The sequence below is a fragment of the Pseudochaenichthys georgianus genome, chromosome 17, assembly GCF_902827115.2.
Source record: "Pseudochaenichthys georgianus chromosome 17, fPseGeo1.2, whole genome shotgun sequence".
Classification (NCBI taxonomy): Eukaryota; Metazoa; Chordata; class Actinopteri; order Perciformes; family Channichthyidae; genus Pseudochaenichthys; species Pseudochaenichthys georgianus.
Window position 1 is genome coordinate 26,382,611 of NC_047519.1, and position 132,169 is coordinate 26,514,779.

Genomic DNA, 132,169 nt, shown 5'->3' on the forward strand with positions numbered 1-132,169 from the left:
GTGTCTCCTAATAAATACTAAATATGAATATGAATAGAATTAAGCTAAAAACTGACATATTTCAAGTTGTGTAAGTTATTCCCATCAAAGTAAATCAACCAATCCAGTTAAATTGAAATTAGGACAGTAGATCCCTTCTTTCACAGGAGGAGCTTCATTATAGCCAGAATTCAAGAGTATGCCAAAGTAGGCTCCATTAAGTCTGATTTAATTATGAGACGTGCTTTTAACCACATCCTGTTATACACTCGGACATTAATATTGCCAATTGATGGATTCATGATCAAATAAAACAACACCGAACAAAACTGCCATTAACAAAGGAATTTAGTTGCTTGTAACAGTTAGTTATAATACTCAGAGGCAGTTCAATGTCACAAGTAACAAATCTTGATGAAAGCTTGCATAACTTATCACTAGTCTGCACATCAGCGACAGGTTCATGTTCAGGTAATAAGATGTGTTTTGGCTGCGTTTCAAGTCAAATGTTTTACTGCTCTGACACCCTTTTTATTACTTTTTGAGCAGAGGTGATATTGAGTTGGCTTGGCAGGTTGGCAAGATAACAAATTGATCATGAATGAATAAGGTCACCGCTAATCAAAAAGTCCCATGCTTGAGTCTGGATGTATTAGCAGGATCAGACGACATGTGTTCAGAATCAGGAGTGTTGGCAAAGGCTCCCGACGAATACCAGAGAGACAGCAGGTCAGAAGGTCAAAGGTTAAGTAGGAGAAAGGCCAGAAATCTCCGGAGACGTTAAATTGATCACATTCTTGTATTAGTGTTTACTTAAATAAATGGGTTTCTGACACACACATTCAAATTTGTACTCATTTCTAACTGGCTACATCATTTTAAGATTTATATATAGAAGGAGGTTCATAGTCAGATATTCAGCATAATATAATTTAGTTTAATCTGGTGTCTCAAAAAGATCCACATACTGGTTTGAAATTCACAAGACAAACCACTGTGCTTTTATTAACAGTTTAGAATGGATTATGTTTGCTCCTGCAGTGACACACATGGAGCTCTCCACATTTTCTAAACAGGCAAATTGTTTATCCGTCTCAAAATAACTGATATTGATTGAAGTAGCTGAAGAAGTGTGGTGTACACGCAATGGAGTGCTATGGCATGTAATTATCTCCTACTGTCTTATGCTGATAAGAAGAAAAATGGCGTGTCTAAAAATGTTAATCCTGGTATGAGACAAGAGAAGATGCATGTCAGGGAATTCATTTTTCAATGCTTTCATTAGAGCTGTGTTATTGAAATAACTTATTATGCTGAAAAAGTTTTGCAAGACTTACACTTTGGTTTAATAACAAATGACTAGGCAGTGATTTTGTACCGTACTATAACTGCATAGTTGCTGAAAATCGTTCCGACTGCAAATGGAGAGTGGAGCTTTTTTATATTAACAGGCCTCGGTGATTGCTATCATTGGAATATCTGAGCAAATGTAGCTGTTATCTGAAAGCTTTTAAGCTATTGTCCAAATGCAGAATGTAATGGTCAAATGGAACTGGAAGAACTAATCCACAGATGATTAACATTTTACAAAAATAAAGCCATAACTCTGCTTTTGTGCCATCACTGTTCATCATGTTACTGTTAAATAATCTCAATGAGGCAATATAAAGTACTTCTCCTAACAAAGAAATGAAAGCTGTACTAACCTTAAGTACAGTTCAAGCGGAACTTCATTTTATTTCACTTACTGAATCTCCTCTCTACACAGTTTCCCCAATGTTCAAACTAATTGAATATGATTATGTTTCTATGTATTTTGGCTACATTAGAATAATAAAAAGCATGTTGTTACATGTAAATATTGACAGGCCTTCTCCATTAGAAACGTGTTGACATGTAACAGAAGTAGTAAACAGATGCAAACAATTAAATAAATACATTTAGCTGCTTTTGTTTCAGGGTCCAGATGTCTAAAAGGAGGCCTTGTTTTGCTGGTTTGTCGAACACAAATCAAATGTTTACCTGGCCTTGCGTTGATCCACAAAAGGTCAACTAAACTTGAGAAATATATGACAGCCATTAAAATCTGGATGACTTCCTTAAGGTGTGCTCCCATCACAAAGTGCCTTATCAGATTTAAAATATAGTTCTTAAAGCTCAGTGACGTAGGTGTGGCTAAAAGATAAACTGCTGCAGCTAGATGCTAACACCAGCAGGAAAAGTGTTAGTGCCATGCAAAATGTTATCTATACTGGTCTGTTTACTTGCACTGGCATTCCCCAGGGTCATGCGTCATTTGATTCAATAAGTCAGTGCACAAGCAAATGCCAGCCTACCTGCTCAGGAGTTGACCTACTAACCCGGCAGTGAGTCTTTGACCCTTGACTCCCTCTCTGGACAGAACCCCGGCCCCTTCTTGAACTTGTTAACAGCTTTCCCATGTCCCTGGGCTGGGCAGTGGTGATTTATTCTCAGTGTCCACACTACTAGGGGCACCGCAGGGTCGAAAGATGACTGTCCTCCTGAGCAGGGGAATAAACTGTGCCATGATGGTGTCAGGAACCCCAGCTGGAGCCAGGAGCAAACTATATCACCGGCTCAAAGGAGGGAGATGCCCTTTAATCAAAGCAGAGCTGTACATATCGCAGCTGTCATATGAAAAGCCTGATACTCAAATTCTGGGGATTATTATTTGGTATTTTTTTGAACGTGTGATCTTTTGAAGACATTATTTATTCATGTATGTGAGGCATTTGATTTAAATCCTGACAAAATTACTGGAAAACGAAAATGTAATTTAAAAAAGATTCTCACCTTCTTTATTATTTATAACAGTAAATATATTTCTTGTCAAGGCAACTCCATTTATAGCATCTTTTATACCAAATAAAAGTAATTAAAAAAAATCATTTTGAATGGTTTCAATTGAAAAATAAACAAAATGCACAAGTTATTAAAACAATGTTATGGTTTCAGTTTACATGAACAAATATGTGAAAATCTAAAATAATTCCAACAATTATATCTGTTACTGAAGCCCTGCTAGTGACCCCTAGAGGCTGCAATGTCCATTGCACCTCACATTGTCTTTGTCTACCACTGATTATAGGACATTAACATCAAAGTACAAATAATAATAATTCCAGACATTGTTAAGAAGACAAGAACATATTTAGAAATACAAGAAAAACAATGACACTATTAACAAACCCCTTTTTTTGTTTTAGATGTAAGAGTTCAAGAAGTCATGATGAGCTGCTTTGTGCTTAATAACAGCATAACAAAAGTCTAAATAAAGACTATTTGAAGATATACTGTCTTTAACTAGACCTTACGAATTGTGCACTACCTGCAGTGCCATCGTGTCTCACTGCGGTAAGCTTCAGTGTTTTAAATCATGTCCACCCACACACACTACATCAACTCACCCACGCCCACGCCCACAGCCCACTGATGAATCTGTTACGGCCGCTATCAATGCGATCCATTCGCATTGGTGGAGGAGCATTAGTCAGTCTTATGTTAATGTCGCATAAGCAGTAGTGTGAGTGTGAGAAAGGAAATGAGCATGCATACATATGCGCGTGTATGTCAAAGACACAGAAAGAGCAATGAATCTGTTAGCGTGACACCATAAATCCTCTTTGCTATTTTGATTGCCTGAATTTAATCTAATTTTCTAAATACCGGCCATTTGATGAAATTAAAAGAGAAGGGAGTGACTGAAAAGCATGTGTTTTCCACTACGGTCCATCATCCATCCATGTACTATAATTATTTTCCATTGAAGAGCACCGTGGGGTGCCACCAGCCCTCGTACACTTAGAGTGGAGATGAATGGAGGCTGAAGTCATTATCCACTGATGTCTCTTTTCAATGCTTCTGTCCTTCTGATGTGTACTCAGCGCCCCCACTATCTCACCCCAACTCTTCACTTGCACCACTTCTCTCAACCCCTTCCTCATTTGACTTAATGCTGATAAATTAGAACGTTCTTACCCGTAGTATTTCTCATTCTGAGTGGCTCAGCTGGATTTACTGGTGCTTACTTCACACAATCTTTTTCTCCGTGAAAATGGTCACAAGGACAAAAAGCTTCTGGCAGTGTAATTTTCGTGAAGGTCATCCACTGTAGAACTAACATTTAAGTTGGCAGACCCAAAGGTGCCACTTTTACTTTAGTTTACACCTTCACAAAAACAAATTTAGAGATATTTAATGTGAAATCCTCTTCTGCTTTTATTTAATTTCATGCTAACTGTATGCTGTTTTTCAGAAAACCTTCAGAAATGTAAAAAGGAAAAACACTGGGGCTTTGTATTGCTTTTAGAGAGGAACACTAGAGCTGCTAATTCGGAGACTCAAAGTCTTTAAAGCATTGCCATTGATGTAAATTAACATTATTATTCTCCCAGTGGTTTTCCTGAACATTACTATAATTACCATAATTATATACTGTAAAAAAAAAACAAATTTGCTGAACAACTGAAGCAATATCTCACTGTTTAGTGTACGCTAGCACATTTGTCTTCAGACGCACAAAGTCTTTTAGCAAGCCTCTCATTCTTATTACCCTGGAGAGCATTTTCTATGGCTTGGCAAAATAAAATAAATTAAACAAGGGAAAGAGGGTAGGACAAACGGTGAAAGTAAATAACTGTGTAAGAGAGGTGTCGAGCTTTACTGATGTTACTGGCTGCTGTGTGTGGCGCCGGGATGCCAGATCTGGGTCAGGCCTCCCAGCCCGAGATTCTCCAGGTGTGCTCTTTAACGTCAACATGGGTGAGAAAGAAATGGATTTTGGGGAGCATCTTGTTCCGCAGGTGTGGTGTGGTAGATAAAACCCTCCCTGCTAGGACAGCTGAGCAGAGATCCATCAGCAGCACAGTGGGCCTAAAGCATTCACCGCCAGCTGGTGCCGCTCTCACAGCTGTGATGCCACAGAATTACACTTAAGGTCTCACCACTTGTCCCTACAGTGTCTGGGTTTTCCACTGACATAAACCAGTGTTGAAAAGTAATGGCAAAAAGCTGCAGAGTACTCTCTTTAGGTGGGAAGTAGTAGAGTACAAATACTTTGTTACTATAAAGTATTCTGGTATCAGTACTTTACTCCACTACTTGTTATTCTGATGACTTTTTACTTTTACTTCTTACTTTTTTAACACAAATACTTGTACTTTCTACTTCATACATTTTCAAAACAGGCTTGTTACTTTAGTTTTGATCTGCTTTTGGTGGCGTGATCATTATTATTAAGAGTCATTGCATGCCTATTGATTTGAACACAATCCGTGTATCCATAATTTCCTGGTCTTCTCTAAAGAAGAGCGACCAATGAAAACGTTGTCATTTTGTCGTTGTTCAGCATCGAAACATTCAATAGCTAACAATGACATTATTGTTCTATTAATATAAAGGGAGGGCAGTTACTCTTTAAAACAGCTGGTAGTTATGGGTACTTTTTACTTGAGTACATTTCGAAGCCCATACCTCTTAAGTATAGTAGAGTACTTGTATATACATAGACTTCTACTCTCTAGCACTATTTCTATTATATTTCATTTTTATTTACTTGCACTATTTTAATTATATCTGTTGTATATCTAAACTGTATATCTAAACTGTAGCTATGTACAAATGACAATAAAAGCCTTGAATCTCTACTTTTACTTGAGTAAAGACGTTTAGTCAGTACTTCTACTTTTACCAGTGTATTTTTAAACACGAGTATCTGTACTTCTACTTGAGTAAAGAAAAATATACTTTTGCCATCCCTGCCCTTTACCCACAGCCATGCCCTTGTGCCTGTTGATGTGCATAGTTTAATCAAACTGGCAGGACAGGATGTGTTATCTGAGCACATTGTTCTCTCTGGCGGGCCGTCCCACTCTCTGCCTGCCTTATTATGGGAGTCAGTGATCAGCGCTACACAGAACATCAATCGCAGCAGCTTACATAATACTCCTACGCGCCCATTGTCTCAGAGCTCAAAGACTCTGAGGGTGTTGAATGAACTGGTGATTTGTTCATTACTCAATTATTTATTATGATTAATGGCGATAAGTAAGTGTGTCTTCTTCTGAATATCAGGCATGTGCAGCTCCACTAACTTGGAACAGTCTGCAAAAAGAATGGAAAATTACCAAGCTAGTACCACTACATGTTTTTAAAGCTGGGTTGGATGCTACAAAATCAGATGCTGTTGGTACCTGTACATGTGGTTAGATATGTAAATTGTAATCCCTGTACATTTTGCTGTATGATGTCCTTTTGTTGTTCTGTTGTTTATGTTTTTATGTCTTCTTGTGGAACCTACTGCTGCAGGTCTCCCTTGAAAAATAGATCATTGATCTCAATGGGATTTTACCTGGATAAATAAAGGTTTTGAATTTAATTGAATTGAATGTAGTTGGTAGATATGACCAGGTTTGGAAATGTAGACGAATCACACACCCCCTTTGACTTTTTGCATCACATGAGACCACAGTCAAACTACTAGTCTTTCAAAAGGAAAGCTTCAGGTTCCTGAAAGCAAATATTCTCAGTGGTACAGGTTTTAAGGTTAACAAAAACAGCGTGACATCATTCAGCACAATATAAAGCAATATAAAAATCACCCACATTTGTACCAAAGGGAAAAAAATACTTTTCCTAGGGTTTGCTTCTCTTTCATTTAAAAGAAAAGCTGACAAAATACTGTACAAATGGCTGGTATTCATACAACCATCTGATTTTACAGCTTAAGTGCCTCGCTGGCATGTTAAAGCATGTGGCTGGCAACACCATGTGTCAATGAGGCCGCCTCTCAGCCCAACAGCAGTGACAAGAACTGAAGTTCATTGGCGATTAAGATTCCAAAAAATACAAAGAATGCAACAGAAAAATAAATTCTACACCCGCAGTTTTAGCACTGTAGCCTTTCATGCCGATCAGTAATTGCAGAACTCTGTTTTTGACCTTGCCAAACAAACTATGAATACAAAGAAAGATATCTGAGAATGTGGGAGAATGCTGTTCTTTGCTTTTTGAACCAAAGAATGTCTGTGGGAATCTTGTCTTCTAAGTTATGTAGCCTTGAAATGTCTCTGCACTTTTGAGACAGCCCTGTATGAATTTAGCAAAGTGCTCTTAGTCTTAGTTGTAAACTGGCCAGGAGGTCGGATGGGACTTGGCTCAATGTGCGCATGCTGGTTTGTTTTGTGGATGACGATGAACAGCCATTTTCTCCCCCTCCCGTTTCAGGATTTCCAGCCGACTGCACGATAAAAGATTCCCTGACAGTTATACTACCAATGCATGTGTTGAATAGAGCTCTGTTTCCAGATCCACAAAAACAAATATTTCCCAACCGTCACTTTCATAAAACAAAGAATGTAATAAACACTTTACAGTTTAACCTTTTAAGCAGTCTTTTGATAAACAGGGTTTTGCGAGCGGTTCTTAAAAGCTGATAACTTGCAGCCTCTTTTCTTTTGTCCTTCCTTGTGCTGCACTGAATGCCAGGTCAGAGGAGTTTGTTTGAATATGATGAGGAAAAAAATGTGTTTTTAGTATTTGTACAATGAGCCTAAACAAACCACAGAGAGATTATACAAAGATAGTACATTGCAATTATAATATCACGTTTCTTTGAATCTAAATGTGCCTTGTTTCTTCTATGTTCACAACCTAATTTGCATATAAGGATTGTTTTCTATGGCTCCACAACGCTGCCCTCCTTCTATGGGATCACTCTGGTTGCTAATCTAAAGGTTGGATGGATAGGCTTTGCTTATCTTTCTATTTTAAGCTAACCTCTTTACCGTTGTGCTGTTTTCATTGGCCAGATATTAGTCCTGCAATGACTGCTAAGTCCGTGTTCACTTGTTTCTTCCTGCTCAGATCATGAGTCACACGACCTGATCAATGAATCCTCATACCGAGCAGAGCACAATGATTCCAATCAGAGTCAGAAGGCTGAAGGGTTGAGTACAAATCAGAGAATCAGCTCACCACCACCCACCATGCTGGCCCTGCAGATAGCCTCTGAATGCTGGTAAATGGGCATGAGCGTGGCCATCCACAATGTGAGTCGGTCTAATAAGCTCTGCTAGTGAGTAGGCAGCAGTCGGGTCATCTCAGCAGGGTCTCAATCATTTGTCTGTACCATCCAACACCTTTTATCTCTGTGTCTCCACAGGGACACTGACAACAGCATCAGTGCAAGGTTTAGTCACTGTCAACTGTAACAGAGCAAAAATGGCAAACAATAAAAAGCAAGTGAGAGGAGTAGACCGTGACCCTGAAAAGAGAGGAAAGCATGTATTGTTTTTCGATGTCTGGACAAGGGAAAATACTGAAGAAATCTTAAATCAATCCTAAATTGGTTTTGCATTGTCCAATTTAAAAGAAGTAACAGTTGAATCAATACCAAACTCAATCACTAAATATCTAATAAGTGTCTTCTTATTGCAATCTCCCCCATGCTCTTTTTCTCTCCCTATCTTCCTCCACGAGTACGGAGATGCACGCATGCTCGCTCATCCCTGTTCTCCAGGACTAATTACTTGAAGTGAAAAAGGCTCTCCTTTGGGGCACCGATTTCACCCAGTGTCTGATGAGCAGAAATTACATGTCTAATGGAATGGAATAGTTGCGCAAATTGAAGAAATGAAACACACTTTTTTTTTTTTAAATCTTGCCTACCTTAAATTAGATTTTAATTTGGACCACACTCACACATAATGGAGTGCAGTAAGCCTTCTTTGGCACCCTTCCTAATTGCCTGTGCCTTTCTTATTTCTGCAGGTCGCCCGCTGTATCCATTATCAACTCCACTGACCGTCATTTTAAGCGAGGTTTCCTTGTGAGGCAGAAACGTGATGTCAAGACAGCTATAGTGTTAATGCTTAGCCGCTTTTTGGTTTCCAAACCCTTTTTAGGAAATAAAACTTCAGTATCAGTATTCATGTCCTGTTGCTCTGCCTCTGGAAGAATGACCTTCTGACCTGGCCTTACATGGCGGTAATATTCTGGAAAAACATCTTGCCAAGCAGGCATCTTCCTGCAGCATGGTAGATATGGCTTGGTTTATGGACCTTCCTACCAGGTGGAATCCCCCGCATGCCAAAAGTCTCGCCTTGCCTCTTTGCAAAATGACCTGCAAACCAGAGCTGTGTTTCTCTGCCTCTGGCTAAACCATCAGCCTTCCTCCTTATCAGGTAGCTAGTCTGACTTTCCACAGAGAGATTTCAGCTTTGCAGGGTGATACTTCCTGTTCAACTGGTTGCTTGACAGAAATAGGGCAAGCAAATGGGTGCTTTATATTAGTATTACAACTGTATTCTATTGAATCAAGTATTATAATAACTTATAATAATAGATGGTATCCCTACCAACAACCTAAAATGTATTCAACGAACAGATCAGACAAAACAGGGGAAATACTTACAAATAACTATTAGCATGAGGGGGAAACAAAGAATAAACTTGATTAATAAAGTATACTTTCCATCAACTGTACACTGTTGGGAAGAAGTCCCAACAGTGCTAACAGGCTTTATATGTTTTTCATTTATTGTTTGAAGTAAACAACGCATGCTAGATTAGCTACAAAAGGTGAGCTCACGTTTCAAAGTAACTTCTTACATTACTGCGCTAAGGAAGTAACTTGTTAATTAGAATGTTACCTTCTGACAAAGTGACTTTTGTGTCCTTGCACATCCAATCAAATCCAATGTTGGTTTTATTGTCCAGAGAGCTTACTAGCTCTGCGATAGCACTGCTATCCTCGTCTACAGAATCTATACTCTTAAGAAAGGAATGACAGTCGCAATCTCCCCTTCTTTTTTTTTTTCAAAGTCTACATGTGTCATACATCCAGAAATATCGTTTCCCGCAGTCCCACAGTGTGACATGTATACATAAAACAAAACAAAAAGGGCCTAGATAACCGGGTTACACAGTTTAAAATGTTAATAATATATTTAAAGTGTTCAAAGTACAGTTTCAGTGCAGTAGCAGCGGAGATGGGCAGAAAAGTGACTGGTGCTGGATGAGGGACGGTTGTGTGTGTGTGTGTGTGTGTGTGTGTGTGTGTGTGTGTGTGTGTGTGTGTGTGTGTGTGTGTGTGTGTGTGTGTGTGTGTGTGTGTGTGTGTGTGTGTGTGTGTGTGTGTGTGTGTGTGTGTGTGTGTGTGTGTGTGTGTGTGTGTGTGTGTGTGTGTGTGTGTGTGTGTGTGTGTGTGTGTGTGTGTGTGTGTGTGTGTGTGTGTGTGTGTGTGTGTGTGTGCAACACATTCTCACTCCCATCCCGTCACATATTGACGGACGGTCAGGGCCCCTCCCCGTCGCTATATTACGTACAGGGTACCCCTTGCCCGTCTGGCTTCTACGGGCAGGGCGTCCCATAGACCTTCATAGACCACGTGATCAACAACGATGGCCAACCTTCGTGTTATTCTCGGTGGAAAATGCCTATTTTAAGGTTAATTTGGCCATTAAAATGCGTTTTGATGTCATTTCATGCGAGTAATGAGTTTTTATTTCTGATTATGTGTGCAGTACATGTACATGATGTTTAGTTTGCTAGTTATGACGAAGATTACTTCATGAATGTGTACACATTCATGGTTGCTAAGGTGGTTGCTATGGACGCTGCAACAGCACCCAGACCACGTGATCAACAACAATGGCCGACCTTCGTGTTATTCTCGGTGGAAAATGTCTATTTTAAGGTTCATTTGGCCATTACAATGCGTTTTGATGTCATTTTATGCGACTAATGAGTTTTTATTTCTGATTATTTGTGCAGTACATGTACATGATGTTTAGTTTGCTAGTTATGACGAAGATTACTTCATGAATGTGTACACATGGTTGCTAACGTTTTTTTGGTGGAAATGTGTTTTTTCACAGCAAAGTCACCCTCTGTACTTGGACTTATTGGGAGAATCTAAAGGCAAGAACATCCCAAATATTCATTTAGGTCTTTATTTTAGACCTTTAGTGTTGCCGTCTGTGAGGAAAATACATGGGGCTCAGAGCCTCGTATTTTTTAAATCTTTTTTTCCTTCTAATTTGTTATTCTTTTCAAAACACACTGTTATTTACTCACCAATAACACACAATTATCCTTGCTTTTATTTATTGGTTTAATTCCATAAGCTCGGGCTTTTTTGGCGTTCGTCAGCAACTGAATTTTAAAATAAAAATAACCGGAAACAGACATAGGCCTATAAGGGACATTTCGAGCATCATTACGATTGTCAACATTTTTTAGTTTATGATGGCCGAAGACACTACACTACCCATAATCCCCAGCTATCGTTTAGGACTACAGTCCCCATGATTACTCTTCAAGGTCTGGGATTGGATGTTGGAGTGGCAGTGCGCCAAGGTTACGCAGAGCGTCAAACAGCTGTTTGAAATGGAACGAAACCACGCCAGACTATCCAAAACTGGAATCGAACGCCCCCCCAGAACTACACACTACACTATTGTGTTTCGCAAAATGTTCTATGGGACGTCTCTACTGAACGTTTTCGTTTTTCCCACAATTAGAAGTTGCCAGTATTAAACACATTGGTGTTATCAAATGTAAAACATATAATTAATAAATGGGTGAAAATCGCTGTCCATAATGCGCAACATCAATATATAGCATTAATATATACCCACATGACAGCTCATTGATACTTTGTAATTCTACTCCACTACAATTCAGAGGTTAACCTGGTATTTTTACTCCACTACACTTATTTGAGTTACTTTGCAGATTCTGATTAATGATGTGAAATATAAACAACCCTTAAATCAGACTTTAGTTACACCTGAGTAAAATTCAGGGAAGGTGATTGTCAAGTGCCAACAATCAGGAGAGATATTTGATAGTTGGTGCTTGAGAAGACTAAACATGTATCTGCAATTGACATGAATGGAAACGAATAATAAAGTATATTAATTACTCGTTATTCTCTACTAATAGTTAATTAAAGACTATATATTATGGCTATTTTGCACATCCCTTTCAAGATTTCAAGATTTTAAAGGTTTATTGACATATCATATACACAACTACGGTGTAGTTATGCAATGAATGAAAAACTTGGGTCACAGGTTCCTCAACAGTGCATTACAAGACATCTATCAATATGTGTGTACCTCCACCATTAAACTGTCAAATTCTGCACATTTCTTATACTATCTACATAAGAGTATAATCCATATGTATAATATCAGTTAAAATAAGTGCTTCAACATAGTTAACATTGCAGGAAAGCAATATATTAGACGTTAAGTACTTTGTCAGGCTTAATATTTATCTGTAGATAGATACCCCCAAAGTTGTTGTCTTATTTAAAAGAAGACCTTAATCTGTTATTTAATGTTTAAATAAAGGTTAATTCGTTTTTCTGTTTTGCACCTCCTCCTATTAATATCTTTGTACATCCTGCACTAAACTGTTTTATTGTAGAGATCACTTATAGTATCTTCTTGATTTTTTATATTCTATATTTCTATCACAGACCTTCTACTTTCCTCTTATGAAAGTATATCTACTCTTAATATTTTTTTAATCAAATATAACACATAAAAACAATAATTCAATAACGTGCTTTAACCACTAGGCGGTGCACACAAGGTACACACAGCTATAATAACTTTGTATTATTAGTGTGTATGTACAATATCTGAAGATGTGTAGTTTTATTCATGCTTTCACATAATTTTACAGCATATTGCTATACTATTTCAGACTCAGTGTTTACATTCTTACATTCAAAATTCAATCCAATTCAAATCAGTAATATCTTTAAAAACTACAAGTCCTTTTATATCAGCTGTGCACCGTTATGGTGTAAATATAACCTATCTATGAATTAAATCAAATGTAAAAGTCAGCCGAATTAGTGTTGATACTGCAAGGAGACGTATTGTGTGAAGAGAAATTGAAGATGTTTTTTAATTGTTGATATATTTATGATCCACGTCAAGTATTCAGTTTCGGCGGCATTTCTTCCAGTTTTTCCAAAGGTCTTCTCATCAGGGCTCTCTAAATAAAGAACTACGGCAGATCTGTAATATGTAATGCAGCCGAACCGTGTATTACAATTCCGTTATGTGATGACTTTCAAAGAGAAAAGCAAGAGCACTCGGAATTAAGTATTATTTTATTCTTTTAAAATGTTTTCCGGATTTCATATAATATAAACACCAAATATCAGCATGCTTTGCGGCTAAAACATCCAATCAGCGTAGCTGAAGATCTTGGGTAATCGCTCGAAATGCCTACGTCTGTTTCCGGTTATTTTTATTTTGAAATTCAGTTCCTGACGAACGCCAAAAAAGCCCGAGATTATGGAATTAAACCAATAAATAAAAGCAAGGATAATTGTGTGTTATTGGTGAGTAAATAACAGTGTGTTATTTTGAAAAGAATAACAAATTAGAATGAAAAAAAGATTTTAAAAATACGAGGCTCTGAGCCCCATGTATTTTCCTCACAGACGGCAACACTAAAGGTCTAAAATAAAGACCTAAATGAATATTTGGGATGTTCTTGCCTTTAGATTCTCCCAATAAGTCCAAGTACAGAGGGTGACTTTGCTGTGAAAAAACACATTTCCACCAAAAAAACGTTAGCAACCATGTGTACACATTCATGAAGTAATCTTCGTCATAACTAGCAAACTAAACATCATGTACATGTACTGCACAAATAATCAGAAATAAAAACTCATTAGTCGCATAAAATGACATCAAAACGCATTGTAATGGCCAAATGAACCTTAAAATAGACATTTTCCACCGAGAATAACACGAAGGTCGGCCATTGTTGTTGATCACGTGGTCTGGGAGCTGTTGCAGCGTCCATAGCAACCACCTTAGCAACCATGAATGTGTACACATTCATGAAGTAATCTTCGTCATAACTAGCTAACTAAACATCATGTACATGTGCTGCACAAATAATCAGAAATAAAAAAACTCATTACTCGCATGAAATGACATCAAAACGCATTTTAATGGCCAAATGAACCTTAAAATAGACATTTTCCACCGAGAATAACACGAAGGTTGGCCATCGTTGTTGATCACGTGGTCTATGAAGGTCAATGGGACGCCCTGCCTGTAGAAGCCTGACGGTCAAGGGGTACCCTGTACGTAATATAGCGACGGGGAGGGGCCCTGACCGTCCGTCAATATGTGACGGGGTGTGTGTGTGTGTGTGTGTGTGTGTGTGTGTGTGTGTGTGTGTGTGTGTGTGTGTGTGTGTGTGTGTGTGTGTGTGTGTGTGTGTGTGTGTGTGTGTGTGTGTGTGTGTGTGTGTGTGTGTGTGTGTGTGTGTGTGTGTGTGTGTGTGTGTGTGTGTGTGTGTGTGTGTGTGTGTGTGTGTGTGTGTGTGTGTGTGCCGAAGTAGCTTGTTTATTTCAGTTTCCTCCATGTTACGTGTCATAGGGATTGTTTTTGTGATCTAACAAAAAGACAGTGGATATTACATATAACATGTCCTCCACCATTCCCCTCGGCGTGAGTGCAAAAATCAAAGCTACCATTTGCTTTTTTTAAACTGTAGATCTGGCATCCTTCTCCTCCACGATGGGCCTTGCCACCATTGCTGTTGAGTTAGTTTTTTCTTTAAATTGGAAGTAGGGTTCTTTGCAGCTGACGCTCATCCCCCAGACACAATTTGCATTTCCCTTTTGATGTTTTAAAGTAAAATGACTCATTTGTAAACGTAATAAAATAAGTGATTTATTGAATGGCTAACTAAAGTGTTGAGTTTCTCGGGAAAACAAATAAGTAACAAACGGACAGATTATTTGCTTTGTAGTTAGATAACAACCTTCAACCCCAGCACAACCACCAGTACCGCACACAAGCACAAGGCCATTATATTTTACAGGTCTTTCTGTTCTTCCGGGGGAGGAGTGCATTAAGCTGAGGAATGTTTGTTTTGCCTCCTCCATCTGAACAAATGCCCAAGTTTCAAGAAAGAGTGAAAGAAAAGACAAGAAGCAGCTGCTGGAGTTAAAAATAGTAACAAGCAGAAACTGCACTTACGGGAAGAGAGTCAGTGAGAGCTGTAGAGGCAGCTTGGAGAGGCTGACCCAGCGGCCCAGAGGTGGGGAGGGGGGTGTGTGCGTGTGTGTGTGTGTGTGTGTGTGTGTGTGTGTGTGTGTGTGTGTGTGTGTGTGTGTGTGTGTGTGTGTGTGTGTGTGTGTGTGTGTGTGTGTGTGTGTGTGTGTGTGTGTGTGTGTGTGTGTGTGTGTGTGTGTGTGTGTGTGTGTGTGTGTGTGTGTGTGTGTGTGTGTGTGTGTGTGTGTGTGTGTGTGTGTGTGTGTGTGTGTGTGTGTGTGTGTGTGTGTGTGTGTGTGTGTGTGTGTGTGTGTGTGTGTGTGTGTGTGTGTGTGCTTCAGAAGATATACGAGAAGGAAATAAAATATATAATAGAATGAAATTTGGGCTCAATTGTGCTGACTTGGTCAAAATACAAACGTTTGGATATTCCAATTTACTTGACATTGTGTGTTACTGAAAAATGGTGAAAGCAGAGATTTAACTTTCTGTAAAAAAACATCATTTATTCATTCTTATCTCAAGGTGATGGGAGTCTGGCCCTACCATGCCAACTAAGATGCCATGATAATGAAAACATGTCTTTATCTAGTCTTATTAGGATTGTGCAGCGGCCCACTTGGTGCTGATGTAAAACCAAAAAAGAAACCGCTTTCATGTTGCACATAAGGGTGTTCTGTCAGCTGTCAAGATACCGCCATGATAATGTAAGGTAGAGAGACAAGGCAGATATGTTGAAAGAATTGCAGTAAGAATAGTAACTTATCACAACCCCAACCCTTGCTCTAGGACTCCAGACAGGGCGTTTACTGCACAGCAGCACAGCAGAGTCACTTTCCGCCCCCTTTACCTCCTCCTTTACCTGTGTGTCCCTATTAATGTATGTCATGAATAACTGACTGATTATTAATACTATTATTATTTCACTTTTGTGTTAATGAAAACAACAGCTGTGAGTTTTGAAGTGAAGCAAGTGTGTTTGGAGGTTTTTACATGTTTGTGTGACCTGTAGTCCTTTTATAACTTTGGGAGTATGCGTAAAAAAGAAATGAATGATTGATGTTTACATGAAAGTCATAATTTTTACTTTTTATATCCTTTAAAATCCAATATGCTGCAGAATTGAGCTAATTACTTTTTTTGAAGTGACTTTAGGGGAAGGGGGGGGGCAAACTGTCGTGTTTTTCTGATATCAAAGTTCACTTTAGCTCTAAAAATATGTTGCTGTTAGACCCATGATTGGCAGCTTCTGAGTAAACTAGAGCAAAGGTTAACATGTTGTTTGATGTCCTATTCACCTTAATTCCTCATTCATATTTGAAAGTAAATGACTATAAGAACTTTCTGCATCCAACATAACATCTTCACCCCACAACAAACTACTTTGTGCGAGATAATATTCAAAGCTTAACCCGCAAAATAATTCGCCATTACAGACAAGTTTTTCCTGTAATAAGGGATTATACCGCAGCTTACTCTACAAGCTTTTAAAAGCCATAAGCTGAAATAGCTCAAAGTTCTCTGAAAAGGAGAATTACTACTATTACTTTGGTGTAATAGAAGCATTGATAGAAAAACTTCTCCACTACCAGCAACAGTTTCATTGCAATTGTGGCTTGGATGGAAAAAAGAGGCATTAAAATATTGCTTTGTTTCAGATTTACATAAGCACTTCCAACAGCGTTATCAGTACAATGGGTTCTTTAAAAAAAAGAAAAGAACGTTGGCTTTAGCTAGTGCAGATTATTTCTATGTGCTTTATTATGAGAGTTATTTTTCACGATTTACCAACATTACCTATAAGGCCAATTAACCCGTACCCTTTCTGTCTAACTGCATCATTTTTCTCAGCACATTGGGAAACTGCTGGCATCTTTAGAGACACAATGTTTGCAGGATGAATACTGATGCTGCTCTAAAGTATGCGGTCAAGGGACAAAAGAAGAAATGCATTACATTTAACGATATAGTGTGGAGTGTGTTGCATGGAGAATTACCTGCAATAAATGAAAGCACAGGCAGGAGAGGCAGATAAAGTGAGCGGCTAAAAATAGAGGAATAATGCCCATCGTTTGCAGATTTGTTGTGTGAAATAGCCGGCCATTATCTGGACAGCCAGGAAGGTTTAGCACAGCGCGAGGAATGCTAAGGTGTGTGCTGATGTGTAATTAACAGATAAAACTGTTGGTTCATTAAATGCATATGCAGTGTTATGCATTCACTATGCTAGTATTGATTGCAGGGACATCTCTACGCACCTCCCTGCTCACCGGACTTCTGACACACTACATCCATCACGCCACCTTATTTATAGAATTCTAATTAGTTCTGAGCCCAAGCCAACATCATTAGCTTTTCTCTTTCTTTTTTTTTCTTCCAGTAAACAGCCACGTATGGTAATAAATGTGTTCTCAGACAGAAGCAGTGGGTACTTGTATCAAGGACACAGCTAGAGAGAAAGAGAGAATGCAGGACAAAATGGTTGACCGTTTTAAATAACAATGAAAAATTGAAGCAGTGGAAGAAAAAACTGAAAAAATGTGGAATGCGGACAGTAATGTCACCTTGGAATATTTTCAGTATGATTAAATGAATAGCTATTTATTTGTGATGGCAGTATCTGAAAAGAGTCAATATAACAGAATTCCAAAGATGTGGGTGTAAAGTTTTACATGGCCACACGTGTGAAAACACTGGAGACAAAAACACAAAGGAGAACATTGTCCACAATACTAAGGTCTGCGTGGCAGATACTGAATACTGTTTACAGAAACTGGATAGGCACTTGCAGAAACCTTTGAGTTGACTCTTATAATAAAAGAAAATACTCAAACTTGTACCCAGGTATCTGATGGCCGTTTGTTATCTGAACGGACTGTTCTTTAACTGGAGTCACACCGGAGTTAGTCAGAAAAACAAACAATATGAAGATAAGCTCAAATGTTCCATTACTAGCGATAAGATGAGAAAGTAAAACCCAAAACACTGCATTACAATGCAGCAGTGTCTCAGCTGTGGGGATATTGTAATCATGAGGCCTTTAGAAAAGACAGAGAGTGATGTGTTGAGGCATCGCAGACAACAAACAATGATGAAAAACCTGGCATATGAAAACCCCTCTAAGTTCCATGTAAACACCATTTCCCAAAACTGGATTTGACTCATATTTAGGGGTGTGTATATAAACACACTCATTGCACAAGTATGTTCGACTAGATTTGCTCTCGGCTGAGTGGAGAGGGACTTTTCCGCAGTCCAGTGTGTTCACCCTGGGCTTGAACCCCCTCGGTTTGTTTGGAGATTGCATTCTCACACACACGTTCACTCCCGGGCAACACACACACTCACACTAGCACACATTACTCACTTAAGGGTGACCTAATTAAGCCTGAGGGTAGGTGTAATTACATGCAACCTTCAACTGCCCTACTCTCCATTGTTATGGCTACTTGCTGCCTATGGACTGAGTCACTGTGTGCCTATGCTGCTGTGGCTCAGGGACTTCTCAAGCCATTAACTGGATAACTCCGCAGAGACACAACCATCATTTATAAAGTTCTAAAGAGATACACATACACGCTGCCTTAATTTACGTTTTCATGGAATTCTATATAAGCTCACATTAAGGCATCCTCACATGGCTCGATAATGGCGTTTTTATAAAAATGTATTTAGATGAATAATTGAGGTTGTCTGTTTAGATGAGCAACATTTTCAAGTGCATCTATACAGCTTGTGGTTGTGCACTATTCTCATTAAATACAAGAGTGTTGTTTTCAGGTATATAATATAAATATGTTTTTTAAAACGAATTTCATTCTGTCTGAGGGCTGAAAGCAAGGGAGCTACTGTGTAGGGCTTTATCTATTTTTCTGCTGGCAACAGCCTTGGCCATTAGTCTCCACGTTATTAATGTGAAATATTTTACCTCATAAATATACCGTCCACTACTGGGAATACAATGTAATGTTTTTCACCACATAACCCTCGAGCTGTAATAATAGGAGCACTTTCTACTGAAATGTTGATTATAAACCAGCTTTTCCTCTTCAATATGCCAACCATGATCGAGTTGACAACTTTACAAAATGGTTTTGTTGATATTTAATGCTGATACATTCTCTTTTGAATAACATATAGATAATGTATTAAGCTAGTTTCAGTTATGTTGAAATGAAAAGCAAAAGTTGTTTAGGAGTGAGTTTATGTGCATACTTTGTGTTAATATAGATTTGTTGGCTGCTTTACTTCACTGACATGCAGGCGACCTTTAGTTCATTTTGTGCGGACAAACTTTGCTCTCACCCACTGAACATATTTGAAAAGTCTAGTGTCTAAAGATACTACAGATGTAAGGCTTACATAATACATGAGAAAACTATCACCTTTTGAACTTACCTCACTATAAATACTAAGCCTTCAGTGTTATATATTTTAAAACGATCTCTGTGTAAACCAGAGGTGTGAAAAGTAAGAAGTACTAGAGTGTAGGAATACGCTGATACAAGTGAAAGTCCTGCATTCAAAAGGTTACTCAAGTAGAAGTACAAATGTATTAGCATCAAAATACACTTAGGGTACCAAAAGTAAAAGTACTTATTATGCAAATTGATCCATTTCAGAATAATATATATTTCGTGTTTTCATTATAATTAGTGATGCATTAAAATGTTATCAAAGCTGGTAAAGGCACAGCTAGTTTTAATGACTTTGTATGCTGCAGGGTAGCTTGTGAATGTTACTCCAGGTGGAACTAAAGTCTTATTTAAGTGTTGAATATATTTCATATTATTAATCCAAATCTGTAAAGTTATAAAGATATTACATAAATGTAGTGGAGTAAAGTAAATGATTTACCTCTGAATGTAGTGAAGTAGAAGTATAAAGTAACATCAAATAAGTCAATTACAAGTATCTCAAGTGCAGTGCAGTTCAATACTTGAGTAGATGTACTTAGTTACTTCCCACCTTAACTTAAGCATATCAAGTATTTGACTTCACCACTGACTTTGTAATGTAGTTTCACTTTCAACATTATGGACAAACAAACTCATTTTATTTGCTGAACATCAACCTTAACTTAACATGATGTTGTCATGACTAAAACCTTTTCCTAATATAAAATCAGATGTTATGCCTAAACTTCACCATACAGTGGGACACAGAAAAAAACCTTCACAGTTATTTAGTAATGCACAATAAAACATTCACATTTAAAGTACTAAGACTAAGATTACATTCTCTTCCATTTCATGAACTAGTGCACTAAAATTGCCATCTTAGGTGTCATCATTATATGTCAAAGTTAAAGCCTCTCTACTCATCTACCACCGTTTTCCAAAAGGGTCTGTACGTCATGTTTCCTTTATATAATGTTATTCTTTTGATTTGTATGTATCTTGTACCCCTAACTGTTCAATATGCAGTGAAAATAAAGGTTACAATTCTTCTCATGGATTCAATCATTTAGCAACAATGGCTCCATTAATGCCCTCCGTGAAAGAAAGGCTAAATCAGTGGTGTGTGATCCTCTGTGTTATGGAAGGGGTGATGGAGGTGGCTGATAAGAAATGTTATCACACAAGCTGTCATCTGTGGCGGTAATTTGCTGTGGGCCCTGTTGGTAATTAATCACAGGCGCCTGGTAATGCATTAATTTGATCTCAGAGGGATTCATGGTGCAGGACAGTGACCCTTGACAGGCCAATGCCCCCCCGAGTGTTGGTCATTCCTGTATTTGCCCGATGCATGGGAGGCTCCTCCAGTCAATACCAGTAAATCACTATGCACATATTAAATGAATCTGTGCCAAGATTGAATTAAAATGTGTTCCCTTAATTTGCAGAGGTAATTTCACCTTGCCGATAAATTATGTGTCCAAAAATACATCGCAATAAATATTCAGTAAGATATTTGACAGCATAAAGAATGTGAGGAATTCACAAGTAGAAATGCTGAAAGAGCCCATCATGAAAGGACATTGTGATTCTCCAATTCTGTAAGAAGGCCACATGAGGTCCTCTTCTAGATACATCTTACACTATTGAGTGGATTTTTTTTAAACATGCAACAATTCATTCCACATCTTTAGAATCGCTGATGATGGGGCTCTGATTTGACCTCTCGGTGGAGAGGATGAAAGGTTAGAGGAAAGCAAAGACTGCCAAATGTACTTGCATCGATTTATCCCCCTCCGTCATTCCGTGGCCTGCCACTCACAATAGATGGAGTGATTTCTGGGATGTTGGTGTGGCAATCAATGAGAGAAGAAGAAGAAGAAGAAGAAGAAGAAGAAGAAGAAGAAGAAGAAGAAGAAGAAGAAGAAGAAGAAGAAGAAGAAGAAGAAGAAGAAGAAGAAGAAGAAGAAGAAGAAGAAGTGGTAGCAGGCAGCATGACAGAAAGGGAACAGTTGATCCTGCATGCAGGGGCGCCGCGTTTGCGTTTATTGCGTGATTTTGGGCCCCATGAAAAGATATCACATTGGTAACGTACATTTTTTTTTCTTAATGTTCTAAAATAGTTTGGGCCCCTGTCAGTCACGGGCCCTTAGAATCGTCCTAACTTTTCACCCCCTGCCTGCATGCAAAGCAAATAGGTCAAGGCCGCCTGTTAGCTGAATGAGGCGTCACAACACGTGAGCAGGTGTTAAAAATCAAACAGTATGGCAACATGAGCATGAAGGCTGTGCTATGACTGACAATAGCACCGCGGCAAACAGCCCTTTCATTCATTTCAGTGAAACCCATGATGATTCTGACTCAACCTTTGCTCAACAAAATGCAACATTTTGTTAGCATGCACTCTATTGACCAATGAAATAAGCATTGTTCTTGTAGATAACCTTTTAGAACGTTAACATGGAACATCAAATGACTAACCATAGCTTTCTGGGTTGTATTTTATCTTCTAAGTACCGAAAATATATGCACAAACCATTGCATGTATCGCCCCATCTTTTTTAAAGGTTTACTTGGGTAATACGCTTATTCCCTGTTCTGGCAGCGTTAGATGAGAAGATGGATATCACTCTCATGTCTGTCCAGTAAATACAAGGCTAAGCCAGCAGCCAGATACTGTCCAACAGTTACAAATCACATGATATCTTGTTTGTTTGTCAGTATACAATTTGAAGTATATAAATGACCACCCGCAGCTTTACAAAGGGTTATGTCCCAAAGTATTTCTTGACTCCAGGAAGGAGTAACTAACAAAGGCCGATTCCAAATGGCCATTTTTTAAAACACTTTGATGTAAGTACAGACCAAACAAACAGATGCTGGTAGTCAGATTTTGTTACCTTTGGAAAGAGCCACGCTAGCTGTGTTTTAGTATTTCCTGTCGGTGTGATAAGCTAAGCTCACCGGCCGACTGTAGCCTAAACAGACAGATATGAGTGGTATCAATCTTCTCATCTCACTCTGTGTCGGATAGAGAATCGGCATCTTTCACTAAATGATAACTTCAATATATTGTCAATTTGGTATAAATGCCCGCTATAGGTTGTTGAATCCACAGCTTTACGATATGGAGCCCAAGATAGAGACAGTGTGCTGCTGTGATTCATTTTTATGTATTAATCATCTGATTTACTAACTCAATTAAATCAAGATACTGACATATCACCCGGCTGCCAATTGTCTGGGAATGAAAACCTAAACTTAATGGAAGCGCTGCAGATGTGTGTGATGTTGCTTCTTTTGAGCCGTCTGTGTGAGATATGGGGTCAACCCTGTGTTTTCAAGTATCCACATATAATTTGCTGGTCTATTTGTGCTGTGCTCGCCTTCCAGCGGCTGTGTTGTTATGTACCGAGCCTCCTGATAGGCCCGCGTTGATCCAAGTCTGACAGCAAATCAATACGTTGTATTCCCTTAGCATCACTGTTGGTGGATATAAAAAATGTCTTTTGAGCCCAGTGTTAGAACATGAAACGGATCAACATGTAAGGAATGTCGGTGCGGTTTAACTTCTCCAGACTTTTGTATAAATAAACAACAAAGTGGTCACAGGGCTTAGTAGGAGATTTGCTCCTGTGCATTATTGGATTTTTACCAACCCCCATGTCTGTATTTATTCAAAGATAATGAATTTGTATTCTTATATGACTTTTTATGCATGCGGTGTGTGAATTTGTTGACGTATTTCCTCCCACTTGCTGATGCAGATCCTTTGTGACAGCTGGGATTGCCATGTTATTTGCAGAAAATGAAGAGTAAGTACATATTTTACCAAAAATGCTGCAGAAAATTGAGCTTTCCTAAAAAAAGGTGATGTTAACTTTAAGTCCAATAATCCTTTTGGAATTTTAATGTTTACTCATAGCTGAAAAACTCACCAATTAACCTCATCAATATGCTAATGTATTGTTTTGGCCATTGAGCTCAGAGGGCTGAGGGGGCCGAGATTTTGTTGCTTTGCGTCCACCGCTTCAACCTTTGGCTCGTCTTGTTTTGACACTGTAGGTGTCAAAACATTCCCTGAAGTCAAATGTGCAGCGGGCCAATTAAATTCCTCACTAAAACTGTGTGGTTATCAGGGCATAACCCCTGTGTGAGACGGCGTTTTGTAGTCTGCTGAAGCCTCTGTCTGAAGCCCGCCAAGAGACTGGCAGTGAGGCAAAAGCAGCAGCTCACACAGAAGGTGGTCTGATCAGCCGGATAGATCTTCACTACGGGGGTTACACTCTAAGAGCCAGAGTCTTAATGCTCAACATCAGCCACAAACACCCACCTGAAAAACCTCTTGGTGTGTGTATGTCAGGCACTCTGCCTCTCGTCTTTATGCTCTCAATCTACCTGTTTGATCCTCGGCCTGTCTAACCCGACTATCTCTTTCTTTCTACTCCGGCAACTCGCACTCTGCTGATCCTTGCGTGTTCAGCTGTTAAATCCTAGCAGTTTGTGAAACATGACAGTAAGATTTTTCAGAGGGCTCACTTTGATTACGACTCCGACAAAGAAAAACACTTTGTCAGGTCCTTTTTTTTTCTGTTTCCGTCAGATAAATGTAATGGGGCCACTGTGCTAATATGTGGCGCAGCAACGTCACACTGAAGTCAGACAGAAACTCTTGTAACAAATGTTCTTCTTTTTTTTTCCAGCATCCACAGCGTCCTTTTGAGATTGCAGGAATCTGTAATCATTTTGTTTGCAGCTGCTCCTTTTTTGTTTTGGTTTTATACGAGTGTATTCATTAAACAGACTGTGCTCTGCAGTATTTCGACGTACAGTACAGTGGTTGCAGAAGGGTGTTTCAACATCACACCAGCCAAGACAAGCTGTGAACGTCTCTCAGAACATTGTTCAAAGCCTAACCTCCAAACCCGGAGTGTGGATGAAGAATAATGAACGGGGGTCGTCCTTTACGCTTTTTGCTTGTACTGCATCTACTGCTGCACCCTGACATCTAGAGCATTGCACTTCATTACTTCTGTAGAGACAAATATAAGCAGATATCTCAACCACACAACCAAACCGTCTTTTGATGTGGTTCAAAGGTGTGACTGCAGAGATGAATGGTCTCAGTCGTGGTCAACCTCAGCAATTCATTCGATGCAGTAATGAGTCTGAGGCTTTTCTTCCTCGTGGCTGTAACCATGGTGGACACTCCATGACTTCAGCAGAATGTTCCTCCCCCTCCAATGTTCTCATCATGAGATGAAAGTAGAGCTTTCATATTGCCATGTTTGTTACTTTCCCTTTAAATGTTGTTGCCATTAACTGGAAGGAAGAGATGTCAACACAAACGTAGTTTCAAAGAAATGGTGTGTTTTTTCTCTATATTCTCCATACGCTTTTATCACTCATGTCCTTGTGTTCACTGAGTATTACAGCGTAAAAAAAAGACCTTTGATGGGTCATTTCCAGATGGACTTGTCATTTACATCCAAGGAGAATAATGGCTTACTTATTCAGAAAGCGTTTACCAGGGTCAGTCCACTCATTAGCCTTTTAGAGATACAATGGAATCTCTGATCTATGAGATAATGATCGGATGTCAATGGTGGAAAAACTCACCACAAATCATAAGTTAGGAAAGCAGTACATCGTTTAATAAGAACAAATATATAAATGTAGAATTTATATTCAGACTGCATGATATTTTCCTGTTCATAGTGGTGAATGTAATTGAATGAGATAATTTAGCATTTTAAAACCTATTCTTTAGTCTGTTTATCACTTGAATCCTTTTGACTAATTAAGACCCAGATGTCTCACGGAGGCTTTCCGCTGCCAAACAGATTTATCTAATTAATATGTAAGCCGCCACATTTCGATTGAGAGTGATAGATACGGACGGAAGAAACACAATACCTTGAACAAACGGTTTAACAAGTCGCTCAAGCTCTTGCATAGTTATTGTAAAGCCAAATGGTCTGTTATTGTAGGTGTTTTGATGATATTAAAATAGAAATAGGAAGAATCGTTCACCTTTTTCCTCTTAATTATATTCCATATCTACAAACTATTTATATCAGAATTACCAGAAATCCCATATCAAGATAATGTTAACAGCCTTCACTGTGAAATTGTTAACTTTGCAATCGCTATGGAAGTGCTGGTCAGCTCCATTCTCACTTCAGTCATAATGAGCATGAAGGTGCAATGAGAAGCCTGTTGTTAGATAAGTGACACCAAATTTCAGCAAAGGTGACTTCAAACATGCGATAACTGTAAAGTCGGGCAGATGCCACGTCGCAGAACAGTGAGGCTCCTGCCACAAATGGTCTCATCACTTCACTTTGAGAGTGCTGTCGGGACTTCTCAGCTTAATTGAAGTGATTTCAGGTGTTTGGTTACACATGTGACTGAGAGATGAAGTGTCTTGACTGAAATCAGCCACCTTTTTAAAAAGATTCCCCCTGAGCCATCTCCAAACTCAGACAAGAGGTAACTCTGACACCTAGTGGCAGAGACAACAATGACATAATTTGTATTCATAACAGCCTTTTAAGAGGAAAATGCAAATGAATCATGTTTGATTAGTGACACATAAATAATGTAATTGTCGTCGCTCTCATGAATGTATCAAAAATGATTTGACCTGTTGAATGTACACACACATATTTTGCAATTTAATTAATCACAAACCAACCTAAATTCCTTATAATCATGGCCTGGTTTGTGTTTATTTCCCCCAGGCACACGATGAAGAAATGACTGTCGTGTGCATTCACAGCATTCAAATATCTTGCAGATGTCATTTAAAACTATAAATCCTGAGGCTTGAGTCAACAGGGGGTTAAGAAGTTTCTGCGCTCTTGGCAGCTGAAGGCTCCACTCCATATTGAGCTCAGATGGAGCCAAGTGTCCTCAGATTCTCTGGTGGGAGGCGAAAACACCCTATCTAGAGAGATTGTTTTCACAGTATGCCGAAAACTAATTACTAGCAATAAATTAATTTCACGCTACTGCTTTAGAATTAATTGCATCTTTACAGAAGTGACTGGAAGTGATGGCTCAAGCAGCTCTGATAAGAGTGGACACACAAAGTGGTCTATTGAATTATGTTGCTTATCAGTGCCATTGCTTCAAATAGGAACCCACTTGATAATCCTCAAAGAATTGATCCAAATGTGTTGTTGTTTTAACTGCCGCAAAGGTATTTTTGTCATGAGGCTCCCATGGCACACACACACACACACACACACACACACACACACACACACACACACACACACACACACACACACACACACACACACACACACACACACCATATGTTATAACAGCTGAGCATGTTGTGTTGTGCAGTAAGCCTCTATGAAAATGCTTCAATTTTGCTAAGTACAATTTATGTGAAATGCAAGTAAGTGGGTTAAAGAGTGAGGCCAAAAGAGGCATCTTATTACGTGAGATCTGCTACCAGCATGTCAAAGTTCTTCCTCCTCGGTGCTCGGTTTGAGCTTCCATGATACATTTCACAGCCTCATGACACATCTCTGCAAATAAACTGTGTGTCAAATGATGTATGCTGTTTAACTCTCAAGTCCAAACGCTGTGTCATTACTGTCACCAGATTGTTAGTAACAACACAGCAGAGAGCAGGATCCGTCATACATGGTAAATATCTGGCTCTGTGTAAAATGGTGGTAGGGAGTTCAAGAATGTATTTCCAAATATTCCTAGGAAATTGAAATCCCTGCAGACTTCTGGAATAGCAGTTTTGCACAAAAGCGTTTTATTTCTACAGAGGGCATTAATTAAAAAAGAAGAAAAGACTGTTTACTAGTAAAATAGAGCTAATAGAGCTCCCGTTTGTGCTTGGAGTGCCTTCTTTAGATATGTGGGTTAACTGCTTATTTTCATTATTTTGAGTTAAGTGACTTTTCAAGATTCTACTAATTGGCCCCGGTTGTATTTTGAGCAAAAACCCTTGATGTTCCCATCTCGTTCACATCCTCCTGTAATTGTGACAGTATTCTTGTAATCAACGCAGATAATATTGTTGTATTTTTAACAATATTCCAGTGTTTGATGGTAGTGACTAGTGAGACTAGTTTCATCCCATGATTTCATTTCCCTTTCCCCCCCCCCGGCTCTCTGCTGTCATCCTTAATACTCATCAACACAATTACATGACAGATGGTCCTTTCTGGACCCTCTAATTATATTTCCAGCTTCACATGTGTGATTCATCACACTGATGCATGATCTGCATGACAACTACTGTAAACAATAGTTGGTGAATTGTTTACGAGGACCAATGCTTTTTTTTTTAACATTATCTATAAATTAATAATTTAAACTGTGGGTTTTCTCCGGAAGTTTTTCCTTGTACGATGTGAGGGTCTAAGGACAGAGGGTGTCGTATTGTCATACTGATATTCTGTACACACTGTGAAGACCACTGAGACAAATGTAACATTTGTGATATTGGGCTATATAAATACACATTGATTGATTGATTGATTGATTGATTGATTGATTGATTGATTGATTGATTGATTGATTGATAATAATCCATAGTAAGCCAAAGCTTAATAGCATTGAGAACTCATGGGGGATTTCAATTTGGGTTTCAATACATTTGTAATAGGTTATTATTTATTCATGGAGGTCTGTGCATCATGTAACTAAGCTTGTTATCTGCAGTATTATATCACTATTTTAAATATGAATACATTAAAAGGGACATTCATTGGACCATGCCATTCCTTTCCTGTTAATGGAAAATCAGTTTTAAAGATGACAGAATTAAACTGTAAAAACACGACAGAAGTAAAAAGCATGGTGCAAACTGTTGGGTAACAGGTACAGTCAGTAGGCATGGAGGAAATTGCTTTATTACAGGGAAAAGCACTATATTACATGTACGTGTACTGACTTGATCTGCAGAAAACTGCTGGTAAATATTAGCCAGGCGGGGAAATAAGCTTGGCAAACAAACTGCACTTTCCATTGTGCGGGCTCAAAGTGCCACACCCAGTAAATCATTCACCAGAGCACACAGAGACCGGGCACAAAGAACCTCTGTTCCTGCTTTTACAGCCTGTCAGACCTTCTGCCAAAGTACAAAGTACTGTATGAGAAAGCCTCTTTTATTTAATGTTCTAAGTTAATTCTAATATAAAACACACTGTAACATTGCTATGCAGTCTTTAGGGCATATTGTTGAGTTACAGATAACTTTAAAAAACAATTGAAATCTTAAAATTCTATTCAAATAAATTGATATAATCTTTGCTACTGTAGCACCAAGAGAAACACTATTTAATGGTCATGCACAATTACAACTTAATATACACATGTCAAGATTCCTTTATATTAGCAGGTTCAAGGACGTTTTTCTGATCTGTATCGCTTTACTTGTGTCTAGTCATTCTTGTATTTACACAGTAGCATACAGTGACAGTAACATCTCACTCATCACATGCACGCCCTTGTGCTGACTTTCACAGGATTACTGTCTGACACACAGGGCTGAACTACGCCCAATGAACAGTCAAGAGCTAGAACACAAGAATGGGTTTAGTCAGAAAATTACTGTATTCTTTGGAAAAGCAGTTTATGACAAATCAAACTGATTAATAACTCGAAGGAAATGTCATTTGAAAAGGAAGTATGCGTGTGAAGTAATAAAGAATCGTCTCATTTCATTTAGTTATTTATTAGTTTTCTTTAAAAAAACATATCAAAACTACATAATTTTGCAAGCAATTAAAAGTCAGCCACTCAAATGCAACTTGGTGTCATAGACAGTGAACAGAGATTATTTACAAATCTAAAATAGCCAAAGTTAGGACTCATTCAGCAGATATAAAAACCCGTCAGCCCTGCGCTGCATACATCAATACAATTATGACCCTGCAAAACAATCCCCCCACCCCCCACCACAAAGAGAAGCACAGGTTAAGCTTATGGATATATGGACAGCACATAACAAACACAAAATATGTACAACTCACTGCATTTGCATAGTTTTCAGTGCAACCTTTTTTACTCCCAAAAAGCCAAACTAACAACAAAAAGTGATAGCATAGCACACAGTGACGCTGCCAGATTGTTGTTTTTTCTCATTCATGTTCAGGGGCATACTAAGCGCTCAGGCCTCTCTACATCCTGTACAGTGAGGCATTAACACCATTACTTTTTGCGCTCCATTGTTCATGTCTTTCTGCAGACCTCTGACAGAGTTTTGAACTTTGGTCCGAGCGTGTTGACGAAGTCGAGGTTATCGCTGTCGCCAAAGTCACTGCAGCATCCCACAGAGCCAGCTGCAGAGCCCACCCCCTCAAACCCATAGGCGTGGATGACGTCATCTGCGTACCGCCCGTCCTCCTCTGTTCCAAAGTGGACCAGTTTCTACAAGACAAAGGGGGAGGAAGAGGAAGCGTGTTCTTTGTCAGTGTGAGCGATACAAGGGGGAGATATTACACAATGTGATAACACAAGTCTGACTGGCAGTCAGATATTACAAAGAGAAATAATATCTCTCGCCAGGAAGTTGAAAAATATTAAAGTTTATTGAGGATACTATCCTGGCTTAGAGAACAAGATTATATAACACAAGGGAATTTCCTAAACTCTTACAGATAACACAGAAGTTATTAAAACTGAGGGAAGAAGAAAAGGTGGTCACATCTGGACATATTTAATTCTGCTCCCACGTTCTGTGCTTCCTGACACCTCTTTTTCATATAATAAATATATAATGAACATTTTCACTTAAAAAAAACGATGAAACTTTATTACCTGGTCTAGATAGCGGCCATTGGTTTGCCAGTTGTGGAGAAAGGTGGAGTCCTGGGTGAGGTATCTGCTGTCATAGGCCATTCCACTACCCTGACCACTACCAAGACCTTGCTGTTGACCGTACTGCTCATACTGGGTGTTATAGACATCTTGCATATTGCCTTGGACATTTTTCGTATATACCGCCTCCTCTTGCAAGCCTCCGTTCCCTGTCCATGCTCCTCCGTTCCCTGTCCATGCTCCTCCGTTCCCTGTCCATGCTCCTCTTGCAGTCCCAACATTCCCCTTTATTGAGCCCTTTGTAACTTCCCCCCCGTTGATGGGGATAGTGATGAGACTTGAATCCTGTAAAAGAAAACATTTGAATGAGTCATTGGAATTTAACTACATGAATAAAGTTTAAAACTTTTTTAACAAGGGTTTGCGCCCAGGCAATGCTTTCATAATGACATTCTTACCACTTCTTCCCCTGGGGCCTCCGTGTTTGATTTGAGCAGGATTCCTCCACTGTCTCCTTCATCTTCCAGTGTTATATTCTCTCTCTTTGACGTGCAGAAAAAGGCGAGCAGCAAGCCTGCGATAACAAAGGAAACATGTTAGAAAAGAATGCACAAAGGAATGCATGTTATAACAAACAGGGCTTCCTGTGTGGAAGGCATCACAGGAGTGAGCACACTGTCACATTACCTTGTATTAAACTCCCTCACATCATCGCACTGTGTCCAATATACCATGCATAATTCAGTAAAAGAACCTTGAACTTTCTAGTACTCTTTTTGACACTTTTACAAATGCATGAGCACAATTTCCTGTTTCATTATCTACACAGTGTAGCTTCACAATTGTGCTGGCAGGAGTAGAGCTGGGGGGGGGGGGCGACTCACCGAGCAGCAGGAGGAGCAACAGAGGCAGCAGCAGAGCCAGTATTCCCATCGGGCCTAAAGACGTAGAGTGGTCCTTGTCCAAGCAGGCTCCATTCCTGCACTCGCAGATCCTCACCTGAGCCACCTGAGTTTTACCAGAGCCCTGCAGATCTGTAACGTCCAGTGGGACTTCATATATCCCTGTAGGAAGGTCTTTCACATGCTTCAACGTAGCTGCCGTGTCTGGGGACCAAAATGTGGAAAATAAGATGGGGATTCTACACATTTGTCGTAGAAATAGCAACGTTGCATACTGCGGATCATTTTGAACATCAAGTGAAGTTTACAGAGGGTAAAGAATATGTTTTTAACAAAGATACTTCACGTAAAGATCAATTTATATATGCAAACACATACTATAGCACAACTGCTCAAACGTTTAATATTATTAAATATCAGTTTATCATACACATATTGTGTGACCGCATATGTCGGCTTATTATAAATTGCATTACAGAAGATATCTTTGAACGATTAAATAAACTATAAAATAGTATAGTTATATATAAAATGATATATAGTAACTTAGACTTTTATAACTATAAGTACATGTTTTAATGCAGGACTTGCAGCGGATTATATTTTATAGTATTGCTAGTTTTACTTCTCTAAAAAAAATCAAAGTCCTCTTCCACCTTATATTGGGATCAGCCTCAGAAATCAGTGAAGCTGTCAATAATCAACATTATGCCTGACTCTCACTCCTTCACTAGTACTCTGTTGGATTCTGTGTAATAGATTATTCTGACACCTCTCACAAAAATTAAATGTGTTTTAGAGAAGGTTTTTTTTTAATACAATAAAATCAAAGTACAACCACTTACCATTATATTTAGTCAAAGACCATTTGCCGTCGCTATCCGTTGGCAGACTGAAGCTGAAGGGGGAGGAAAAGGGAGACTGGTCGAGGTCTTCAGCCACAACCAGCAAAGAGCCCAGCTGCCCGACCTGCTCACAGATCACCATCTCGCTTTTGGGAAGCGTCGGCATGTGGTCGTTGACATCCTCCACCACAATAATGACTGTTCCTGTTCCTGTCTTTAAGCCTGAGAAAAGTATTACGTTAATATTTATTTAAAAGAGCATGTCGATGGATGAACAAAGAAAACTGGATGGACCAAGTTGGCTGCATTTTGGCTTAGTGTGAGTTTCTATTCAGGTTTTTTTCTTTGGTGGGAAAAAAAACAATTCTGACGAGCATCTGGGATATGAGCCCAATTTTCACCATCACATCAGAGAACTGGGAGTCATTGTAGATGATGTCCCATCACACCTCGTTACAGGTGTTCTCAGGATGTGCCGTTTGTTTGGACAGATACTTAGGGTGGAGTGGGTGTTCCTAATAACTTTCGGCTGGTGTAACAATACAAGCAAAAGACATGAAGTCTGACATGATTTTAAATTAAACTGGTACGGTACGAGTAAGGAAGTCATTTTTGTAGTGTTATAAAAACAGTTTGGTCCATGACTCATACTGTAGAAATCAATGACAAGGAAATGTGCGGCATTCACAAGCAACTTACTAGCATCAACAGCCTTCACGGTGATGTTGTAAATTCCATCATGGACATAGTGTGACTCTCTGTCAATTGTGTTCGCCACCCTCAGCTCTCCGCTATCTCTGTCGATGTCGATCCATGAAGCTGGGTCTGTGGTCTTGTAATACCTGAGAGAGGGGGGAAATAACTCATTGTTTATTAGGAGCACATTCTTCCGTTCAGCAGTGAAAGTCTGCCCTCCAGTGTTTAAATTAAGAAACACACACATAAAGTTGGGGTCTTAATCATTGGCTGGAATTGTGTCTATTATGAGTCATCCTTCACTGCAGTAAAGTTAATTTCTCCCAGAAAAATATGAAGTAAGATTGCTTACTTGATGCCGTTGCTGCTCTTGGTCTCAGGATCGAGAGCAATGTAACTTCCTATCAGTGTGCCGTTGGCTGTGTTCTCTTTGACAGGGAAGCGGACAGTAGGAGCCGTGAAGGCCGGACCCTCATTTTCATTGACGACGTTGACATCCACAGGGATGGACACCCATTGGGATGTGGTGCCAGTCAGGTTAGCTTCATTACGTGCCATAATCTCAAGCTTCACATTGTTGTTCTGCTCGTAATCTAAGGGCTGGAAAAACAGGAAAGGAAGTATTGTAAACAACAATCAGTTGTCTCTTCACAGGTTACAGGCTTTCCATGTGCAGTAAGTCTATTATTTATTATTACTATCACAACTACATCTTATAATAGGAGATCTCACTCACCTTTGAGACATACAGAAGCCCTTCGTTTGTTTCGGGGTCAGTGTCAATCCTGAAATTTCCGTTTTCATTTCCTTTGGCTATGACAAATTTGGAAATCCAGTTTGGTGTGTTTATTAAATCTTTATCTTCAATGGGAATTCTGAGGATAAGTTTTTCCTTTACGTTTTCTGGGACATCGACTGCATACTGAAAGGAAACAAAAAGTGTGTTACTTAAATTAGACAACCAATGTTTTAGTAAGGTTCCAAACACTGACTTTATATAAAACACACCTGTGGTGTTTGATTGTACTGTCACTGTCAAAACATTACGAGTGTGTTTTAAGATGTGAAATATTCTAATTTATTTGTATTATGTATTGGCTTATCACTTACAGAGGTTTTTGTGAACGTTGGCGGGTTGTCGTTGATATCAGCGAGAGTAATGGTTGCTGTTCCTGTGTTGGACAGACCTATAGCTGCACCGTCCATGTCTTTGATTTTTACTATCACCAAATACGTGTCTTGTGTCTAATAAACAGGTGAGAAAATTACATGAGAAAAAAGGTAAATAACATGTTATGTTGAGGAAAGAAACGACCAAGATAAAGCATTTGTAGTAGTTCAGACTAAATATAAAATAGAATGGTGCTTGTGTGCACCTCTCTATCCAGGGTGTTAGTGGTTGTGGTGATGACACCAGTGGCTGGGTGAATGGCAAACCGGCTGAATCCATCCTCAAGAGTGTACTTGATCTTGACGTGGAGGCTTCCCACTTCGTCTCTGTCGTCAGCATTCACCTTCCCCACAATTGCCCCTGTAGTGTAAAACAGAATCATCCAGTTTATTATCTCCCACACTGAAGACCAGAATTAACTGCTGTGTTGTTCATGTTCCTCACCTGGGGGGCTGTGCTCAAGCACTGTGAATTGTAGTGGGCCTTTGAATGTTGGAGCGTTGTCATTCACATCATCTACAAGTACTTCAAGGTCCAAAGCCAGGTCTGTCTCCACGTTAGTTATTCTGTTGAAAACTCTGGTCGTTAACTGTAACAAAATAAAAGTGAAGTGCAAGTTAGAAGTGCAAAGTATGTAATAGGATTTCATTTATTTTCAATGTCAGATTAGCCTTTTAAAGTGTGATCTAATGCCATGTGAAATTTGAATTGTTTAAATTAAGGGTTGAATCTAAATGTTTGACTTTGGGATCAATTGTTTTTTTAAGATGATCTCCAGATGAATCCACCATGTATCATATGTTGCAGCCCAATGTTACACTTACTGTCAATCTTGGGAATTCCTCACGATCAACTGGTTTGTGTATAGTCAACATCCCAGAATCCTTGTTAAGAGAAAACACTCCCACTGGATGCTGATTGACACCCGGTCCACTGATGGTGTAGTACACTTCTTGATTGGCTTCAGAGTCCGACACAATCTAAAACAGAAACCCAAAATGATAACACAATTAAATATGTTTCAAGAGACAATTTCGTTATGCCTAGAGGAATAAATCACTGCATAAAGACAGCTGGAAGTAATGTGATAATAGACTTTTTTAGGTTGGAGGGAGGAGAGGGAGAAAAGGGGGGCAAGAGCAGGTAGAGGAAAACAAAGTGAATATTTGGACATGTATTGAAAATGCGGCCATAAAGACTTGAGAGACAGTGTTTAAGCTTATAAACACTACAATGCAAAGTATGTTATATGTTCAAGATTACATTTTCAATGTCTCTTGGATAAGGTCCCTTATCATTCTCTAATATGTTGAAGGGTGGTGGACTCCAACGTCTCTTGACTCGCTTCAGATAGTTTGAGGGACTTTGCTGTAACACAAACAGGTACAACACGTTAATGTAGGCTATACATGTTGTATAAAAGGATACACAAACTTGGAAAGTCTTGCAACAGCTTACCTTTTTTCCCTGTATTGCACTGTGCACAAGGTGGACAACCATCTCACTTTCCGGTCCATTGTTGTCCCGGGCCCACACAGAAAATGTCCGCCCTGTTCCCGACACTGAAACAGGCCTTAGAGCTTCTATAGCGCCATTCGGTCTTATTTGGAAATTGGGGTCGCTCAAAGTAAAGATCATAGAGTTGGTGTCGCAGTCGGCAACTTCAACTAAAAAAAGCGAGAGTGAATGGGTAAATGTGAAGGGCGGCTACTAAACAGACAGGCAATACTGGATGATATTATTCGAGCTGAAATAGATATAAAGTGTTCTATAAAGAATTTGTGGAGAAGCAAAAAGTACCTGTAGTTATTTTTCGCCCGGTCTGAATTGTTCGTGGCACAATTATGTACAGAGAGTCCGGAATAAAACATGACTCCACACCGGACAGCACCTGAAGTACAGTAGAAAGTCGGTCCTAAAGTGAATTTCTAAATATCGAACCAAATACCGGTGACAATCCCTTTGATAGCAAGTAATTCAATTATAACAACATTCTTGTAAATATAGTCGCTTAACACGATAGTCATACGTCACATGGGTATCGATATAATAGTTCGGAGAGGAATTAAAAATAAACTGGATCACTTACCAACGCCAAGCAGAGGTTGAAAATTAAAACATTCGCCATTTTTTAGACGTTCAATGCACTTTGCCGTAAAGCGGAACTCGTCCGGCAGTTGACCGTCTAAAGACTGACAGAGGATATATTTCTCACAGCGTTAAAAGAAGAAGAAACTCGTCTGATCCTGCACTTGTTGTCTGAATGGGACGTGCAGACTTTAGTTTAAGCCCTGGTATCTGACAGTGAGTCAACACACAGACACACCTTGGCTGCCACACCCAGACTAAGATCCTCCCTGGTGAGATCCGCAGGCGAGGCGAATGCACCTTGTTGCTATCGGAGCACACGTCAACTTGTAAAAAAGTTTGTCCTTAAACATTTTTTCTGCCAGCAGGGGGAAACATTGCTCAAATAGTTTGCCAACTAATGTCATTCTGTAATAAATTATACAACGTTGCAAGACATGCAAACAAATCTAAACACTATAATGTCAAATGGAATTATATTAGTGTACCATATGTGGCATAAGTGCATATAAAATCACTGTAATGTTTTGCAGGTACATTTCTTATGATTAATAGTGATGCTGAGCAGGTGGTTTTAGTGGTGTTAGCTTTAAATGAATGTCAAAGTGTAAAACATTAAAACATTCTCGAAAACACTTCTTTTTTTAGCCATTCTTGGGGAAATGACTTTTTGTTTGCTTGTTTTTCTGGTCTGAGAAAGCTGTCACAGGTCTCCTCGGAAAGTGACCTCTGTGTGCCCCTCCTCTCCACTGGAGCATTCTGGTAGGAGGAACTGAATTGCACTCCTCACTTAACGCCACAGGAATGTGTGCTGAATGAAGCCTGGTGTGGGGGAGGCTCTCTTCCCACAGTGAAGCGTTCACTATCTGTATAAACTGCTGATAAAATTGAGAGTGGTCAGAGCCAGCAATATGTGTAATGGGGTAGGGAGACTTGTTTAAAAGTGCATAGGGAAGTCAGGTTACGTAGGAGTTGCAACAGGAAAGGTGAGAAAAATGTCAGGAAGACTGCTCTGTTGTGACTCATGGGCGTAGACATATTGAAAGGGCTTGGTGCTGTGTGTCTTATACAAAACAGACTCAGCAAAATACCCTCTTGTGTTACTCCCAAGCTAAAATGAATGTGAGTTATAGTTGCACTCAGGCTTCTGTGTGTGTATCGAGTACACATCTTACGTATGTTTGGACAAATCTACTGATTTTGTCTCTGCTTATTCTATTGGTGACAGGATGTTTGACCTCTCACTCCGACACTCTCCACTCATTGTGATATACTGTGGTAAAACCAATACTGAATAATGGATTTTCGGCTAATTAGTACAGATCAATAAAAGCTAAAGATGATATATCTTTCAGCAGTCTCCATTTTGAACTTTAAAAGATAGCAGGGGTTGTTATGTCTTTTCAACACATCTGTTTTGTACTTTGATTAGTTTCCCAGGTATGACACCTGTATCAATAAGATGTTGTGAAACCTAGTTTGGCAAAAAGGCGTTTTTTTCCAAACTAGGTTTCACAACATCTTATTGATGATGACGATTTGATTTCGTCATGAAAACAAATCGTGTGTGCTGCCAGGAATCATCGTGTACTCATATACGCTGCATAATGTGTTCAGGCACATTGATGTAATTAAAGGCTAAGACAGATCCAGTTTTTTAAATTTATTATAATGACATATTTGTGCTGCGATCAAAACATTTGTTAAATGCAACTTCTCCACCCTTTTCACCACTCCTGTTGGGTGGGTGCCAGTGAGAGGCAGGGTGGGAGCGTTCATGTCAAATATGATGGTTAGTATTTGGGTGAGACAAGTTGGTCACTGGTGATTCTAGAGTATATGTGACTAACAACTGTCTGATTATTAGTGTGTCATTGTCACATTGAAATGCATGAAACTTTGTAATCAACCATAAAATAATTGTGCTTGCCAGAAACCACTTACGTTAGCAGATTATTAGAGCCCGGCACACCCATCTGAAACATCTACAGCTATTGTTTCGTAGCGATTGATTGAAAATAAAGGCTGAGTTCGAAGTTGGATGTGACCTGAGCAATGGAGTCAAAATGCCACACGCCACCACTTGGCCCCCCCTCCACTTAAAGTCCCTGACCCTATTTGGCATCACAGCTTGTGATCCCATTACAAAATGTTCTCTCATGCTCGAACAGTTTTGGAAATGTTTCACTCAACTTCATGGTAATGTTTACTATTGAATTATAGTGAGATATGCTAAGAGATGTTTTAATATGTTGTATACTCTTATAAATTATGGTTGAATCAACTCCTCTCTCAACAAAAAACTAACTTTTTGAAGGTATGATGTAAGCTGCCATTAGTTGTAGGGAGGTGTACTTACAGGGGGGAAAACTGCAGTTTAGTGTTATCTTTCCAAATATGAAAATATGACATACATTATATTATAATTCAGCTCACAAGATAATGTGCATGTGTCTTCTGAAAATTGTTACGCTGTTTATTTTTGACATATTACATTGCATTAGTGCAACTAATGCGTAGATTATAGCCTTACTGATAGCAAATATACCATCAAAATAGCCATATTCACAAACAGGAATGTGTTTTTGGTGGCCAATTTTGGCAAAATGTAAGAAATGGGTTTTGTTGGGGGCAATTTTGGCAGAATGTAATAAATGTGGTTTGGTCACTCAATCTGGACAGACATGAAATGCAATACCTTTAAATTATGATTAAGGAAATTGATATCTACAATCTCACACAGTGCAATGTGCAAAAAAAAATTTCTGAGGTGCAACATTTTTTTATGTATTTGACTCATATCATATTTAACTGTCAAAACCACCCATTCACCTTTGTGCCTATGTTTCTGTTAGAAGCTGATAAAGATGAAGCCAATGAATAAAAAAGGTTATTGCTCCAAAAGCAATCACTCTCACTACCATCAGACAAATTCATCAGAATTTAGTTGTAGAAACGATTGGCCTAATCAGGCAAGATAATGGCCTACCGATACTGTTTCTCCTCTCCCACACACCGTTGACCATGAGGATTCAATGTTTCATGTATCCTGGCAACAACAACTTTTTTTCTCTCTGTGTTTCCCTGTTAAACAAACAACTCACCAACGCCTATATAGATCCACACACATTTACACAGTCCAGTGTGCAGCTCACCGTTTATGAGAGCTGCACTCTGGGAATTTCACAGGCACAGGTGATGTTTAACAGATGAGTAGGAAAGTTGGTCTCTGAGGAATCCAATACTTTTTAAATAAACTAAATCACCATCAAAATCAGAAATATGAAAAAGTAGATTTAATCACATGATAATCCCACACTGCAAAGTCAAGGTGGACATTTATTGTAGGCCTATAGCCTATGATTTTTTAATTTAAAAAAACAAGCATTATCTAAAAAATAACCACTTCAGATTCATAATAAAAGCAGTTTTGGACACATATTTTTCCGATTCTGGTAGGATTTCCTCTCAGTCCACTCTTTTGTTCTGAAGATAAAGACTGCACATAATACAGCTCACCGTGGATATAACCTCCCCCTTTCTCCGCCTGTTATCAGCGACTGTGAGCAATCAAACGGAGAGGAACCGCCTCTCGCTGTAAAAGTTCTTCCTTCCCTCCGGAGGGTCAAAGTCTGAACGAAACCAACGGAGAGTCAAATTGACAAGATTTAACTTCGAGAGGATTAACGGAGTTTATATTTCTGAAGGCGATGGCTATACTGCTGAAATGCAGCATTTGTATTCTGCTGGTGTTCTTCCTGACTGTAAGTAAACAATGTAATAGGCGCTTTACATTGTTCACATGTCCATTATCGGGTGTGTACCGGGTTTAAAACAGGTGTGGCTGTTCTCTGGTGGGATTTTAGCGTTTAGATACATTTGTTCAGGTAGTTAAAGTAAAAACAACGGCTTTGCTGTTAAAATGCGCTTTCTCCATGGACACTGGTGAACAATGCTAGGAGTTCACGGAACCGTTATTGTTTATTTCCTACAATAACTAACCATAACTTGGTCTGGCAAATACGGTAGGCTATTGATCAAGACGTTGTCGCACATCGATTATCCCTGATGATTGTTTACGTACAAGAGGCCTTGAGGCAAATAAGATGATGATTTTTGTTTAAATTATATTACCAAGTCCCTATTATGTTTTGTAAAGTTATGCACAGTTTTCCTAAGAGACGATGACATACAGTATATAGTTAACATGATGATTGACAGACCATATTTCTGTTGACAATGAAAGAATCAATTAGCTGTTAAGATACATCTTGGTGTTTTCTTTTAGAACCCTAATGAACCTAACCTCTCAAGATAATACATTATTTGTAAGTTAATGGCATATGTGTAACGGCCAGGAGCAACAATAATATGCAGTTTTGACTTTTTTTAAATGTATTTTGTACACATTAATCACGTTTTCCCTCCCTGTTTGTTCACCTGCAGCTTGTTCCTGTGTCAGCCGAAGGAAAGGGGCAGGAATTACGCAGACACAAAAGAGAATGGATCATAGCTCCCAGGCAGTTGAAGGAGAACCATGATTACACCGGCCTGCAGAGTATTGCTAGAGTGTGTAACCTATTTTGTTATTCATTTCTAAATAATTATACTAAAACTAAATATCCCAATGAGGTATTTATGATTGTTAAAACATGTTTTCACAGCCCTGCAGCTATTGAATGTAGTCACAGTAACTTTACATGTCTTACAATAATTAACTATCGTCAAGTTAAGTCATGGTATTTCCCACATTAGTTTTACCTTCATGTCACCTTTGTATGCGCTAAGCCTAGTTTAATCTCTGAGTGTGTGTGACAACAGTACTCCCATGTTCATGAGTCATTATAGGACACACAATAGGCGCATTCACACCGGAGTACTTTTCCCCGTACTTTCCCTGTTTAGTTCCGATAGTGCCTGGAATTTTGCGTTCACACCAAAAAGAGTTCCGAGAACTTTTACCTTTTAATTGTTAGTGCCTGCTAGAGAGGTGGTACTATCCTGGTGAGAAAAAAGTACCAATTTGGATTGGCTGGGCGAGTTGCAAACCACGCCCGAACTCCCAACTCCGGGGACTTCTGGCCGGGAACTTCGGGTGGCAGTATACGCTGTGAAGTGGTTTGCGGCCTGCCAGTAAACCCAAAGCAGAAGAAAAAAAAGTGACGCCAGCGGCTTCATTTGCGTAATCTTCCCTCAGGGAATTTATTCCGGCGTGAACACGATCTGTACTAGTTCCATGGGGGTACTAAGTGCTGGGCACTAAGTACGGCAAAGTACTTGGTGTGAAAGCGGCTATTGTCTCATAGCCGCTTTCACACCAAGTACTTTGCCGTACTTAGTGCCCAGCACTTAGTTCCCAGCTCTTAGTTCCCCTATGGAACTAAGTGCCGATCGCGTTCACACCGGAATAAATTCCCTGAGGGAAGATTACGCAAATGAACCGCTGACGTCACTTCGTCTATTCTGCTTTGGGTTTACTGGCAGGCCGCAAACAACTTCACGGCGTATACTGCCACCCGAAGTCCCCGGCCGGAAGTCCCAGGAGTTGGGGACTGGCTTCAGTAGAAGCTGCTGGGACTCCCAGCAGCATCTACTGAAGCCTTCCGAGTAAATCGCCAGAACGCTGACACCTCCTCATCTCCACCGCTCCCATGTTTTCTTTTGTGTTGCCATAAGTTAGTCTCTCTGCGTTTGTGCGCTGGGCGAATGCTAATAATGCTAATGCAAGGATAATAAAATGGCGGCTCTAAAAAACATTTCAGAGTTTTACGGGGTGTGGTTTGCAATTCGCCCAGCCAATCAGAACTGGGGCACTTTTTTTTCCCCAGGAGAGTACCACCTCTCAGCAGGCACTAAAAATGGGGGTAAAAGTTCCCGGCACTAAGTACTCTTTTTGGTGTGAACGCGACATAAGGGGTACTAACAGAACTAAATGGGAAAAGTACTCTGGTGTGAACGTGCATATGAGTACATCTTTGTCTGATGTTTAGACAAACACTCACCTGTCGTCTAAAGACTGTCTAGTTTCATGAATTAATTCTTGGATCTCTTTGTATTCGCTGATCATATGTAAAATCTTAATTAAAAAATTAACGAACATTTTTCACAACAGCATATCATAAGGTCTAGATTTCAAGTTAAGGTGGATTCATTTTGTGTTTGTGTATTTCTTTTTCAGATTCGATCCGATAAGGAGAACCACACAAGGATAATGTATTACCTATCAGGGCCTGGAGTTGACCAGCCACCTGTTGGCGTATTTGGTGTGGACCGTAACACTGGCTATGTGAAAATCTTTTCTATTCTGGACCGAGAGGAGACACCCTTTTTTCATGTAAAAGCCCTTAAAAATCCTATTTGTAAAATGTAATGAGTTTACAGTCATATCAAGTTGTACATTGCGCAAATGGTAAACCAATTCTAATGTTCCTTTTTGTAGTTGAAAGGTGTGGCGAAATACGCTGACGGGACCTTAGCTGAAAATGATATTGACCTTAAAATTACTGTTTTGGATGAAAATGACTGCCCACCGATCATCAAAGTACAACAAGTTGGATATGTCAATGAATCGAGCGCAATAGGTACTCATCTACAGTATTTTTGTAGAGGAAACTTTCTTTAACCTGCACTCAATGATGTGATACTTAATTTATTTCCTTTGGTGATTCCTAGGTACTGTTGTGATGAAAGTAATTGCTACGGATGCTGATCAGAAGAACACAATCCACTCCAGGATTTTCTACAGTATTGTGGAGCAGAGCAGCTCAGCTGGGATGTTCTTCATCAACTCTCAGACTGGAGAGGTCATGGTTCGACAGAACAGTCTGGATAGGGAGGTGAGGCTTTTTACTGACTTGAAATTATTCTTTTGTTGTCTAGTACAAACAATTGTCTTCTATGGAAGAGCTTTCAAGTTGTAAAGCAGTAGTAGGAGATGAACCGTTTGTATCTTTCACCATAAACAAGTTTTAATGAAAACTATAATATGTGACTTGGTGCATTGAATATTTGATCTTTTTTTTTAGAGACAAGATACATATACATTGACTATACAAGCTACAGACATGAATGGACAAGCTGGAGGAAACATTGGAAGTGAACAAATTTCGGTCACAATTCTGGACATAAATGACAATATTCCAACCCTTGAAAAAGAATCGGTAGGTGTGAATAATTTATCAATACATTAAAGGTGGGGTAGGTAAGTTTCAGAAACCGGCTCGAGATACACTTTTTGTTATATTCCATGCTCTTAACATCCCGATAGCAATGAATATCTTAAGTGCTTTGACAAAAAATCCATAACAAAATGTAATCTGTGGAAGCCGTAATACTGTAAAAAGATTGCCGCCCTGTCAGCCTTCCATCTCGTGCACGCACAAATGTATCTCGTGCCCTCATTGGGCGTGCCGTCATTGGGCGTGCATCGCAGCAGTACTTCAATGACTCGCCAGCAACAGGCGGCCACTTTCACCAGTCTGCTGACGTCATGTGCGCGTTCATGTGTGTTGGAGGAGGTGCTCTGTAAGGAAGTCTGAAGGAAGGGGCGGATTATTTTCGGCTGTGTACTTTTTAGTGCACTCGAGCCGGTTTCTGAAACTTACCTACCCCACCTTTAATACATTTTATTGTCTTTTCCTAATAATGTTCTAAAGCAATAGTTTGCATGTGTTTTATTTGCAGTATGAAGGGAGTGTGCAGGAGAACAAGGTCAATATGGAAGTGATGAGGGTGAAAGCCCTTGACATGGATCTGATTAACACTGCAAACTGGGAAGCTATGTACACAATAATTTCAGGGAATGAGGCCGGCTATTTCAGTATCACTACTGATTCCAAGACCAATGAAGGAATTATCATGATCAATAAGGTAAGAGAGTAATTTGTAAACTGTTTTATTTGACCTAGTAGGAGTATACTGTACTTAACTATAAAAGATAATCTCACCAACAAACTGTGTAATATTCTCAAATTTGCAGGCTTTGGACTATGAGGAGATTAAGTCGCTTAACTTGGAAGTTGCTGTTTCCAACAAAGCAGCGTACAGTTTTGGCAGTGGTTCTGCGACAGGGGCTGGGTCTGGATCTGTAGTCTCAAAATCCTACCCCGTTAAAATCAATGTGGTCAATGAGAAGGAAGGCCCCCGATTCCAACCAAGTGTCAAAGTGGTGACTCTCTCTGAGGACCAAACTTCCGTCTCCATCAACACAATCATCGGAAACTATGCTGCTATTGATAGTGATACCCTACAGACAGCCACCAATGTAAGGTATGGCCACAAAGTGAATGACGAACAGATGTAAAGATATCTCTAAATGTGTGTGTTTTACATGAATAGCTTGTTTTTTTGTCCTCACATATGGTTTTTCGTATAGGTATGCTAAAATCAAAGATGATGACAACTGGTTGATTATTGATGAAAAGACAGCAGATATCCGGCTGAATAAACTGCCTGACCGAGAGTCCACTTTCTTGATCAATGGGACATATTATGCCAAAATTATATGCATCACCGATGGTTAGTTCTTCAAAATGTAACACTATTCTCCAGTGGTATGTTGCAAATGTAATATTAATCTCTCTTTCCATTGGATTTCAGATAATCCCTCAAAAACAGCTACGGGGACCATAGCAATTCAGGTGGAGGACTTTAATGATCATTGTCCAACACTGATCGCTACAACGCAAACAATGTGCCTCGAGGATAAAGTGATCTACGTCACGGCCGTAGACCAAGACGAATTCCCCAATTCTGCCCCATTTGAGTTCACTGTGATTGGGGGGAGTAGTGACTGGAAATGGACTGTGGAGAGTCTTAATGGTAAGATAACGATTACGACTTCTAAAGTAAATATGTAAAACAGGTATTTGGCTTTAGTGTTCTTTCATAATTACATAAAAAGGACATGTTTACACCATATTCCATATTCAGCTATAGTTTTCGGCTCCAAAATGTTAGAATTCTAATAGACTTTCCAGCATATGATCATTTCAATGCTGTATAGTTCTTTGATTTGTTCATTTCCTCTACTAAACAGACAATTGGCAAGCATTTCTTTTTCTAGTTTTGGGGCATTGTTTTTTACAGCCTGTTAATGTCAGTTGTTAAAAAAGGGTCCATCTTTCTTTATAAAGAAATTAATGACTGTAGACACAAGCAAACCCACTCATGCAGTACATTTTAAAATGTGAGTTTCCTTTTTCTTCAGCAACGACATGCATTCTGCGAGACCATGCCAACTTGTGGCCTGGCTCTTACAAAGTGGCAGTGGAGGTCAAAGACCAGCAGGGAAAGTCCTGTGCTGATGTGGAGATGGTGGATGTAGATGTGTGCAGTTGCGGAGACAAAACCAAAACCTGTAGGGAGCGTATTCTAAAGGCAGTCGATTTTGGAGCTCCCGGTATCCTGCTTATGCTCCTGGGCCTGCTGCTCCTGTTGTGTGAGTATTTCTTGTTGACTTTCTTTTTCTGGCTGGTTATTTTGATAACAATCATTAACTTTACTCTACAAGTTTGCCATACCTAACTAGATAGTGTGGCAGATCAATAATCTACCATGCATTTCACAATTATTTGTTATGTCTATACATGAGTTAAAGCCCTCTGTTAAAAAGTAAATAAATGATAATTGGTTGGACCTTATTTGAACTTACCTTATAAGAATTTCTGTTGACATGGTGTAAAACGTTTATTTTTCAGTGCTGCCCCTGTTGCTGCTGTTCTGCCTGTGCGGAGGTGCAGCAGCTATTGGAGATTTCAAGGCTATACCATATGATACAAAACAACAGCTCATCTCATATCACACTGAGGGACAAGGAGAAGACAAGGTGCTTTGATTAATATACAATAATTAAACAATGTTTAGATATATTTAGTTTAACAAAATGTGTCAACCAAATTTGCCTAAATGTTGCATCTCTAACAAGATCTCAATTATTTCTTGCAGGAAGTTCCGCTTCTGCTTGCGCCATTGGATCATGGTGGAAGCCATGTGAATATGAAGGACATCAACAACTTTAGTGATAACATGTACATATCTAGGGAGACTGGTGGAGGAGGTTTCGGCGCTGGTCACACCTTGACATCTGAGAACATGCAGAAGAACATGTACAACCGTTATAATAACGGAATGGACTACGTTGATGGTGGGATGATGACGGGACAAGAACATAGTTTCTCTCGTTACGGGGCTGGGGCTGCGGCTGGGGCCGGGGCCTTTGATGGGATGGCTCTGTCCAACCAATACCTGGAGGAGTATTATTCAAGTGTGAGTACATAAAACCCCAGCCCAAAACCTAGAAAATACCATTTAAAATATACAATTTTAAATTTGATTGTTGTTGTTATAATGAAAACTTATTATATGCTTATCTTCTTATTTGCAGAAATACAACCATGCTGTACAACAATCCAAGGGGAAGGACGCTCTGCTGGTCTATAACTATGAGGGTCAGGGGTCCCTGGCGGGTTCTGTAGGTTGCTGCAGCCTTCTTGAGAATGACGATGACCTTGCGTTCCTCAATGACCTTGGGCCTAAATTTAAAACCCTGGCTGAGGTTTGTCATGGGTCAACCTTTGTGAGCAAGTCAGTGGATGCAGGGGTTTATGTCTCTCCACCCAGACCAGTTTCTCCTGTCTGGCCCTCCCCCTCCACCCACACACATGTAAGCACTCACTCAGAAACAATCAGGGACAGGGACCACGTCAACATCAGCACTCTCAACACCTCTAATGTAGCATCTGAATCCTCCACTTTTGTGCAGGAGGAGCGAGTCACTGACATAGCCCAGGGTTCAGCATCTGTTCCCACTGTACATGTCCAAGACAAGATAATGATTCCCAGTCAGACGATGCTCATACAGCAGCCCACTATGTACTATGCCGCCACGCCCATGTATGTAGTTGAGTCCAATCCCCAAATGGTGCTTGTGACAGGGGGAACCCACGGGGCAGTGGGTCAAGTAGGACAAGTTGGGTTAGGTCAGGGGCTGATGCAAGTTGGTGGTCTACAAGGCTCTCAGGGTATGGTCCTTGTGGATAGACAAGTAGGAATGGGTGGAATGGCAGGGCAAGTAGTACAAGGCATTTCACAAGGAACTCTCTCCAGATCCGGACAAATGTTGGTGGTGGAGAATGCGTCCTCAGGTGGAGTGCAAGGAGCACACATAGCCCAGGGCTTTCTTCAGACAGGACATGGGTCTGCAGGGCAGGGTTTGGAGCTCAGAGGGCAAGGTGTGCAGTTTCAAACTGAGAGATTTTCTTCAAATTCTCGCAGCTCTACAGGGTCCAATGAGGAGACTGCTCTGAAAGCCACACCCAAAACAAAGGGAAGCCAGAAAGTGGTTGTGCAACGTAAGAAGATCTCAGTCACTGAGAGAAATATTGAATCGAATATAAGAGCTTAAAGCAGCCAATATTTAATTTTAGCATATCCACTAATTTCATGCTTCTTTTTAAATATACTCCAGTACATTTGAGTAAACTGAACTATACCGGGGTATATGTACATACAGATGGACAAATTGTGGTAAATCTGGTAAAATAATAGTTTACTCTACTTGACCAAAAGTGCAATACTGTATGTCTTTATCTAGTTAACTAGACTACATGACAGTGTTAGCTATAAAATACATTTGTCCATACTAAAACTATTAAAATGATATTTGTTGTTGCTAAAAAGTGGATTGATTTATTGTATGCTACCTGCTAAAATTAGGCTCTGTCAACATTAGTGTAAAGTATAGAATTTGGCAAACCTTCTAACATTTGGAGGCTCTGTCTTCACTTCTGTACTTTCAACCCAGCAGAGGAAAAACCTTAGCAAGTGTGATAACTCTCTTAACTTGGTCCCAACAATGACCATTTAGGCACCAAAGAACAGCCATAAACGCAATGTGTATATTTCAGGTGCAAAACTAAATAGCTTCAGGGCAGCAACAGCCAAGTATATAAAATGGAGCAGTGTTTAACCTATCTCCTATTGCAGTTAACTGTCAATTCCCTGGTTTATGCTCCTCAAGTCTCACAAGGTTATTATGTAGGATGCAGATATTTCGTTTTCAAAATCCAAATATCCCAGCATCTGACAAAAAAGTTATGTACAGTAATTGCTACAGTTATACTATGATTACTGTAATGACATTGATGTACTGTGGGACAGTTCAAATCTAAACTGTTTAACTTATTCTTGAGTATAACAACACAGAAAGTTCATAGAATCCTAAACTTTAGTCGCTTACTGAAAGTTGAAATGACTATAATTAAACCGTAAGTTGTTAGCATTTAGCGGTACAACTACTGAGAGAGGGACTAAGGCAGAGTTAAAACAAAGTTTTGTAGCTACTGTAATTTTGTATGTTTCTATATATGCTTTGAACACTAGATTCCGTTCTCTAAGATCTGTATTTTGATTATGTGTTGTAATTATAAAGATGCTATAGTTACATGTTGTAATAGTTTAGCTTTAGCCATGCCTGATGCGTCGCTGACCTTTTGCAAATTGTTGAAGTTAGTTATACTAACTAATCTACAAATACTATATGGGTGGCCTTTGTTTGGGAGATAGATAAGGCTGTGTTGACTGTAGACCGGAGAAAAGTATGAATGATGAATGGCAATGTAAAGAGAGCAGACTGTTTTTAACATTAGACAACACACAGACCAAAGAGAATACTGCACAGATTCTCTATTTTATCGTTGCACTATTTGTATTATTTCTACAGAGCATGTGGTTTTTCTAAATTGTAAAGACCCAAAAGATTTTAGTGCCAAATCTTAAAAAAAATAATGTGTACAATAGCTGATGGACCTATTTTATCAAATGTATATTGTGCCATACTTACTTAACTAAGACAGGCTTTTGATTGTTTAATTTGTTGTTGTGTGCTGTTGACAGGGTGTTGGGTATGATAGATAAAATGGATGAGCTTGCCAAGCACTGAAAACATTTGGTTAAATGACTCTGTTTGATATTGCTGTTCTTGCTATAGATTTACAAATGCCATATATGCTATAGTTTCCTCAAAGCAGTATTGGTCATGATAATGAGGATGTTTCTTCTTTTTTTAAGTTTTGCACCTTCTGTTGTAATAAAATTGAATTAAAAAAAAGCCATTGTATTGACCTGTTTGTGTGTGTTGTAACAAGTGCATGGAAACTGCACATTACATTACTCAGTGCCTTAGTTAAGGGACCTTATTTTACTGTTAAAATGTTCCCGTCATTACGTTTTTAACAGGAACGGCATCATTAATACACATTGAGTTTGGATTTTCACCTGCTAAAAACACTCTCAAACAGAATTGTTTTTGAAAAATATATATAAATACTACATTTTTAAATTGCTCATCTTAATGTATATATAAAGCCATTTACACATTTGCAGCCATCTTTTATACCTAAACCAACGTTGTAAAATGCTTCATTGAGGGGGGGTTTCAAGAGAATATAGCTTCAAGCTCTTCCAGTAGACAATTGGCATACCTACATATGTAGAACAAATACAACTGGTTTCTTTGTAGCTGACCAAAAAGGATTCAGTCATGCTTAACATAAACAAAGAAGGGAAAGTAGAAAAGCAGGTCTCCTTCATGGATTTGTATCCAGGTCATTTACAATGCTAAGAGTTGATTTAAATAAGATTTGGCTGCATGAAAGGCCTGCGTGTAGTTTTCATCTTTTAACCAGAGCTTAGAGCTGAGCTGTGAGCAGGCCCGCCTTAACCTGCCATCAGGCCCTGGGGCTGATAGGTTTTGTAGGCCCCCTATTTAAACAACAAATGAAAGTCATGTATAGCCTCGGCAGGCTCTGTGATCGCACTTCTCCACTCTGCTCTACGCGCGCCTGGTCCTCTCCTCCAGATGAGTGACGTATATTAATATTCTGAAAGCCAAGACTTTGTTTATTTGAAACCAGATGAAAACAAACTGTAACGGACCCTGCCGTGTTATCTATGATTACTATACGCCTTACATTCATAATGTCAGCCGGAGGGAGGAGGAGTGAGTGGCGAGGGAGAGCTGTCATCTTCCCTTTACAAGCTTCAAAAATGTATTTATCGTGTGATTTTGGAAATAAAAGTTTCATATTCTGAAAGCCAAGACTTTGTTTATTTAAATGTTTTTTAAAAACATCCGTAATAAAAAACTTTTTTTTTTTTAATAATTTTTTTTTTTTAAACTTTTTGATTGGCTCATGATAGGCCCCTGGTCTCCGTAGGCCCCTGGTCTCCGTAGGCCCCTGGGCTTCAGCCCAGGTCAGCCCGTGCATTAAGGCGGCCCTGGCTGTGAGAGGTTTAAATTTAAATTTTAATGTGTTTTTATGTCAGTTAACCAGTCATGCTTTCAATAGATGGGCGTATGGTATTGGTTAGATGGTGCACAAGCTGCATACTGTCCCTAAGGTATGTATCCTTGTTGGCAAATGTAAAGTATAAGATACAGCAGGAAAGAGTTTTCCATTGAGTTGGGAAAAGTTAACAATGTATCTTTTCAGGTTGCCTATTAAAGAGTAAAAACTATTCTAAAGGGACTTCTGTTTGTTCAGACAGTTTAACACTCATACATGCATATTTTTATTTGTGTGTATTTGATGTGTAAGCTTGTAATAAATCAGAGCGGTAACTCAGTTCTACTTAGCAAAGATCTTTCTCTTTTTCTCTGCAAGTTTGGGATCATTTAATTCAATTCCATATTTATTTTATTGCGCCTCATTTCCCCCCAAAAAAATCGTTACTTCTAGTTTATTTTTTCACATAATAAGGACCATTATGATAAATGTTTTTCCCTTGGGTCCAGGGCAAACAATTGTAAGTACTCAGGTTCGTGTTTTTCTTGGTTTTGCTAAAGCCATCAGTCGTTTTAAGCTGTTTCACCACATGTCAAATGGAACATTCTTGCTTTCACAGACATGACTGGGGTGTGGAGGGACGTAACATTTTTGTTTTGAAAACCTCAAACCCCTTGGAGAGTATTTCAACAGCCAGCTTCTACTCTAACTTTTTGAAAGGCAAAGTATCTTGCCATGATTCCAATCTTCATATCAGCAAGTTTCATCATGTCACTTTCATCGTGTGAATTTCAAGAATGTTATGACGTGTTTTGACATCACTCTGAATCTTTTGTAACTATTTGTTTGTTTACTGTCACTATGGGATCCTCCCTGGTTGCTTGGAGTGAAGATTTCAAAAATAATTTTACAATGGCTTTGACACTTTTAGGCAATTCAAATGAAGCAAGACTCTCTCTGGTAAAATATTAAGCCGTATATCTCTCAACTTTATATACTGCAGAATGGATCTGATATGAGGCTGCTAATCGATGTTCCTTTTACATTCCAGTACATTAAAGAATAGGGCTAGGGAATTCTATATATTTATAATTCCCGACAATTCCCAAAAAGACAAAAGCTATAATGCAGTTGTCCTTTAATACTTAACATAGAGCCCCAAGCCCATTCCTTCGATGTTTAAACAGCTGATTCTGTTGTACTGGCACCCCATATACTGGCCAAATTAGGTGGTTTTGCACCACCAAACCATGAAAAGGGATGAAGAAAAAACAGGTTGAAAAGCAGGAGTTGTGCGAAAAAAGTGGCAAAAATGTATTTCGGGAATATCAATAACACTTAAATATTCTGAAGCAAAAATACCCTAAGCAAATCAAAACAGCAACCTCACAGTAATCTGCCAACACCCCTTCCTTTCTAAGATGAATAACATTTCACCTTCTCAGCCACACCTCACTTCCCATGTTAGGATAGGTTCAGGGTTGGGAGGGTTACTTTGTAAATGTAACCAGTTACTGATTACTGATTACATGGCTCTGAAAGTAATCCGAATACAGTAACGGCCCGTCCACACTACAGCGTCGGAAGCGTCGACAACTCCAATCTGCCCATTCACTTTGAATGGGGTGACGTCACGTTGCCTCGCTTTTTCGCCGAACTGAATTGTGGGTAGCAGAGCGGTCCGTCTCCGCCGGAGTAGCCAGCGCCAGCCAATCAAATCCCGTTTCGGAAAATCTGACAGCTCAAGCCGTAGCCAATCAAACCGCGTCTAAGCTGGGAGAGATATCCCGCCGTTCATTTCTATATTTCAAAAAAAGTTGGAGGAGAAACTAATTATCGCAGGAGTAAATCACCCGGTTTTTTATGACCAGACCCTCTTCACCTACCGGGATACAAACCGGAGGAACCAGGCATGGAGGGAGGTGGCAGAGACAGTGGGTGAAACTGGTAGGTTTTCGCCTGTTTGGAGAGTTTATATATATATTGCTCCCATAAAATCCCCAGGGGTTTTTGCTTTGTATGTCGGGGGCGGGAGATTCATGTGATTGGTTGTTGGTCGCATTGCTTGAATAAAATCCCCAAGCTACAGACACGCCCAGCTCCAAGCTTTTTTTGAAGCTGTAGTGTGGACGCTCCGTTAACGGCCCGTCCACACTACAGCGTCGACAACTCCAATCTGCCCATTCACTTTGAATGGGGTGACATCACGTTGCCTCGCTTTTTCGCCGAACTGAATTGTGGGTAGCACAGCGGTCCGTCTCCGCCGGAGTAGCCAGCGCCAGCCAATCAAATCCCGTTTCGGAAAATCTGACAGCTCAAGCCGTAGCCAATCAAACCGCGTCTAAGCTGGGAGAGATATCCCGTCGTTCGTTTCTATATTTCAAAAAAAGTTGGAGGAGAATCCGGGTAGCAAATCACCCGGTTTTGTATGACCAGACCCTCTTCACCTACCGGGATACAAACCGGAGGAAACAGGCATGGAGGGAGGTGGCAGAGACAGTGGGTGAAACTGGTAGGTTTTCGCCTGTTTGGGGAGTTTATATATATAGTTTATATATATATATATATTGCTCCAATAAAATCCCCGGGGTTTTTTGCTTTGTATGTCGGGGGCGGGAGATTCATGTGATACACACACACACACACGATTTAAACGCAGACTTTTGTTCCTCCATGTTTCGTTGTTATTGTTTCACTGAGCGAGCGGACCCGCAATTTTTTTTCAAACGCTTTTTTGGTCCATCTGCGGCGGCTCTGATGATTCGAATCGGCTGTACCTACTAGTAATGAATATTACATGTTGAGAGGAAATCTTTCCACCAATAATTCCAATAAGTAATCCAAAATGTATTCACTTCAGGTTTACGAAAGTAACTGTAATCAGATTACTCGTTTTTCAAATGTAACGCGAGCTGAATACAGTTACTTGATTTTTGTATTCTGATTACGTAACACCGTTACATGTATTCCGTTACTACCCAACCCTGGATAGGGTGAGCTGAACTTAGTAAGCATCCAAAATAGTAATAAAGTAATGAACCCACCATAAATACAAGATATTTAAGTTACTTCTGACATCATAATTCATTTTTGGCAATCAGTACAGATGAGCACACCATATATAACATGTTATCAACTGAAGAACTATGACTGATCCTCTCTATAACAGGTTACTGATCCTCCCTACAACAGGAAATGATGGGGAAACATGTTTGGACTTGTCTTCTGTATTGCATCATCCCAGTCAAGCAAACTGATAATTAAAAGTATTAACACTGTTAATGTTGGGGAACAGGAGCCAGGTGAAAAGGCAACCTTTTCACAATCACACATATTTTCCTCAATCTTTAAAAAGTTATTTTCTCAAAAAGCTAGGCTCTGTACTGTTTACTGCACTAAGACTGTTTATGTGAACTCAAAATAAACAACATTGCCCAGGTTTATTGTTATGATGGAGCAGGTCATCTGGTATTTGCAGTTTATTGATGGGTTTTTAATAGTTTCTGGACAACAATTGTTGTCTTTGGCACAAATTAATAATCTACAGGCAGATATAGCTAAACATATAATACTTTATAGTACGTGTAGCATTAGATTGTGTGCTGGTTTTAAGTTTAATGGTATTTATTGACAAATAAAAAATATAGAATACCATCATCCCTTGAGAAAAGGACGTCTTTTGAATACTATACAGAGTTTTATGGTTAAAATATCAATCATTATAACACGAAACACCTAAAACAAGGAAATATTTAGCAAAAAATGCAGAGGCATGTTTGCCCTTATTTTTGCACCTGTGTAAATGTTAAATAAAAAGACTACAAGTATTGACAGGACTTGAACTTTATTGGAGACTTGAACAGTGAATGCACATTGGAGTATGTTACAAAACTGTGTTTGACACCAGGTCATTCATGTTGTTTGAGAACAAGACTGTACTTATTTTTTAAAACTGGCAAAGCGTGACTAAAACCTATCATGATAGTACTTGCACGTTTTCTTTGTTTCTAGCACCACTCATGATTTTTGTCAGTATAAGCCATACGTTTATGCAATATTATTTTAAGCTTAATAGCTATATTTTATTGTGATCTGCACACTGCAATTTGTATTTGTACACCTACATCTCTCAAGTACCTTATATGATCTCAATGCGCAGTCCAACAACAATTCATATTTATAAGGGATTTTCACTCAATGTCATGTTAATGTTTTACAATCAGTGGCGAACATCATGACGGACCTCTTCCTCGTCCTCTATTTCATCTTCTTCATACTCGCCCATCTCATCAGCCGTCGCATCCTGGTACTGCTGGTACTCAGACACCAGGTCATTCATGTTGCTCTCAGCCTCAGTGAACTCCATCTCATCCATTCCCTCGCCGGTGTACCAGTGGAGGAAGGCCTTGCGGCGGAACATGGCAGTGAACTGCTCAGAGATCCTCCTGAACAGCTCCTGGATGGCTGTGCTGTTGCCAATGAAGGTGGCGGACATCTTGAGACCACGGGGTGGGATGTCGCAAACAGCGGTCTTGACATTGTTGGGAATCCATTCAACGAAGTAGCTGCTGTTCTTGTTCTGTACATTCAACATCTGCTCATCCACTTCTTTCATTGACATACGACCGCGGAAGATGGCTGCCACTGTGAGGTAGCGTCCGTGACGAGGGTCACAGGCTGCCATCATATTCTTAGCATCGAACATTTGCTGTGTGAGCTCTGGCACGGAGAGGGCGCGATACTGCTGACTGCCCCTGCTAGTGAGGGGTGCAAAGCCTGGCATGAAGAAATGCAAGCGAGGAAATGGCACCATGTTGACAGCTAGCTTACGGAGGTCAGCGTTGAGTTGGCCAGGGAAGCGCAGACAGGTGGTCACCCCACTCATGGTGGCCGACACCAGGTGGTTGAGGTCTCCGTAGGTAGGTGTGGTCAGCTTCAGGGTGCGGAAACAAATATCGTACAGGGCCTCATTGTCAATGCTGAAGGTCTCATCCGTGTTCTCCACTAGCTGGTGGACGGAGAGAGTGGCGTTGTAGGGCTCCACCACAGTGTCGGACACCTTTGGGGAAGGCATGACACTGAAGGTGTTCATAATGCGGTCAGGGTACTCCTCGCGGATCTTACTGATGAGCAGCGTACCCATACCTGAACCTGTGCCTCCACCCAGGGAGTGGGTGAGCTGAAAGCCCTGCAGGCAGTCACAGTTCTCGGACTCCTTTCTCACCACGTCCAGTACCGAGTCCATCAGCTCAGCACCCTCGGTGTAGTGACCCTTGGCCCAGTTATTTCCTGCTCCACTTTGACCTGCATGATGCATGCAATGTTTAAAGACAAATCATTGGATTGTTGGATAAATGATGTTGACACTTGTCTTTATTGATGAATTGCCATAACATTGTGTACAAACATTAATGATACCCAAAGGATGGATCTTAATGATTGACCCCTGCCCCCTTTCAGAAGAATATCGCTTAAAGAGCCTGTGACACGGTTTTCCCCCATCATCCAAACCCATCAATTTGAGTAAATATTGTCCCCTTGAAAACCGTTACTGAACTGATTTTGGATATTTGTACTTTGATAACCATTAATCTGCCTTCAATGTTGACAATTTTCTGGATCTTCTCGCGGATTCTTCAAGTCCCGCCAAATGATGGGTGACGTCATTGCGGGCACAGCGCTCCAGCTGCACCGTTCAGGATCCCAGCTTCTGCATGTAAACGCACGACGGTGCACACAGCAGCAAACTCAGACAGCGATGACAGTTTAATTTTGAACGTGTCTGAGAGCTCATATGAGGCTGAAGGATCGGTTTATGTTGTATCTGTTAGAAGTTTAGGAATGAGGTGCGTCAATATGGGCGATCATATGGTCATGTAGTCAGTGGTGGACTGGGACTAAAAATCATCCCGGGACTCTCGACCGGCCCACTTCGGTACCGCTAGTAAATTGTCAACGGGGGGAGTGGGGGATGTCAGGGGTGGCGGGTGCTGTAGATAGTAAATGTAAATATGTAAATATTTACATATGTGTCACTGCATCCTGGTAAAATACAAATATAATGTATAATGTCTGTGTCTTTGACCTAGCGCTGCTAGCCACCTGTGCCCTGTACTACGAAGCCAGTTCAACATACCCTGGATATGTTTGAGTAACAAACTAACAACAACAAACTAACAAACGAGATCTCGCTAAGCGGTCCTACGCTGGTTATCAACTCGGTAAATCAAGCCAGGGTTTCTCTCTCCAGCTGAGAGCGCGTTCACGTCTAAGACACGAGTGGATCTGACTTTAATTACATTTGTCTTGAGTGTTTCGTCAACATAATGTGTTGCTTAAAATAATACTTCTGCATACAGTATGTGACACTGTGAGTGTTGCACGGCCAGATGAGGCTGGAGAAGCTGACTCAGATAAGAAAATATATGATATATTATGATATTATATGATCGATGATCGATGATCTGATTGATGATGTAATATGAATGATAAGTGCGACACGTCGGCGTCTTCTCTGCATACGGCAGTTTAAACTGTATTTCTTTTATCCTGTAATATGACTTGAGAGATTTAAACTCCGCACACTGAGTTGATCTCTTTTCTATAGACGCCGGAGGCGGGCAGCGTCAGGTAAAAGAAGTTATTTAGCCTTCTCAAACCTGAGCCTCACGCGCCGCCTATGGGGGATGTGCTAGTTACTTATCCGACCGGCCCACTTCGGTACCGGCCCATCGGGATTCGTCCCGATGGCCAGTCCGCCACTGCACCCAGCCCACGTAAACTGTCAACGGGGGGAGCCTCGCTGCGGGGAAACGGTGGACCTAGTGTCCCGATCGGAGTGGGAATAATAATAATAATCCGTACATTTTATCCATTAATTTCCCCAACATTGTGGTAAAAAAACACACGTTTAATCCATGTTGTTGGTGTACTACAAGTACAACTACAAAAAGCATCGGTTTGTTTTCTCATCAGGAAATGCAGACCGGCTCAAACAAACGATTTTTAATCATCATCCTCACGATCATTTAATGTATCATATGTTCGCCGAATTGACATAAAAGCACTAATAAATGTAGTTTCATCCACTTGAGTTTACAACTACAAAAATAATCGATTTGTTTTTATATCACATCCGACGGGAGGAAATTCAGGAGCTCTCACTCCCGATTTGTAATCCTAATGTAATCATCATCTTCACCACGATCATTTATGTTTATGTCGCCGAATTGACATGAAAGCACTGAAAAATATGAATATACTGTAGTCAACTTCATTAAAACGTTATTAACGTGCCTAATCTCAGTAATTCACAATTTCTACGCATGACAACACACTTTGTCCGTGTTTGGCTCTCGAAGCGTTCCCGCATTGACGTCACTTCCGGCTTCCCCCAAAACTTCAAAATGAGTCGAAGGAATTTCCCGCGATGTTCGAAATTATTGATATTTAACGAAACGGTATCGCTTTTTCTTTTTTAAACTGACGGTTCGAGATTACTAGTAGCCAAATATTTCATTGCACAACAGTTGTTGGGATGCTGTCACAGGCTCTTTAACTTTGTGTAGCGCCGCCATCATAAGATAACATTTTGAATTTGCCCAATACATTCCCATCAGCCCAGCTGTACTTTGTATTAAGTGCCTATTGGGAATTGTAATATCCTTATAGGCTTAACTACATGGTGAACATGTTAAACATCATATCTACATGTTTAAATTGTCATGTTACTATTTAGCTCATAGCAACAGTATTCCTAAGGACAGCCGCTTTAGATAGACACTCTTTTATTTACAACATTGCAACCATTATGTTTTCTAATGCCTTACATAATCTACAGTATCAACTATTGCTAGATGTGTTTTAACGATTATTAAAGCCATTTTTTATATATGTTAATATATTCATCTGCATTTTTGTAAAGTATAAGTTTGAAACAGGCACTCAGATGCGTTAAGTTGTTACATGAGAAAATGTAAACAATTAAAGCTGTGTAATCATTAATAAATTAGCTCTTTAGCTCTATTGAGATCTGATTAACTTAAACATATATAATGGAGAGTCCACCTGTGTTGCAGTTTATTGGCCCCTACATGTGAGCAGCACTGCAGCATCATCTCCTTGTAGATTTATTTTTCGCTGAGTCACCATTAGAGCTGTCTAAGCCCTTACTCAGCTGCACATGGGCAATGCATCACAAAACTGGCACATTGCTGAGATGCTGCAAAAGCTACATGCTGTAAATAAACATTGTTGTACAGTGCTAGCAGGTGACACTAAGCAAAGCTTGACAGGATATGACAGTGGCTGCTGACACACACACTTTTTGTTTGTGCAGTTGATTCAGAGTGAGTGGTGACACTGTCTATTATCGTCCACTCACCAAAGATAAAGTTGTCAGGCCTGAATAGCTGTCCAAATGGCCCGGAGCGAACCGAATCCATGGTTCCTGGCTCCAGATCCACCAGAATGGCACGAGGGACATATTTGCTGCCTTTGGACGGAACAGAGAGGTAATAGATGGAAGGGTGGAGTTATATATCAACAGTCTCAATCGGTCAGAACATGTGGTTAACTATTGCAAAAACATGACAGTATTTTAAAAAACCATTTCTTTCAAAGTAGCATAACGATCTAAAGGAATTTTAATGCAGCAGTTCTGTTGGCTTATGTTATCTTTTTAGTCAACAACCTTTTGTTGGATGTATACTATAAGCTGTCCATCAAGCTGGATACGATTGCATGGTGCTTTATTTTGTTTGTTTGTTTGTTTAACTTGACTTCCCTCCCTTGTCAACTGTAAGCGTTATTGCGGGCAAACTGCTGCAGTATGCTGCACTTCTTATTCTGGACCCGTGGAGCTTTAGAGTGCTGAGTTCTGCAGAGTCTATTCAATCAAAGGTGCCGTCTTTCTTACCCCTACCACTGATTTATTTTTGCTTATTTTCTGTGTATGTTTTAATGATGCTTTGTCTGGAAGTCCATCCTCTTCATTATGTAAGGAGAATATAATGCACGTGATGCTCAGTCAATTGTCATTCAATAGTGACCCAGTAGTCTAATGCCAGCATGTGATGTGAAAACAAAGGATCAATAAAGCTTGCTGCTAGAAAACAGGGTAGTGCTATGAACATTCTGTTTAGGCCGGTGCATCCTGTACTGCCTTATGTGTTTTCAATGACAATGAAGGACCAACCCCTTCCTACACATGGAATGAGATCTGCACTGACTTGCCCTTCTCTGACACTCACAAGCTCAGACAGAGCTGCATGATGACTGAACCTCGTTTTTTGTTTACTTCAATGCAGAGCAGCTGTGAGAAATGACACGCAATGACCTTGAACATGCACATGAATAAATCAGATACTGAGGTATGGGACCAAGACACAGAGCTCTCGGGGTCAGCTATACAGAGAATGCACGTACCTGTGCTCCCTATAGAGAAAGACAAAGAGAGGGAGAGAGACAGGGAGAGAGATATTTTAGCAGATTCACTGGCCTAATTTCTTTGCACTCATCGTGGGACCTACTTTCCCCTTGCAGCTAACTTAGTGACATTGGCACACTGTGGCATTCAAATTAGGTCTATGTAGCATAAGGTCATGCACGAATATGAGTTATGGAAACAAAGCTTTATGTATATCATTAGTCTGATGCAAACATGTGGTTTATTTAAAACCAACTTATTTTACCTGATGCCTCGTTGTAGTATACATTTATCCTCTCCAGCTGCAGGTCACTGTCACCTTGGTAACTACCGGTGGGGTCGATGCCATGCTCATCACTTATCACCTCCCAGAACTATCATGGGACACACACAATCATATGAACTTCAATTGTTGTGGTTATGGTGCAACATAACATGGTAGAACAACGGGTTAAAGCGCGTGCGTCAGGCCTGCTTTTAGTAACTGCGCATCTGTCAAAATGACACGTAGCAGCGGGAGCACCATCCCTGCACTGCCCGGCCGGACCCTCCACATATATAAACAATTAATGATATCTGAACAGTATGTATACATGCTGCACATGAAAGGACCAAAAAGTGGAATTTAATGATTCGAAAAAGTATTCAACATCCCAGGAATTAACTCATGGCAGGTTACGCATTTAAATCACGTTAATTATCTCACTTCCAAAATGTATGGTAATATTCATACCTTCGCCCCAATCTGATTACCACACTGTCCAGCCTGGATGTGAACGATTTCCCTCATGATGAGCTGCAGATGCGGGCAGAGATGGTCTGTTGTTGTTACTTCACCGGCGTCCAGTCTTCAGTCTCTTGTCGCTGTGATTCCTCTCTAAATCTGCACTTGCTTCATTTCTAGAGCGAGTGTTGTGCCGGTGAGATAGATAAACGTGATGCTGGTCAGATGACGTGACACACAGCGCAGCATCTCAATGTCCCCATCAGCCAATAGGAGCTAGAGCTCCAGTTTGATGCAGTGGGCTAGACGATTGTGCCGCATCATCCACCTGACATCACCCTGTCCCATGATGACGACGCTGAAGTTGGCTTCCGATTCAGAGCATCCGATTCGGCAGTTAAGGGGAAAGTTAAGGGACATTTAATGTACAGCGCTGAGCGAACAATCCTCCGTGTTTTAACCTCTTAAATCGCTGCATAGCCGATTTATTTGGACTGGATGATCCTAGAGAGGCTAAAGATTCTTTATAACACCGTTTCAGATTTGTGAAACCTTCATTCTATTTGTGGAAAATACAAAAAGGGAGATTTCAGTGCTTTTTTCACATGTAGACCAAATTAGACCAGGTCCTGATCTAAAACCACATATATACCTACACTCATGAAATCTGGACTGGATTATCCCAGAGGGTCTAAAGATTCTTATAACCCAGTTTCAGATTTGTCAAATCTTTATTCTATTTGTGAAAATACAAACAAGGGAGATTTCAGTGCTTTTTTTACATGTAGACCACATTAGACCAGGTCCTGATCTGAAACCACTAGACCTAGACTCATCAAATCTGGACTGGATTATCCCAGAGGGTCTAAAGATTCTTTATAACACAGTTTCAGATTTGTGAAACCTTTATTCTATTTGTGAAAATACAAACAAGGGAGATTTCAGTGCTTTTTTTTTACATGTAGACCACATTAGACCAGGTCCTGATCTGAAACCACTAGACCTACACTCATCAAATCAGGTAAGTATGGACAGCTAATTAAGGAAGAATAAAGTCTTTACTTCTCAAATGTATTATAATTTTTTGTTGCAAATAAAAATTCAACAGATAAGTAGGTATACTTATATAAACTTACAGTAATGTATTTACAGTTGCAGGCAAAACATTTCAACAGGAAATTAAATATAGTCTATAACTAGCATTGTTCAAGTTTACTTTAAGCAACAAGCTTTGTTTGCCTAATTACAGTATGTCATCTTGAGTACTAGGATTGCTTGGAATGTGAAAAACATTACAAGATTAGAAAATAACACTTTGGTAACAATGGTATGAGAAAGTTGGTTCATTGTAATCCTGTCTTCTCTCTTAGAAAAATAATTGCTATTCATATTTTGCTTTAGGACAAAGCAGCAGAAGCTGTTCAAAGTGGATGAAAGACTGAAGGTTAGCCTTTTTCTTTATCTCATGAACCTGAATTCCTTTAACATCTCTTTCATTTTTTTGTTTGCTATGAAACAGTATTTAAGATACGAAAACTTTGTAGATAAAGAATTATCACCTAAATGAGGAGCATACACTTATTTTTATTTATTTATTCATTTGTTTAACAGGGACAGTGCACATTAATTAACATTCCTGTAAATGTGCCAGAGTTAGCCAAGAGGCTATTTTTCATCTGTTGTTCCTGGACAGATTTTATAAGTGAACCTAAAACAAATTTCATTTAAACAAGTAAATACAATCAAATTAAAACATGCAACATACATTACTGGAATACTTAAATAAATAAAAAGACAGAACAATAAAACAAAACAAAAGAACATGTTGTGACGACCCCTCCCCCCTTCTGCCTGTCTGTGCTCCCTGCCTTGCTGTCCTCTGGCAGGTACTGGGAGTGTCGTCCTGTTAGTGCCCGCCCATCTAGAGGCGGAGCCTCAAGAAGGCATAAAGGCTTGCCCAGCTGGGAGGTTCACTTTCTGATCCTGATCCTGGCCTGCTGCAGCAACCTCAGCCTTCCACCTGTGTTTGTATTTTCACAAATAGAATAAAGATTTCACAAATCTGAAACTGTGTTATAAAGAATCTTTAGACCCTCTGGGATAATCCAGTCCAGATTTGATGAGTGTAGGTCTAGTGGTTTTAGATCAGGACCTGGTCTAATGTGGTCTACATGTAAAAAAAGCACTGAAATCTCCCTTGTTTGTATTTTCACAAATAGAATTAAGGTTTCACAAATTTGAAACTGTGTTATAAAGAATCCTTAGACCCTCTGGGATAATCCAGTCCAGATTTGATGAGTGTAGGTCTAGTGGTTTCAGATCAGTACCTGGTCTAATGTGGTCAGGATGCGAAAATAGCACTGAAATCTCCCTTTTTTAATTTTCACAAATAGAATAAAGGTTTCACAGATCTCAAACTGTGTTATAAAGAATCTTTAGACCCTCTGGGATAATCCAGTCCAAATAAATCGGCTCTGCAGCGATTTAAGAGGTTCAAACACGGAGGATTGTTCGCTCAGCGCTGTAAATTAAATGTCCCTTAACTTTCCCCTTAACTGCCGAATCGGATGCTCTGAATCGGAAGCCAACTTCAGCGTCGTCCCATGATGAAGGCCAAATGTTGCCTTTTCATCGCTGGACTGAGGCTGTTCTATAAAGCCAAGGGAATTATATATTCGCTGTCATGAATGCTAAACTTTATAGTGCAATACCAATATGTATCCCAATGAAGGCTGCAGTTCTAAATAAACTGGTTGAATTGGGGCTATTTGAAAACATTGTTCAGAAGCAACTTTTATTTACCTGTATGAAAAAGTGTCAAATATGCTGAAAAATCTAATTAGAAATTCTGATTATGCTTTTAACTCTGTCTATGAATTCTTATGATTTGAGCTACTTCTATTATTTAAGCCCCTGTCACACTGTCCCGAAATTGACACCCGATGGACACACGATAAAGGAAATGTTCAAATTCGGCTGTGATCGTAGCAACATCGGGCCATTCGTGAGGGCATCTAAGCCATCGTATGACCGTCGGTGGAGTTTCTCAGGCTCCGGCAGCAACTTCGTGAGCGGCAACTTCGTAAGGCACTCATGAGGGCATCTTGTCAAATCGTGTCATCTTCGTGTTATCATCGGTGCATTCACCCTCACTCTGATCGGGGTGAATGCCCGATGGCACCGATGATAACAAGATGCCCTCACGATGGCCTTACAAAGGGCAAAATTGACACACGAATTCAACACGAAAATGAACCTTCGCAAGGTCCTTCGGCAATTTGTTGGCATATCAAAGATTTTGCCACCGCTCACGAAGTTGCTGCCGGAGCCTGAGAAACTCCACCAGCGATCATACGATGGCTTAAGATGCCCTCACGAATGGCCCGATGTTGCTACGATCACAGCCGTATTTGAACATTTCCTTTATCGTGTGGCCATCGGGTTGTTTTATTGTACAACAAAATCATGTAAACATATTATGTAAATAACCCAATTTGTGTTCTGTGAAACTAAAAAGGATATAATATATTATTTTGAAGGACAGTTGACAGGAAGTTGTTGTTGCTATGGAAACAACAACATGACGGAGAATATAATATAATATATAATAATATTTTCTACATATAAAGACGGATAAAGTAAAGAACAAAGTCTGAAAATATCAGTAGCCTACAGTATCATAGTACTGTAACATAATTGTTTTTGTTACTTTCATTGCAGTTGTCTTAAAATGTAATGTAAATGTTGCCTTCGTGTGTGGTTCGGGGCCATCTTCGTGCGAAATTCACAATTCCATATTCGTGTGTCAACTTCGGGACAGTGTGACAGGGGCTTAAGAAAAATACAACAGCCATGGCTGCATGCCCTGTCCTTATTTATTGAGCCGAGCTCCAAATGCTCATTTTGGCTGGAGATCCAGAAACAGACCTGTATTTGCATGCTGCAACCTGGCCTCAGATTTGCTGCAGCCACTTTTGATAATTTGATAGCTACGTAAGCGTATAAACTGCAATATGAAATATGTTTAAACTAGATTCTAAGACAAAGCCAAGACAAGTCAGGATTGGGTAAAAAGCAATAGCCTCCCTGCTGAGCCACAATACATGGTCTTTGGCAGGGCTTTTTGTATACAGTTGATAGCATTGCTAGCTGTATGCTATAGGGAACCCTGCCTTGAGGTTTTAACTCTAATTTTAGAGTCCCATACATCTAGCATGAATGTGCTATTCCCCTGACTTGTCTCCTAGCCCCACCAAAGAGGTTCACAATTGTGAAGAGAAATGTCTCAACAACTCTCGAATGGATTGTCACTAATAATCATGTTTCTCATTGGATTTATTGTCATATTTTTGGAGTCACCTTTAGCATCAACATCAGGACGACATTTGAATTTGTCCAAAATATGGGTTGATGACTTAAAACCTAGAAAACTAAATGACATTCACCCTGTGTTTAAGCAAATTTGGTGAACATGTTTAACATTAGACCTGCTTAACGTTATAATTTAAAGCATATTATGATGCAAAAGTATTTAATTCAAAGCCTTTCTGAACTTAAATATATCCTGACTCTTCACCTTTGTAATTGTGCTTTGGCATATATATTTAAAATTTGAAATTGGTGTGCCTCAAACGCAGCATGTGTACAGCCTCTTTAGTGAGGCAGTGCTAATGAACTCTACTAATATTTTTTAGCGTTACATCTATTAAATCCATGAAATGTTACAAAATGAGGCACTCACTGATATCCAGTTGATCAATAAATAGTGGTTTATTTTTAACAACAGGTATGGCTTATATACAAGTGCATTACGTCTGTTAAAACAAAAAAACTAAATGAAACCAAACAATCAGAAATTATAAATGGTACAATCCATGGTTTTTACATTCATTCAAAATTCCCATCAGGAGATTCTGGTCGCACGGTTGAGAGAAGCAAAACCTGAAATGTATACACTGGGAACTTCATGTCTCTGAAATTGTTATCTATGTTTGAAATCTATTCATCAGTCCATGTTATCTTCATCTTGGCGACGCTGGGAGTTTCCACACATTTACTATTTACAAAGGCATAAACCACTCTTCTTTTTTTTTGATTTTCTGCCTGTCACTCCTAGTCCACCATATCGCTGGTGCTTACATTGCTTTGGATTGCTTTCACTTATTTTACTTACATTTTACCCCAGATAAATTACCACCATCAGCACCGTGTAGCAATAGCTGCATGGGAGTTGTGAAAATGGAAGCAACTGATCTTAGAGAAGACACTAGCTGTGTTTTGCTGTGTCCCTGTCTTTACACTGGTGTTGAATGGAGGTTTGGCAATACAATACACAATACCTGCAATACGCATACAGAGACGAGAGACCAACACTTACAGACAACAAGCATGACAGAGTAATGTGAAGCCACTGACCACTGCAGTCAACACACGTACTGCGGATGCCAACAATTCCTTCTTAAATCCAGTGTCAACACCCTCTTCCGCAAAGTGGATTACATGTGGGTCTATTGCAAAAGTTATTGGGTTACTTGTCATTTCTGCTTTCAAAATCCCACTTCATTTTCCCTTTTTTATACCCGTGAAGATGCCATGCTCCACCTAATTTGACATCACATGATTGCAGGGCATTGTGCTTTGAGGCTTAGCAGCATGGCATGTAAGACATTAAATGTTGATATGAATCTTTCACTTTATGGAAGTTTGACGACTTGAGGATCTAATAAAGATCAGTGGAATAATAGAAAAAAAGCTGCATCTGATGGAAAAAAAGGAGGTTTGCTAAATCATTCAGATACCAAAATATATCGCATTGTCAGTGCACATTAATCTCAGATGAAAGCAAAAGAGGAATTTGAGTAAAGTACCTGTAAGTGTACCACAACAATGTATGAGTAACACAAGTCTGTTCTTGTCTTTCACTCCTTAATGACACCTATAAATTATCAGTACTTCCTGGATGTTGCATGATACCGTGAGAGAGTTGTATCGCAGTTAAAATGACATCATTCAGTTGGCTCTGTTACAGTAAAGATTAAGATTATTATTATAGCCAACAGTTGTCTATCCGTAATCATACACATTTCTTTGACAAATATTACAACTTCCATCCATGAAGTCCAACGACTGTCAAGTTTCACACAAGTCAAGTATAATGCTGTCCACAGACGGACTCAGGCTTTGGAAGAGAAAGTGCCTCCTTATGCAAGAGTTTGTCAAATGTAAGATTATGAATAGGTTAATCTACAAATAAATAAGGATTTGACCTGTATTTGAAGATTTGTTTTTGACAAATATGATGTATTGCATTTCTTAAAAAGGTAAACTTAGTTGTGCATGTGAATATATGAACACCTTGACATACATAAAACACATTGAACATTATGTCATCCATTGGTTTCATTTCAAAAATAGGTTTTGTGTCTTTTTAAGGTTTGCATTTAGGGTTTGTTTTGCTGACACATTCACAATTATTTTTCATGCTTTGTCCCAACTGCAAAGAATAAGGTGGCACCACACTGAGGTGCCACAAATACTGTAAGAATGTAGCATAGCTTTGTACAATAAGGGCACGCTATGGGAGATAAATCTAAATAATACTTTGAATTAAAAAAAAAGGCTGAATCAAGCCCAACAACTAATTATGCATTTACTAACAATATCGAATTTACAGATAAACGCAAATGCATACGATAAATTCCATTGACTGAATTGATTGAAAAAATAAAAGTTTCTTTAGACCGACAAAATATGGGTCATGCTTTCCTCTAATACCACTGTTCATACAACGAACCACATGTTGATGAAAGCAATGTTGCAATCTCCATCTCTCAATTTCGACTTATCAAATGATGATATAGCTTTCAGTCTTTTATTAAATTTGATTTACTTCTTCTTTTATTTTGAAAAGGGGGTCATCTGATTCACTTGATTCTATACACAGTCTATGGCAGGGGACTGTACTAAACAGTATTTCCAGAAACAGGAAAAAACTGTATTTATACTAATTTGTTTTGGCACGGTCTACATTTAATTTTGGTCAGAGTAGTTTTTTGGCGTATTTAGAAAAACCCCTCCAATTTGGATTGTTTACCTCTTTAACGGCAAAAAAATACATTGCAACATTCAGATTTACTTTTTTAGGTACACAGGTAAGGCGATATTTCTATACAAATATGTTAGAAGGACATTTCATTTAAGCAAAAGTGATTTCATTTTTTTGTTTTGCTTGTATCTTTGTTTTTAGCATCTTTTGTTTTTCACCAGTACTCAGTGATTGTGGGTTTTAGTGGTAAGTCTTTTTAAAATAACAGACAGTGATTTTCCATTCATTTACATTAAAGTAGTTTAAAGGCTGGTGATTTCCAGTGACATTCAAAAAGAGCAGATACTGTCACATTTTCACAAACCAGCCTCTGGCACTCTCACTTGCGTGGTCTCATTTATTGACCAAATGCAGGAAGGGGGGACATTGAGAAACGTACAGCATCTCCGTAAGACATGTCCACTCAACTCCAGGTGGGGACAATCTTCAGGATGTGCTTGAAGTCTGAGTAGGACATTTCGTATCCACCTCCGTGCCCTCATCTGGGTTATTCATGTGGCGTGGGCGTCTTCCTCGTGCAACTTTCTCCTGGCTGCAACACTGGATCATAACGAGTTCACGCCATTGACAATGTTGTTTTCTGTGCTGGCACTGTCACTGATAAAAAGGACGCCAGAGTCTATGGGGGAGGAGACGGTGCAGTCCATAAGAGAAGACGGAGCTGCTTCCGTAGATCCTGAATCTGGGATGGGAGTTGGTGCTGAATCTACAGAAGAGGAAGCTGCTGAATCCTGCGTGGGTTGAATAGTCAGAGTGGTAGATTCTGGAGTGGAGGTGGGCACAATGTCTGTGACGGGGAGAACGGTAGGAATTTCTGCAGTGGTGCTGACAGTATTTATAACAGGGGGAGTGGAAGAGGCCTCTGAGGGTGTATGGCCTGAGTCAATGGGTGGGGGGGGAGTGGGTGAGGGGAAAACAGTGTCTGTGCTAGGGGGAGTAGGGGGACGAGGGGATATATCATTAACACAGGGAGATGTTGGGTCTAACTGTAGCTGTTCAGGGTCTATAACAGGAGGTATGGGGGAGTCTCTATTTGAAGGAGTGGATGTAGATTGTTCCACTATTTCTAACTGGGTGGGAATGTCAGAGTTTTCACTAATGGAGGGCGGAAGGTCAGTGGAAATGTGACAAGCTGGTACTGGAACTGGGGAGGGGGTAGGGGATGGAGGGAGGCTGTCATGCATGGATGGAGTAGGCGATTCTGCTTGAGGAGAGTCAGGGAAAGGTGGGTCAATTTTCAGGGCGATATCACTGATCTCATTTTCCATTGGGTTAGGGGATTCTAATGTGGAGCTAGGTGGGGGCTCAATGGTGGGTGTGGTGCAGATCTGGGAGGAGGCAAGCACAGTTTGGGGAAGGGGGGGAGTGGAGCGGTCTAATGAAGGAGAGGGGGTCGCTGCTGACTCTTTTGTAAGGGAGGGACCAATGCCTTTCAATTCAGGACTGGCAGAATTCTTCAATGGCTCAACAGATTCCACGACTACTGATTGAGGTTCTTCGACATGGGCTAAAAGTGGGTCTGTGGCGCATGGTGGTTGGTGTGAAGGAGTGGAAGACAGCAGGTGCTCTTTACTGGCATATATGACTCCATCTTTACCCAGGGTTGGGTTGATGGGAGTTTTGGATAAGGATGGAAGTGAGTGACCGTTGGGGTCTTTAAGCACAGGCTTGCTGGGGTTCAGCTCGATGAACACTGGAGCGGATATATCTCCCACTGACAAAGCGGTCAAATCAACAGCCGAAGAGGCCGTGGAGTCCATGGTGGACACGGCAGTGGCGGCTGCTTCGTGGAGCGGTGTGTCGTGCACCCTGGTGTAGTCCCTGCTGCTCTCAGACTGAGCCAGCAAGAGGCGCTGTTCTCCAGGTTTCCTCGGGGGGAGGAGAGGTTGACGGGTGTATCTCTCGCCGTCAGCCAGGGTCTCTGGGAGGGGCTGGTAGCGTGTCTCGGGCAGCAGGAGAATGCAGATGATGCAGATGAGAGTGCAGCAGGCAAAAATGATGTGATGAAGAAAGTAGCCCTTCTGATTGTGGAGCTCCATGATGGGTGCAGTCAACATGCCAAAGCCTGCGCTGGCTAGGACCAGACCCAGCCCACCACCCCTGTGATGAGAAGGAAAATGTTATCACATTATGATCAGACGCACCCAAAAACCTATAATCTCCAAACAAACCACTGAAGGAGAAGACTGTTTACTATAATTAAAGTAATTCATGATCTACACGTTGTACTGAACTTTCACCTACTTCATTTGCATAAAAGGAAGGATCTGTTTTCTCTCTTCTGTTGATGGGTGATTGCCATTTGAGCAAACAGCAGTAGAGAGTGCTGCAGCACCATTAAACACCCTCCTCTAAAAGCATACCAATTCCCTTCCTGTAGTTGCCTAAATTCACCACCAGAGGTCGTCCTGGGAGCACTGACAGCACCACTTACATAACCCCAGATAATAAACATCCAGTGCTGTGTCATATATTCTCAAAGGGGATGGTTAATTTGTACAAGATGTGGATTACATTTGACACTGAACCGTGAGAGTATGTTCAATGATTTCATACCCTCCTTTAACAGGAGGTGGAACCGCTAATCCATCTGCAGGAACAAGTGATGCTATGGACACCAATGATAATATGAACTGAATTATAAATTCATCAAGACATTAAAACAGATCTTTCTGCAACACATCCAACCAGATGGCTTGACAATGCACAAATTAGAGCAAACATGAGTACAATGTGGACTGTTCCTTCACATTTGTAATGTCAAACGTTGTCTAATACAATAAAAACACAGCTGTTTCCCTCCTTAGGGTAAATTCACTTTTGCAAAAACGTGTTGTTTTTCTCTAATCGTACAAGTCTCATTGTTTCAGTGGGCCTACCTTATCACAGTGGGAGTGATCTCGGCACAGAAAAAGATGCTCAGGTTGCTGACTGCGTGGGAGGAGAACATGCCGATGATAGAAAAGGCGACGGAGAAGTTCTTATTCAGCGTACCCGAGTTATCTGCAGACAAAGCAGGAGACACAAATGGCAATTTCTACTCTGTGTAATCAGAAGAAAACATAGGTAAAGGAAGCTGGGAAACATATTTTCAAAAAGCACAATATATAGTTTAATATTCCTAAACAACATACGGAGATTAGACAATGGGTTACTGTGAATTCAACTGGTGAAAATTAAGGACGTATGGAAGTAAAGAACGGCCATAAAAACTTGAATTTGTACATGCAACTGTATATCTGATTTTGAAAATTATCCAGTATCAAATACTTCCATTGTACTTTATTAGGGTGGGGGTTATTTTTTCTAAGTTGTGACATTTAAAAATAAAAAATTCAGTTCCACAAATTCAAGCGTATCAGGGTTTTCAGTTACTCATCTAAACTTCTTTATCATACTGCGTGACTTAGAGGATGTGACCTGATAGGAAAGCTGTGATTGATTCTTTTTAGACCTGATTTGATTCTTTTTTATTTATTTTGTATTAAAAAAGGCACTTGACGTTTTGAAATTGGTCAATTTCAAAGCACTCAAACCCCATGGATGGAGTTCAAGGTAAAATACTCCAATGCTACAAACCAATTGAAATAACTAACTATCCAGTAGTGGTCTAATAAATACAAAAAAATAACTGTGGTGGCATTGCTTTGTTTTCGTAGAATAAATGTAGTCTGATTGTAGTCCATTCGACTGATGAATGTAGAATGAATGTGTCTATTATTACTCGAGCATTTAGTAAACCAAAATGAAAAGTGCCAATAAAAATGGTTTTCCTGACGCTAATGTGTATTTTCTCAAGTCATTAAAGATTGGGTTTCATACTAACAGCCCATTCAGATCAAAGATGGTTTGAATACAGTTGATATCTGTTGAATGAGTCATGTTCAAGATGGCATAAAGAAGATCAGAGGAGACTGCTCCGTGATCAAAAGAGGGAATAGTGAAGGAAAGCTGATTCACAGCTCAATAACAAAGAAGCTCACCCTCTCCAACACAAAGGGGCTAAATAAGTGAAAAGCTAGCCATAATCACATCTAGGAGTTCATTATCTATCTGCAGGGCTTGCATACGCCTAATGAAATACTGCAGGATGTCTATGCAGCACATTTCCAAAAACCTCATCAAGATAATGGAGCAACTTAAGTGATGAGTGCTGTAAGAGGATTCAATTCACACTTTGAAAGAATGTGAAGCAGATACAAAATTATATTGTATATAAAACATCGGAGCAAGACTACTCAATACTTGATCAGTTTATCTGTTACAAAGAGAAAAGAAATGAAGACATTGGTTTACCTATATTCAGATGGCCACTGTACTTCCCCACCACTAAAGGGAAATAAGAGATAAACAGATATTTATCAGCCAAAAACACAAGCAGATCATGAAATATACTCAAGTCAAACATTAAAAACAACACACACACACACACACACACACACACACACACACACACACACACACACACACACACACACACACACACACACACACACACACACACACACACCTCTGGAGAAGAACATGAAACAGGAGTGTAACCTTGATGTGTTGACTCTGGTTAAACATTAAAGCTTGCTCATTTGTAACTAAAGAAACTGGTACACATTGACTGGTACGCAGTTTGAAATGCAGTTTGAAATCTTGTTCGACCACTCCATTAGAAACAACTGACCACATAGTTCACTCACCACCTCAGGTGAGCCACACGCAAGATGGGGTCGGATTGGTCTTTCTTTTAAATGCAATTCATTGATTGCACTTCAAGTCAATAATCTGTTGAATTATGTCCGCTATGATAGGGGTTCCTGTCTGACAAAAGAATAATTTTGTCCAAAACCATTTGTTTTCATTTTTATGTATTCATTCAGATTTTTAAAACTGAGTTCCCTTTATTTCATTTTACCTTACTTCCCTAAGATCAAATCTTAAAAACCTGTGACCCAATGATATTGTTTCATTAGGTAAAAAGGCAAAAGTAGAGGAATTGTTGATTGTAGCACATAGTATTTGTTGTTTCGGCCATGAATGAAAACACATTTTGTACACTAGTGAGTATTTTCAGCAGCAGGATGTGTATGTGGACTCAAAACAACAGTGCCCATGTTCATTGTAATTAAGTCATTGGGAAACAGTGGAGCATTGTGGCACAGAGGAATTAGATGCATGTGGTTTTGGGTACACAGAATATAGTAGATAGTTTGGATCAGTTCATTGTTGGTTTAGGTCTTCTCATGGGATTTGTTGGCAATCAAAAAAATATAGAACAGAACCAGAAAAAAATGACATTCTTCTTCACCAAAAACCAAGATACGATATATCCTATAATTCAAAACATGTTATAGAGCTTCTTTGGATTGAGTGATTGAGAGTGCCACAGATATTTAAAGCCACTAAACACCACCAGTGTGAAATCTTCCTAAGTGGACATCACAAAATACTCACAGTTAAGCAGGCCCAACTGCAGTAGAGATGCCAGGGCAGTGATGATCATAAACATGAGAAGGCCCCCCCTCCGGCCCATCAGGCCCACGGCCGGGCACAGGGCCATGCAGGAGGCCACCGCAATGCCCGCCATGGTGTAGTAATCTGCATAGAAGTTATGGAACATAGTCGTCTCCTGAGCCTCAGGGTCCATCATGCTGCGGGCGAAGCAGTGGTGGATCCCATAGCCTGTTAGCCTGGGTGAAGAGCAAAAACAGGGCTAGGTAAGGAGATACTAGTAGATCAGAGAGAAAATGAGAATGTTTTAAAGAAACCAAAGAAGGAAGGGGCAGAATTGTGAACAACAAAATATGGAGAAAATAGATCCAAGCATAGTGTTAAAGATGAAGAGGTTGGGAGGAGATGGAAGAGGAAGAGAGATAATTCAAGGTTTATCATGTTTTCTCCCAACATATCTCAAACGAAACATCAAAAGATATGTAAACACTAGGTCACACACACACACACACACACACACACACACACACACACACACACACACACACACACACACACACACACAAAAACAGGAGTAAACATTCACACACCCTCTCTGCTGGTTGTCTAATGTTTCATAAGGACACAGCTCATGTAAAATTCATGCTGACTTGGGGGGTTAGGGATACCGTGCACTAAAGCAGAGTTAAAGCTGGGTCAGCCTCGCTAGAGATTAGTTCTCAGATGGAGAGGGGAGATCCCACCGGAGATGAAAAGAGAGAGCAGCACAAATATGGAAGGGAAGAAGCATTCAGGGCTACTGATCAATGCCGTTTTAAGCCTCAAGGTTAATAGTGCCATCTCGTCTGCACAAAATGGCGCGTCTGACTGGCATTGCCTCGCCCCACAGAGACACACACGTGCATTCCCGTTTCCTTACACACACACACACACACACACACACACACACACACACACACACACACACACACACACACACACACACACACACACACACACACACACACACACACACACACACACACAACACACACACACACACACACACACACACACACACACACACACACACACACACACACACACACACACACACACACACACACACACACACACACACACACACACACACACACACACACACACACACACACACACACACACACACACACCTTGAAAGGTATTGCTGCTGTATTTCTAAGTGCTAAAGCAAATGGCAAACACTTACGAGTTGACACAGAGCACAAAAATGTTCTTCCACAGGTTTCTCGTCCCGACCATTTTCACAATGCACGTCTTCTTGTGTTTATTTTGAAGAGCTCTCTGCAGTTCTGTGAGAAAGCAAACATGTTAATCTTAGCACCTTACATTGGAGGGTCATATCAATATTTGAGCATAACTTTAACTGTAGCAAAGGGTGGCAAGTCTTAATTGCAAGGTCTGCCTTGTTTCCCCCCCACAAAAAGATAGTTTTTGTAATGTGACTGCTATGTAAGCTAGGTATTGCTAATTAAAAATGTGTTCAACCTGTTGTATACACACCTAGTAGTTATCCTTAAATGATCTTTCCTTTGCCAATTACCTGTCATATTCTTCAAAGGGCTGTGACTAAGACATGTTCAACAGATGACAACAAATTAGAAGCAATACAGTTCACTGTAAATCATTAAACATTCATGTAATAACATGTCTAACACAAGTATTTAGAAAATCCTGGGTACAACCCTTAAATGCTGTCTGCATATCAGCCAACATTTACACTGATTCCAATAAAATAATGTGATATGGGTGAATATCAACCTGCTCACAGTATAAATCAATCAGGCTTTAGTTAATATAAACATATTACATTGAGTCAAAGTAGAATTTAACTTATTAATTTGCAATAACAGAAAAATACAAATACATTTTTGATGAGCACATTTGAGCTTCCACTGCTTTGTGAAACACACGAATAACTGTTCTCACTGTAGAGCAGGAACAGTTCTTGATAAATATGCTGGTGATGTGTGACATGCATACGGTGGATGTTTTGGTATCAGATTGCGGGTTGCCACAGAAACACACCTCTGCTTTGTGCTACAGTATGTTCACGTTGACTCAGGTATGGGACAAAATTCCACACACCGCCTCAAGGTTATCTCGGCTGCATATCCAGGCTTCAAACAGGGACTAAGACTCTCCCCACCAATTCACATGTTTCCGCTCACTATCCAAAGATGACCTAATCAGCAGTTACACATGCGTCTGTCATGTCCGAGCGATTAAAAAAGTTGCTGTGCTATACTGGAAGTTTGTACATCCAGTGCCCAGTGTTGTATTTAATGCTGAGCAGTTAAAAGTAGGACATATTACAGGAAGGGTTGAGGACAGCCAGTTACTATAAAAAAAAAAGACAGACGATAAATTATTGTCTGTGGCAATGTACTTTACTTAATGCTGCCTCAGCACACAGTTCTTAAAAAAGTGCAGTCAATTTCACACCGACTAGTTCCTCTTTGAACCTTTTCCCAGCTGTGGCACCGTTTTATTTTTGTATGGATTGATAAATACAGTGAGTATAAGTAGACAACATTGACAGCGCTAACGAAGGCAATCTGCTATGACGTTAAACGACAACACAGTTCACTCTTTCCTGATAGCAGGTCTTCTGAGTACAGAGACAGTTAACCCAGAGTCAGAGTGCATGACTCGCATCCATCTGCCGTCTGCACACCATCCTGTCAGCTCTAACTGAGGCTTTAACGAAATGAATGATCGTTGTAGAGTGTCATAATGTAATGTTCAACACCCACTGCTCTCTGGACTGGCGCGTAACTATGGTAACATAGCAGGAAGCAGATATAACCTTGTCAATCTGTTTTATTGAGGAAAGCACAGCTGGATATACTACCACTCACCCAGCTCTTTACAAAGGAGAATCTAAGCTTGGAAGATGGCACTGACACAATGACTACTTTTACATGAAGAATCCATCGACATACATGCAGTAATCATAATATCAAAATGTAAGAAGCAGCCTTTGATTTCAGATTTCGTAAATCAGTATTTTATTACCTGTGAGGATATTATCCGGGTCCAGCTCCATGTTCACTTGGTTTTTCTTTGCTATGTGTCCCATGATCCACTTGGAGCGGCAGTACTGCTGAGTGGCCAGTAGCCAACGCAGTGACTCAGGGAAGATCCTGCCAGAAAGATGGGGATGTCCTCGTTAATAACACATCCGAAATGACTCCGAAAGAAATCAATCTCGCTTTTAAAAAGGCAGATTGAATGCTCTATTATCTAGTATAAAATCTGGATTTTAGTTTACCAGTGTGCCATTCCAACACATTTCGATTTAAATGCAGAAAACTATTGAATGGCAACCTACAGAAAGATTAGAAACTGTATCATAAACAAGAAATCCAGCTTCACAAACAAACACTCGCATTTACAGGTGGCGTGGCCCAGATGTCTTCACAGGGGGAACAACAAACAAACACATGACTGTCAGCCATTGTTATCCCTGTCCCCGTTTGCATTTGCTATGCTCTATTATCTTGGATTTGTATTGCGTTATGTCAATCCTGTGAGCGATCAGGTTTCTCCTCGCAGAAGCATGTCGATGTGAAGACAGTCAGCAGAAACCATGCCTCATTAGCTTCAGCTAGTTGCATTTCTCTGGAACAGATGTCTATATGCAGGATTAATGACATTTCACTGGTGTTGTTTTAACTTTTTTCCCCCAAATCAGCAAACTAAAATCACCTGCAGAGTTGAACTATTCAGCCCAATCAGCTGTTATTTCTATATTTGCAGACTCGGCCACTTGATGAATCCCATTTGTACACATAAACACTGTCTGTCCTAATCAGTTAAGCCAACATGGGTCCATAATGTCCTGAGTCAAGCTTGCTGATTCATTTATTTATCTCAGTAGTTTGTGCTTTGTGGACAGCTCAGTAGAAAAAGGCTACATTGTGAGCTGGTTTGCCAATGAAAGCTTGCCCTTCACCCTGCAGAACAAATTCACCAACTGAAATCCAGTAATATATATAGAGATAAATATCAGTTTCACAACCCACTACTGGTAGTTTTTTCAATCCACCATTGCCATGATCACATCAAAGCAGACAATGACAAATCCCTTTCCACAGCTTAGTCACCTGACTGCTCGGTTATTGTTGTTTGTTTTCACTCACGATAACAGTGACTACCCTGCCAAAGGTTACTGACTCATGCTCTGTGTCTGTAGAAACCACCATCTATCTGTGCTGTTCCCTCTGTCCTACAATTATTGAAGTGCATCGTATCACTAGTATTGATGTTTTATCGATCGATAAGTGCTTTGGAGTGCTTTTGACTTTTCCTGAATGGAAACAGTTAATTCTCAAGGCTCACCATTGAGGAAAGCCAAGGTATTTGATAACTTGAGATATAAATCTCTATTTTATTTATTTATTTTTGCTGGCTTTTACACATCAGCCTTGCTGTGGAGCACTTTGCATTGAATACATGGTGGTTAATGCAAGACTTTATACTGCCTGAGCTTAAGCAAAAAGAAATGTTACTGTAGAGATCACTGCAAATGAGTAAACAAAATACATTACATTTAATTCAGCTGGGAATTTACTTATTAAATAATGTCCTTGCAAAGAAGACTTTCTTTGTTTGAACTATGTAAATCTCCTAGAGCATCTATGGCTTAATGAGGTTTTATTAAGACATTGGTCGCTTAGAATCCAATACATGTAGAGTACAGTGTTTCCCCTAGGATGGAGTCATAGCAGCGGTGCTAAGGCACGTGGACCTATTATAAATGTGAGTGTGGAGCGCGTGGAATTTTTTAGTGTGCACGTGCGAAGTGCGCCCCGCCAATTTGTTTCTATGTGTCTGCCAGCACAAGAAAGGCTCTTGAGGCCTAGTACCAGGGCTGGTTCTAGCCAATTTGCTGCTCTAGGCGAGATTTTAGGCGAGATTTTATATATAAAGAATAAATGAAAAATCTCTACAAAAGTAAAATGCACTAAAAAAACAGAAACTTATTGACATAGGTAATTTACGTCAAAATTGCTTCAAATGTATTCAGTATTGTATGAACATGTTTGAATTGAGGGGTGGACGTCACATCCTCTAGGGGGGACCGGGGGTATGCTCAAGATTTTAAAGTAAAATGTTTCAATCTGGTGCACTTTGAGCACACAATTACTACAGACCTGATCTAGGGGGTACAACTCTAAAAACACCCTTATTAAAAAGATCGTTTTACATTTTAATAATCAAATAAGTATATGAACATAACCAATAACCTACCATAGCCAATAACAAATAAATGTAACTTATTTTAGTTGTTCATTCATATCTTATTTTACCTAGTCAACATTTATTTATTAAATGCATATTTTTGTATCTCTCCAACTTCAAACGATATTTTTGGTTTACTGTCCTATAGTCAGGGGTGCACATAACTTTCTCAGTGAGGTACTCAGATGAGTACCTGGAGTCAGGGCCGGCCCTCGGCATAGACAGTATAGGCGAATGCTAAGGGCGCATCAACCCATAGAGGGCGCCAACATTTATAAAATTAAAAAAAAATTAAAGGATTTAAAATTTCATAACACAATCTCCCAATTTTGGATCAACAAAGTACCTCTGATAACCTCAGCTCAGTGAGGTAAGGGCACACCTTTATATGATCATTATAGCCAGGGTTGGGAGGGTTACTTTGTAAATGTAATCAGTTACTGATTACATGGCTCTGAAAGTAATTCGAATACAGTTACAGTTACGTGTCTTAAAAAAGTAACGTAATCAGATTACTTTTAGATTACTTTCCAAATTGGGTATGTTTTGGTAAACAGGAGACACAAAAAGCAAAAGGAAACTGAACGTGTTTTTACTGTTTTAATGGCTTATCAAGAGCACAACTGAAACATCACATCTGAAACGATGTAACAACATAATACACGTTTTGGGGATGCAGCTTGGGATGTGAGGAGTGAGTGAGGGACACGGCTTAGAACGGGCGTGTCGCCCGCCTTCTGTCCTGCCAGTGTTGGCAGTACATGAATTAAAATGTCTAACTCGGACTTCATTTTAAGGACATTAGCCGCTTTCACACCGCAGGACTTGCGGTACTTTAGTGCCGGCACTAAAGTACCACTAAAGTACCACGGCACTAAATCCGCCAGGGGGCTAGTGCCAATCGCATTCACACCGCAGTACTTTCCCTGAGGCACGATTACGCTGACGTCACTTCATCTTCTTCTTCTCTGGGTTTACTGGCAGGCCGCAAAACCACTTCACGGCGAGTACAACAAAAAAACGAGAGAAGAAGAACTACACGGGGGGGAGGGGGTATAAAGCCCATCCGCTGTATGAGGCGTTTGTTTACTTTCCGACCTCAGACATGATGGAGTTCATAAGGGTAATTTACAAATAAAATACCCCATTATAACAATGGACTTTATCTTTATGTATTTATTATATATTACCCCCTCAGGCTGAATTTGGAAAAGGACATCAACCCTTGTTTGGTGTTTTTCCCTTATTTATCTAAAACAAATGACATGATAAATTACTTGTGTTTATGTGTGTAAGACTTGTGTTTCTGATCAATTCAACCACCGACACCTGTCTGCTCTCACATTCTTCTATTCTGCAAATTTGGGGTGGGACACAATAAATAAAGCTTCGCCAGTTTGTTTGTTTTATTGCACAGTCAAGACATAACAATAACGGCATCATGCTGTTCCAGGTGTGTCGTATGCATGTAAATTGAAGTTAAATAACAGTGTGAAATGTAAAATAAAGTGTAAGTAGTTTCAAAACAATGTAACAGTGGCAATATATATAGCAGCAGACACACCTTAGTGCAAGTTAGGTGTCAGTATTTTTACCCGGCATCCGTGTGCACTGTGCACGATTCCCAGCTCAAGTAGCGAACATCGCTCAAAACATTTGGAGTTGGGAACTGCTTTCTGTAGAAGCTGCTGCATCCCGTCCTTGGAGTAAATTGCCATAAGCGCCGACACTTCCTCATCATTCCACCGCTCCGGTGTTGTAGTACGTGTGGTCATAACTGCTTTAAAGTACAAAAAAACTACTCGCTCAGGTGTGGATGTGGTTTTGTAGCGAGGAAAAAAATGACTGCCTAACAAAACAAATTCAGAGTCTAACGGGGCGTGGTTTGCAATTCGCCCAGCCAATAGAAATAGAATAGAAATTGGCACTCTTTTGTCACCAGGTTCGTACCACCTCTCTAGCAGGGACTAAAAAGTACCAAAAGAGTTCCCGGCACTGAGTAGTCCCGGCGGTGTGAACGCGACATTATTGGTACTAACGGAACTAAAGAACTAAAGTACCAGGGAAAGTCCTGCGGTGTGAACGCGGCTATTTCGGCCAGGGGTGGAGAGCTATATTTGTTTAAGCACCGGATTGGCAAAACAGGAGAGTGTGTGCACCAGTCTGCCTTGATCTATGAATTCATGTCCGTGACACTCACAGTATCTGCTGCCCGCAGCTGTTTTATAGAAGGAACACCTCCTTCACTTCATGAACTCTCTGCAGCGCCAGGAGGCAGCGGGAGGGTTAACTCAGCCTCTGAGAAGCCGAGCGCGCCGCGCAGTGCCTTTCACGCACCGCCTTTCACGCACCGCCTTTCACGCACCGCCTTCACTGTGTTTACCTTCAGAAATAATCATTAGTAAGGCTAAAGAGCGACCGCAGGCTGATGTGTTTTAACCACACACACCTACATGTATATACACACACACACACGCGATTTAAACGCAGACTTCCTCCATGTTTCGTTGTTATTGTTTCAGAGCGAGCGGACCCGCGATTTTTTTTCAAATGCTTTTTTGGCCCATCTGCGGCGGTAATAGGTTTTGTGCGCTGTGATGATTCGGCTGTACCTTTAGCAATGAATATTAAATGTTGAGAGGAAATCTTTCCACCAATAATTCCAATAAGTAATCCAAAATGTATTCACTTCAGGTTTACGAAAGTAACTGTAATCAGATTACTCGTTTTTCAAATGTAACGCGAGCTGAATACAGTTACTTGATTTTTGTATTCTGATTACGTAACGCCGTTACATGTATTCCGTTACAACCCAACCCTGATTATAGCTATAAAAAATAAGAGAATAGGTGAAAAACGGGTATAAAATACTATATGACAGTACAAAAAAGTTGTTATTAATAAACAAGAATACAGTTTGAAAGGGGAGTGATTTGTAAAATATCCATAAAGAAAAAGAAAATCTGCTTACAGTTCTGTTTCATATGGGTGTTGAGAGATGTATCCATAGATTTCCTAATGTTGCTCTCAAAGTGCGCCAGACTTCGTGACCACAGAGCGTGAACGTTGTGATCAGCTGTTTTAGCGCAGTTCTCCAGTGAAGGGGTGGGGGGGGGAGTCTTCCGTTGTACAGACCGACGTTAACAGCAGCCCTGTCTGTGCACACGGAGACCGACTCTGTCGTCCGGTGATCTAACCACCTTCTGGAAAAGCTTCACAAGTACGTCCCCCGCTTTCATCCCTTGCAGTGCCCATCGTACAGGGCAAATTAAAAGTGTAACCGGGGTGAAAAGGGTGTTACATTTACTTAAATATGAATGTTGTTACATCAAGGCCGAAAATTAGGATGAGCACCAACGGTCAAAAATGTTTTTTCCCCTCCCAGAGCTACTAGCACAGCGCCCCCCAGATCTGGAGCCCGAGGCGACCTATGCCAAAAATCGGCCATGCCTAGTACATACAGTGGCAATGTCTCAAGATTTAGCAAAAATACACCTTTATTGAACTTACAGTAACACAAATACTACAAATCCACATCACAAACAATCAAAAATGAAAAAGGGTTGCCACTTATTATTATTTTAATTAAAAAAGTAAAGAAAATATTTTTATTTTTTTGGGTACTTGGCTGGTGCCCCCTAGCAGCGGTGCACATATTTCAGCAGCGGCATTGCACCGCCACTATTTGTATATAGGGGAAACACTGGAGTATGATTGCAGATGGCGTCACATATTTCAGCTTCTTTTTAAACTGATATACACCTTTTAAAAAATTCAACAGAAAACAAAAAGATGGGTTGGTGCCAAAGTGCAGCAGATGCCCAGGTATTTTGCTTACCAGATGTAGGACAGCATCAGCAGCAGGGGACAGATGATGACAGCTTGGAGGACCTGCCAGTCACGACAGAGGTACGCCACTCCAGGCATCAGCAGCTGACCGCCCAGCACCACAAAGCTAGCCACCATGGTCATGGAGAAACGCCATCCTGGTAGGCAGAGCTCGATCCCTGGGGGAGAGAACAAAGAGGAGAGAAAAAGGAAGAGGGCAAGTGTTATAGGTGTTCTGCAACACACAAAGACACAAAAAGTGGCATGTTCAGCATCAAAGCAACATATATATTTTAATAATACAAGCACACATCACCATTTATAACTGTTTCCTTGCTATCTGTATGGAATATGGTTGGCATATCTAACTCCATGAGGTAACAATTTTAAATGACATTTGACACAAATTTCACAATGGTATGCCAATGACGTGAGGGAATGACAAAAAGTGTCAGCTAGGTTAGTACGAATGTATATTTCCCAAATATTCTAAACTGCAAGAATACTACAACATTTACTAAAAATATATACAAAACTAGACGGACACTTGGAGAGCGCCGACCTCCATCAGGGCCATTCATACGAGTGAGAAATGATGTGTTTATTCACCCAGGTAATAAAACAAGGTGATACGTACATTAACAAAGTATTTGCAGTTACCATTATTGTATAGTTTGACCCCTGTAATATGTGTAAGTTAAGCTACAGCTTGTGATGCTTGAGTGACTTTGAAAATAGTAACTTGCTGCTAAGAACTCAAGAGAGACATGAAATGTAAACTTGGCTAGAGATTTAATATCTACCCCGTCCAGTATTTATCCTAAGTAAAATATGGGATCTTAGCTGATGCTAATGCTCACAGAAACAGGTCAAAGTTAGTAAATACATTTTTTGGTATGATACAAGACAGACAACATTTAACGTTTGAATACTGAGACTTTTAACACAAAGAAACAACTGAAACTAGTTTACAGCTTGCAAGCCAGTTACATCCAGAAAAGCATGCAAGAATGGCCTGGCAATTAATGCTTCTATCAGTATAAATTAGATCTCTTTTGAAAGTGGACTGTTCTTTGAAAAAAATCATCCATATGCTTAAACAATTATTCTCACTTTTACAGCTACAGCGCGTGACAAATGTTGAGACATTAGATAAAGGCAATTAATCAGCACATACAGTTATTGTTCAGAGGTAGCAGACAGACCAGGACAGTAGGCTGCTGTGAGAGTGAACCAACTAGAAAGAGGTTGCTTGTGCTCAATTCTCCTCTATCAGAATGGCACTGATTCATTCACCCATCCATTGGCATGCACACCACACTGGCAGCCAGCAACCACAGACAGTCCAGCCCTTCAGTTACTGCAGTGTAGAAGATGGCTTCACATCACCATAGAATAGTGACCAGCACAGTAATGCTGCTATTCTCGCAAAGCCAAAATCGTTTGTCCTGCTTCATTCATCCTTTTTTCTTATACTTCACAATATGTTTCCCTAATGGGCTATTGCTGCTGCCCAAGAATGTAACAGCCTCCATATGGGCCTTTCAAGGTGACAGGGCCAGCATAATACAGTGGGTGTCTGCGAGCTTGCTTCATTCCAGTGGAAAAGACCGGAATTTCAATTAGGACTTGCCCCCTTCTGAGGACATGAATAATGCTCTCTGTTCACAGACACTACCGCAGCTGGAATGACAAAGCCAATGAGCTGAAAGCGGGGTGATCGGTGCAAGACCTGCTGAGTTTGAACCAAGTAACCTCGAGACCCCTTCTCTGTGTACTGCTGGGAGAAAAGTGACGGTTCACTGCTCACAGACTGCATGGGATTTGAATGATTCGGTTATGTATAAGGCGTCATGTGCACTGAACAGGACACTGCATTGTGACTGGGAAAGTACATCCTGTGGTTGGCTATGGGAAAATGCTCACATGCACATATAAAGAAATGACAGGACAAACTAAATTACAAGTAAAGAGATTTTAGAATAAATGTTAATACATATAAAAAAGGAACATGTCCTGTAGATGGAGCTGAAGAATGAGAAACCATAGTTTGATGAAAGGAAAAGAGGCCTGAGCTCCTTCCTCAATCTGACCCTAATCCTTCACAACCCACAAGATCAGCATTCCCACAATGCCCTGCTGAAGCCTGTGTTCTACTGACATAAATCTACCACTAACTAATCTGATGAAACATAAAAGAAACTTACCAAAGATGCTAACCAAGGAACTCATAGCCCAATTGAAATGAATTGTCGACACACTATACAAAGTGGAAATGACATCATCATTGATCAAGCCAAATAACCAATTGATGATGATGATAATCCCCAAAGAAGCTTTGGCAGGTTTGCTGAGGTTGGCAAAACCAGAATATATAAATACCAGTCTCTAGTAGTAGTAGCCACCTCGCCTCACGTCAAGTAAACAGCTAAAGGAGGCCCATTGTTTTACAACTGAAAGAGATTAGTTGACCACTAAATGCACTCAGTGTAGCCGCACCCTATACCCACAGGCTATCATGACCTTTCACTGGTCACATGACGTCCAAGATTCCACGGCCTATCTCGGCCACTCTATCTGTTAAGCGTAACTTGATGATGAGAAGACATTGAGGCGTACCGTATATCTGCACTGAAAGATAACAAAGGTTTGATTGAGTTAGATTTGTATGGCATAATTAGAACCTTTTCACAAGTGCTGCAAGCAGGTGTCACATGTGGCGTGCATCTGTATTTTAGTCGCTTTGGATTCTCATGCCTCAGGGTCAAACGTACCAGATGGTTCCAGACCACTGATCTCCTCCCATACATCTGATTTGTTGAGCTTCCTACATAACTCTAATGTTGAGCTAATTAACCAATGTTTCCTTTAGTTGGAGAAACAATCGACTAATCAAGGTCTTGTCAATACAATTGAAAAATGGGATTCGCTACTTTTCCACATACATTACAAATTGTGAGCTCCCAAGTCTCCCGTGTGTGTGTAATTAAGTTGAGATGTGGTGACTGTAAAGGCCAATGATTCGCATCATTTAAGCATTTTCAGGCTCATAAAACCAAGGACCGTTTGTGCCCACTTGCATTTGTTGAGGCCTTTAATTTGTCGTCTGTTTACTGATGCTAACTGTTCACGTCTCCATGTGCATGAGGGTGTTCTGCATGGGGCTAACCCAGACCTCATTGGGAAGATGTTGAGCTTTATCAATACATTGTTAAAGCTCCACGCCCTCAAAGCTGTGGTCACAGATGGAAATGCTTGGCAAGACCAAACTGGATTCAGGCATGTGCAAAGCTGCCGATTAGTTTTTGGAGTGCTTCCTGTGACTGACAGGCCAGTGCAGCATTGTCAGCAAACAGCACTTCCCTGATTAGGAACTAATGAACCTTGGTTTGGGGTTACTGCAGGTCGAAGAGATTTTTCTTGGTGAAGGCAAATTGCATCCTCAGTAGAACATAGTGACAGCAAAGGAAACCAAACAGTGTGGGGGCGAGTGCACACTGTTCAACCCACAGTTTACAGGCACAGTCTCTGAGAAGAGGACACATTTCTCTTAAGGTATCCCTCACATCTTTATAGAATTGAATCATCCAAAAGCTGTGGCAGAAAGGCAATCCTACTGATGGTAGATCATTAAGCTTCAAGTTCTGGGTATAAACTGGTGAAAACAAACTGTAGTTATGTGACGTTACTCTTCAAACCAAACAATGGTCACAGGGGAGATTCCACAGTATTTTTCTTTATCACTTTATTTATATATTGGGTGATTGTGTTACCACACAAATATCCTGAGCCCCCCCCCCCCCCCCCCCTTTCTTCAAGAACTAAAGAGCGGCTATTGACAAAATGGGGTCATACTCATTGATTAGTCCCTTATCTGGGAGCAAAAAGAAGTCCACAGGCATTTCTCTTTCATCTGTTTGTATTGAAATTCTCGTTATCAAACCACAAGTAAAACCCCACTGGAAGGGCATTTTTCTTTGATATAGATTGTGCTTTAGTGTGTTTTTATGTCCTAACCATCCCACCACTACGCCACAGCCTCCTCCTTCCTCCTACACAGTGAAAAATCTGCACAAAACAGAGCTACCGGCTCTTGCAGAACACAGTAAGTTAGCACTCTGACACAAACACAGCAGAAACGGCATCAAAAGAAAGGGCAAAGGGGGCCCCTGCTGATTTTGACAATCACTGGACTACACTCAGGAATTTGCGACATGAGATAGCTTGAAGATGTCTGCAATGCCTCTCACAAACAACAAAGGTTAAAAAGTAGACCATGACAATTAGGCCACCCGATGTGCCTTTTAATAGGGAAGCAGTCTCCTTAAACAAAGAAACGTAAAAAAAAAACAGATGTAGGATTATTTCCATGTAACCTAATGTGTTAGCAGAGGAAGTCTGCTGGGCAACCACAAATGCAAGCTCTGCACAAAAGGAAACTTTAACCCTGCATAGAGGGAAAGAGAGTTCGCACCTTGACCCATTTATCAGGAGACAGCTAGAGCGTGGAAGGATGAGGAGGGGTCATCCTGTGTATCATGGAAAATACCTTTCTTTGGCTAAAAATCATTGGCTGCCTGTACACAGCCTACATCTATGTCCTAGCCTCTCTCTCATTATACTTTATCATCCTTAATCCTAAATTAAATAAAAAGTCTCCTTAGTAAGGTCCATCTTATGGCAGCACAATACTTATGCAGTGGTGTGGGGCGAAGCTGACTGCTGTCCTCAGGGAGGGATAGCTATAAGATGGGAAATGAAAAGCAGATGTGGCACACAGTTCTCAGGTCAGGTCAGATTGAGCGATATCCATCAGTGCCATAGGCACAAACAGTTTAAACCCTGAGATCATGACAGTCTAGGAAAGGAAGGCAAGCATACAGGCCTTCTGTCTGTCAGAATGTACCAACAAACAGGAACATGACATTTCCACAATAAGCCATTTCCACAGATAAATAAACTTAGAGCTTCTGCTGTCCTTTGTGCCTCACCTACGCATAGAGAGATTAATGTGTGTGGTGACAGCAGGGCACCCCAGAGGAAAATAGAACCCATTACAAGCAACTCAGGAAGTGTGAAGACTGTCTTTCCCTGGCTAACCTTAAGAACACAGCAAAGCACTGCAGCAGGAAGCATGCAGTGCAGAGCATCCTGTCGGAAGCGAGGAGCATTATTTCACTATCATAATGAAGGAAACATGCAAACAGGCAGCTAGGAGGGAACACTCATGATCACATACGCTACTGACCACATGAGAGCATTCAAATCAGTGCTGTCAGACTACCAAACACTCGTTTTGCAAGCCGAATATGATTCCTTAATTAAAAAAGAGGAAATCCCAAACGCTTTTACTGTGCCCTATTCCTTTACGTTTTCCTTGAGAACATTCCTATACATAGTAAGAGTATTGCTGTGTATAGAAATCCTTCTGTAGATCTCTATGATGCTCGTTCAATCAGTGTACAGCAGAGCACTGGTTTTACACTATTCATCGTAGGCTTTGCCGGAGAGGTCACAAGCTCAGGGACAGACTGTGTCGAGGGAGATTGGATTTGTTCTGAAGCATCACATGAGCAGAGTAATAGCGGCAGACAATGAATGGCATATTATTGTGGCAATACATGATTAAAACCTTGAAGAGAGTAATAACTAACACACTTACACTAAGAGAAGTCAATACAAACCGTTTTGGAAATCTGCAGCAGAGAATGCTATTCATCATGTCATCATGTACTTCCCTTCTAGTGTTGCTGGTAACAGGTTTTCTGTCTGCCTGTGTGTGTGTGGGTATATGATCACTAGTCATACTGGTCCAGATGATGTACAAAAGGAGTGACAGCAAACACCCCCTACAAAATCAATATTGTCTGAGTATCTGGGCAGGACAGCAGCAATAGTACCTTATTGACATAAACACAATGCCTTTCCATATGCAGCAACAGAAATTGTTAATACAATTGTAACAAAAACTAAACCAGCTTTTGAAACAACGTAATTTTAGCGCTCGGAGGCAGATGAGGCTTTCAAAATCAATCGAGATCAAAAGAAACCAAATCTGACAGAAAGACTCAAGCATATCGTTGAAGTAACACATCACAAATCCTTAGTGTGTAAAAGTCAAGATGGCGGCAATTAAAGCTGAAAAGAATAAACCATCCCATTATAGTAATAAATAACATTTGGAGCTGGCCATTTACATTTTCATCAATTTAAAAAAACGACTTTCACTTGAAGACCATTACACAGAGCAGTCTGTGTAATGGTTACGACAGGGAAGTTATAACGCTATTTTTGATGCCTGACCCGAGACAATGAACAATGTGGAATATCTGTTGCCGTCCTGCATCTGTTTTTATTCCACTCCCTCTCTTATTCTCTCACTTTACAAGGCATCTCTCACACACACACCCATGACATGTATTGGCTTGCCTCTTCTGATTCAGGCAAGCAAAGTGAGCAGGGACTCCACTCAAGATGAATTTAGAGACATTTTCTCTTATCTTATGCCTTTGTAGACCTACTGCTCAATTGATACTTTCTTTAAATGCATATTTCAGGAAAAAAAGTAATACATGTCCAGAAAAGCATCCTATTTTAACCCCACTTAGCTGATGTGGATGCACAAACAGAAAGTCAGATATGGCCCACTGCTCCGATCACCTTGTTTAGAGCTGGTCACAATATCCTCTACCAAACCCCCAGTGCAGCGTGTGTCTGTATGTGGGGGGGTAGCAGGGTCGGGGGCGGGGTGTTGACGATGTTTTACGGTGAAAACACTTTAGTAAGCAGCAAGAAGGAGCCACTACAGGCCTCGCCTCTGCCTGGGGCTGTGAAGCTAAAAAGGATAGCACACACTGATGGAGCACCCAGGTATAAATAGCAGCGCTGTCTCAGATGCATTTCTATAGGTATAACTATAGGTGTTTTGGAGTCAACATATTATAGATCAATGCACTAGAACAATGCATTAGTCTAGTTTATGAAAGGAATTCCACGTGTCAATGTATCTTGACTCATAGTCTATTATTCTTCAGAATCAGAGATGAAACATTTAGCATTCTCCTTCCCATGTGCGCGTTCAACATTTCTCTGTCTTTTTTTTATGATGGTAATATTTGCCTGCCACTATTCTCTCCCTTTGTCTGAAAAAAACGGCCACCAATTTTTTTCTCGTTGTCTCTGTCTTTTTTGGTAGTTAGCTAGCTTACAAGTGTCACATCTTATCAGACATGTTAGGCCGTGCAATTGGCCTGACATTGACAGGCCATCCTTGCGGAAAGGATAGTAGGGTCGCACAAATTGCTTTACACTCTTCAAGAGGCTCGCCCATATCCTTTAAAACTCAATGGATTTCCACAGTGATTCCTCTAGGGCTCTATAATGCATAGTAGATATATATATATATATATATATATATATATATCTACTATATATATATATATAGAGGCCGGGAAGCTGTATTTGAATTACTACATTATTATGTAGAAGGATGTAGAATTTATTTTCAAACCAAACATAAAGATTGCAATCAAAGCCTGATTATTTTCTATAACAAAATTGCAGCATACAATGCTGCCCAGCTTTCAAGATCCATGAACTAAGACTTAGGCTGCAGCCACACGGAGACGATACAGGTGGGAGACGATACAGGTGGTATCCGCTACAGTTCTCTATCATATAGACCAGTGATTCTCAAACTTTTTTCAATAATGTACCCCCTTTGAAAAAAAAATTCAGCGAAGTATCCCCCCTGATCAGCGCAACAACTATATGTTAGGGAAAAAAAGGTCCGCTGCTCCATTGGTGTCTGAGTTATTAAAACAACAACATTGTAACACTTAAATGCTACATTTCAAATGTTTACAATCCATCACTAAATTCATGGCCAACCAATTTTAATATCATGCAATAACACTAAGATGACATTAGTTGCATTCTTTTCATTCATTTCAATCTTTATTTTGAACAGATTAAAAAAATAACAAATAAAAAATAACAAATGTGAAAAAACAGAATACTGTATTGTTAAAAATACAGTATTTATCCACATTCATGATACAAAAAAAGTCTTCATATTAATAATAATAATAATAAATCATATGTGTCCGAAAGGGAGTAGGAGGAAGCAAATGCTTATTAATTCCCACCCCTTACTTGAGCAATGATTGTCCTTTAAATCATTATGCAAGTTATTCCTACTTACATTTATACATACATATACAATGATTTCTCATCTTCAATCACCTCTATTGAACTGATCTTTTTAATAAGTTGTACTTACAATTTAGTGAGAAACATGGGCTTGTGCTTCGCTGAGGATCTTTGTCATGCTGACAGGGAGGCAACTGCAGTTATTAGACTTCGTGTTTTGAAATAGGTGTAACTCTAGTCTATTAATATAAAACCCACACTGCTCAAACTTCGTTACTTTTCCTAAAATTGGTATATTTATCTATTCTTTTTCTTTTCTCATTAACATAAAATAAATCTCACGTACCCCCTGCAGTACTCCAACGTACCCCTAGGGGTCCGCGTACCCCCATTTGAGAACCAAAAAAACAAACAAATTCTAACAGACACTCGCCGCACGGTTCCCTCGTCCCTTGGAAGAGGCGGAGAGGTGGGTGTTTTTCATCTGCTGGTGGACTACCGGGGAGATTTACAGCAGGAGCACACGCTTGCCTCGGGGAGGGAGAAAAAGAGCCAGAGCCCTGGCCCCTGCCTCTCCCCACCTCTGCTGCTAAATCCACCGCGGAGAATAAACAGAAGGGCAACCATGGGAACCATGCATGCTCTTCTCTGCTTTTGGTGTATTTTGTGGCGGAAGTACAGCGCCACTTACAGGCCCCGCATATGTACTACAGCGTATCCAGCGGGACGGACACATTTCTGGTGCCGATTGCGTGTGGACGGAATACTTTTTTGACATCGAGTTCGTTTTCGTTACCGTCTCCGTGTGGCTAGGGTATTAATTGCTCATGGATTGATGAGAAAGGGGGGATTAGTGTAATTTCTTTAGTGCAAACACAGCTGAAGCTGGGATTTGGCTCCAACTTTCATCTGTAAGCAGAGTCAAACAAAGCAAGCCACAAAGGAAGGTCACGTTGTTACAATGTTACACGCAGAAGTGTCATATGATAGACACAGTGTCAGGAGTTTAATGAATATTAGCTTTTTTTAAGCATGTGGCCTCATGTCATGTAAATGGAACGAATACCCTAAACAGAAGGCCTTGAATTAAAAACGATTGATTCACTCCAGTAATGTGTTATTGAACGACTCGTCTCCTTCTCTTGGAGCAGCTCTGGTGGACTGTTGTCAATACAGAGTAGTTGCAGGGTAAATATCATGTGACAGAGGGCACGCATGATCAGAAATAAGGGCGGCGGTATTGCAATACAAAACCTATACAAATAGGCAGAGCTCAAACAGTCTTCTGTCTTGCTAAGTCTGCTTAAGTTGAAGTCACTAAATACTAGTTATTAGTTAATATTAGGTTGTTATTATGATCTATGTTACCCTGAAGCAAGGAACCAAGCAGTACTTGTGTTTGGTGTTGATACAAATGGATCAATATGGGTTAAATAGCCACACTCCAAATGATGGCCATGGTGGTAAATGCCCGACCCATCAGAGTGAACAAGGTTAAATCAATTCTACCTCTACAGTTCCTTTGAAGCTTCAGAAACTATAAAGCTATAACTTTAGATTTGTGTGTGACCCTTTTGCAACAACAAAGATACCTGAATATGATTGCAGAGGGTAAGGCGGTGCCTGAATAAAGAGAATAATGCCTTTCAAAATCAGACAAATAATGGCACGTTATATAAGCTTGTGTAAAGACACATATTGAACCCAGTATCTTCTATTGGGTTCCAACCACCAGGTTGAGAACCATTGATTTACTGAACCATAAACAGTGGGCTAATGTGAAAACAATGAACACAGATGTCAAGATCATTTATATTTGATAAAATGCCATACTGTACAGCTAAACTCCACCCTCTGATCCACCCACGTTCCTTTGTCCTGAGAACAGACTAAACGTTCCTTCTATTTTGGGAGCAAGGTATACAGTGTGGAGTAAATGTGAATGAAAAGGACACAGAGTACACTGTGTCCACTGTGTCCACTGTGTGGACACTGCAGTCCTCTTCCCTCAATGTTTGCCACCTCCCTCTGCACTGGTCAATTACTGCAGCTAAAGAGGCTTTTAAGGATCCATCGCTGTGACCAGTGTGCATCAACTGCATTGCCAATTATCAGGGCAGTAACAAAAAGTCTATTTTCTTTTGAACTAATGCTACATTCCCACAGAAGTGATTATTCAAAACCTTTACTATGCAGATTACTGAGAGAAGGTCATATCAACAGAGAGGATTCATCTTTGAGAAAAATACACTCTTCCCACACCACCCCCGACCCCTTCTGCCGTTAACGGGTTATTGATTAACAGTTACAAGGTTTGAAATATCAGCAAAAGACACATGCTGGTTTTCCTAAAACAAAATTAAAGAATTTATTCCAGGGGTAAGTTGGCTGGTACTGGTTGTTGTTCTGGGTGTGAATGTATCCCTACAATGGCATTAAATGTAATACATGTTAGAAGGTCATTGCAACACAATTACTCTTCTATCCGCTGAATGTTACCCTCAGCTTAAGACAATAATTAAAGTACAAAAGGCTTTTGATAAGACGTATCATGTCAGAAGGAACACAGCATGAGTGGGAAGATACCACTGGAGTAGTAAGAGTGAGCGGTATGGGTTGAATCAATGTAGCAAAAATGATCACAGCATTATCACAACACAAATATGTTGCAGTAATAAACTATTCAAAACCCACTTGATAACAACACATATTCATCGCATTGATTTTAATGTTTTTTTGTCTTTTAGTGGGCCACAATTTTATATTTTAGTATGTAAGATTTAAGCTGTGCCGTTTGATTAAAATTCAACTTTAGAAGGAATGATATTGTGACATTTTTCTATCATGATGTTGAAATATTTACTCAGCCCTAACAGTGAAAACTGATCGCTACAACTTGCAGTGCAACAACTGCTGCTAATAGACAAGGAGCCAAGTTTCAAACAAACCAGTTTAGCCCACAAGGAAATCGTAAAGTGTAAATGGAAAAGGCCTGCATTTTCTACAGTATTACTACTGCTGCGCCATTCCTCCTCAGCAGTTTTAATTTAGTGTTAAAGTGAAACGCAACTGTCTACACACTTTAATCAAAGTAACAAATAGCGTTCAAAGGTTTCAACTGTACTACCTTAAAAGGCCTCAAGCTAAATGTGTCAGCAAAAATATTCAATGTTCACAGTTTCACAGATAAGTAGCCTCCTCGTGTTACAAACCCCTCCCAGGACCAACAAAAGCTTACAAATGTAACCAGGTCTGACTAGATGTAGTCAACATACTCAACATACTGAGGTTGTGTGCATTGTACACCATTAAGAAAAAATATTCCCTATTAAATTAGTCTGTAGGGTTATGTCTTTTATATAAACCTTGCCAAAAAAAAATAACTAACTAAAAGCTAACTACATAATTTTTGTTGGATTTTGGTACTGGGACAACTGCATAGGAGCCAGGATGCTAATGCTTATGAAGATTAGAGAAAGGTTAGCGGCTGTGTCTTGCACTTCTTGCACGCTTTTTCTTGTGCTAGCTTTAATACTTTTTAAAGGAATGGTATGCTCATGACACTCATTTTTTAAAAATTATCATCCGATAAAACAGACCAGTCTCTGCCAGTCTCTCTTTTTTTTTTTTTAATCCGATGACATTATCAGTGATTTTAAACTGATTATATACCGAAATAACATCAACACTGTGGGCGCCGCCATTTCCCGGACGTGACGTAATCCATGCGTTTGGTTTTCGAAGACACGTTGATCTCCATGTTATTTACTGTAGTTTCTCTCTTCAAATATGCCTCACTGTATCGCGAAATATTGCCATAATTCGGATAGGAACAATCCACGGAATGCTCGGTTCCATCTGTTGCCAAAAGGTAAGCATAAGAAGTACATTCGGAGGCAGTGGCTAGCGAAATGTGGCCGGCCCGAACCGAGAGATTTACAGGCTCATGTATGCAGCGAACATTTCACATTTCCGGACGACTACTCTGAGAGTATGATCAAACATAACATGGGATTTAAAGAACAACCATTACTCAATGGAGATGCAGTACCATCGGTCTTTCTGGTGTCATCACCGACCAGGACACCAGTTCGGCCAGTAGAGAAATCGCCCTCTGCAAGTGTGAAGCGACGGAGGAGCAGAAGTAGTGCTCGGAGTAAGAATAAGGTATGTTATAGCGCATTTCCATTGCAGCGGCTAGCCCCGTTTTAACGTCCAGGCCAGGACAGTTTTTGGTGGCCTTTCCATATAGCGTAGTACCGGCTAGTGTGTATTTTACCCCAGTTTTTTCCGGCCCCATAAAATCGTGATTCTATGGCCAGGGACAACGAAGCTGAGTATGCTAAACTAGAGAGGGAATCGCTAGCAAGGGTGGTACTACATGCATACATATAGTATCTTATATCATCTTCCCATTATACACACATGCATTTCCAAACATTTGGACTACCTATGTTGCAAATGTATTATCTTTTCAATTTACACACGGCATCTATTGCACGTCTGTCCGTCCTGGGAGAGGGATCCCTCCTCTGTTGCTCTCCCTGAGGTTTCTCCCATGTTCCCTTTAAACTGTGGGTTTTCTTCGGAAGTTTTTCCTTGTACGATGTGAGGGTCTAAGGACAGAGGGTGTCGTATTGTTATACTGATATGTATGGATGAATTCCCCCATCCAATCTCTTCACATTGGTCAAAACTTGTTCCTCTGCTGACGAGTCCGAACTGAAATACTCCACCATATTTCCGTGTGTTGACAAAGTGAACGCATGGATGACGTCACGACCATCACGTGACTACTGAAAATGGCAAACATGGCGGCGGCCAGACGGAATATACAGGTCTTGATAAAAAGAGCTATAAAATCATTATTTACCGGGGAATATCGCTGATTTCTTCAGGGTATGGTTTAAACATAACGTTTCACTAAATACTGAAGTTTTGATTAATTATCTAATGAGTGGACCATTCCTTTAAGAAGTGTTAAAAATGACTACACATTAATGAGTTATTCTTGTAAATATGGTTCTCTAGTAAAATGCTGACTTTTTCCTACCTGAGCTTTATCATCAGTCTGTTAGCATTAGCTTTAAGACTTGTAATACAGCTCTCGGCTAAAACAAACTGGAAGCATTTAAAAAAGGACCAGTGCAAGTGTATACCTCTGAGGGCAATCTAAGACTAACTGTTTAAAAAAACTGACTACAACAGTTCTACTGTATATTGTAAAGCGTACCAACAATAACAAGGGCAAGGCTTAGCAACAGGTACATTAGCACAGAGTATTTAGTTGAAGGATAAGACTCACTGAGGACATAGAGAGAAAGGTAGATCCCCGCCAGGCAGAAGCCCTCAAAGAAGCGCAGGGTGCTGAACATAGGGACGTTGACGGAGAAGGCCACAGTCAGACCAAACACCAGCATGAACAGCACCGAAATGATCAGCACTGGGTGGCGACCAAACCTACAGGGAGAGGTAAAGAAATGTTAAGACAATTGACACCTTCAATGTAGAAAATAGAGTTTTCAGTATTACACAGCTGTAAATTACACTTTAGGTTGTTTTGAACAACCTAACGATTTTGTTTTGAAAATCTTACCAGTCAGCCAGGACTCCAAAAGTCAGGTATCCAAAGATGGATCCCACCAACAGAGAGAATTTGGCGATATGGACTTTCCATGCTGAATCACACACCAGACTCCACTGTAGAGACAAATAAACACAGGTATTAGTTCAAATACATTTATGCTCAGAACAAAATGGCCTTTTTATCTATTGACTAAGGTCTGTCAAATTTGATGGGCCATTATGACCACTCAAAACAAAAATGATTATAATATGAGTAGGATACGTTCTGTGACACGTCTTCCTGGTATTGCGTCCAAAAGGAACATTGTTATAATATTGATACAACAATTACTTTTTATATGTTTATTCCAGACATTATGTTAAGTTATTGCTAATTGTTTAACTTTTAGTCATTAGACTCAATGATTCCCTAAAACAGCTTTAAACCAATAATGTATCCAAAGGAAATACTAATAGACTTGGTTATCAGCTAATTCAGCACCAAATAATAAGTGGTCTGCAAAATAGGATTTCTGCAAGTATCAAACAGCTATATCAATTTGTCAAAAAAATTGGGTTGATATTTTCCTCTATTAGTACATTTAGCATTATATTGAAATATTGGAAAGGTATTGTTTCTCTGCAAATCAAGATCAGGGATTAAATCATGTCTATTAATGACAAAAATCACTAAGCTGTCATTTCTTATTTACTTTGTGTGTATTCCTCTTTTACTGTGGCAAAACGGTGTACATTATTACAGTCAACTCTGCTTCCACTCATTTTCTTTGCTGTCTGAAACTCTCAGAGGAGGGATTCCTAGAGTGCAAACAATGCAGTGTTTGCCAGTCTTTCACATGAATCAAACACGCCCAATACACAGTGGCTTTTGTCACAAGGTGTGACAAACAGACCTTGTATACAGCGTAAAACCGTAGAGAGGTTCAGAGGGAAATTAAAAGCCCAGTGGAGTGCATGTGAAGTGCTTGTAGGAAGAAACTCAATACCTAATAAAATCTACCATAACCTGCAACTATGACTGCCATTGACATTATAATGTATTGATCCTAGTAAAGTAGTTTAGTCTGAAGATACATTTCAGAGAGGATATGGATTTTAGGGGTTGTTTTGGCAACATGTGCTGCACAGTTGTCTGTGCGGACAGTAGCTGCAAGATTTGGCAGACGGGCGTGGCAACTCTGCAACGGTGAAATTCTGCCTCATCTATTCACCAGACAATTGCCACTATAGGGAATAAGTAACATTTACTGCCACAGAAAATCATATTCAGCGTATGTCATGTAGCAGCTCAACCTTGTCTTGAAATACGGAGTAGTTTGTTCTTACATTTCTTCTCTGAGGGGCTCTAACCTCTCTTAACCTCTGCCACAGTGACCTGTTTAGAATGGAACGCTCCAGGATTACCCAGAGCCACCCGGCCATCACATGATCCAAGCATGCAACTCACTCATGGTTCCAGTATCGATGTCAGCAGAGGAAAAAGACAGAGGGAGTAAAACAAGTTCCTGTTGCACAATTACTACACAACTAAGGTACTATGACCAACCGAAATTAGATGAAAGTCTGAGTCTGCAAAAACAGAGGAATCAGGCACTGCACAGCTGGAAGACAGTAATCTGGTAAAGGTTTGGTAATCTGTGCTGATCACAGACAAGTTACCAATGTTTTAAAAGAAGCAAGTCACATGCGAGTGACAAAGCAGCAAGTGAAATGGAAACACAGACATTGGTATGGCTAAGGTATCATAATGGGTTTTATTTCAAAGCCAATTCGCATGTTTATTAAACAAGTCTTTAAATGCCAACTCTCTAACTGGGCTTATACACAATCATTAATGGGCTTCCACACTGCTATTAGCACAATAATATCAAGATGTTTAACTATAGCAGAGCAAAGAAATCTAAGAAAACTGTTATTCTGTCTGAGCACAAGTCAAATCCTTGCAGCGTGTCTGCAATTGCCTTATTAATTCTGCCAGTTGCTCCCTTGCTATTGTCATGCTCATTTGGGAGTAGTGATTAAAGTCGGTGTGCACAGTCGGGTTATACTCATAAAAATGGTAACTGCTGACAGAAAATGCAGAACAATAAAGGGCCAAAGGGAAATCAGTTAAAATCCCCAGGGTGTCTGTCGACCTCGCTCGAATGACCGGCCACCAATGATCGGTCCACACAAGTGAGTCTCATTAGCCAAGATGAAGACGCTCTCAACTACAGTTGCAAAATTCTGCACCCGTTGAACTACAGAGAGGTGGGTGGGGGGTTTCAAAGGAGGGGGAGAAGAGGAGGGAGGGTGATGGAGGAAAGCACAGGAGGAAGGAGGAATACAGATTATACAATGTAGAAACAGAGCATACAAAGAATAAAAGGAACGTATGGGTAAGAATAACAGGCTAAAAAGAGAGGAATAAGGGATGCTTAAAAGCAGTTGTGAGGAGAAAACATAGACTGCTGCATAGTTACTGCCTAGCAACAGACCATCATGCTGGTTATCAGACTATTTTCTGCTTCCAAGTGCAAGTCTTAGCACCACTGCTGCACCAGAGGGTTTAAATCCTGTAATGTGGTGATAGCTTAGGTAAGGGTAAAAGAAAATCACAAAAGAGAGAGTTGAAATATACATTCACGCCCTGAATACTCTCTATCCTTGGCAGTTTGGATAGGCAGTTTGGTTGTAAATGAAGTCAACAATACAACAATACACAGATATGTGACATTGCAGGTGTAGCCTGAGGGGGACACAGCCTGAGAGCAGGTGTGACGTGTTTAATATAACTGTCATACTACTGTAGCCTTCAGATTATGCTATACATGAACTGATTACAACTGGCATGTTTGACTAGTTAGCTGATGGCATTTATGTTTCCCTGCAACCAGCAGTGACAGATGGTGAAACAACAAACCTTTTTTTGTCCATCTATTATTCATTGCCTAAAGTCGAAAGTTGAGAAACATAGGTAGACATATCTGTCACCAAAGCGACCTGATATGCATCAACAACCGACCAACACTCCTACAACCTGAATTCCATTACACAACTCTATAAACAAACATGCACTACAGCAGAGTGTAAGAAACCCCACCATGTTGACCCCTCCCTGTTAGGAAACTTATCAGAAATTAGCCTGCAGTGCACACGCACACACGTGTGTACACACGTGTGTACGCACGCACGCACGCGCACACACACACACACACACACACACACACACACACACACACAGCTTTATCTCTGGGTCACACCAGCGTCTTTCCTTCCAGCTGACGCTGTGAGTGGCTGCCATTGTGTGCTGACTGGGTATCTGCAGTGGGGTCATCATCTTTCGACAGCTGAGACTGTTTCAAAGTGTCCCACGCTGATCCAGGGTCTGTGGAAGGAGCCAGCCAGCTGGGTAAACAGTATGGAGAGACACAGAGCAGAGAGGCCTGCATGGGTGTTAAACTACAGTATCAACTTTCAGATCTATGGGTGTGCGACCTCCAGCACACTGATACTGGGTCTGGGTGTGTACCCACCAATATGCTTTTACAACATATCATTCTTATCGCACTCATACAATACTCCAACAGAAAAACAATACACAACTGACACTGACTGAAGTACTAAATCAATTGCTCAATAAATTACTCATCTAGAGCGGCATCTAATAACTATTTCCACTATTGATTGCCCAATCGGCCCATTATTCTTCTTGTCGATTCAATAATAAAAATATATATATTGTTGTAAAATGAAGAACATACATAAAAATGGTCAATCAGTTTACAATAACATCTGACATAACCGAACAATTTAAAAAGCTGTTGACTGCGAGCTGCTTTCCTGCGGTTTTTAGACTGTTGAGACAAAATATAATCATAAACTTGCAACTTGCATCTTATTTGTTTAGACATTTTCTGACATCTTACTGGCTAAAGAGGAATAATTGTGTGTTCTAAAGGAAAACATAGCTTGGCCAAATGTCATACTTTTGTACCAATTGAAGTTTTAGAAAATAACTATATGTTGAATTCATCAATCTCTTAATGGCTAGTGTCTCTTACACAATGAACAAGAAGAGGGCTTTCACAGGGAATCAGCTTAGAGGTTAATCTTTGCTTTGAAGCAATTCTCAGCCCACTATTTCGGGCGTGTGCAGCTGCTACCCATCTGAATGGGAGCTGAGTAGGATAGGTTGCAGAGAGACTATCTGTTTCTGAGTTATGATACATTCTCATTTCTAAGGCTCAGTCCAATTAAGACGTACCCTGAGGAGCGATTTGACTCAATTAGTACGGGTCTCCACATTAACCACTCTGGATCTTTCTCCACCACCTCAACCACCTCCATCTTTCTGTGACACCATGAGACAAATGGAGTGAGCAGAAATGAACTCCTGTTACTGAAACACCAAATGTACACCACAAGGAAATAATCTCTATATATTTACATATTTTCCTCGCATGATATGGAGGCCTAAATGGAGTAACACGGAGTTTGAATGTGCTGGGACATTTTGACAGAGACACTACTGCATAACGTAGGTGTTGGCCGAGTATTTTTAGGGATCCAGTGTCACAGATAGGCAGCTGAGCCCAGTCATGTGCAGTTATGCCTACCGTATATGCAATCCAAACACAGGGAGAAATGCCAAGTCATCACTTCCTACATCCTAGATCGTACATCCTAGTGTCTGCACTGCTGGTAGGAAACAACGGCCTTGGAAGAGTAAGGGATTGGCCGCCAAAATCGACGAGGCCAACGAGAAGCAATGAAGCCAATTCTGCATCACTTTTGGCTCCCATTCAATTTCTCCTGACGGTGACCTTGTCAGAATGTGGACTGGGTCAGGGAAGACGAGACACTTCACCATCTGCTCAGGGCCGTCAATGACCTACAGTAGTGGTAGTGTCAACATGACATTCTCCTTATGTGTGCAAAGGCAACATTAACATCTACAGGTTAGCACCAGCATTCTAGGAGAGCCGCAATTGTTTTTGTACCAAACCTCTTATATCTGAAACTTCTCCTTGTTTACCAAAGAGAGAACAGACATTTTTAGATTGTTAATAATGGGGATCCACCCAATCGATTTTCATCCCATATGACTTAATATCCAGCTGCAGGTTATGAGTATTTTAGAGGCTTCAATCCGTAAAAAATGTGTTTTCAGCCTGGCTTTAGGACATGCAACCCCACCCCCTAAATTACCCTACGGACAGTAAATAAATCAAGACTTAAACTGTCCCCCTGCCTCCTAGCTGGATTTAAATGCCAAGGTTATATTTTATTTAAATGGAGACAGTGTCAGTCATAAGCAGATGGGCTGTTGGCATCTCATTTGATGCAATCTCAGAGTGCCTCCCACTGCACAGAGATGCTTCAAAACCCATCTGAACCTTTTGATTGTGGAATGCATGCTATATTCCTTAAAGGTAAATATATTGCAGAAGATAAAGTGATTACAAGGGTATGTGAGGTTATTATTGTGTGTATCCACATTTCTGAATTTTGTTTAGCCAAAACATATGTTGAAAATGATTATCGATCTGGTAAGGTTTCTCTTTCAATAGTTTAATTGTGCAATCAGTCTTTTCTCAGAAGATTTAACCATATTATCCCATCGATCATGATATGCGGTTTGCTAATAGAGCCCTGTGGATCACAACATGCTTTTCAAAAATACAATTAGATCATTTAGTGTAAACATGCAGCATCTCCACAATGGGAGAAGAGCTGATGTGCGTAATGAGGTGTCAATCTCTTACCCCCAGACCCTCTATGATGACCAGTGCAGATAGGAATATTATAATACAATGGTAATGTGATAGGAGGTAAACACATCACAGACATACTTAAAGTGGCCAGAATAAGAATATATCCCTGCTGTTTGGTTAGTGCAGTGATAGGGTGTGATGTTTGACCAGGGATGGGGTTGCATTATTCTAGAGAGAGCAGTAATGACCTTTGCTCCAAATTAAATGGCTCCACGTCTATTATGTCAGGTACGACGACGACAAATGACTACAGCCCTGGCAGTATTGCCCAATGTGCCAATAATGGCGTCTCTCTGCGATAGGACACACTTTGTGTCAGCACCGTGCAAGCTCCCACATAAACAATCCTATCACTTTCAGGTCCAATGTGAACCTAGTCTGAGAATCTCTACAGAATATAAAAAATGAATCCGTGCTAGATGGCCCACTGTGGAGAAATACACGCCTTTGATGCTCTTTTGAGGCACACCTACTATCCAGAAGCTGTCAAATAATGTATATTAACACGACTGCTGCTGATTGAACGATGGGTGTAGCGTTCATACGGGCAGAATTTCCTCTGCTAACGTAAATCGATCCTAATGGAATTGGGGCGGATAGGGTGTCAAAGATGCATCAAACAATATGATAGAGAGTATGTCCACCCATAAAATGGACAGCTTACCTTGGTAACCACGTTCTGTACGAGCCCAGTGTGCAGCTCGAAAGTCCACTCACTGCACCCACACTGCATGTTGGCCGTGTCATTGTGGGTACCGTAACTTCCATTGGCATACATACGAGCTGCCCGCGCACTGATGTTTTTTGGACCGTCCAACAACGAGGAATGGGTTGCATTATGATAAGTCAGATTTGCCAAAGGCTGGATACATGTGTTGTTCGGCTGGGCAAGGAGGAAATTATCAGAGTACTGGCTGAATCCAATGAATAACGCCGGGATCCATGTCAGCACGATCAGCTGTTTCTGGTACTTGCCAAAACCCCCGAGAAATGGCAGCACCGAGCCGTCGGTGAGTGTCAGCAGCCCCGGCGACGTGGTTTCGGGGGACACGAAGCCGTTCTCAGGTTGGTGGTCCTCCCTGTCGAGCTGCACCACGGCCATCGCGGTTCCGCCGAGAGATGCCTCCGTTGTGAAGCGAAGTCCTGGTTGCAGTGCTACCCCCTGTCGACTCCACAATGCGTCAATGCCCCCAGCTCCGCCGGTGAAAGCCGTGCGCAGTCAATCACTGGAATGGAAATAAGACGCACCTCTTTATTATCAGGAAGCACTTCACCCCATCTGCCAGCAAAAACCCCGTGCGAGACTCACCGCAGGATCACGCACAGACACAAAGGCGGATCGCAGTGAAGAGGGGAAATAGCCTACTTCATGATCTTGTCCCTCGTCTCTTTTCGTTTTGTCTGTGTCGGTCAGCCGTGGCAGCTGAGGGAAGTGCTTCCTGCGGGAGCCACAGGTAGGCTAACACACCTGCCCATAAAGGTTGTGTGCATTTTGACTCTTCCCCAACATAACCACTAGTAACCACTTTGAAAGGAAAATGCTAATTATATGTGAAAATGTTTCAAGTCAATCCCTGAAAACAACGTTACATAAACTAAAAAGACACCAGTGCTTTTAATTCCAATTATTTGATATATTAGATTTATTAAAAGTATTAAAACATGTTTGTATAAATAACATACAGTTGACTATGTGCTTTTATAGCACATATTTTGGAACTCTGTGTAGTCCTATAGACTGGCTGCATGGTAGTGTATTTTTAAAAATCAAACCATGGCAACCATAGTTCCACACTAATGGTGCAGTATCTTAGAGGCTTCTCAATTCTTACATTTCCCCTCCTCGACTCCCCTCCTCGAGACTTAGTCCCGCCCACAGGAGATGCGAGCGGAGGACCGAGGAGGGGAACCGAGGAGAGAGGAGGGGAAGCAGGAGCAGACGTTTAAAGAAATGAGAACTCCTCTCCTCTGAGCGGTCATATTAAAGCGACGTCCGTTCATTATTACGTGACAACAGCTGCATCAGCTGGCGAGTGTTTTGTCATAGCGCTGTATTTTATAATCTCTGTTAGATCAGCTGAACATTGTTCCCCCACATATTTACTTTGAATTCATTGAGAGTGCGGTATAATGAGACAATAACAGGCTACAGATGAGGACACACACACACAAATATAAATATATACAATTTAAAGTATGAGAGCACTCTCATAATAACGTAACACAATCAGAGACTGGATATATCCCCCCCCCCTCCTCTCTCTGGTCGCTGAAATGGGGAATTTAAATTACGGGCCAAAAGTTGTATTTACAAGTATTAAAAGTAAGGACACCAAACCAACTGAGACCCGCCTGTCCGCCGCATCTACGCACTGTACAACACACACCTACACACTGTACCACACACACCTACACACTGTACCACACACCCCTACACACTGTACCACACACACCCTACACACTGTACCACACACACACACACACACACACACACACACACACACACACACACACACACACACACACACACACACACACACACTACAGCTCCTAAAGCATAAGCAGGCTACAGCCGTTGTGTATATTATTATGTGAAGCACTAAATCAGGGGTGGGGAACCTCCGGCCTCCGGGCCGTATACGGTCCGCGAGACAATTTGGTACGGCCCTCGAGGTAATTTATAAAACACACGCAAAAAATAAAAAATGAAAGAAATCTAGACCGCAACAAAATTAAACAAGCGAGTGCCTGTTTTTCCTGGCCAAGGTCAGGGTCCTTGAACACAACACGAGCCTAACGTGTCATCACGTGGTATATGTCTCGACTGACAGGGGTGCAGTTCTGACGGAGAGCACCAGAACGCCGCTCCAGCACTTCAGAAATTGCAGTACCGATAAGTCCATACACATGCCGCAGTTTCTGCGTGTCTGTGTATTTAGTTGAAAGCCCAGTGGCGATCTGCTCATCTGTCATACTGATCAGACAGTCAATAACTGTGTTGTTATCATTAGCATATGGTTAGCTAGCTATGCTAACGAATATAAGAAGCTTTTTCTACAACCAGTGAGGTAAAGGCACATCTTTATATGATCATTATAGTTATAAAAAAAATAAGAGAATAAAGTAAACAGGTAATAAATACTATATGACAGTTATTAATAAAGAAGAATACAGTTTCAAAGGGGAGTGATTTGTCAAATATCCATAAATTAAAAGAAAATCTGCTTACAGTTGTGTTTGGGTGTTGAGAGATGTGTCCATAGATCTCCTAATGTTGCTCTCAAAGTGCACCAGATTGATGCTTTTAACTTCAACATTTAAAAAAAAATCTTCCCAGGGGAGCACGCCACACCCTGCACGTGCATGCATATGCGAGTCATGGTGAGATATCTGAATTAAGGTTGCTTTTCTTTGCACAGAATGAAATGAATGGGCTGTGATTTTAGTTTTTTTAAGCAGAGGTCAATAACTTGTACGGCCCTCTGAGGATATTGTAAAAATTGAAATGGCCCTTGAGAGGAAAAAGGTTCCCCACCCCTGTTCTACAGGAACAAGTCCTGTTTCTCGCTTGAGGCCAGGAAAAGGCTAGTCACTGTGACCTTTTTACCTGTGCTGGACTATGGTGATTTGATGTATATGAATGCACCTGCCAATTGCCTGGTCAAGTTAGATGATGCGTATCACAGTGCACTAAGATTTGTGACAAACTGTAAAGCATTAACCCATCACTGTACCCTGTATGCAAGGGCTGGTTTGCTTTCACTAACTGTACGGAGGCTCAGTCACTGGTACATTTTTATATACAAAGCCATGTTAGGGAAACTTCCATCTTATATCTGCTCCCTGATCTCACGGAAAATTGTAAGTGGCTACTGCCTGAGATCGAATGCTGTGGTTTTATTAAATGTGCCAACTGATAGGACTGTCTTAGGGAAGACAGCTTTTAGATGCGCAGCTCCTCTGTCTTGGAATAGTCTGCAAATTAAATAGAAACTGAACAATCTGGTGCCACTAAATGTTTTTAAAGCTCGGTTGGATGCTACACAATCAGAAGCTATTGGTACCTGTTTATGTGGATAATTATGTAAATGATGCTGTATGATGTCCTTTTGTTGTTCTGTTTATGTTTTTATGTTTCATGTGGAACTACTTGAGCAGGTCTCCCTTTGAAAGGAGATCAATGATCTCAATGGGATTTATCTGTATAAATAAAGGTTTGAAATGAAATGAAATATTCATTGCTATCGAGCCGGTTTCTCAAACGTACCTACCCAACCTGATCTCACCAGAATGCGTGACTCCACCACGACTCCTTAACACCGCATTGCGTGGTGGACTCACGGACTTTGTTACATTTACGTGTCGGCACCACGCAAACAACCCCAATGTAAAGTGAATGAGGCTCTTTTGTCGTGGTGCACACACGCATTTCTACAACGTCCTGCAGTGAGCTTTTATTCTATAAAACGTTTTTAAAATCTACTTTATAGCTTGTAGTAACCCGCGGGACGCTTCTTTTATTTTATTTGTATTCATAATAATTTTTATTTTTCGTCAGAATGTATTATGGTGCATTAGTTACGAATTGTTGTTCTCAAAAAACAGTGCATTGTGTGTAATACAACTGTGATTTTTATTAAATTAGTTCGTTTTTAAGGAAGGCCAGAGCTTCAGCTGTGTCCAATAGATTGTTCCCTTTAGTTAACGTTTTTTAAAAGCACATTATATTCCGATTTGATCATGTCCCCTTTATTGTATTACGGAGAGCAATGTGAGCATCCACTCCCATTGGATAACGGAGGAAGTAAGTATTCCCCTTACTGTCAATTGATTTTACAGTGCTATCTGCATTACTCATCAACTCAAAAACACCAGAGTATCCTTGTTGATTACACGACATTGATTGGTATAAGTTGTGTGCAATGCTTTTGTAATCTTCCCCTTCGATTCGGAGAAACAAATATTTTGTTCAGTTTAGGATGGCGGAAGACACTACACTACCCAGAATCCTCAGCTATTGTTCCGCGTTGCCTCAAGCACTGTGATTGGTTGACCTCCAACTGCATTCCATATAAAAAACGTTTCGTAAAAGATAAATCATACTTTATTCAGCAGTGCTTGCTTTACTCTTTGAAAGTCATCACATGAATGCATTGTAAATATTACACATCGGTCGTAGTTCTTTAATTATCTACAGAGATCTGGCCTCAAAATAGACCGGAAACTATTCTTTTACCGTTCTGTTTTAATTTCACAATAAAGTTAGTAGTAATAATTTGTTTTGATATTATTGTTTTTTATTAACTACTCATGTTAAGACCATCTTTTCTGTGTTGCTGTGGGGTTTTTCCATCGCTTTTTTGTTACAAATATCAAAACAATAACAGAATATATCCGTCGTAAACTAAACCAGAAACAGCAGTATTTTTTATTTTGTTAACACTGTAAACTTGACAGCTTTTTAACCTATGTTTTTAACCCCCCATACCTCCTACTGGTTAAAGCACATTATTACACGTTTAGAGTAATATTGAAATCTTGAAAAGGGATGTCCAAAATAGCAATTACTGTATATACAGTTTTTAATTAACTATTTGTAGAGAATAACGAGTAATGTATATACTTTATAGGGATCTGCAGATAAATATTTAGTCTTCTCAAGCACCAACAATCATTACATTACATTGCATTTAGCTGACGCTTTTATCCAAAGCGACTTACAATAAGTGCATTCGACCAAATAAATACAAGCTTGAAGAAAACAGAATCATAAAGTACATCAGGTTTCATAGAGCAAAAACATTTCAAGTGCTACTCAACTGGCTTTAGATAAGCCAGTCCTCCAATCAAATATCTCTCCTGATTGTTGGCACTTGACAATCACCTTCCCTGTATTTTACTCAGGTGTAACTAAAGTCTGCTTTAAGGGTTGTTTATATTTCACATCATTAATCAGAATCTGTAAAGTAACTAAAATAAATGTAGTGGAGTAAAAATACCTGGTTAACCTTAAAGAAAGCCCTCAGGATTATAAAAGACCCCCATCACCCCAGCCACAAACTGTTCTGTCTGCTGCCGTCTGGCACAACAGCCGCATTCTAGGAGAGGATGTGGCTGTTGTGGAGGACTATAGTATCTGGGAGTGCACTTATGGGCTGAACTGGAGGATCAACGCTGACGCTGTGTACAAGAAGGGGATGAGCAGACTCTATTTTCTGAGGAAGCTGAGATCCTTCCATGTGTGCAGCAAGATGCTGGAGATCTTCTAGTCTGTTGGGCAGCATCAGAGCCGGTGACACCAGCAGGATCAATAAACTGATCAGGAAAGCTGGGTCTGTCATCGGCATCAAGCTGGACCCCTTTGAAGCTGTGGTGGAGAGGAGGACACTGAACAGGCTGTTGTCCATCATGGATAACCCCACCCATCCTCTCCACTTGCAGCTGGACAGACAACGGAGCTCCTTCTCCAACAGACTGCTGCAGCTCCGCTGTCACAAGGACCCATACAGGAACACATTCCTGCCCACTGCAATAACTCTGTACAATAAATCACCTCTGGCTGGAAGAGAACTCTCTGCTCCATAGTTTCTCTAATACAACCTCGCTGTACATTTTACACATATATAATCTGTTCAATATTTGATATTCCATATTCCATTGTCATATATTTTTGAATATGTATATTTGCATATATAATATCTACATGTATATTTTCTATTTCAACACGTATATTTTCTATTTTCTTTTTTTTCTATTCTTGTTTATTTGTGGTTTTGTTTTATTGTAAAATGCCTTGTCTTTTATGCTGCTGCAACAACAACAATGTCCCAAATTGGGATCAATAAAGTACCATCTTATCTTATCTTATTTTATCTTACATCCGGACTAAAACCACCAGACTCAGGGACAGTTTCATCCCACAGGCCATAAGACTATTAAACACCTGAACTTTGAAATAACATCCATAGCAATCATTAATCTGGCTGCTACTGATTTGTCTAATATATCATATTCCAATCCCTTGTATAGACTCTTATTGCACTATTTCACTTTTTACTATTTTTCTTTTTGAATTGACTTGCACTATTTTTCTGTGTATCTGTTTTATTGTGTTGCACTGCTGGAGGAGCCTGTGACCTAAGGGGGGGGTAGGAGACGTTCGATTCCTGTTTTGAATAGTGTGCCGTCGATGGGTTTCATTCCATTTCAAAATGCTGTTTGTCGCTCAGCGTAAGCTTCGCGCACTGCCACTCCAACATCCAATCACAGAGCTTGAGGACAAATCACGGGGTTTGTCAAGCAAAGCACATGGTGTAGTCCCAAACGATAGCTGAGGATTCTGGGTAATGTAGTGTCTTCGGCCATCCTAAACTGAACACATATTTGTTTCTCCGAATCGAAGGGGAAAATTACAAAAGCATTGTACACAATTTAAACCAATCAATGTTGTGTAATCAACAAGGATACTCTGGTGTTTTTTAGTCGATGAGTAGTGCAGATAGCACTGTAAAATCAATCGACAGTAAGGGGAATACTTACTTCCGGGTGTAAAATCCTCCGTTATCCAATGGGAATGGACGCTCACATTGCTCTCCGTAATACAATAAAGGGGACATGATCAAATCGGAATATAATGTTCTTTAAAAAAACGTTAACTAGGGAACAATCTATTGGACACAGCTGAAGCTCTGGCCTTCCTTAAAAACTAACTAATTTAATAAAAATCACAGTTGTATTACACACAATGCACTGTTTTTTGAGAACAAAAAATCGTAAATAATGCACCATAATACATTCTGACGAAAAATAAAAATTAATACAAATAAAATAAAAGAAGCCTCCCGCGAGTTACTACAAGCTATAAAGTAGATTTTAAAAACGTTTTATAGAATAAAAGCTCACTGCAGGACGTTGTAGAAATGCGTGTGTGCACCACGACAAAAGAGCCTCATTCACTTTACATTGGGGTTATTTGCGTGGTGCCGACACAAAGTTCGTGACTCCAGCAGCAATGCGGTGTTAAGGAGTCGTGGTGGAGTCACGCATTCTGGTGAGATCAGGTTGTACCTACCCCACCTTTAATATTGTGAATGAATACATACATAAATACAAATATTTTTAATTGCACAGCACGTGTCCTATTGACAGAGGAGGAACTCTGTCCACACCCACACAATGGCCCATTTCATCAAATCCCCCTCCTCGACTCCTCGGTCCTCCGGTAGTGACCCGGAAATGAATTTCAGCGCGCCATGTTGAAGGACATCTCATTTCTCTAAATGCACTTCGAGGACCGAGGATCGAGCGTTGAGGAGGCTCTCTGGAGGAGCTATAACCGAGGATACACTGATGGGTCCTCCACGGTCCACTCCACGGCTCATTCGTGGATGCATTTCCGGGAACAGAGATGTTTCAAAGAGTCGTGACGCACGGCCGGACGTATCTCAGCCAATGACAGCTCTGCATGCATCCCCTGGATATTATTTTATTAACTGCTTTCATCGCGACGCAATGTTTACAGTGAGGACAGATGTGAGGTCTGTGCAGAAAGCAGAGCAGTGTGTATAATATCACTCAGTATAACAGGCCTACTCTCTTTATTTGCTTTAGTTTAGTAGATATCTACAAACAAAGAGTCGATATTTTCTAAAACCATTTAGTGCTTCAAATAATAAAATACACAACGGCTGTTAGGCTGTAAGTGCGTGTGCGGTACAGTGTGTGCGTAGATGCAGCGGACAGACAGGTCTCAGTTGGTTTGGTGTCCTCTGCTTACTTTCAATACTTGTAAATAAAACTTTTGGCCCGTAATTTATTGTCCTGATTGTAGTGACCAGAGAGGGGGGGGGGGGATATATCCAGTCTCTGATAGTGTTACGTTATTATGAGAGTGCTCTGTTTGATTCTGAAATTGTATATATTTATATAAATATATATGTGTGTGTGTGTGTGTGTGTGTGTGTGTGTGTGTGTGTGTCCCCGCATATGTAGCCTGTTATTGTCTCATTATACCGCACTGTGAATGAATTCAAAGTAAATATATAAGTCGTCATGAACACATCTGTCCATCAGACATAGGGCTGCTGTGCCTCCTGTTATCATTAACGGACGTCTCTTTAAAATGACCGCTCAGAGGAGAGGAGTTCTCATTCATAACACTCCGTTCGATGTCTCACTATGGGATGCGCCTCATCGCGGAGCAAACAGAAGCATCAATCTCATTACGCCAATCCTGATTGGCTGGTGATCTTGACGTCAGCGTCAGGGAATTCACCCCCTATAAGTAGCTTGCGCCACGACGCATGCGTCATTCAAATACCTCTTCTCGCTTCAGAGCACATCTCTATAGTAGCCGGACAAGCTTAACGGTCCACAGACTGAACCCAAATATCCATTTCGGTCGACGGGCGCTCGCCGGCTACTCCTTCTGCTTTGCAGGAAGATGGTAATACTAACACCAGTTAGTATTAAAATCGACCTCGCCCTTCTCTTCCCCGGAAAGTAAGGTAGGTCTGATTTTTTTAATCTAGCAACACACCTGTTGCTAGCTCGCTCCCTCACTATCGACACCACGGTAGCGAGGACGTTTTTTCTTTTCTCTTCTCCACGGAGGAAGAAAGGATTATAGGAGCATACTGTCACACCAGTTAGTATTCTCCGGGAATAAAAGACCCACACCGTCCTTTTCTCCGGATTAAGGACAGGGTGGTAACATCTTTTTTCTCCCATCTTACCTATTAAGAGCGGGCCCTCTCCACGCCACGAGGCGAACAAGATGGACGCCTCTCTCCCTCACACCAGAGGAGTCAGGGACTCGGTGGCTCGACTCGGTGGCTCGACTCTGCGGCTGCGGGTTGAAGATCTCGGGCGCAGACACACACCAGGTCTGCTCGTGCGGCCTTGGGCTGGAACACGCCCGAGGCGCTATCGACAACCCCGGCTCGTGCGGACATTGTGTCCGCTTCACCGTGAAGAGCCTCCGCCGACGGCTAGCACGCCAAGCTAGCCTGTCGGAACAGGACCCCCCCATGTCCACTGACCCGCTGGCCGGCAGTCAAGACACGGGGGCGTCCGCCGCAGAGAGTGAACCCCTCTCCGTGTCGGTCTGGGGCTCATTATCTGCGATGGCTACAGAACCGGAATCCCGCGCCCTGGCAGGCCGGGACCCGGTGACAGCAAGACACGCGGGAACGGAACCCCACGCTTTACCGAGCTGGGGCTCCCGGTTAGACCTCACCATGGTCTCACCCGCGGAGGATGTCCTCGAGCTGGACTACGATGAGGACGAAGAGGACGCCTTGGCGTTCCTCCTGTCCGAGTCGGATGAACAGGAAGAGGACACCTTCATGTCATCGGCTCAGGCTGCAAAGCCTGGAGCGAGGGCTGCTCTCCCGGGCGATAGCACACAAGCTTCACCCTGTCTGAGCATGGACCTGCAGGCCGTGTGTAAACGCGTTGCGGCCAGACTCGACATCCCGTGGCCTGAAATTACATTACATTGCATTTAGCTGACGCTTTTATCCAAAGCGACTTACAATAAGTACATTCGACCAGGAAGACACAACCTTGAGGAAAACAGAATCATATAAGTACATCAGGTTTCATAGAGCCAATCATTTCAAGTGCTGCTCAACTGGCTTTAGATAAGCCAGTCCTTTATTAGTATATAAGTGCTCTGTTAGCAGTTCTTTGTTAGTCATTCTATCGCTCAAAGTGGAGTCGAAAGAGATGAGTTTTCAGTCTGCGCCGGAAGGTGTGTAAGCTTTCTGCTGTCCTGATTTCAATGGGGAGCTCATTCCACCATTTTGGAGCCAGGATAGCAAACCCACGTGTTTTTGCTGATGGGAACTTGGGTCCCCCTCGCAGCGAGGGTGCAGCGAGTCGTTTGGCTGATGCAGAGCGTAGAGCACGCGCTGGGGTGTACAGTTTAACCATGTCCTGGATGTAGGAAGGGCCAGATCCATTTGCAGCATGGTACGCAAGTACCAGTGTCTTGAAGTGAATTCTAGCAGTTACCGGAAGCCAGTGAAGGGAGCGGAGGAGCGGAGTGGTGTGGGAAAATGTAGGAAGGTTGAAGACCAGACGAGCCGCTGCATTCTGAATGAGCTGCAGAGGTCGGATGGCACATGCAGGTAGACCAGCCAGGAGGGAGTTGCAGTAGTCTAGGCGTGAGGTGACGAGAGCCTGGACCAGAACCTGCGTCGATTTCTGGGTCAGCTGGGGACGTATCTTCCTGATGTTGAAAAGCGTGTATCTGCAGCAGCGGGTTGTCGCAGCGATATTTGCAGTGAAGGACAGGTTGTTATCCAGGATCACACCCAGATTCCTTGCAGTCTGGGTCGGGGAAACAACAGAGGTGCCGATGTTGATAGTCAGGTCAAGAGAGGGACAATCTTTTCCCGGAAGGAAAAGCACTTCAGTTTTGTCAAGGTTGAGCTTGAGGTGATGAGCGGACATCCACTGAAATGGCCAAGGAGACCTTCAGGTCCCACTACGAAGGGAAACATTTTCCCCAAGCAGCGCGGACGAAGAGGCAACTCCTTCCGGTCTTCCCGGAGATGTTGGATGAGCTGTCGGTCTCGTGGAAAGACCGGCCCTTCAGCAACAAGGTCCCAATCCAGGGTGCCTCCTCCCTAGACTGTGACGGAATGGAGAAGCTCGGCCTGCTCCGCATACTGCCCATGGAACCGCTGGTAGCGGCCCACCTCCTACCGAGGATGGGCCCGTCACCAAGCAGGAACCCCACGCTGCCAGCAAAGTCGGACCGTTTACCAAGCGGAGCTCTGCGAGGACCTGTCGAGTAACCCGGGGGCAGCCACTCTGGACGAGATGGCAGCGGTCACGGACATTTGTCTCTGTGTCCAACGCTGCGCCGTCCAGGCCACGCGTGGGCAAGGCAATGGGGATCATGGTGGTGCAGGAAAGAGCGAGATGGCTCAACCTCACCAACCTCCCAGCCCGGGAAAAGGAGGATGTGCTGGATATGCCCATCGTTCCCGAGGGAATTTTCGGGTCCGCTCTCGCCTCCATGCAAAGGAGGTGTGAGTCGAAAAAGAAGGAGGACGAGGCACTCCACCTCTGCCTCCCTCGAAGGGTCCAGCCGCTGCCTTCGCAGCAGCAGTCCTTGGCAGCAGCAGTCCTTCGCAGCAGCAGTCCTTCGCCCAAGCTGCCTCGAACCCTGCTCGGTTTAAAGCACCGAAGACGCAGAGGTCGCAGCCCACCCCGAGTCCCCAGCCCAGGCTGGAGACGAGGGCGAGCTGACCTAGAAAATCTCCGGTTCCGGCTGCAGCTCAGGCGCAGCCAACCCAGAATTTCGGCCAGCAGTCGAGGAAGAAGAAACGAGTGGCGTGACAGCCCCTCCTTCTCCCCTCTGTGACAGAGCTGGAAGTCCACGGTTCCCCAGCTCTAAATGTGTTCCCGCCGCCTCGAGAGATGCCTCAACACCATCCTCAAGTCCGCACAAACACATGTCACACATTGGTTGATTTTTCTGTTATAAAACATTTGCCGCTGACGCATCCAGGCTTCAGGCCGAGGGCGCAACTCAAACAAATGAAAATAAAAACAATAAAACCAATAAACAGCCCGTCAACTGTTCCCCTTCTGAGAGCATCTACGGCATCTCTCAAAAGGCGGATTACAGATGGGTCTGTGAAGGCACCACTGCCACGCGCATGCGCAGTGCCGGCTGGGGCTTTAAGGACACCACCGTCACGCGCATGCGCAGTGCCGGCTGGAGTTGTGAAGACACCACCGTCATGCGCAGTGCCGGCTGGGGCTTTAAGGGCACCACCGTCACGCGCATGCGCAGTGCCGGCTGGGGTTGTGAAGGCACCACCATCATGCGCATGCGCAGTGTTGGTGGGGATTGTCGAAAAGGGGCACCACTGTGTTCAGACACTAGAGGGCCCCATAACACAACAAATAGAGACTCAGAGAGGAGGAGATGTGACATCTCCACTGGCTCTAAGGAGCATGCAGTGGAAGATGCTCACGTCATCTGCTTGGGTTTTCAAGACAGTAACACAGGGCTACAGACTTCAATTCGCTGTCATCCCCCCTCGCTTCTTGGGCATTCTGCATTCGCAGGCCCGAGGAGAGTTAGCCCACATTTTGGAGAGAGAGATTCTCTCACTCCTAGAAAAGAGGGCTATATCTATTGTATCCGCCAAAGCAGAGTCAGGGCGGCTTCTATTCCAAGTACTTCCTCGTTCCCAAACGGGGAGGGAACGGAATTCGGCCAATACTTGATTTGAGGGCTCTCTTAAAAGATATAAGTTCAGAATGCTCACTTCGCATTTCAGGAGATCTGTTATGAATACAGAGTACTCCCCTTCGGTCTGTCTCTCAGTCCAAGGGTGTTTGTACGATGTACGGAAGCCGCGATAGCCCCGTTAAGACAACAGGGTATTTGCCTGGCGACCAACCTGGACGACTGGCTGCTTATCGCACAGTCGGAGCAGGAGGCTGTTACGCAGACAAATGTCCTTGTAAAGCACCTGCTCAATCTGGGTTTCATAATCAACACAGAGAAGAGCATGTTGTGCCCAGCGCAGACTCTTCCTGGGTTTACGCCTGAACTCGGTGCCCTTTTCAGCTCGCTTGTCAGCGGAAAGAGCGAAAGCTTTCAGAGCTTGTCTCGCTCTTTTCCAGATCATGCCTGCGATTACTGGGGCGCATGGCGTCAGCCATCCTGGTCGTATGACTGGGACGCTTACACATGAGGGAGTTTCAGCGCTGGGTGGCCGCCCTAAAACTAAACCCCGCGCGCCATGGCACGCGGAGAGTGATGGTTACTGTGAAATGCGTAATGGCACTGCGCCACTGGCTGCACCCGACTTTTCTAGTAGGAGGTGTGCCTATTGGTGCTGTCCTTTCACGGAAAGTGGTCACCACGGACGCATGTCTGACAGGTTGGGGAGGTATTTATGAAGGTCGCCCGGTGAGGTGTCTCTGGAGCAGAGACCTCCAGCGGGCGCACATAAATTACCTGGAGCTTTTAGCGGTGTTTCTCACCCTAAAACGCTTTCTGCCTTTCCTCAGGGGACATCACGTCCTCGTGAGGACAGACAATACGACCACAAAAGCGTATATTAACCGCCAAGGGGGTTTGTGATCTCTCCAGTTACACACACTGGCGTGCAAACTTATCCTATGGAGCGGTAGACGTCTCCTCTCTCTGAGAGCGACGCACGTACCGGGAGTGATGAACCTCGGGTCAGATCGACTGTCCAGAGGTATACCACTTTATGCAGACTGGACTCTACATCCTAGGATTGTGAGCCAGCTGTGGGTGTGTTACGGCAGAGCCGCGGTGGATCTGTTCGCATCGAAAGACAACGCTCAGTGTCAGCTGTTCTTTTCGATGCACGATCTAAATGCACCGTTAGGCGTGGATGCACTCGCGCAAGATTGGCCACCGGGCCTTCTGTACGCGTTTCCACCCCTGGCTCTGATACCCCCAACTCTGGCCAGAGTGAGAGAGCAACGCCACACACTTATTCTGATAGTGTTACGAATGGGTGAAGCAGGTAGGACTCAAATGCAGAATAACGAAAAGCGAGCTTTATAAAATAAATTAAAGCTGTGGCAAAACAAGGCAGAATCCAAAATATCCAACACCAACAAGCAGCACAAGGAACACAGACCGTGGAATGACATGGAGGGGAAACAATGAACCGACATGGAACACAGGGGAAGACTAGACTAAATACACAGAAGGGTAATCACAGAACAAGACACAGCTGGACAGGGGAGGAGAAACACAAGGACAACAGGTGAACACAATCGGGTAATCAGGGAGGGAAACCGACAGAAAGCAGACAGGCAGGAAACGGGGGTGAACACTTTACACAATAAAACCCAAAGACAAGAAAAACACCAACACAGACAAAACTACAAACGTGACATAACATGAGAATCGTGACAGAACCCCCCCCTCAAGGGACGGATCCCAGACGTCCCAAAAAAAGGTCCAGCAGGGTGGGTGGAGGGGGACCGGAGGGAGGACACATAACTAGGGCCAAGAAAGGGTGGGTGGAGGGGGTCTGGAGGACGGGTCTCGGGCGGACGGCCCGGGGGAAAGGCAGAGACCAAGGAAGGGGTCTCGGGCGGAAGGCCCGGGAGCAAGGCAGAGACCAAGGACGGGGTCTCGGGTGGACGGCCTGGGGGCAAGGCAAAGTTCAAAAAGGGGCGAAGGCCACAGTGGGCAAACTCAGGGGGCCGTGCATGAGGGCAAAAGCAGCGGCAGGAAGAGTCAGGGGGCCGGGCCCGAGGACGAAGACCGCGGCACTCAGGGGGCCGGGCTCCAGGGAGAAGACCGCGGCTCTCAGGGGGCCGGGCTCGAGGGCAAAGACCAGACAGCTCCGGAGGCCGGGCAGGACCCGGTGTCGGCCGAACAGGAACCGGAGCCAGTGGGACAGGCTTCGGCAGGATCCCCCACGGAAGAGGACCAGTAGTTGACAGGACCCCCAGTCAGACAGGTGATGGTGGGGCCTCCAACGGAACAGGACAAGGGGTTGGCAGGACCCCCGGCAGAAGAGTTGTCGGCGGGACCCCCAGAGGAACAGGACATAGGATTGGCAGGACCCCCGGCAGGAGAGCAGTCGGCGGGACCTCCAACGGCACAGGACATAGGGTTGGCAGGACCCCCGGCAGAAGAGTAGTTGGCAGGACCCCCGGCAGGAGAGTAGTCGGCGGGACCTCCAACGGGACAGGACAAGGAGCTGGCAGGACCCCCGGCAGAAGAGCAGTCGGCGGGGCCTCCAACGGCACAGGACAAAGGGTTGGCAGGACCCCTGGCAGGAGAGCAGTCGGCGGGACCTCCAACGGGACAGGACAAGGAGCTGGCAGGACCCCCGGCAGGAGAGCAGACGGCGGGACCTCCAACGGGACGGGACAAAGGGTTGGCAGGACCCCCGGCAGGAGAGTAGTCGGCGGGGCCTCCAACGGCACAGGACATAGGATTGGCAGGACCCCCGGCAGGAGAGTAGACGGCGGGACCTCCAACGAGACAGGACAAGAAGCTGGCAGGACCCCCGGCAGGAGAGTAGACGGCGGGACTTGAGTAGGAACTAGAGATGGAACTCGAGAGGGGACTCGAGAGGGAACTGGAGATGGGACTAGAGAAGGGACTAGAGAAGTGACTAAAAGGGGGACTGGAGAAGGGACTAGGGAAGTGACTAGAGGAGGGACTTGAGAAAGGACTTGAGTAGGGGCTAGAGAAGGGACTAGAGAAGGGACTATGGCAGCTGGGACCAGGACTGGGGCCGGAACCATGGCTGCTGGGGCCGGAACCATGGCTGCTGGGACCGGCACTGGAGCCGGAGCCGCTGGAGTACCGGCTGGAATCCTGGCCTTGCATCTTCCAGAGACCTTTTGGAGGCTCCGTGGACCTCCAAACGCCAGACGGGTTCCTGAGAAAAGGTCTGAGGTTGGAACTGGAGCCGCTGGAACCGGAACAGAGGCCTGGATCATGGCTGTGTGGGCCAGGTAATCGAGCAAGGAAACATAGCTCTGCGGGCCGGTACTGGTGCATGGATCCATGGCTGTGGAAACCGGAACTGAAGCCGGGATCAAGGCTGTTGGAGCACGGGCTGGAATCCTGGCCCTGCGTCTCCTAGAGGCTTTTTGGAGACTCTGTGGACCTTCAACAGGACAGTAGTTGGATCCCAGGAAAGGGTTAGAAGCTTGTGCCAATTCCTCAGGGCTACTTGAAAAGGTTTGTAGCCACTCCGGCAACAAGCTCCTGAGCCAGGGCTTGCGAGCAACCTCCCGGCGTGCCTCCTTCAAAGCAGCCTCTTTACCCCGTCTAGATGAGGCGTTCTTCCAGGTGTAAAAAATGTACTCCAGAGAATACCCAAGACATTCCGCCTGTGGGGCCAAAACATTGAAATCTGCTGAGTCCAAATTTGGTCGGTTCATTCTGTTACGAATGGGTGAAGCAGGTAGGACTCAAATGCAGAATAACGAAAAGCGAGCTTTATAAAATAAATTAAAGCTGTGGCAAAACAAGGCAGAATCCAAAATATCCAACACCAACGAGCAGCACAAGGAACACAGACCGTGGAATGACATGGAGGGGAAACAATGAACCGACATGGAACACAGGGGAAGACTAGACTAAATACACAGAAGGGTAATCACAGAACAAGACACAGCTGGACAGGGGAGGAGAAACACAAGGACAACAGGTGAACACAATCGGGTAATCAGGGAGGGAAACCGACAGAAAGCAGACAGGCAGGAAACGGGGGTGAACACTTTACACAATAAAACCCAAAGACAAGAAAAACACCAACACAGACAAAACTACAAACGTGACATAACATGAGAATCGTGACAGATAGCTCCGCACTGGCCAGCTATGTACTGGCTAGTGGAGATATATCAGCTGCTGTGCGGGCAGCCATGGCAGCTCCCGCTACGCAGGGACATACTGTCCCAAGCGGGGGGGGGCGATCTTTCACCCACACCCAGAGCGTTTGGCTCCATGGGCTTGGCCCGTGAGTGGTACAATCTGAATACAGTGTGACATGAAGCTGACCCTGGCAGCTGCAAAGCGAGCCAGTGGCACTCATGCGCTATCTGTACAGTCTTCATGTACTCAGTTCACCCCAGGGCAAACAGAGTGTGGTTGAAGCCCAACCTTGCCTTTTATCTTAAGGCGGTTGGTTCAGGTACCACATTTGACATTGAGGCATACTCCCCGCCACTGTATTCCTCCGGGGAACAGCGGCCGGATTTGTCGTGTCCAGCCCGTGCTTTACGCACGTACAGGGACAGATCAAGGGTGCTTCGTCATAATGACCAAACCCCTTGTGTCCTGGGCTAACCCTTATAAGGGCAAGTCAGCCTGTTACTAAGCAACGGCTCTCCCACTGGTTTGTGGAAGCAATTGCTTTGGGGCCCATACGAGTCAGAGTTCGCAGGCACCCTCGGGTCCGCGAGCTCTTTCGACCCAGGGTCTGGCTGCATCCTGGGCTCTGTCCAGTACTAGTATATTTAATTTCACTACATTCATTTGATAATTTGTTTTATTTGAAGATTCAGATTCTAAGGAATATTATATAATCAACAAATAATTGATTATGTAATGTTGTAGGCTAAGATGGACAGTAGGCTATTGCTATTTTTACTAAAGTAAAAGATCTAAGTACTTAATCCGCCCCTGGCTTTTAGAGGGTTATGCTACTAACACTGTATTTTGAAAAGCGAATCAATAATTTTCTAATTTTATTGCAGGTTTTAGCTTTTTGTGAAAGTGACTGTTGAGAGTCAGCATTATGCAGTCAGCCGTAGTCTGAAGTTGTAAATGTTAAGAAGTTTTTCTTCCAGATAATCTCTAGCTCTTTCCAGCAGCTGAGTGGTTGAACTAAACATTGACGTTTGTTGACCTGAAGAACTATAGGTTACTTACGTAACCCCAGGTCTCAGAGTAACATGAAGTGAGATGTCTCACTATGGGATGCGCCTCATCGCGGAGCAAACAGAAGCATCAATCTCATTACGCCAATCCTGATTGGCCGGTGATTCTTGACGTCAACGTCAGGGGAAATCACCCGCTATAAGTAGCCTGCGCCACGACGCATGCGTCATTCAAAATAAGCACCTCTTCTCGCTTCACCATAGCAAGGAGGGCCGTCTGGTGAGACATCTCACTTCATGTTACTCTGAGACTGGGGTTACGTAAGTAACCTATAGTTCTCATTCATAACACTCCGTTCGATGTCTCACTATGGGATATTGTAGCTCCCGTATTGCCAGACGAGCTTATCTCGAAGATCACCGATCAACCAGAATTTAACAGGTGGAGTCCCGACTCAACAAGGTGCCCAGCACTGCTCGGGCCACGCTTGGAGCGGAGACGTCCAGTCTGTAAAAGCGGACAAAAGTGAGTGGCGAAGACCAGCTTGCCGCCGCACAGATATCCTGGATGGAAACACCCTTGAACAAAGCCCAGGATGTAGCCAGGCCCCAAGTCGAGTGAGCCCGCAGACCCAAAGGTGCTTGCAGATTCTGACTCGTATAGGCCAAAGCAATCGCCTCCACGATCCAGTGGGATAGTCGTTGCTTAGTAACAGGCTTACCCTTGTGAGGTTTAGCCCAGGACACGAAGAGTTGGTCATTAAGACGAAGCTCTTTTGATCTGTCCATATATGTGTGTAATGCCCGGACTGGACACAACAGATCCTGCTGCTGCTCCCCGGAGGAAACCAGCTGCGGAGGAAATGCCTCAATGTCAATCGGGGTACACAAACCAACCACCTTTGGTGTAAAGGCAGGGTTGGGTTTCAACAACACTCTCGTTTGCCCTGGGGCGAACTGAGTGCATGAGGGATGTACAGACAGTGCATGGATATCGCTGACCCGCTTGGCTGATGCCAGGGCCAGTAACAGCACTGTCTTGAGTGACAGATGTTTCATGTCAGCTCCCTCCAGGGGTTCAAATGGGGTCATTTTGAGCCCATTTAAAACCACTGCCAGGTCCCATAAGGGCACCAGCGACCTGGAGACAGGGAGGAGCCTGCGCGCTCCCTTCATAAAACGGCAAACCAAAGGATGTTGGCTAGCCGTCTTACCCTCAAAGCCCACATGGCATGCAGCAATAGCAGCCAGGTACACCTTGATCGTGGAGAAAGCTCTGTGTTTATCGACCAAGTCCTGTAGGAATGATAAAATCACCCCGACAGGACATTGAAAAGAGATGTGCCCTTCTTGAAGGCACCACTCCTCAAACACCCTCCACTTACAGTCGTAAAGAGACCTGGTGGAGGAAGCTCTCGCACTCTGAATAGTGTTTATCACCTTCTGAGGGAGTCCCACTGTATTCAGATTGTACCACTCACGGGTCAGGCCCATAGTGCCCCGTGCTCTGGGCGTGGGTGAAGGATCGCCCCCCCCCGCCTGAGACAATCTGTCCCTGCGTGGTGGGGGCTGCCACGGCTGCCCGCACAACAGCTGATATATCACCGCCAGCCCGTATATTGCGGGCTAGGGTGGAAACATCAGAGTACGTGTGTGGCGTTGCTCTTTCACTCTGGCCGGAGTTAAGGGGAACAGAACCAGGGGTGGGAACGTGTACAGAGGACCCGGAGGTCAATCGTGTACGAGTGCGTCCCCGCCTAACGGTGCGTTTAAACCGTGCATTAAAGAGAACAGCTGTCATTGAGCATTTTCTCCCCTTGCGAACAGATTTAACGCGGCTCCGCCGTAACGCACCCACAGCGGACTCTCGATCCTTGGATGAGGAGTCCAGTCTGCATAGAGTGGTGCACCTCTGGACAGTAATTCTGTCCCTAGGTGCATAACACCCGGTACTCGTGTCGTTCTCAGAGAGAGGAGACGTCTGCCGCTCTAAGGGATCAGTTTGTGTGCCAGTGGTGACTGGAGACAACGTAAACTCCCCTGGCGGTTCATCCACGATATCGTGTTGTCTATCCTCACGGGGACATGAAGTCCTCTGAGAGAAGGCAGGAAGCATTTTTGGGTGGGGAACACCGCTAAAAGCTCCGGGTAATTTACGCGTGCCCGCTGGAAGTCTCTGTTCTAGAGACCTCTCACCGGGCGACCTTCGTAAGTCCCCTATCAGCCCGTCTGACCTGCGTCCGTGGTGACCACCTTCCGTGAAAGGACTGCACCCGTAGGCGCGTCCCGCACTGGAAAAGTCGGGTGTAGTGCCACTACGCATTTCATAATCACCAAAACTCTCCGTAAGCCGTGGCGTTCGGGGTTTAGTTTTATTATGAGGCCCATGTTGAGCGGGTGCTTTACGAGGACATTCTCCTCCGTAATCTGACTCCGCTCGGTGGGCTTTATAGATAAAACCCTTCTTTCTGGGAGAGAGAGAACTCTTCTCTCCAGAATGTGGGTTGACTCTCACTGGGTTTGTGAAAACAGATAAATTATAACTGTTTTGAGAAGCCCAGGCAGACATCGTGAGTATCTCCTGCTGTATGCTCCTAGAGCCAGCTGGGATGTCACTCTTATGGCTCCGACCGGCACTGCGCATGTGCGTGACGGAGGTGCCTTTTCAGCTCCAGCCGGTACTGCGCATGTGTGTGCCGGTGGTGCCCTCACGGCTCCAGTCGGCACTGCGCCTGCGCGTGCCGGTGGTGCCCTTAAAGCCCTGGCCGGCACTGCGCATGTGTGTGGCGGTGGCTTCACGGACCCGTCAATAATCCGTCCTTTGAGAGATGCCGTAGCTGCTCTTGAAAGGGGAAGGATTGACGGGCCGTTCTTTACAGCTCTAGCCGGACTGCGTACGCACGTGGCGGTAGTGCCCTTAAAGCCCCAACCGGCACTGCGCATGCGCGTGGCGGTGGTGCCTTCACAGACCCGTTTATTATCCGCCTTTTGAGAGAGGCCGTAGCTGCTTTCAGAAGGGGATTTATGGTTAACGGACTGTTTATTGTCTTTCTTTTCATTTTTTCCGGCTGCGCCCTTGGCCGGAGCCTGGATGCGTCAGCGGAAAATGGTTTATTCAGACAATAACGATGTGACATGTGTCTTGTGCGGACTTGAGGATGGCGTTGAGGCATCTCTCGAGGCGGCGGGGACACATTTAGAGCCGGGGAAGGAACTTCCAGCTCCGTCACGGAGGGGAGAAGGAGGGGCTGTCAGGCCGCTCGCTTCTTCTTCCTCGCCTGCTGGCCGAAATTCTGGTTCGGCTGTGCCTGGGCTACAGCCGGAGCCGGAGATTTTCTAGACCAACTCGCCCTCGTCTCCTGCCTGGGCTGGGGACTCGGGGCGGGCTGCGCCCTCTGCTGTCCCGGTACTTTGAACCCAGCAGAGCGCGGTGCAGCGTGGGCGAAGGGCCGCCGTTGCAAAAGCCGCGGCTGGACCCTTCAAGGGAGACAAAGGTGGAGAGCCTCGTCTTCCTTCTTTTTCGACTCGCACTTCCTTTGCATGGAAGCGAGAGCGGAGCCGAAAATCCCCTCGGGAATGATGGGCATGTCAAGCACATCTTCCTTTTCCCGGTCTGGGTGGTTGGTGAGGTTGAGCCATCTAGCTCTTTCCTGCACCACCATGATCCCCATTACCTTGCCCGTGGCCTGGACGGCGCAGCGTTGGACACGGAGACAAATGTCTGTGACCGCGGCTATCTCGTCCAGAGTGGCCGGTCCAGGATTGCTCGACATATCCTCACAGAGCTCCGCTTGGTATGCGGTTAGCATCGAGGAAACGTTCAGAGCCCTGGCGGACAACGCTGCGGCTCTGTAGGCCCGTTCCGTCATGGTAGACTGGTATCGGTCCGTTTTTGCTGGCAGCGTGGGGTTCCTGCTTGGCGGCTGGCCCATCCTCGGTAGGAGGTGGGCTGCCACCAGCGGTTCCATAGGTGGTATGTGGAGCAGGCCGAGCCTCTCCATACCGTCACAGTCAAGGGAGGAGGCACCCTGGATTGGGGCCTTGTTGCTAAAGGGCCGGTCTCTCCACGAGACCGACACCTCATCCAACATCTCCGGGAAGACCGGGAGGAGTTGCCTCTTTGCCCTCGTTGTTTGGGAAAAAAGTTTTCCCTCGTAACGGGACCTGGAGGTCTCCTTGGCCACTTCGGGCCATGGGATGTCTAGTTTGGCCGCAGCGCGCTGACACACGGCTTGTAGGTCCATACTGAGACAGGGCGAAGCTGGTGTGCTGTCGCCCGGGGGAGCAGCCATCGCTCCCGGCTTTGCAGCCTGAGTCGATGACATGAAGATGTCGTCTTCCTGCTCATCCGAGTCAGACAGGAGGAACTCAGAGGTGTACTCTTCGTCCTCCATGCAGTCTAACTCCAGGACATCTTCCGCGGGTGAAACCGTGGTGAGGTCCAGTCGGGAGCCCCAGCTTGGTATAGCGCGGGGCCCCGTTCCCGCGTTTTTTGCCGCCACCGGATCTCGGCCTGATATGGCGCGGGATTCCGGTTCTGCGGGTGCCGCTGTCGGTGAGCCCCAGACCGCAGTGAGGGGCTCCATCTCTGCGGCAGACGTCCCCGTGTCTTGATTGCCGGTCGGCGGATCAGTGGACATGAGGGGGTCCCGTCCCGACAGGTTAACTTGTTGCGCTAACCTTCGGTGGAGGCTCTTCACGGTGAGGCGGGCACAATGTCCGCACGAGCCGGGGTTGTCAATGGCCTCCTGGGCGTGTTCCAGCCCGAGGCAGGACGAACAGATCTGGTGTGAGTCTGTGCCTGACACTTTCAACCCGCAACCGCAGCGCCGAGCCTCCGAGATCCTGACTCCTCTGGTGTGAGGGGGAAAGGCATCCATCTCGTTCGCCGTGAGGCGTGGAGAGGGTCCGCTCATGACAGGTACGTTCGACAAAAAATGTTTTACCGATCTGTCTTTAATCCGGGGGGAAAAGGACAGCGTGGGTCTTTTTCTCTCAAGGATATTACCTGGTATGGTAATATTCCTGTAATCCTTTTCTCCTCCGTGGAAGAGAGAAAAAAAAAGTGTCCTCGCTACCGTGGTGTCGGTAGTGAGGGAAAAAAACACAAGTTAGCAACTGGTGTGTTGCTAACTTGAAGTCAAAACCTTACCTTACTCCAGAGGAAGAACGGCGAGGTTGACTATAATATTCTTCTGTGAGAGAATCGGGTAGCCGGCTAACGCCCGCCGACCGAAAATGAGTTGGGTTCAGTCTGTGGACTGTTAAGCTAGCCCGGCTACCGTTCGAGATGTGCTCTGAAGCGAGAAGAGGTGTTTGAATGACGCATGCGTCGTGGCGCAGGCTACTTATAGGGGGTGATTTCCCCTGACGTTGACGTCAAGAATCACCGGCCAATCAGGATTGGCGTAATGAGATTGATGCTTCTGTTTGCTCCGCGATGAGGCGCATCCCATAGTGAGACATCGAACGGAGTGTTATGAATGAGAACTAAAAAGACAATTTATCATGGAGAAACTAAGAGCACCAGACCTAAGGATATGGATTATCCCAACCTGGCAACCCATAGCTTTTCTTTATTAATCTATAATACATTAATCAATATTACCTTTCAATAAAGTCATAACTTACAGACCTTTTATAAAGTGTCTGTATATTCTATATAGCAACAAATCACATATCCACCACATGCTGTGTTACACATTTTAATCAACACAATCTATCGGATCATTATCAGAGAAGATTATTAACAATTTAAAAAGCGTATTCATCTTATTTACTCAAATCCTACATTGTTTTTGCAAGACATAATTACAATGAATGTATCATTGGGAATCTTATTAAACATTTTGTTGCAAAACTACTCTATTATCTCTTGTTTTCTTTAAATATATTATTATAACTTAAGTTTGACCTAAACACATACTGTATGTTTGGAATTATTTACATGAGAGTTTTGTGTTGTAATATTCACTGTAAAAGGATTTAGGGGAAGCTTAATCGGATATATTTAAGAATAAAGAGTGCAACATGAGTCAGGTATGATTTACACCGACTAGCTTATTAGTCTATATTTATCTGACCATGTGATAAGCAGACTCCTACTTCATGTTCAGAACAATGTGTTTAGCAATGCTTCTCCCTCCTGGCCATGATGTGCTATTACATACTGTTTTTGTTCACTCAATGGTTGAATACATCTCATTTGAGTTTCACAATAACATGAGTGGAGGCATTTTCGATTTTTGACTATTCAAAACTGCAATTCTCAACTGTGACACATTACCTTGGGGTAGAGTTTGATGAACGTTGAACATTAAGAATTAACAACCAGTGCTCAGGCATTCAGCATGCATAGCAAACATGTTGGATCCTGACCCCAGGAATCTTAAGGGCCCTCAAACGACCTGATCTGTCTTGTTACACACTGATGCCCCCTGCAGGTAGACTGGAGCAACAGCAATGCTTTGACATTGCTGCATTTTGAATCTCAAAACTATACTGCACTACTGTTTTCTCACATTTTTTATTTTTCAAAGTTGTGAATGCAGTTGGGATGTGCAGAAAAAAAATCTCACTTAAAAAAAGACAGAAAAAATGTTAGATAAAAAAAACCTACTTTTTTTTCTTTGCCCACTTCTATTATAAGTTAATGATTGAGAAAAAACCTGACTTGCCGGATTTCTTTTATCTGCAACTTCTACAAATCTGTCATTCAGACGCATGGCTGTTGGCCAACAGAAACTAGTTGACCGTTGTACCGTCATACTATCTCCCTGTGCTGTTTGTTATCATTCAAACCTGCTTGCCACTCCCTAGCAACTAATTCAGGTGTGTCCAGGACCCGCCCTAGACGAGCGATGTGTGTGTACCTGTGTGCATGTTCTATGTAATTGTATGTGTCTCATAATTCAGTGGTAAAACTGAGAACTCACCCCTACTCACCGCCGGATCACCTGAGCCACCTTCAACCGGCACACTAACCTCCTTTTCCCCTCTCTCTCCAAGTGAGGTTCTTACCCTCATTACCTCTGCCCGCCCTACCACCTGTCCTCTGGACCCTATCCCTTCAAACCTCCTTCAGACTATCGCTCCTGATATTCTACCGTTTCTCACCCATTTCATCAACACTTCTCTAACTTCTGGTCACTTCCACACACTCTCAAGGAGGCGAGAGTAAACCCTCTCCTGAAGAAACCCACTCTCAACCCGTCTGATGTTATAAACTACAGGCCTGTCTCTCTCCTCCCGTTCCTGTCTAAAACACTTGAACGCGCTGTCTTTAAACAACTCTCCTGCTATCTCCATCAGAACAACCTTCTGGATCCGCACCAGTCTGGTTTCAAGGCAGGTCACTCCACAGAAACTGCTCTCATTGCTGTCACTGAGGAACTGCACACTGCTAAAGCAGCCTCCCTCTCCTCTGTCCTCATCCTGTTGGACCTGTCTGCTGCATTCGACACGGTGAATCATCAGATCCTCCTTCGCACTCTCCAAGAACTTGGAGTTTCAGGCTCTGCACTTTCCCTCCTCACCTCATACCTCAAAGACCGCACCTACAGGGTTACTTGGAGAGGGTCTGAGTCCGACCCTTGTCAATTAACTACAGGGGTCCCTCAGGGCTCTGTTCTTGGTCCTCTCCTCTTCTCCCTGTACATAAACTCGCTCGGATCTGTCATTAGCCCGCATGGTTTTTCATACCACTGCTACGCTGACGACACCCAATTAATTCTGTCCTTTCCCCGCTCAGAGACCCAGGTCGTCGCACGCATCTCTGCTTGTTTAGCTGACATCTCTCAGTGGATGTCCGCTCATCATCTCAAGCTCAACCTTGACAAAACTGAAGTGCTTTTCCTTCCGGGAAAAGATTGTCCCTCTCTTGACCTAACTATCAACATCGGCCCCTCTGTTGTTTCCCCGACTCAGACTGCAAGGAATCTGGGTGTTATCCTAGATAACAACCTGTCGTTTACTGCAAACATCGCTGCTACAACCCGCTGCTGCAGATACACGCTTTTCAACATCAGGAAGATACGCCCACAGCTGACCCAGAAATCGACGCAGGTTCTGGTCCAGGCTCTCGTCACCTCACGCCTAGACTACTGCAACTCCCTCCTGGCTGGTCTACCTGCATGTGCCATCCGACCTCTGCAGCTCATCCAGAATGCAGCGGCTCGTCTGGTCTTCAACCTTCCAAAATTTTCCCACACCACGCCGCTCCTCCGCTCCCTCCACTGGCTTCCGGTAACTGCTAGAATCCACTTCAAGACACTGGTACTTGCGTACCATGCTGCGAATGGATCTGGCCCTTCCTACATCCAGGACATGGTTAAACCGTACACCCCAGCACGTGCACTACGCTCTGCATCAACCAAACGACTCGCTGCACCCTCGCTGCGAGGGGGACCCAAGTTCCCATGAGCAAAAACACGTGGGTTTGCTATCCTGGCTCCAAAATGGTGGAATGAGCTCCCCATTGAAATCAGGACCGCAGAAAGCTTACACACCTTCCGGCGCAGACTGAAAACTCATCTCTTTCGACTCCACTTCGAGCGATAGAATGACTAACAAAGAACTGCTAACAGAGCACTTATATACTAATAAAGGACTGGCTTATCTATAGCCAGTTGAGCAGCACTTGAAACGATTGGCTCTTTGAAACCTGATGTTCTTATATGATTCTGTTTTCCTCAAGGTTGTGTCTTCCTGGTCGAATGTACTTATTGTAAGTCGCTTTGGATAAAAGCGTCAGCTAAAGGCAATGTAATGTAATGAGAAAAACGATTTCAGAGGTGTGACTGAGCTTTCTGAGCAGTCAGTGAGTCAGATTTCGTCTGCTGAGAAAACACAAGTGTACTTTTTCAGTGTGATAACGGTGTATCTATGTGTCTATGTGTCATAATGTTTTGTGATAAAACGAAATGCTTCCCCGGATAATGTAACCACCAATTCATTTTGGTGCACTTTAGTCCAAGAAATAGACTAGTGCAATCATGTGGGATTTATTGCTATGGGGTTAGTATCAACTTAGGTAAGAATAACAATGGGCTGGGTACACGTAGTGTGGACTGTGCACACACACACACACACACACACACACACACACACACACACACACACACACACACACACACACACACACACACACACACACACACACACTGTAAAAGGATTTCCTGCAGATAAGCAAATATTGTAAAAGAAAAAAAGGTCAACACAAAGGTTACTTTTATTTTTTAGCTCTTGATTATTGCGGAATGGCCTCTGATGATTTGTACATCAGTTTATGACTGAGGCCATGGGCCTTATATTCTGAGGAATATTGGGGGGGGGGGGTTATGACATGATAAGGAGTTAATATTCTAAGATAGATAAGGCATTTAAAGGCTGTTTCTGGTTTTGTTTGTATAACAAATTGCTTGATATAAAGATTACATTTCACCAGGAAAAAATGCCTTCGAAATGAATTTATATTATCATGTAGTGAGGTCAAGTTGAAGTCAAACATTTCTTGAAGACAGGGGTTTCTGACCTCAGTGTTTATAAACCCATGGCTATTGCCCCCTCTATTTTTTGTTATGTATTTGCTAAATTCCTTTTCATTTAGTTAATGTGACAACCTTGGTGCTATCCCCCCAGTGGTCCTGTGAAGCAGCACTGAAGACATGTCTGAATTTCAGTATATCAATCCATGAATCAGTGGAAAGTCTGAGGAACCATCTGTGTGTTGACAAGCTGCTGGGGAAACTCAGATCACAGTGTTAATACGTGAGACAATGTTAATTGCCTACGTAATTTAATTAACCAGCTGTCAGGGTTGACTTTTTACCTCACTGTTTACTCATGAATGATGTCAGTGTCTGGAAATTATATCATACATGTGTCTACAAGTGTCAGCAGGCCTCGCCTCTACTGTGAATCACTAGCCTTGATTCTTCAGAGTAAACCTGATGCTCTTGCATTGCTTTTGATATCAAATCAGACACTTTGGTGTGAATACGTGTTTTATATTCCAGATGTCAGTTTGATGATGACAACACTACATGAGTGACAAATTCCCCATTGCAACAAATCTCCTCTTCACAACCAGGAAATATTGCAGTGACCCGCAGTGAGAGCAAACGTCAAGTTAAATATTTACTCTCAAGCTGTAAGCTGACAGTTAACTTACCCCTCAAATGGTTCTGTGTATCTGAATGGACAATGCAGACAGATAGTGAAGGTTACAAACAAAACAAGGATTAAGGGTAGCTAGAGGGTCGCTCCAGTGCATGACAGACAGGTATTACAAATTATGAATATAACTAAGAACTATACCTGCATTATTTGTCAAACCTTACTGTAACCGTCATGACATTTTAATCTACCAGAATGATTAATATCTTACAAAAAAAAAAATGTGAATGCTGTGAAAAAAGATCCCTGCACAAGAATCTTAGAAACAACTCTTAGGCAGTTGTGTGGCTGAGGTTTAATGAGGCCAACCCCTTTTTATTGCAGAGCTTATAATTAATGTCATGCTTCCAATTATTCCTCATTATCTCATTATACAGCAAGGTTCACTGTCCCACTGTTCAGTCCGTCTCTCTTTGCACGAAAGCTGTTATTAGACAGACATTTGGAAAATTGTACATGTTCAGTCTTGCAGTGTCTTTTGTTTTTTGGAACATGTATTAAGAGTGAGGAAAAAAGTGAGTACGTAAAGCAAACCCAGCTTAGCCAATAGTGGTATAACAAAAAATGTCAGTTGTGTCTTTAGATGGGTGTGTTTGGCGTTTGAGGCTGTCAAAAATAATTACCAGATGAGGCACTGTGTCATATCAGGGGCAGACAACTCATGCCAAGTGTTGTTAATTAAATGCAGTTAAAAAGTTTGACTGTGAAAAATTAAGATAGTAATGCTTGAATGGCTGAAGAATTCCAGTTTAGGGTGTTGGTTTCAATGACTGCCTGCTATCTATCTATCATTCTATCTGTTCTCACACTTCTATGCGATGAGTACCTGTGTGTTTAGTGGCTAACACTCACCAGAGGGCACAATATGTCACCCAAGTCATAGAGTTTTCTCTATTGATCCTGGCTTAGAAACTTTATCATGATGAACTTAATTAATAAAGATCAAAGCACTTGAGACATTGTGTGCATGTATATTTTATATATTTTCAATTTGTTATCTACCAGAATGTGATGGGAAATACAATCCCACTCAAGTTACGTTTTATTTTCAGACTTTTCATTGACTTTTAATTTTCTGGAACTGCCTTCACTCCCTTCCACTTTCCAAATGATGTCCAACAGTGATTTTTACATTTTGATATGTGTATTTGGGTTGTATATATTGAAAAAACATAAACCACCTGTGGTGTGTGTGTGTGTGTGTGTGTGTGTGTGTGTGTGTGTGTGTGTGTGTGTGTGTGTGTGTGTGTGTGTGTGTGTGTGTGTGTGTGTGTGTGTGTGTGTGTGTGTGTGTGTGTGTGTGTGTGTGTGTGTGTGTGTGTGTGTAGAGGAATGGAGATAAACATAAAATAAATACTTAGTGAACTTGTTTGTCAGCTTCAAGCAGAGACACCAAACACGCATCAATCAAATGGACTCCTTCTGACCTCAAGAATGTTAAACCATGGATGAGAAATTCTTTGCACAACCACTATCTCTACTGACTCTGCTGAGGATTTAATGGGCCGGCTGCTGTATTTTTCAATTATCGCAAACTGTTTATAAACAGTACTATTACTTTCCAGGGTTTGAATAAAGTAAAGCAGGTCAAAAAATAGCAAGAAACCATAGTTTGAATCTTAAATCCAAACATAAATCACATCATGAATTTAGAATAAGTCTTCATAGGGGCTATAAGTAAGATTAAGTGATAACTAAACATCTATAAAAAGACTGGCAGTCTTTAAGAATAAGTTATTTTTATTTGTGTATTTATTACATGACAAATGTAGAGATCGATATATCACAGTGGAGGCTAATGTCCAACTGTTATTCATTGACAAATTAGACATTCCAGTAAAAATGAAAAAAACATTACGTTCAATCATCAACAGGAAAGGCAAAATGTTCTTTTGATGCAGTCACGAAGATACAATTACAAACAAGCTACAACTGAGAAAAACATGTTTTATCTAATTAGACTTAAAAGTAAATAGAAATAAAAATGTAAACAACAGTATGAAGTACACCTAACCAATAGGCATACCTAATCCAATACAATGACAACGCCTGTCTCAAATTCATCATTTAGACATTTAAGCAGAAAGTTATAGGATATGT

The 132,169-nt window shown here is 41.9% G+C and overlaps 4 protein-coding genes across 4 annotated transcripts; 1 reads left to right on the forward strand and 3 right to left on the reverse strand.

Moving 5' to 3' along the window:
- Positions 1-29,134: 29,134 nt before the first annotated feature.
- dsc2l (desmocollin 2 like) lies at positions 29,135-36,257 on the reverse strand. The gene is made up of 16 exons (XM_034104610.2): positions 35,939-36,257; positions 35,650-35,740; positions 35,308-35,516; positions 35,113-35,217; positions 34,674-34,829; positions 34,294-34,438; positions 34,055-34,209; positions 33,789-33,923; positions 33,415-33,600; positions 33,031-33,278; positions 32,682-32,824; positions 31,983-32,204; positions 31,120-31,341; positions 30,694-30,809; positions 30,236-30,580; positions 29,135-29,845 (listed from the first exon to the last, which is right to left on the reverse strand). The coding sequence occupies exons 1-16, from the start codon at positions 35,975-35,977 to the stop codon at positions 29,648-29,650; spliced, it is 2,715 nt and encodes a 904-aa protein (XP_033960501.1). The 5' UTR covers positions 35,978-36,257; the 3' UTR covers positions 29,135-29,647.
- Positions 36,258-39,509: 3,252 nt separating this feature from the next.
- Positions 39,510-49,054, forward strand: LOC117462173 (desmoglein-2-like protein). The gene is made up of 14 exons (XM_034104263.2): positions 39,510-39,701; positions 40,384-40,506; positions 42,116-42,271; positions 42,377-42,518; positions 42,610-42,773; positions 42,963-43,097; positions 43,621-43,806; positions 43,916-44,205; positions 44,312-44,454; positions 44,536-44,757; positions 45,146-45,376; positions 45,636-45,763; positions 45,883-46,203; positions 46,322-49,054. Exons 1-14 carry the CDS (start codon positions 39,648-39,650, stop codon positions 47,339-47,341), a joined length of 3,315 nt encoding a protein of 1,104 aa, XP_033960154.1. The 5' UTR covers positions 39,510-39,647; the 3' UTR covers positions 47,342-49,054.
- A 4,995-nt stretch (positions 49,055-54,049) lies between these two features.
- LOC117462999 (tubulin beta-2A chain) lies at positions 54,050-60,622 on the reverse strand. The gene is made up of 4 exons (XM_034105400.2): positions 60,383-60,622; positions 59,915-60,023; positions 58,606-58,716; positions 54,050-55,526 (listed from the first exon to the last, which is right to left on the reverse strand). Exons 1-4 carry the CDS (start codon positions 60,437-60,439, stop codon positions 54,442-54,444), a joined length of 1,362 nt encoding a protein of 453 aa, XP_033961291.1. The 5' UTR covers positions 60,440-60,622; the 3' UTR covers positions 54,050-54,441.
- Positions 60,623-65,119: 4,497 nt separating this feature from the next.
- On the reverse strand, positions 65,120-103,018 carry LOC117461959 (solute carrier family 22 member 23-like). Its single transcript, XM_034103953.2, has 11 exons — positions 102,837-103,018; positions 102,192-102,753; positions 95,782-95,885; positions 95,491-95,645; positions 82,045-82,213; positions 75,978-76,105; positions 74,149-74,251; positions 72,924-73,159; positions 71,775-71,807; positions 70,358-70,481; positions 65,120-69,578 (listed from the first exon to the last, which is right to left on the reverse strand). The coding sequence occupies exons 2-11, from the start codon at positions 102,627-102,629 to the stop codon at positions 68,024-68,026; spliced, it is 3,045 nt and encodes a 1,014-aa protein (XP_033959844.1). The 5' UTR covers positions 102,630-102,753; positions 102,837-103,018; the 3' UTR covers positions 65,120-68,023.
- Positions 103,019-132,169: the final 29,151 nt, after the last annotated feature.

Excerpts from the sequence above, each read along its gene's own strand:
- dsc2l (XM_034104610.2), bottom strand. The coding sequence starts at position 35,977 with ATGGCGAATGTTTTAATTTTCAACCTCTGCTTGGCGTTG. Across the intron at positions 35,741-35,938 it reads TCAACCTCTGCTTGGCGTTG|GTGCTGTCCGGTGTGGAGTC; the intron begins GTAAGTGATCCA and ends ACTGTACTTCAG. Across the intron at positions 35,218-35,307 it reads GTGCAATACAGGGAAAAAAG|CAAAGTCCCTCAAACTATCT; the intron begins GTAAGCTGTTGC and ends TTTGTGTTACAG.
- LOC117462173 (XM_034104263.2), top strand. The coding sequence starts at position 39,648 with ATGGCTATACTGCTGAAATGCAGCATTTGTATTCTGCTGGTGTTCTTC. Across the intron at positions 42,519-42,609 it reads CAATGAATCGAGCGCAATAG|GTACTGTTGTGATGAAAGTA; the intron begins GTACTCATCTAC and ends GGTGATTCCTAG. Across the intron at positions 43,098-43,620 it reads CAACCCTTGAAAAAGAATCG|TATGAAGGGAGTGTGCAGGA; the intron begins GTAGGTGTGAAT and ends TTTTATTTGCAG.
- LOC117462999 (XM_034105400.2), bottom strand. The coding sequence starts at position 60,439 with ATGAGGGAAATCGTTCACATCCAGGCTGGACAGTGTGGTAATCAGATT. Across the intron at positions 60,024-60,382 it reads GTAATCAGATTGGGGCGAAG|TTCTGGGAGGTGATAAGTGA; the intron begins GTATGAATATTA and ends GTCCCATGATAG. Across the intron at positions 55,527-58,605 it reads GCCTGACAACTTTATCTTTG|GTCAAAGTGGAGCAGGAAAT; the intron begins GTGAGTGGACGA and ends TGCATCATGCAG.
- LOC117461959 (XM_034103953.2), bottom strand. The coding sequence starts at position 102,629 with ATGGCCGTGGTGCAGCTCGACAGGGAGGACCACCAACCTGAGAACGGC. Across the intron at positions 95,646-95,781 it reads TTTGGAGTCCTGGCTGACTG|GTTTGGTCGCCACCCAGTGC; the intron begins GTAAGATTTTCA and ends CTCTCCCTGTAG. Across the intron at positions 82,214-95,490 it reads CCTTTCTCTCTATGTCCTCA|GGATCGAGCTCTGCCTACCA; the intron begins GTGAGTCTTATC and ends TCTCTCCCCCAG.